At 42.0% G+C, this 114,197-nt stretch overlaps 1 protein-coding gene across 1 annotated transcript; it reads left to right on the top strand.

Annotated features, from left to right (window-relative positions):
- Positions 1–1,329: 1,329 nt before the first annotated feature.
- atxn1a (ataxin 1a) lies at positions 1,330–106,882 on the top strand. The gene is made up of 5 exons (XM_061742440.1): positions 1,330–1,413; positions 27,624–27,787; positions 76,176–76,287; positions 96,948–99,248; positions 104,515–106,882. The coding sequence occupies exons 4-5, from the start codon at positions 97,449–97,451 to the stop codon at positions 105,118–105,120; spliced, it is 2,406 nt and encodes an 801-aa protein (XP_061598424.1). The 5' UTR covers positions 1,330–1,413; positions 27,624–27,787; positions 76,176–76,287; positions 96,948–97,448; the 3' UTR covers positions 105,121–106,882.
- The last annotated feature ends 7,315 nt before the right edge of the window (positions 106,883–114,197 follow it).

Here is a 114,197-nt window from a genome sequence, read left to right as displayed (position 1 = left end):
TAATAAAACAAAATCACTAATCTGGATCTGTGGTTGTTGAATTCAGAAACGTGTGCTCAACTGTTTGCTTTTGTACTGTAATCTGGCACTTATATTGGGGTGGGTCAGACTGGATAACATGTAAGAATGACGCCGCAGGTGGGGCAACAGGGCACCCCCAAATCTGCTTTTACCATTACTCACTAAATCAACAAGTGGTTATTATAGTGGTCATCATGAATGTGTTCAGGCATTTAATGCCAGATGAATCCTCATTAATTACAACCCTGACAGCAAGGAGGTTGAAAATTCAGTGGTTGTGAAATAAAAAAAAAATCTTTCATTCAAGTATCACGGCTCATTCACTAACTGCTGTAGCTCCGTCTTTTTCACTTCTGTGCACCCAGGCTATGAATGTACTGTAACACTAGCCCTCGGGCACACAGGGCAGCCTACATTTCTGTCTCTTTGTTTGCCCCACATGTGACAAGGGCACAATAGAGTGCTGGACAATAGGTCGCTTATTGAGTGACTGGCGGGGAGTACGATACAACCCTGACCGCCCGTCACTCTGCAGCCTCATGCAGCCTGTGGCTCACGGGCAGGGTTGGGTTGCACTCTCTTCTGAAGTATATGGCCAGGCACTTGCAATTGTGTTTGAATCTGGGGGAGAGGTCACAGAGGTCAGTTTAGAAAAAAAAAACAGGATCTTTTATGCATTAGAAGAACATACCAGGGGGAACTGACACGAAACAAATACGCTAACTTAGTTTTCATGTTTTTCTACTATGCATCCTGTGACTGTGTGTGTGAAATCAGTGGGCAGATGAGATTTCCACCATGCAACTAACTGTCAGCTGACTGTCAGTCATAGCTTTCAGCTGATTTTCTCTGCAACCTTGAGCCTCAGAGTCCCAGTCCCAGGGCCCACCGTGACCTAGTAACCTTTGCAGACTCGTCGAAAAAGGTTGAACTTGCAATCAAAGTTAAAAAAAAGTATCACCAATAATACAGGACACTAAACACACAATGAATGCAGCCCTGCTTGCATACTCTAGTACACAAAAACACCCTTGAACTATTAATGGCGTACGCGGTGTGTATTCCCACGCTCGGGCGCTGTGACCGAACTTCCCGTGCATGGAGGTAAATTCTCTGGACGCCTGCTGCGTTCTGAGCTCCTGTCATATTTTTGCATGAGTACCTCGCAAAAAAAAAAATACTGCTCCATTTTTTTCTTTCTTTCTTTTCTTTTCTTTTTTTTTCTTTTTTTGAAACCTCTCCCTCCGTCTCTGTGAAGGTGGGGGCAGAGAGGTATTAGCTGCGCTGCAGACATCAATAAGAGGGAGACGCGTTCCTCCCTCAGCGCCGGAGCCGTGCAGGGAGCCCTGGCAGCAGAGGACCGCCGCACACTCCCGCGGCTAACCACGCACTGTAAGTCACGCAAAAACTATCTACCGACAAGCTGCTGCTGTCGCACAACCTCTCCCTGCTTTTTTTTCGTCGTGTCACTTTTCCTATTTCGGAGCTGAGTAAGATAAAATGGCTGGAAAAGAACTGGGAAAAGGGTGGCGCTGCCGAAGCGCCGCTTTATACTACTTAGAAAAAAGCCTGGGAAAAAAATGTTAACTTCGCACTCTTTAGTTGTTTTAGAGTGGCCAACTCTTGGGGGGGCAGACGGGGCGTGGGTTTGTGTACTTGTCATTTCGAAACGCGAATGCAAAGTGTTGTGTAAAAGCCTGAATTGTGGTTCCGCGTTAAATCGACGCAGAGCCGCGGCGACGCGCGTGGTACGCCCGTAAGGCTCTGCGTCGGTGTAACGCGGGACTATAAATCAGCCTGAAGTGGTGGGAAGCGCAGCGGAGGCTCGGCGGGAATCCGCCCGGGCGAGAGGCTCCTCCGCCCGGCCAGCTCGCGGCGGGGCGGCCGCTCCACTTCCACTAACTGCGCCATTCGACCTCTCGGCTCAAACATTTTTCTCTGCGTATAACTACTCATTTCCCCCTCTAAAATAGTGCCACACCCCGATGAATACGCTCGCTTGAAGTCGCACTGACATTCTTTTGGACTCTTTTCTTACTGACGAGGAATGTCAAATGAAGGCAGATCGTTTTTTATCTCCGTTTCACCATCGCGGAAGTGTTTTTCGTCCGCACGAAACAGAGACAAACAACTTAACCACAGTCCTTCATTTGGACACTTTGTTGCGAAAACGCAGTCACGTTGTGCTGTGCGCGTTTCGACAGCTGGTTTACACACGTTTATTGTCACGTATGTGAGAGGTTACTCCACTTTATCCGCTGGTTGTAAAGGACATTACAGGACTACCCGTGATGTCATTCATCCCAGCCGGGACCATTATATAACGGGACTGTAGGGAAGCCTGCTATAGCTGCTATTTTTACTCTGTTTACACCTCCAAATCGGACGGGCTATACGTCCCAAGCGATCCTCCCTGCTCTCACGCATATTACACATGTAATCAGACTACATGGATGGAGAGAAGAAGCTGCGCGCCTTTGCATTTTTAAGTTCCCCCCCTTTTCTGATCATATGCACGTTACATTCTTCAGTTGCATGTTCCCATTAAGTTTTAGTGGATTGCCTTTTAGCAGTAACTTGAACAATCTCCCCTCAAAGTTCAGCTCACAGTAATAGTTTAGTTTAGTTTATTTAGCAAATACAATAAAAATAACATCACACAAATAAGTGCAGTTAAAAGAAAACTGTGCAGGGAGGAGCGAGCAAGCCAGTAGGCTTATAAGGAGCCCCCACCTAATAACATTTAACAATATAGTTATGAGGATACAAAATCATAAAATAAAAATAAATAATACATCATAAAAATTGCATGCAGAACATGAATGAAAATGAAAAATTACTGTAGACCTATAAAGACATGATCATGAAAATATGAATATTATGCTGAACAAGTGGCAACACAGAATATGAAGTACAAAAGAAACATTAAAAGTGGGAAAAGCAAGAGCTTTCTTGACTACATTGTTGACTTAAATGTTCTCTTGAGCGACTTTTGAAGATGGATAGGGACCTACAATTGTTTGCAATATGGTACCAATTATTCCAGACTTTGACACCTCTATACCTAAACAAAAATGGGCTTCAATTGGCTAATAACCACATTAAACACCGGAACATCTGGACCCAAGAACATGAGAAACATAAAACTGTCACTGTCAACTTTGTAATTTTCATTTATTTCTATCATCTATAGAGTTCTAATTGCTCATTTGTATATTTTGTTCTTATACAGTAAGTATGATATTACATTTTATGTTAACTATAGGTGGAGGCACCTGATAAGCTCTTTGAGTTTTCGCCTATTCCTGCACTTTAATTTGTAAAGTTGTTACTTTTATTTGTGTAATTTTTAACTGCAAATAAATAAATCTAAATCTAAAACTTTATGGGCACCAGTTTATATTATTTTGCAATAACCCTCTTTAATCACACTGTCAATCTAGTATGTTTCTGCCTTCACTTAAATAATTAAGAGTACTTGAAACAAGACAAACAAAGAGACATAAGCCCCTTTCACACAGCCAGTTCGAGGCGGGAACGTTGCGCCTTTAAGCCGCCTCGCTGTTCTGTGTGAAAGTCACGGAGGCGGAATGGGGGGGCCAAGTGGCCCCACCAATAAGCCGGCAGCGGAGGTAGTCACAGAGCCGTCACAGAGACGAAACGGGGTCTGTGTGAATGACACAGCCGGCATGCCGCTGACATGACGGTCGGACTGACGCTGTCGTCACGCCTCTGATTGCGGAACGCCGGCATGCTGTGTGAATTTACAGACGGGAGCGGCGTTATGCCGGCGTTGTATGGTTCTGTGTGAACCAACAAAGGCGGCGTATTGGCAGGACTTCTTTACACCAATATTGCGGAATCTCTGTGTGAAAGGGGCTATAGTTGAAAGTCCGGAGAGATGACACCTGGGCAGGTCTGTCATGTAAAGTTGTTTGGTGTGCTTGTGTAGCTGCAACGTGAACCCAAGGTAACCAGATCCAGTGTGTGCAGAGTATCAAACGCTTTGTTTGGACTTTAAAGTGTGAACGTGTCACCCGGTTCTTGTAAAGCTTCATGTTTGCCAGCCAAGGGCAATGTTTATACCACAGTACAAAAATATTACAGCCTCTGTCACAGCCATTGCTGAGTTAAGATGTCAGTTTACAGTTTGCTTCGTGATGCACTCGCTCACAACACCGTGTGTTTGGAGATGCTTGAAGTGCAACTGAAGGCCTATGCAGACTCAGTGGTTCCCTCAAAAAAGTGACCTCTGTTGGGTTGCTTTCATGGTTCGGTTTTGGACGTCTATTTCTGACGCCCTCATAGTGGGTCAGAAGCTTTGCTACAAAAATAGCTGCTAGTTTTGGAGTTTGTGCAGGATGTTAGTACATATGAATTAGGCAGAGAGGTTCATTATTCAAATTATTTTGTTGTCTTGTAAATGCATTTTATAAGACACTTTATATAATTAACATCTTCATGTCATGTTTTTCAGTAGCTCTGTGTGACAAAAGTCTGATTTCTTGGTAAGCAGAGGTGGCTGTGTCTGCAGTTATATTGTTATTCGTTGCCAGTGTGATGAGAAAATCTTTTTTTTTAATTATAAAATGCAACAAACTACATCACAAAACCAGTAGTTTTCATTTAGCATATAATTTTTTAAAGGAATTGAGTTTAACCTTCGACTATTAGTTTATCTCACTAATATTGTGTTATTTGTCTTGTCTTAAATTGGGAATTCAACAAATAAAAATAGCTTGATTTTCTTTATCATTGGTCCTTTTGCAAAGATATTGTCTCATCCGGTTGTCGGGGTCTTTGGTAGGATAAAGTCCCAAACAAGTGATGACTCATGTGGGTGGGACAAGATGCAACAGATGAGCCCCAGGTCCGGAAAAGAGGATGCTCTCATATGATGATGCTAAAGAGGGAGATGATGAATGACAGGGGACCAAATATCAATCTCTGTGGGATGCCATGCAAGAATAAACTGGGTTGGTTCAGAAATTGGTTGTGGCAAAAAGAAAAGACTACTTGAAACATTTAAAATGACTCTAAATTATAAGATTCATTGTAATTAGGATGAGTGCAACGAGATTTAAGTAATCTGCATGAACTTCTCAGTCTGGGTGTTTTGGTACTGGGATGCCAAGTCCCTTGTAGATGAGAGATTAAAAAAAAAGTAATTTTATTGCTCTCATGCCAAGTTTCATTTTTATGTCGATGACGCAGTAATGTACCATGCTACCGCTGAGCTGACTCAGGCCTTATATGACCGATAACAGCTTCTTGCGTGGACTCAAACTAGTCTTAAACTCAACAAACAAAGCTCATGACATATTTTCAAAGGCAAGAGCAATCTTTGCAAAGTATGCAGTGTATTAATTTAAAAGGTTTTCTTGGTGTGATACCAACCTACCTAGAGATCTACATTCTTCAAAAAAGCTTGTCACTGCCAAGATTTGATTCTTTTAAGTGCACCTTCAGTTCAAACTGGAATTAGGGGAACAAGTTTTTTAAGTACACAAGGCATCAGTTCCAGTCCCATCTGGACCTGGAAGACCCGGTCCCATTGCACACATTAAAACATTTTATAATTTAAATTATTGTTTTACATGCATCAACAGATGCTTTGATTCAGCTTTGCTAGTGGTGTTTATAATCGATGAATAAATAAGTAATCATTTCTATATATCTTATATGTCTTAATAATAATTATAACAATAATTATAAAAATAGTAATTGTCAGGATCTATTAAAAGTTAAAAGATAATACCTAGTCCTTTTAGTGGGAAGACTTAAGCTTCCTGAATCCACGACTGCGGGAGAAATGTTGGTACAAAGTGCGAAGAGTGACGATTAATCGCTTAAAATGCTTTTTTCTGTTTAACAGGAGGTTGGGAACAAGAATGAGCCTGGTGCTGAGTGTAGTGAGTCATGTCCAAGAAGTTATTTTTGGTTTCCAAAGGAATGAGTGGAAGATAAAAAAAAAAAAAGCTGCATATCTAGACAACAGTAGAGGGAGTAGTTGCAGTTGGCCAACAGTTGGAGTTTCAGTGAGCTGCGTGTTGGAGGTGTCTGCTTTGATTTGGTCCAAAAAGGCCTCTAAGTTCAGTATTTTTCAGATTTCAGAAGGCACACGTGAGCAAAAGGCCAAACTGCACCCCTCTGTTGTGTTGTCATGCCACTGTGGCCCAGGCGTATTGTCCCACCCGTGACCCTCCCACCTACAACACACACGCATATGTCCACACACGTGCACTTCTCTACCGCCACCATGCTGTAGCCTTTGTCTCCAGCTGCCACTCACTCTCAAACGGTAATGAGAGGCAATTAGAAGTCAATGTGTTCTAATCACAAGCCATTTAACCGAGCTTGACTCGTTCTGCCACGCGTGCAGACCCTCACAGATGCGAACACGCGCGTCTGACAGAGCTCACCAGAGTGTCTTATTTGTCATTGGAGCTGCCGCTTGTGTAAGGCAGCGAGGGAAATTGCATGTCTCTGTTTGAGACTGACATTTCCAGATAATGACAGGGTGGAGATTTTATGGCTGAATGGACATGTGACAGAAATGAGTGTATATGTGCAAGTACGGGCAGCGTGAACGGCGGTTGGGAGAACGCGGCGCTGGTCGTGCGATCGCCTGAAACAGGTGCCCGTCCGTGTGTCAACGGTGTGTGTTAGATTGAGGAACTGGCTGCGACCAGAATCTCTACTCTTATCATTTGTTTACATAAGTAACTTTGACAAATTCCTCACATTAAACAAGCGTTTAAATAACATTTAAAAAAAGAAACCCTGGGCGGCGTGCTATTGTGAGCTTGTGCAAACCTCTCTTTTAACTCGGGATGGCTTGCATTGTCCTCAAACTCCGTCTTAAGACAAACAATGTCTATTGTGGCAGCCCACAATGTTCAAGACGGTCATTATACGTTGTTCTGCTGTCACTTTTGTTTTGTTTACATTTCCCCTCGACATTTATAAGAGTTTAAAACAAAAACAATTCTGTTTCTTTGCAAGAACTGCGTGAAGGCCTAGACTGCTGTCACAGCCTCCTCCTGGCCGTGAAGCCTGAAGGAGAGCGGGAGCAGAAAACAGTGGCGTAGCTACAACGCAAGCGAGGTGACGGGACAAAGGGACAAAAGGAGGGAGGAGGAAGAATTACAATGAAAGGACAAAAAAATCTAATGGAGAGACTTGTGAGTGGGATTAAAAAAAAAAAAAGAGCGTGTGAGGAAAATGGTTGTGAAAATGTTCGTAGCGGTGGGTGGGGATGGGGGCCGATCAAGAGATTGAGCTGTCTCATTGAACCATGCAGCGTACTCAGACCTTTTCAGCTTTTCCTTTCATCCTCCTCTTTTCATGAGCGTACCGAGCGCACATGCTCGCGCACTAGAGGAGAGACGAACTCACACAGCGCGCCGCCTTTAAAGGGATCAATAAGAGCTCTCTGTGTTTTGTGTCGAACAAACCGCAATGTATTTTTACCAATCTGAGCTTCTGCTGCGTTTGTGAAATGATGCATCAGGTTCTTTTGAGTTATGAAGTTAGGAATCACAACATTTTCTGTGCTCCTTCTATGATAAAATGTAACTTAAGCCTTAATGTCATGATCACGTTTATCCTCTTGGAGCACTTGTTGAACAGTGTGGAGACTTTGACTTTTACCTTCTTCGTTTCAAAAGGTCAGCTGATCAGTGCCCATGGTCTACTTTTCTGCTGTGTGTACTATTACTATACTATAGGGGGTGTAAATCTTTGTCAAAATGCTGATAAGTTAGAGCATGCTTCGATTGCTACGTAAACCATATGAAAAAAAAGGAAAGCTCGGTTTGGGACGTGGGATCAATAATGGCTACCAGTTTATACAAAGTGGCTGTAAAAGGCTAAACTGGGCTGAACTACCAATATAGTACTTAAATAATGACAGGACTTCATTACGACCAGCGAAAAGAAATTCAAGCTGCCAGTTTTAGCTCTGTTTCCAAGTGTTAAAACATGCTTGCTGTGCTCTCGCTATGTAATATAATAATATATGATCCTTACGTAACTGTCAGTTCCTGTGATCTCTGTACCTTGATTCATATTTGATTGTACTCCAAGCAAAGCCTAATTGAAAGGGAGGATTCTTATTTTCTGATTTCGAAACGCCTCTCCAAGATGACAAAAACAGTGTAATTAAGTTGAAACAGTTATTGCCTTGCAGCCTGTTTTCATGACGACGCTCTTGTCATGTTTCATCACTGAGATCCCCTGGACCCCTTTCGGCTCGGGACTTAGTTCAGTGACTGAAACGAGTCTGAATTTACTCGCTGTTGGATTCGGCTCCAGCTACGATGAGCAGAGCTGGAGTTGATTAACAAGGTCTGGTCATGAGAAGTAACAGTTTTGTCAATGTTTCAAGGTGAACCGCTGTGAAATTGCGCTCTCGTCTGTCTCCAGATTGCGGCGGGTCACTTCTGTTGAGACCCTAAAGGTTGACGTTACCAACTCGTGGCCCCACTTCACCCCTTTCAGACAGGAAGGTGTTGACTTCACATCCCTCTGCTGTTTACGGCTGACTGAAAACGCTGGCAGCTTGTACTACCGGGGTCCCGCGGCCTCTTCCAGGGAGCGTGGGCCCCCAGGTGCCCGAGCCCTGTTGTTGCACGTGTCTGCTGGACGTATCTAACCTGGCCGAGATGATAGACCAAACTGACCAACATAATAGCGATTGCTGTCCTAACGGAGCTTCCTAAGGGCGTAACAGTATCTCTGAACTCTTCTGTTGATTGCTCTTTGGAAAGTTGGAGAAGCTGGAATTGAAATTTCTCCATGATTTTCTGTTTTTACTTTTATTTCTACTTATTCTTGCTTTTTTTTTTTTTCTTATTTTAGCTTTCATTATTGTCAGATTTCCATTTCTCCTTGCCTTTTTGCAACTCTTCTCTTTTCTTGTTTCAGTTTTGAGAGTTTTTCTTGTGATGGGTTGATGACTTGATTGTATGGTGATTCTTTGTGCTGGTCTTCAAAGTGCTCGTTAAAACCATTACAGACAGGACTTGAAATTGACAGCTCCTCCTGCTACAACTCTTTGGGGATGGAGGAGAGACTCCAGGTCCAGCCTTTAGACTGAGACGGAGAGAGAGACTGAGAATAGACAGAGAGAGAAACGGGGAGAGAGAGACCGAGTGAGAGAGAGAGAGTGTCTGAATGATTTAGTCGACAAAAGAATAAATATGACGTCTACTGTTATTAGTAGTTTCATAACTAACGATGTTTTATCCTGTTGGATCCCAGACAAGTGAAATACCAGACCTGCAGCATCACATCTGGATTCTTTGTCATGTTAAGAAAATGTTCTATTTTCTTTCACATTGTACGTTTAGAAATGTTGTGTTTTGTCTCTGACAGCGAACCCCACTCCCGACATAGCTGACAAAGCCTGCCAAATCTTTGCACAACTATTCACTTCCACTCAGTTGCACATCTTGTCTACTTCTTTCAAACTCAGGAGGCATTGTTAGCAGATAAACACGTTGTGTACTGCCGGCGTGCCGTAGCGACCCTGGACTACAGACAGAAGACAGTCTGGGTGCCAGCACTGAGAGTCGACCAGAGTCGTTCTGGAGTGAAACCAGTAAACTTAGATGTGCGGGGCGGGACCCTGGGTACCAACGAGGACTCACATCTGAGCCAGAAGGATACACATTCAGTGAGAGGAATGCAATAACAGGAAAATGGCCAGTGATAGAAACAATCCCTGGAATACCAGAACCACCCTTCACCAGTGTTTTTCTTGGCAAACCTTCCTTTCCATTACTACTGTTTACTCCTTCGGATGTTGATGTCCAAACACGGCACATGGCGCTGTGGTCAGGATCCATACAATGCCCTCTGAAACATTTCATCTCATTACGATGTGGTACTTCCTGTTATGGCCTGAATTTTAGTCCGTCCAGTCATAAGTGTTGTCCAAGATCTCTCCCGTCAAACCCATGGGACTGACCGCGAGTGCTGCGTAGAGGGATGCATGGGTGGATATCTGGGTTGCTCTGTCTGCCGTCTAGCTTACTGGTATTTGTGGCTCTGCCAGTTCACCTTTCTTACGGGGTGATTGATTGGCTGGCTGTGGATCAGCCTCATCTGGCTGGAAATCTGTCTGGATGCTTGGCTGCAGGGGAGTTGGCTGTCGAGCTTTCTGGGGACGTGCCTGTCGGACTATTTAGCTTTTACTTCTGGCCCCTCAATTTAGCCATGTAGTAAACCAATGACATTGGAACAGGGTCATCTGGCGCTGAAAGAGGTGCGCTAAAGCGAAATCACGGACGTACGGTTCTCAGGACCTCTTCAGGACTACCTTGCTATATTTCACCTCACCATCCTTGACCAGAGGTTTGGATGGTGTATCTCCAGGGCCTCAGAGTCCCCTGAAAGTTATTTAATGACCTACATCTCTGAGGGATAAGAGAAGTTTAACTCTAGAAGTAAATTATGCAGATATGTTGTCTGTCAAGAAGAGCAGCGGAGGATAACTGCATACTTGTGTAAATCAATTCTGACTAGATTCAATACGTTCTCGTTTCACTGCTTCACCCCTGATTTGCTGTTTTATTGATGTAGTTGTGTTTGTTTTCTGCAGCATAATCTGAACCTCATTTAAGATGCAATTCCACCTGTACTGGCAGGATTTAGTTTTTTTTATGGGGGCTTTTTTGTGTACAGTTGTATATTTGGGTGTTTATGCTCTTTTTGCTACCTAGAAGTGCGTATATTTTTGTGTATGCTGCATCATGTCTTATGTTCTGATCCCCAACCTCCCCTTTCACACACAAGTCTTTTAGAATAATCGTTTTTCTTTTTTGTACATGCTGTGAGCGACGTCCGTGAGAGATTCATGCTTCTACCTTCTCCTGTCAACGACTTTGCGCCATTGAACCCCTTTCGCAGATATCGCAAGATGTTTCCACAGCTCCTCTCAGCCGCACGCGTGTTTACAGGTCCTCGTATGAAGCACACAATCAAAACACATTCAAGGCAAATCTGTGCAAAAGTATACAGTAGACACGGGACGCGCTGGATGCAGCTGTGCTTTAGCCACGGTGCACGCTCATCTGCAGGGGCTTGCCAGGGGGAAACACCTGTTCTAGAAGAAGAACCCACTCAGAAAGTACAACCTACCCTCATCGCATCAGAAATAGCCTTTTGTACATTCCACAACCTCAGTTGTGCGTATGGAAGGTTATTAACGCTATCATGTCAGATATTGTTAAGCCCTACTTTTAAATAAAGTGCTTTTGTCATCAAAATCATCACATGAAGTGTTCTTCACTAAACTGAGACTCTCACGTGACATGATAACAAATAAAAAAGCAGGAGATAGTTAAAGCTTTTAGTGTTCGTTAGTTTTGGTTTCAGTGCGTCTCCTGTTTTATTTGTTCAAAAACACTTTATATCACCTTATTTATATTAGTGCAGGAGGCAAATCTCCGTGTTTGTCAAACGAGTTGGTTCAGTGAAGAAGGTGTTTTATGTAAGCGAAGAGGAATAGCTCGACAACCCTGAGAGGAAGCGATTCAACTTCCCCTTCTCTATGATAATTGTGAGAAAAGTTCTTGGACTTAACTTTCACTGTCGGAGGCTGAAATTGCTTGCGTGCTCGCCAATTTTTTCCTCCATCTCTTTTTCAGACGATTGCTGCAAAATCTTTGAGGAAAAGGGAGGCCGCATTGTGCTGCATCAGTGTGTGCTGTCAGGCGACCCGGGTCAGCGGAGTGACAACAGTGTTATTGGTTAGAATAGCTTGTTTTGCCAAGTAGAAACACATTTTAGCTTGGCTCTTTGACTACTTCTGCTGCTAGCTCAACCTCAATGCTCTAATTCAGCCCTGAACGTTACCTGAGAGCGATGTGCAACGGAGATGATCATTCCCTTCTTCAGAAGGCATTCAAACAGAGCTGCTGATAGCATACCACTGTGATGCATTTGCAAGAAAAAGGAGTCAACATTTTACGTCTCTTCTATTTTTAATGCTTTATTTATTATGTTGCATAATTACTTCTGACGGTTCAGAAATGCTGTATGCCAGTGCTTGTGAGTGCACGCTGCACTGAGGGTTACTTATATGCCCAGCTGTGCAGAAGGAGAAAAAAAGAGAAAGGAATTCCTCATCTCCTATTAGACCTCTCACCTTCAATTAGCTTCAAAATCCTGCAGCGGGCAATCCTTTTGAGTGAGAAGATGCTTTCCCCTGCTTCTTCTCTCAGCCAGGGGCTTTACTTCTTGAAGCGCACACCCAGTCACTTTGGTTTAATGTTACATGAAGTGCCATTAGCTCATCTGCTCTCACACTACCTTCAGCAGGATGGCCAGCTGAGTGCACTTGCAACCTGGCAGGACACTCTATCCGACTGCTGATAAGGTGGTGAGAGACGCATTTCGCGGACAGCACTCACTCTTACTTAAACCGAGAGGACTGGTGCATGGGGAAGAGACTTGGCGTGAACATTTGGGTCACGGAGACATTTGTCATTATCAGAAATATGCATAATTCAGTTGTTTTCAGGACATGTGGCTTGAACAAAATAAACCTGTCACAACAGCAAAGGAGAGTGTTTTTCGCCAACCAGCACATTGCACACTTTAGCTGAGAGTAGTTTTTTAGACCTGATGTGAAATAACATAAACTCCTCTGAGCAGATCAGGTACTGAGGTGACATTTCTGACGGCTCAGCAGGCAGCCTGCAATTTATATTTGCATTGAAATGTTTTGCCACCTTGCCTTGCTCTCGCGTCGCGTCGTGTTCCCAGGCAACGAGGCCACGGCCGTGGTTGGAGCAGGTCGCCACAGAGAACGTCTGGAAGGGCCGGAGTAGTAAGACTCGGTACTATTATTTGCCGGTGTGGGTTTGGTTTGTTGGGCTTTTGAAAGAAAGCAACGTGAATGCACTCAGACTGCTGACCCTGCAGTTTGCTCAGATAAACCTGACCTCATGACATCTACCCGTAACTATAATCCACGCTGCTGTCAAACATCATGTGACATCTGCAAACACTCCCAGTGGATTAAGTCTTGGTTTCTTTGTAGATTTGCTTCTTTTTGTACATACTATATTAGGGCTGAAACGATTCCTCGAATAATTCGATTACTAAAAATGATCGAGGACTTTTCTCTGCCTCGAGGAATCGTTTAATTTTGCAGCTCAAAGCAGGTGTTTCGCCCGGACTACATTTAATGCGGCACAACGCGCTGACACCACACACATAAAGGAAGAAGAAAGAGGAGGATATGTTTGGTTTTTGTAACATGCCATGCTCAGGCAGTCTGCAATGGCCCAGACGGGAGACACATGTAGCTCAGTGCTTAACTTTTATTTTTAATCTGCTCTATATTCTTCTGGTGCGTTCTCCTATATGTTCCCCCTCTAACCCGGTACATCGTTGGTTCCTCTAAACATCTGTTCCCGCTACAGTTTTAACTAAAAGAAAATGTGCTCCAATACAGCAGGTCTCATAATTGTATTTTAAACACTGCCAAAACTCAAAATCTTAAAGACCTAAACTTAAAACTTAACTAGAACCTAAAATTTGCTTGACACAAATGAAAGTTCAATTGAAACACGTGGGAAAAACACCTAATCTTTTAAGTTATGTGTGTTATCAGGTGTAATTGCATTTTTAGATTAGAAATAAGAACATTTCTTGGTAAGATCCTTAGTTTTTTGAGTGAAGGCAGTGAATTTGTTCAACTGGTGTAAGTTCAGGGTTTTTAAATGCACAGCCATGAACCTACTGTATTATATCATTTAGTCTTAGTAATGTCAATTAACATCTAACATCTTATGTATATTTATAATTGCTCTTTAACTAAACAAAAATATGTTTTATCCGATTAATCGATGGAATTTTCAGTAAAATACTCGATTACTAAAATATTCGATAGCTGCAGCCCTATACTGTATCAAACTTATTTTTAGGTGTGTGACGGCTTGATCTTCAGGAAGACATGACAAGCTCGTTCCAGTTTAGTGTCTCACCGGAACAAGGAGTATGTATTTGTTTACTAGATGGGCTCTACATTTGAGGTTTGAGGTGGTACCGGTCACTAAGGTTACAAAGTTTGTGTGGGCCCATGCTGTCCTTCAGCTCGGCTGGTAGTGCTGACGGCTTGTGTTTTGTTTTTGGTTGTCTTGGGGACGTCAATATATTGACTGTGGTCCAAATACAGGGATACTGAAGACAATGGCGCAAGTACTTGTGAAATAGTGCTGGGTGCTAGTCGTCCTCAGAGAAGGCCTGCAGTCTTTATTCTACGCTCTAAATGTACTCTGAGCGTAACACAACAATTAATGTCAGATTTGGACTTATGAAAAGTTGCAGGGTTAAACATAAAAGCCTGCCCAAGTGCACATGTTTGATTTCCTGTCTGCTGACCTGCTGCACGACTGTCAGCGTGACCCACAGCCCGGCTGATGTTCAGAAAAAGGCTTCTCTTGGAAGTGATCGTTTGTTCTGTCGCATTGACTTTTTCTGTTTATCCTTCGGTGCTGATGTTGAAACTTTCAGCAGAACGACTGCTATTCTCAAAAACCGGACACATCCGCAAGTTCAAAGATTCACGTTGCAACATTGTTCTTTTTTCGGTTCCCGGATCATACCAGAGAAACCCGAGTCCTCCTGTGATCTAATTCTCAGAGAACTTGCACAAGGCTCCTAAGAAGCTGCCGGATTTGTAGGGTTTCTATTTGAACTTTTTTGCAAGCCCTTTTTTTGTCTGTCCTGAGTTGTTTGCCAAGCACAACACATGATTAAAGTCCACCAATAGTAACACTACTCAGTCCTTTCTGCCGCAGATTTGGAGAAGAGATTTGTGGGGTTTATTTTGTTGTTGTTTACTTCTAATCTTTTAAAACTGAGGCACAGTTTCATAATGCCTAGGAAAAGTAGTAAGGTTGTGTCTTTTACTCATGTATATTTGTGGTTTTTCTGTTTGTAAATGCCACAAGATGAAAAACGATCTCAGTCAAGTTTGTGTCATCTGCTTCTAGCGTACGGACATTTTAACGTGAGAACTATGATGAAGCTGAATATCAAAGTGAGGATCACAGCTGGAACCGGCTCCAGCAAACGCCGTGACCCTGAATGGTGGGTTTAAAAATATTTGATCCACGTGACCACCAGTGTGGTTGTTGTCTACAATGTTGCAAAAGTCCCTTAAATCTGTTTTAGGGGCACCAAAGTTCCCAGCTGTTGTTTTCAGCAAAGGTCACAAATCAAATGCTCAGATCATCTGTTAACAGTGCAGATTGAAACGTATAAATGGGCCATGCACAGATCACCTTATTGTAATTAAACTACAGCATTTTATTTTTCTGATAATACCTCAGCATGCAATATTTAGTACCAACGTTACTATGGTGAGGAATGCAATATCACTACTGATTTCACTTTAATGATGCCTTTCAGTTCCCCAGGATATTATTTAATCCTTTAGATTGATCCTTTAATTTGCGCTCTGCTGGAAAGCTTTGTGTAAGCTGTTCTTAAATACTATAAAGTGAAAACAGATTGAATTCCCAGCCAACCATTTTACAATAAAAGCTGACACAGGTTGCTTACAGCTCTTTTACATGAGATAAGAGAGAAATGGTTTCCAGGCAAGACTATGGTGTTACTATTTGATGTCCTGATTGTTAAAATGATTATATCCACTATTCTGTTGGATGTTAGGAATGGTCTTATAATAATAATAATACTAATAATAATAATGAAAGAAAACCCTCACAAAAACAGTAAGTGTTTTGGTCACATGTTCTCATTTTCCCTGCTGCTTTGCTACGGGAATCACTCAATTATTGAACTGCTGCTATGCGGGACGTGGGCGTGCGATTGTGTGGATGTGCCTCTGCACACTTGCATAGCACTGATTGGACGTGACAATGTGTACGTGCGTGCGTGCGTTTGTGTGTGCGGGTGAGGTGGGCTGAAGGAGTTCCAGTGATTTCATAGAGCAACAACTGCGTAACAACTGCCCCACTTTCAGTCCTTTAATCATGCATAGACACTCGGGGCACTCCTGTTTGTGTTGTTGCACATGCATGAGTCTGTGTGCGTAGTACTCGTGTTAAGCAGAGTGGAAGGGAGGGATTCGGTACAGTATGTTTCCAAAGGGAATGCACTTAGTACTCCCTGACCTGAGTTTACCCTGTGTGTGTTTGTGTGTGTGTGTGTGTGTGCGTTTTACGTGTGTGTGTTTACGTGTGCAAGTGCTTACCAATGAATGCCTCTTCTCCTGACCTAGAACACACAGTCATTGCAGAATCACTGTACTCATTTGGATCCCTGACTGTGCAGCTGCTCGCCGGCTCCTGTGATTGTCGTGTCTTTAGTTGGGATTCATTTTCAGACATTTTGATTAAAGTTTTGACAGAATACAAAGGTTAAGCACTGAATATAGAAAAACTGTGTGAACCTTTTGGATATAGTTAGTAGGGCTAAGCAACATAGTGAAAATGTATCATGCAACATGTGCAACAACCATATTGCAAAAGCAAAAAATGGTGTTCTGTTATTTTCTAAGGACCATGTATTTTGTGTGTTTTTATAACAGTTACAAGGTGCAGGTTTCTCTGTATTTTGGAAAGAAAAGAAAACTATGATGAGAGTATTTGAATCAACTAGGTGATTGGGTGCATGATAGGCATTAGTAGTATTAGTACTGATCCTAAAAAAAGCCTCTTTAATTCTGTCCTAAATCTGTTCTAATGCATTTTATTTACAAAAACTGCTACAAGCCAAATGTCCATCTAAATGAATAATAAAATACGAAAGCCTTCCTCAAATTTGACGCTGTGTAAACAACGTAGACCAGAAGAGAAGATACAATCGAGACAAAATGTAGACTCTGCGAACTACACATGCAACGCCGTTTATAGTATGCATCATGCACTGCGTATTTGTCCCGGGGTTATGGATAATATGAAGTATGCCACCATAAAACTGCGCTGTGGTACAGCTGGAGGCCAGACACGTGACTGCTGCATGAGTCGCAAGTCGTAAACCGGAACTCCATCTGGGTATTTCATAGATATTGCAGATTGTATAGTTGTTTGCATCTTGTAAACTGCATATTACATGTTGTCAAAATCATTACGTATTTAATTAACGTCACTGTGTGCTCTGCCTCACTCTCAGCGACGGGGAAGGACGAAAAATCAGAATTAACAATACTAGGACTTGTACCCTCAAGGTGACGGTTATTGCAAGTACAAATACACATTTTTGTATTGTTTGTTTAGATTTTTACGATGGACCTTTGTTCCAGCCCCCAGATTTCCCTGTGGTTACTTGCAATGTAGCTTCAAGGTTGCGGGAAAGCTGCATTAGACATGTTTTTGTGTTGCTCTCAGTGTTTCCATTCTGTCAGCGTTTATCGAACGTGGTTCATTACAGAAGGTTAACAGGGTGTGGCTTTGCCTGTTACCTTAGTTACGTAACTTTTCAGTCTTTTGTAGCTGTGAAAGGGAACATATTTTTATGAGATGTCACATTACTGACAGTGTTTGACAATGACATAACCTGAAGTTGCCCCGATTCACCCGGTTTAACCTCTCAAAAGTAGTTTTATGGTCCCTGGGCCTGTCAGTTTACCAGATACCAATGTCTGTCTCTTGAGTCCTGCAGGCGGAGGGCACGCAGGGTAAAATATTCAAGTAAAAACACTAATAAACATGCATTATAAAAATACACACAACAGTCAAGGTCAAACAAACATAATCTGACCATATTTGGGTTAAGGACAATGCAGAATATTGGAAGTGGGCCAACAGCTGACGCACACACGTACAAACACACAAACACACACACACTCCTGTCAGTTTGAGTCCTCCTTTTAATCTCTCCGTACCTTTTGTCCTCTGTCTTGGTCACTTGGAGGGGACAGCTGGCGCGGCAGTGTGAGCACCTGTACTTTTCGTGTGTGTGTGTGTGTGTGTGTAGTTACGCATTTCAGGTAGATTCGGGGGTGGGGGGGGTGCGTGTTGCTCTAGCCAAGTGTTCATTACTTCATCAGTGTGTGTAGTGTGTGTGAGCTGCATGCGAGCACCTGTGCTGCCAGCAGGAACCCGCTTTAGTCAGGTGCTTCCTGGCGTATGCTGGTGACTTCCTAAGGTCATGCTGTGAACCCCATAATAACTTTTATCCTCTTAAACTTGACTGGCTTTACTCTGAAAAGATTATTTAACTGTGTGGTGAATGGCAAATGACTACAAAAACGTTTAAATAAGACACCAGCTCACTATTTTCACTGGCGTTTGATTTATTAGCAGTTTCAGAGAGAGCAGTGCCTCAGTCATAGGCTAAGCTTTCTGTGCATCTTCTTGAGGTTTCATACTTAGATTTTTATGTTTTTTTTCCCATTAAAACAATCCTTTTTATGATGGTTTAGACACCGCTGCTCAAGGGATTTCTGCTGGTAATTCAAGCACGTTGTAACATCTGTTATGATGCGTAGCCATGCCAACAGGAGAGTTGTTTACATGTGGGAGCAGCTGATTTAGGTTTCCCAAGCCCAAGTTATGCCCAGAATGAGACTCCAAAATGTAGTTGGGTTAAAGAGGAGACGTCAAGGATGTAGGCCAAAAACAAAACAGTGGAGGGAGGAGGAGGTTCAAACCACTTCTGCTCTTGAGCAGAATCTAGTTCTGTGTTTCACCGAGACACAGCTGCAGGAACATGTTCTGGACTCACTCGTACAAACAATATGGGCAGAAAGAGACTGCAGGCAGAGCAGCGAGAGGATCGGAGGAGTGATAGCAGCACATTTTAATCCCACATGGTCTTATCGTGGATATGATGATGTAGGGTGGGGGATATGGGAATTTTGGCGATAGTGATATGATACGATATTTTGTAGGACAAATGTTCAAAATATTTGACAAATTATAATAACATACAATTGTAAACAATAAGTGTTATAACTTATTATAACACATTGCACCCTAACATGCAAATGTAAACGTGTCAAGTATGTCTTCAAATATTCAGTATAAAACTAACCAACATATTTAGAATTTAAATTCTGTATAGAATATTCAAATACAACAAAATATAATAAACTTCAAAACTAACATGCTCACTGCAGTTTTAAAGTAATAAAACAGAAATAATGTTCCTCACAATCAGGAACATCAACAGTGAAATGTTATAATAAGAAAGCTTGCATCTCTCCCAACCTTACTCCACTATCTAGCTGCCTTTCCACGTACACACATCGCAGCTTCAGATTCTTAATCAAAAACACAAGCGTATTCACTTTAGCACTTTAGTCTGCCATGAGTTTGTTGGGAGGCAGTTTCAGCTCTTTCTGTGGATTCTGAAATGCCCGAGGAGGGAGGAAAAAAAAGGTTTTGTGAATGGAATAGTCCAATCACCTTAATAGGCTACCATGTTAAGTGCTTTTTAACACGACGTGACAGGAGTTTTCAGCAAGAAAAAAAAGCATACAAAAGAAAATTGACGGCAAAAGTAACGTAGCATCATCTTTAGCAAGCCCAAACAAAAAAGCGGTGCACAAAAGGGAAAAGAAAAAAAGAGCCAGGATGATGAAATGACAAAATTAGATGAGTTTTTTTAACTGCAACCGAGGAAAAGGCCAGTGCCCAGCCGGAGGACAGTGCCAGCTACCTCCATAGATGAAACAGCATTTAGCACAGGGGGAGTGAGCCAGTCACAATGTTAGCTTAAATGGCGACAATAGCAATTCTCTATAGTGGCTGTGCATGTGTGTGTGTGCATGCGGTGTATGCGCTTTTGTTTAGGGCAGGGGTGGGGGCACAAAAATAAATATTTACACCGGGGCCTATCCATGATGTTACGCCACTGGATTTCTCGCAATCTCCACGCAGCAGTGCCTTTGTGCTGTCATCTCATCTCATCTTAGTTTAGGGGATATTTACAGTTACATGCTCTTTTCCTGTTGACTTTGGATCATTTGCATATTCGCAGTACAATTACAACATGTTTTTCTGCTCTTAGGAAATATTTGCATCCAAATTCTTTTCCACTAATTTGGCTAAACTTTGATTACACCAGTCATAATACAACGAAGTTGTAAAAGATACAAAGTAGTGCCTCCGTGCCCTTTTAATTAGATATTTGCATTTTGCTCTACAAGTTAATCCTTGAGCTAAAAGCTGCTCTTGACCCAGTTTCTATAAATTGCCACTCAAACAAGTAAACATACAAATGAAGTGAATCTAGTGTAGTTTCTCATTTGAATCCTGTGGCACACGGGAACCTGCTGGTATCATTTTTAACGACTTCTTACATCTTGCTCGTCATGGTCTGCATACTGCTGTGCTCAATTCACATCCGGAGTTAAGTCGGTTCACCTTTTACTCTTATGGAACGACACGTTTTCCACATTTTCTCAAATTGTAGCCTATTTTCTCTCCTCATTCAGTGAACTTGAGCTTTTATGGGCAATTAAACCATCAAAGTGAAACAGCTCTCTTGACACAGTTAAAAGTATGACAGACAAGTAAAAGAGTGGGACTGAGCTGACATTCAACACGCTGACAGACACGACTGCGTGGGAGTAAGTGAGGCTAATAAAAAGTTAGTGTCTAGGAGTTGAAAAATACAGAAGACCAAAACTGACATTAAAAATAAAAGCCGAAATATGTATATTTTGTTTTTCCTTTTCCTTATGTGCATTCCTTGTTTTTACACTCCCTCGTCTCCTCTTTTTACTTTACTTGATGCATTTCTGCCTCGTTATGCAAATGAGGAGGGCTGTCTTTCTCGGTCCGGCTCCTCTACTATTGGTCAATAAACAGGAAGAAGCAGGATTAAACTTTATGTTTCTTGAAATTACAAACAGCAGAAAAGAGCTAACGAGTGCTTTTGCCGTTTCTGGCAGTGTAGTTGATAAATGTCCTCAATATTGAACTAATTGATCTCGATTCTGTACATTTAATTCAAGACCAAAACTAATAATAATAATAGTGCCCAGATTTATAGTTAATCTACACTAGCTTCTTTGTCGGTTTATAATGTCCCTTTGACCACCACTACACAACATAACATTTATACATAATTTTAGAAATCTAATATTCAGTCTTCAGTTAGGGCTGATTGTGTAAACAACAAGGTAGTGAGAGCAGCATTATGCACACAGCTCAACCAATGTGAGGAGTATATATGTGTGTCATCGCAGGATGCGCAATAGTATTGATTTTGGCGCCATCCTGCTCCTTCCTATTTATTGACCAATAGTAGAGGAGCTGGACGAAGAAGGACAGAGCTCCTCATTTGCATAATGCATCAGGTAAAGTAAAAAGAGGAGACGAGGGAGTATAAAAACGAGGAATGCATGGGGAAAAGGAAAAACAAAATATGAAATATAGTCAGTTTTGGTACTCTATAGAAAAAAGCCTCAAACCTGCTTTAACAGCAACAGTTTGTAAAATATTATTAATATCTGTAATCTGTCCATTAAAACTGTTTCTACCTTTGTCATCCTTAGCTTAGTTTTAATTTGAACATTGGTTAATTTTTTTTTTTTTGCTTCAAGTTTCTCTTGTCATCCTTGCGGTGGGGCTTTGTGTACATAAGGGTTATTTTGGTTTGCTTGGAAGAACGTTTGTTTAAGTGAGGGGAAGTTGATTTATGTTGTATACAAATTACAGTTTTCCACAAAGTCTGTGCTGGGAAATGATAATCCCCTGGATGTTACGTTTCATTAGGGGTTTTGCCATCTAAAATTTGGCGTTTTGAATGTTTGGAGGGATGTGGAAATGTGCTTTGTGTGCGTGCATGCACGAGTTTACTGCTGGAACTGCATTGTGGTGTGAGTTTGAGTGCGTTTCCTGCAGGCCCGTTTCCCAACATCTTGTCCCTATTTTGGCATTGGGACCGTTGGGAGGGGATCAAAGCTCTGCCCTCTCTAACTCCCTCTGTACCGACGTGGTACGGCCAAGGACTGCCGAGTAATGTGGCAGTTATTGCTCTATTGTTCAGCCCTGGTAAACTCAGTCTTACTCATGCGCACGTCTGTTCACAGGTAACTCTGTGCATGTTAGAGAGAGTGTTTGTGAAGCTCCTGCTCTTTATTTTAGTCACTCTGTCTCACTTGTCCTTGTGTCATTGTGAAGTCATTACGTTGTGATGTCTTACACTATTATGAGGAGAGTAGACAATATGGTGAGAGGATAGATATATACAGTATATGAAATGTGTGTTTGTGTCCTATATATTAGTACGGTTTCAGCAGTACCCATCCTGAAGGGTCTGTACCCTTTTCAAAAGACTTTTAAAGACTACTATGAAGTACGCATGAGATGAGCAATTGCTCAGTCTGCAGTATGCAAAGTAGCTGTATGCTATGATGCTGCAGCATAATTACTTATATGGGTAAGATGAAGACTGCCGGAGTATGCAGCACCAGTAATGTGCACTGCAATCTACATACAGGACCCAGTACGTGGTTTTGACCGTGGGTCTAGTCTTTCTCTGGATGGTCAGCTGATTGATTAAGGAGATGGTGGAGCGAAGGTGGAGCAGCTTCTGTGTCTTTAAGGGAAGCTAAAGCAGTTAGGTCTTTTTTGGCTTCATGCATGCATGTTTCATGGTGACATCATAAAGGTCTGATCTGGTGACAAGGTCGGCCAAGGTTACGGTCAGCGTATGTTTGGTCGTATAAAGACCTTGATAGTAACGCAGGCTTACGGACCTCCAAAAACCTGTGGGTTCATCCAAGACTGGCCTGTTGCCGTGTTCTTGACACTTGCTGGGTGCCCTCTGTTCAGAGTAATGTCTGCACGCAGTTCTGTGTAAACGACCTGTCTTCTTTTGTAGTAACACTATTAGTGTATTCTGCGAGGCCGAGTGGTTTTGTTGCTGAAATAGATAAACTATCCTTATCCTTATCAGGGAAAACGTTTTGAATGAGGACCTTTGGGAGAAGAGAAGTCATAGGTCAAAACGTGGACTACACATGCGGCGTCAGTGTAGCTTTGAAAACCAAACAATAAAATAGATAAAAACTGCAACACCCTGAAGGAGAAAACAAAAAGGCAAACGGCATAAAACCACTTCTTTTAAAATGATTTGGTTCAAGGATGGACTGTTGCAAACACCAGCACTCTTTCTTGATTCTTTCTCAGGACTAAAAGCAAATAGTTGAAGCTTCTGTACGCGACAAGGACAATCTGGATGACTGATCTTCTGATGAATTCCTGAAACAGCTTATGCATTCATAAATCATGTAACAGCATCACAAGATTCTCAGTTTATTGTCCTCCTCTGAGCGTCTGATAAAGAAGAGCCGTACAGTGAGCAAGCACTTCCAGCTTGCTGTGTTAAGTTCCTCCCAAGACAACAAGTGTCTGGTGTCTCTCGTCTGAGACAGAAACACGTTTAGACAACTTTTGTCTGTGCTTTTCTTTGACCTGCAGTGACAGAGCTGATGGGTAGCGAGAGTTGCATAACCAAGAGCAGTATAATAGTATAATATAACCGTTAACCACTTAACTCAGTTTTAATTCTCACTTTTATTATAGCTTAGAGACCTTTTAGCCGTAGCGAATACATTTATCAGCTTATTCCTGACTCTTTATTCACAGAGGATGACTGTTACTGTGAGCTTTCACTTTAGTCTGGTCATATATTTGATAAGTAGCATTCGTGTTGTGACTTGTTAAATGGAAGATCTGCAGAGGAGCAGGTCTCCGGACCTTCACACAAAAATATGGAACAGTTAGGGCTGGGGATCGATTCAAATGTCAAGAATCGATTCGATTCCGATTCTTAAGATTCAGAATCGATTATCAAGATTTGATTCGATCCGATTCGATTCCGATATTGATTTGGATTAGTGTTATTAAAACAGTTTTTTGAGCTGTTGCATGAATGATATGACTGTAGTTATGCAACATATTACTACTAGTATTTTATTGAGATTCAACAGCAAGTATTGCAGCTAATGATGCTGTAAGGACCAATCAGCTCCCAGAATGCTGATAGAACTGCTTTCAGAAACATCATGTGGGTCAGAATTACCAAACAGATCCAGGGAGGAAACAGAGACGGATGAAATCGATTTTATTTTTTCCCACATTCCGTTTTTATTTGTTCCATTTTCGGTCTATTTTGGTTTTTAATTTTTGAGCATTTGGTTTTTAGCATTTTTTGCAAACGTAACCCCAAGACAGTATATAAAGTAATGAAATATAGACATTTTATGCAATTATAACCTAACACTTTAATGTTTTCATACCTTTAAACATATTTAAAGGCAAAAACATGGCACCAGTTATTCTCGGGTCCAACAAAACATTCCTTTTTTGGGGATAAACAAAAAAAAACCAAAAGTTGTAATGTAATGATGAAAAAAAAAACAAAACATAAATAAATAAAAAAAAAAAAAAACCCAAAAAATAAAAAATCGATCTTTAGACATATGAATCGATTTTTTGGAATTAATATGAGAATCGATTTAGAATTGGGAAATCGATTTTTTTTCAACACAGGCCTAGGAACAGTGGTTCTGAATGCAGGTTTTCATTCAACTGATCACTGAGCTGTGTGTCCGTGGGCCAAGTGACTCCATGGCTGTAGGTGAGTCTGGATTTGTCATCCATGCTGTATCTACAAGACTGGACGAGCGGTAGGATGTGTGCAGCGCCGGCAGCAGCATAGCTAACATGCTATGATCGTAAGCAGTGGATCCTGAAGGCTGTCAGCGGTTTTGCAGTATAGGATGTAAGGAGAGTGGTGAGCCTTTGTATTTGCTGCCCCAAATGCAGGTTCCAGCCATGGGACTATGATTTTTGTCATATTTGTCCGTCACAGCCATCGTGAGACCAAGTGGTGGGGTGCAAGTGTCATCAGTGTTATTATTATATCAACACTTACATTTGTTTTTTTCAAATGTAGCGGAGTAAAAGTAGTTTATTATACTCCAGAGGCCACAGATACTCACAAATGTGTGTATGTCCTTTACTTAAGTATATTTACTGTGTTACTGTCATTTCTACATCTAGGAACATAAAATAAAAAACCCCCAAAAAACCTCAATTCAACTGTCATTTATCCATCCATCCATTCATTATCTATACCCGCTGTATCCTTTGCAGGGTCACGGGGGTCTGCCGGAGCCTATCCCAGTTCAATTTCAGGCGAGAGGCAGGGCTTCACCCTGGACAGGTCACCAGTCCATCGCAGGGCCACATAGATGCAAACAACCAGACACACTCACACTCACCCGGAGGGAACAATGTCGTTTATTTTACAGCTAATTGATACCAAACCTTTGTTGTAACCAAAACATGCCTACATGGCAACCTTGACCTCGAATTGAGCTCCCATGTAACCCTGACAGTCTCTGAGAGAGACTGAGAGATCCTGGACCTGAGGACTGCTGCTTCTCTCAAAGTTACTATCAAAGTCAACGACATGACAGTCAAATACAACCTGACCTTAACTTTCACATCAACCCTCATCCGACCAAAGTCAATCACGCACGCACGCACGCACGTGCCTGTATTGTGACTTCCTCGTGCACCAGACAGGGTGAATGTAACTTTAGGTTTTATTGAGTGTTTACAGATCCTCCTCTGTGTGTAACACTTTCACATTAAATGTGCCAACCTCTTCCATGAAACAGAGAGATCAGTTGAATCCAGGTGAACGCTCTGCTCTTCATCGATTTGACTCCTCTTCTTGATCGGAGTTAAACGAGGGTCTGACTAAGGGTATGACAAAGCACAAAGAACAACCTGGTTGATGAGATATATATATATATATATATATATATATATATTTGTCATTGGAAAGGATATGATGGGTAAAAGGTTCATGTCTGAGATCACGTTTTGCTTTCAAACTCAAGTTAAAAATGCTATTCTTGGCACTGATGGAAACTTCTAACAGTTGGAGTAGCAGTCAGGGTTGTTGACTTTGACTCAGTCAGTCATGTCGACTCTATTAATTAACCTTTTCATGTACTTTCACATAATATTGTCATACAATGAAATCATAGGTACGTGATGCCTTTCTGCATTTTTAATACGTGACCTTTTCAAATGTCTGACTCACCGATTCAGATTTTATTTAGCAAAACATGATATTCTAAATAAAACATTTAAAACCTGCAGCGGGCTACAGGCCATTATATTAGTTTGACTCAAACAAATCTAAAAATAAAGAACCTTTTTTTCCCAACCGAGCTGCTGTACACTGACAGATCTACGCTCGTGCACATGTGCACATGGTGTTGTGGGTTATTAAAACCCACAAGGGTTATAATAACCCACCTGGGTTTGCTGCAAATGTTAAGAATATTTAAAGGCCCACGCTCCTTGATGGTATTTAAACATGACACGACGAATCAAATGGCATGATAGTCACAAGTCAACAATTATGGAGAAAACGAGGAGCTGTTTACAAACATTAAAGCTCTGCAAATAATGCTTGAAGACCTCTATCATCAGGACAGCGAGCCCTTCAGAGCCGCATCGTTGCAGAAGCCCCTTGGATGCTGCACTCTTGTTCAGAGAGTGTGTACATGACTCAAAGTACAAGCTAGAAACGTGCGCACCAGGAGTTTCATGTGATTCCCGTGCGTGTGTGTATTTGTAGACGTTCGTGTGTGTCAACTGTGTACAAAAAGGGAAAAGCAAGCTCAAGCGGTTCACTGTCCTCAGGGACTGTTGGTCACATGATCACATGTCCTGATTTTGTGTTGCCTAGGCAATGCTTTGTTTGGGTAGCTGCAGTTCAGGTGGTAAAGAAACTTGGACTCCCTGTGCATCCTCACGCTGAAGTCGGGGGGGGGGGGGGGGGGTAGTGGTCAGCTCTGCCTTGTGATCTGGGACATGTCACCGTGGTAACGGCCTTAAGGGTTACTCGAATAGTAAGAGAGCTCTAAATGGGTGCACGAGTGCTCGGATCCCAGGAGAGCCGCCCCTCACATCCCCCCATGAGCATCCCTCAGCACACCTGGAAAGGCTGATAGGTGATACAGTTCTGCTGCAGGTGATACCGAGCCCCACCCAGTAGTTGGGAATTAAGCACTTTGAACAACTAGATGTATTTTCTTTTGGCTTTTTAACAACAAAAAAAATATGACATGACACATTTAATGATAAAGTTAGAGAAAAAGTTATACAAGTGTATTCAGTCACATATTTGTTGACACCTGCGCATTGAGAACAGCAACAAGCTTATTTTGGTTCCCCATGAAAAACTTTCTTTACATTTTTTTTTTTTTCGTTGGAAAATTCGACGGTAATTGAGTCAAAGTAAGCGAAATTCATGAAAGAGGCGTGAAGCCAAACAGCTAAGGCCTGAAAGTCTAACGTGTGGATAAACGGTCAATCCCGTCAAGAAAATCATCCACTGATATGTAAGATCCCTCAATGGGGAAACTCAGGTGTTAGCAGCAGTACACTTAACACACACACACACACACACACACACACACACACACACACACACACACACACATGCAGGGAAGGGGGTAAAAAAGTTAAAGATATATATAATTACAAGATATAAACAGTATATACATGTGTTGATGTCAGGAAAGTAACTGATCATGTTCTCTTGGTTTTTTCCTTCGCCGGCTGCATCTGCAGACAGACGGGCTTGAACAGACGCACGGACACCGGAGACGCTTCTCTCGCTCTGCTGATGACATCCGGACTTCCCAGCAACAACTTCAGCTCCAGTCAGGTTCAGCTCTCAGCTGAGAAGCAACACCCATCTCCTCCACCCGCGTAGCTCGGCCTCCTTTGCTCCGGTAAGACCTTTTCTACACGCACGTGCGTCTGGCCCTTCAGGGGAGCGGGCGTGTTCGTTTGTGACCTGCTTCCAAGACGTTTCGTGGTCTCCCTGCTGTCAGAGCCGAGTGCTTCGTGGTCTTTTATGGGCGGTCTGTGAAACTATGCTGCTATTAAATCCATCAGCTCTCCACAAGTGTTTATAGAAGCTATACTTCACCAGGCTGTTTAGTAACCGTGGAAACCAGTGTGTAATTGGATTGCTGTGATTTTCTCTGATTGATCTGAGAAAAAGAGATGGTATTAGTGGAGTTGTGCTTTCTCTGTAATTCAGCCTCTTTTTATTACGAGTGAATGTTGGTCGTGCAGCACTTTACCTGTTAAAACATGACCGTAAAAGGCGACTTTAGTCTTTTACCGTGTTGTTAGTTGTTTGTTATGCACCAGATCATGCTGTGGCTTCAAGAGATAATATTTGCAATTATTTCATCACAAGCTCTTTGGTGTCAGAGCAGAGAAGATAAATGTGGGGGATGCAGGGGCAATAATAAGGTTGTTGTTGTTCCATAACTGCATATTTACACCTATTTGTCCATTTAAAACATAGCTGTTATGAACAAACTTATGACCAAACCTGTCTGGAACAAATGAGTCAAGCTTTTTTTTTTTTTTTTTCTACTTTTGATAATAAAAATGTCAGCTTTGAAAATATTACAGCTCTAATAAAACAAAGTGATGAGAGCTGATGGGTGTTTCCCTGGCTCATGGATTACACTTCTTCAGGTCTGTTTCATGTGTTCTCTCTGTTTCATGTGATTTCATTTAGTCTTTCTGGTATCTTCACAGTTCTTCACTTTGATCCACTGTGATGTCGCTCAACTCGGTCCTCTCCCAGAATCCCTTTCTGTCTGTTTTTGCTCTTTTGTTCCTCTCTCCGCCCTAACGCTCGTTTTTTCCTCCTCTCTGAAATCCCACCCTCCACTTTATCTGCTGCAACTCCTCCTTCAACAGTTTACCTCCACCCCACCAGCTTTATGCTGAATTCTCCTCAGTGATCTTTAGTAGAGTGAACAGAATTCATTTATTTGAGACAAATCGAGACAAGCCAGGCTGTGCTTTGGATCTAAGTGAAGCTTTGGGTCATTGGGGTGTTCTGGGTTAGATGTGAAGACAGAGTAGTAAAGATATGGTGTTTGTACCAGCTCTAATGAAACTACATGCATTCAGAAGCGCTTCAGGGAAAAAATAAAGGTAAAAACTGGAGCGGAGCAGCCTGAAGAAACTTAAAGCAGTTTTTTATTTATTACCCATCAGCACTTTGCAGCGATACTCACCAGCAGCATTATTAGATTTTGCTCTGAGCTACTTCACTGCGCTCAGGGACTTGTTTCATAACTCTACAAATGTTTTGAAGTACAGACTAATTAGTTTATTAAATAAAATTTTCAGAGAGGAGTATCCAAGAGAGAAGGGAAACAAATAAAATCCACTGGGAGAAGTTTTAAGGAAAGGTAAAATTTAGATGAAACAAATGAGATAATAATAATAATAATAATCATGCAGGCTTATTGGATAGTTTTTTTTTTCTTCTCACAAATGTAACATGTCCCACCTCTTTCATCTTTTCTTCAGCTATCAGCCACACTGCATGGAAAGAAACATTTAGGTCCGTGGTGCTTTCATCTTTCAGTCCTCTTTTGTGCTGCTGACGGTTGCCGTTGTCTGAGCAGACGGAGGCGACAGCCTAAAAGCTGAAATAAATAGTGGGAAGCCATCGTGATCAGCACATGGAGCGCCGCTACCTGTCGAGAATACAGAAACTGAAAATGTAGACAGTATAAATTGGATTTGGTGTAATAAAACATGATTAGCTGTGTTAAAATCCTCTATCCTTACAGAAGACCAAACCCCGATAACGACCCGCAGTGACAGCGACCTGCATGTACGCAGGGGATGAGCGGGATCAGCGGGTCACACTCGCCTCCTTATTTTCTTAACCACTTGCATTAACAGTCCAAAGATGTAAATAGTGATGTGTAATATCCCGTCACCTGGTGTTTATGCAGTTTATGCGGGGCAAGTTGAACCCAGCACCCGTCCTCTCGGTGTGCAGAAGAAGAAGCTTGTTCAAAGACAGAAATCTAATCCAGAACCAGCAACACTCTGCTTCTGTGTAGGATTATTCATAAGTGATCTATTTATCAGAATAATTGTTGAGCACGTGTCACTTTGCACAAAATATTCACACCAGAAGGTGTTTTCCTTTTATAAAAACAAGTTTTCAATGATCACAAACTGCTTTCATGCAGATGCATGACGCAAGTTTTTCAGAACATCTGTGTTATGCATACCAGGAATAAAAGGTGTTTTTAGGTTATTTCAAGCACCTAAAATAAGCATGAACTCCAAGTCAATGCTGAGCCTGAAGACTACTTGTGTGGATGCACATGCATCAGTGGAGCAGCTGCTCCTTTGCACATACTCCACACGCTACACCCAAACACGTGGCCCAAGCAATCTGCTACAAAGAAACGGGCGTCTCCACTCAGAGCCGCCCGCTACTCCAACACTTTACATAAATACAATAATAAAGGTCTGATTGAAAGTAAAACAGGGTATATATGTGTGTAATACTAAAACGTGCAGCTATTCTACCGTCCTGGCATCACGACAAGCACGATCTGCAAGTACTAAACCATGAATTATGAAACCAAGGCAGGCAGTTTGATAACTTTGCACGTGGCCATGTGGATAAATTGGCTGCAGTTGAGCTCGGCCTGACGTTAACACCAACATTCTGAGTTTAACCTGGGGCTAAGCTTGACATTGAACCTGACTTGAGGACAATATCCCGACTGTCATCTGTGAAATCAGTGAAAATACAAGAGCAACAGAGCTGAAATGACTGAGGCACAAAATGAGATTGAACAGACGTACCACTGTAAAACATTAATTCCCGGTCCCTGGGCGACCTGCCTGAGCGACCTGCTTGCCTTATTCCTCATCAGAAATAGGCGGTAACATATAAGCCTGAACACCGGATGCCCCTATAGACGGCGACCAATAGTTTAATTGAACTCCCCCATGAAACATGCGCTTCACAGAGGTTGGGGTGTGATCTTCATGAAATACTGCAAGTCTTGAGGGGGATACTAGTTTCAGGCTAAGAGGTTACCGGTAAAAGTCTAGCTCGCACCCAGATATTCAGGGGGAGAAAACGTGTTCAGGAAAAGTTAAAGCTGAATTCTTCATTTTTTTTTGTGATAATTTTAATTATTGAGCATTAATAGCACAGCACATGGATACTGATACAAAAAGGTTCACAATGCTCATTTTTATATTTTAACACCCCTGCCCTCCCATCCCCTGAACAGGTTGGACACCTAACCAACAGAATTGTAAAATTGAATGAAAAATAAAGAACAAACACAAAGAAAACAGACCAATTATGAATATAGCAAGTCAACATGCACATAAGCACATATACGCACACTAGGGCTGGGCGATATATCGAGATTTTAATATATATCGATATATTTTCAAACACGATATGGTACGAGACAATATCGTTTATATCGATTTAAAGAAATTATTTATTTATTTTTTTTTAATGATTTTGATATAGCTTATTTTGTAACAAATTGACTTGAATGTTTTATTTGAGTTTTGCACAAATGTTTTGTTATTTGCACAACTGTCAACCTCAGTGGAAAAGTCTGCCTGTTACTGTCTACATTGTATTAATTGCACAGTGTATTTTAATTTAATTGTTATTCAGGAAAGGGATATTTGTTTTATTTTATTCAAGAAGCATTTTTATTCTATATATGCAGGCAGTTTATTTTGATATCATTTGTTTTATACATTTTGATATTGTGCAGACCTCTGTTAATAAAGGTACCTGTGTGACATTTGGCACGAGGCTTTGTATTAAAATTGACTGTTTTTTTAAGGGTTTGCCTCAGAAAAAAATTAAGCTAACAGAGATGCTATAATGCTTTGGGGGAAACCCCAATTAAGGCACAGAAAAAATATCGAGATATATATATCGAGTATCGCCATTTAGCTAGAAAATATCGAGATATGACTTTTGGTCCATATCGCCCAGCCCTAACGCACACATACAGGTGGCTGCTATGCGATATCTAAGTGGGCACAGTTCAGAGTTTGCTGAAGTACAGTAACACCGGATCCCAGACAGAAAAAAATTTGTCCTTGGACCCCCCGAGAGTATATTTGATCTTCTCCAACTGTATGAAATGTGTCAGATCGCTAAAGCATAGAGACACTTTGGGTGGATTTTTTGACTTCCAGTGCAATAGTATTCTTCTTCTTGCAAGCAGCGTTGTAAATGCAATAACATTTCTATAGCTTTTCTTTAATGTTGTATGTCTAACACTTGTGGTACCAAATATGGCCATAGCAGCATCGGGTTGAAGATCAATATTCAGTGCTTTTGATAACGTTTTAAAGATGGTGGACCAGTAATTTACCAGGGCAGGACACAACCAGAACATGTGTGTTAAATCAGCAGGAGTGTTTTGACACCTGTCACAACTCGCATCTGTGTTAGGATATATTTTAGCCAATCTTGCTTTGGAAAAATGCATGCGATGTAGGATCTTGAACTGTATTACGTTTAATTTGGCACAGGAGGTGCTGTCATTAACTCTTAATAGAGCGCTTTCCCAAATGTCCTCCTGCAAGTCCTCCCCTAATTCTGAATTCTTCATTTTTGTGAAGTTTTTACTCAACTAGCTGTCTCTTCACTTCAAACTCAGAACCTGCTTAGGGCTTATTTACAAAGTACGTAAAGATGATCGTTTTTGATGAGGATATGAGAGAAATGATGTGTGCTGGAATAAAGAGTAAAGACTTAATCTCTTCCAAAGGCATTACCACGTATATCAAATCAATGTTTAGAGATGGATTTCTCTTATCTTTCGTTCTCCCATTCTTGGACTTACTGCATCCGCAGCAACAGTTACAGCAGCATCAAAAATGTCAAATTACTAATTTAATCCAAGATGCCTTCACTGAAGAGCCTATGCTGACACTTGATTAAAATGAAAAAGGATCAAATAAACTATCCCTTTCATTTGACATCTAGAGTGCTTGGATCAATGTCAGAGAAGTTTGTTCTAGTAAGTTCAAGATCGGGATTATTATCAGCTAAATGTCAGTTTAGTCTTATTTACTTTGTGATTTCTCTGGTGAGGGACTTTTAGGATTGCTCAATGAAGCCTTGAGAGAGTAAAACAGCCTCGATAAATGAAGGTCACTCCCTGTGTGTGTGTGAGAGAGAGTGTGAGTTTTCCCCACGTCTCTGGTTTCTTGTAATAGCTGCTCTTGGCTTGATTTGATCTGGGCCCCAGCTCTAGTAGGATTGAATTGGTCTCTGAGAGCAGAAGAAACTCCCCTTCTCACACACACGCACACCTGAGACCCTCGACAGCGTCTGCAGCCGCCCTGCTGAAAAGAGAGAGAACCAGGGAGGACGGAGAGGGGAAGCAGGAACATGTAACACTCAAGGGTTAGGAGGGTGGAGAGAAAGAGGAGAAGGAAAGAGAAGCTAGTAGCTAGAATAAGAGAGACTGGAGAAGTATTGAAATGAAGAAACAAGGAAGGAGGGGGTTGTCTTCATAGTCTGGAGAATATATTCAATAAAGCTCTAATGAGAGATCCGTTTTTTTCATCTTTCCTTTCATTTTTTACTCGTCAGCTCACAAATACTCCGAGTTCATCCCGTCTGCTGCTGTTGATGAAATACGGAGAGAGACGAGGGAGATGAACGGTGGACGGAGAAACAAATGAACAGTCACCGAGTCTGAGTTACTCTCAAAAGGGAAGCGCTCGGCGATGATCCTTTAACCTCGTGTTCTGTCTGTGAGCGTGTGCCTCATTCATCCATTCACACGTGCACTCAGCTGCAGTGCTTCTGATTATACTGTACTAATTCACTTTAATGGAGGCTTTTTAGACATCATGCCCTACTGAGTGTACTGAGTAATGTAAGGATTAGTGCTTTTTTTCCCCCCACAGTTCAGTCTTCCTGATATTATAAATATTGCTAAAACATTCAGAATCAAAACTGTAGCAAACTGCCCAGAAAATCTGGATCAGATACAAAAGACAGATTCTGATATCCTGGGACGAAAGTGTTGGCTGTTAAAGTTGATACCGGCATTACGGGCGACTCAAGTGAAAACACAGGTTTATGGTGTTAAAGTATAGAAGAGGTCTCCTCTGGGTGATCAGCACAAAGCTTTGAAGCAACACCAGCAACCGCGTCCAGGAGGAGATTAAGGCCACGTTTACACATAGCCGGGTATTTACAAAAACGGATATTTCCCGCTCTACGTTTTAAAAAAATACCATCATTTACACCAACCCGCATAAATACTCTGTTAAGGTGCTATGAGCAGCCAAACCTACAGGGGGCAGTGTAACGAGAAGATAAAGTCATGCTAGCCAATCAGAATCCTGGAAAACATCAACAAATGACACAAGTAACTTTCAGTTACTTCCAAGATGAACGAGAGTCTTTCGTTTGGAGTGACAGAAGTGGAGTTACTTTTAAGTGTGACGTTAGAATATAAAACAGGTAAAATACAAGAAAATATTGACGGTGGCCAAACAAATGTAAACACAGGTCGCACACACGACGCTGCACTGCAAAAACTCAAAATCTTACCAAGAAATATTTCTTATTTCTAGTTAAAATGTCTAATTTTTAGTCAAAAAATCTCATTACACTTAAAACAAGAGTCATCACCAGATAAATAACTTGTTATTTGACAATTTTCTCCTGTTTCAAGTTAATTTTCACTTTTTTCCAGTGATGAGTCTTGTTTTAAGTGTAATGAGATTTTTTTTTACTAAAAATTAGACATTTTAACTACAAATAAGACAAATATTCTTGTTGAGATTTTGAGTTTTTGCAGTGTGGTGACGTTTCTGTGGCATAATGTGACGTTCTGAAGCCTAAATGTCCGTTTCTCTCTGTTTACAAGCAAACGTGAAGATGGACTTTTAACAAATCTCTACTTTGGCCGGAGTTTTCAGAAATGATGGTTTTTGGTGACTTTGAGCTTCGTTTTCATGTAAATGAATGGCCAAAATGCATGAAAACACCACCGTTTTTGCTACGTGTAGACGAGGCCTAAAACCATTCAACAGCTCAGAACCTCAGCTCAGAAACACGGGAGCTCCAGCACGGCTGCAGAAGATGGCAGATTGGTAATCAGGTGTGGGTGATCAGTGCAGACGAACTGTCTGGGATCAAACAGCAGGACGAGGTGGAGCTGGTGGAAGGAGAAAGACGGCAGGATGAAGAAAACCAAACTATAGCAGGGGTCTGGTGGGGTCACGTAAGAGGAGATACACAAACAAAGCATCAGCTCTGTCTGGTGGAACAACAAAGGTGTTTTGTAGACAGAAAGACATGCAATGAATTCCAGTAATAACTCTTTTGGGGCCATAAAGAAGCACTCTGTTTAGAGCGGAAAGATGCTGACACGTGGCTGTATAATCATATAGGAGGTCTCGTCGCCCCCCACAGGATCTAATCAGTGCAAATTCAGCTCGTCTTCGCCAGTTTGCTCCATTAGCACATGTTCAGTAAGACTCATGTTAAATATAGCCTACGCTCCGATCTGTTCGCACCTTTGTGTGTGTTAATAGTATATTATATACGTGCTTATCTGAGGGAATAAATCAGCCTCCGCCATAAAAGCTTGCTGTAGCAGACTGAGTGTAAGTGAAAAGTCAGTCGGGGCTGCTGCGTATTGACGGGGATTTGGCTATCAGCACAGAGACACGTGTCGCCGTGGGTCGTTCCTGATGAACCATACGTGCGCTGGAACATTGGAGTGAGTGAGGGAATGTGGGTGGACGAGTGCAGCTCTGTTTTCTGTGCACCGTACCTTTTGTGAGCGTTGCTCCATACGGCGAGGGACTTCGTCTTAATTCTGTTATTAAGGAGCAGAAAAATGTGCTTAAGGAACAAAGTTTGCTAGTCTGCCCTTGGTGTGATTAATCCAACGTGCTTCCCAACCCCTAACCACCTCTGCTGCACTTTTCTTTGTTTTGTCTTCATTCCCCCCCTGCTTTACAGCATTAAGCAATGAGTAATGATGGCTGACATCATCTCTGGCGAGGAGAGTTCCGACTAATTGGCCAGCGCAGTCTGATTGCATTAGATGTTATTCCTTCAGGGTATTCCCTGTCCTCCACCCCCATTGGAAAGATATCCATTATTGTTTGCACGGAGCAACACATTGCTTCAGTGCCAAATTTGTTGTTTTTTCTCTCTCTTGAGTTTATTGTATTCAGAGCAGACGGGGGGGGGGCAACTATATTGGTAACATTAGCATGTATGACTTATTATCTTTGTGTTTTAACCTGAAAAGCGTCGACCGGTCTTGTTAATTGCCGTCATCTGAAATGCTCAGGACACCTCGAGGATATTACAGATGCGCTGCAGGGACACTAATATCCCACTGAAACGTCTTCAGTTATTGTGCGGATGCTCTGGGTCTTTGTGTGCGCGAAAGCAATAAAGGTTGAAAAATGAAGTTTCACTTAGATTTACGAACAGTCTCCTCTTCAGTCTCCCTCTTTCCTGCTCTCCTCCAGAGGACCTGCTCTAAGTGCCACCTATTTAAGAGAGGTAAAATGATTATAGCTATGTAACCCCCCCCTCTCCCATGTCTGTAACCTCTACTCACTCTCCTTCACAGTCTCTGCTCTGTACATTCTGTCCTGTACCTTTAGCGAGACTCCCGGCATGCCCCCTCTCTGTGCAGCTTCATGCAGTCACATGCTGCTATAAGTGCACCGTGCACGCTTGAGAAGAGTGATGAGAGGGAACGGCAGGTACAGGTGGGTGGTAACTGCAGAAGTCATCTATTGATAGGATGATAATTACCTGCTGGAAGTCAAATTAGCTCCTTTCTTTTTTGGAAGAAGTACGAATACTTTCAAGGGTTAAAAGAATTGTGGGGAACAGAGTAAATGGTCCTTTAGCTTGGGGGGGGGGGTGTATACGTAGGTTTTCTTTGGGTCACTGCTGTGATGCTTTGGTGTTTAGGGGCTCATTATAACAAACCCTTTCCCTGCTTGAACTCAGCTCAGCAGCTTCTGTTTCTAGTGAGATGAATGGGGACGGCCTTCCTGGCGAGATCTATGGAGAGTTTATTGCTTTTACAACTAGTCCGTATGATAAAGTGCCATCTTTTTCACCACCCACTCGTTCTCGCCCATTCTTTTTCTCTCTGCGACATACTTTGGCTCTTTTTTTTCAACCTCTTGTCAACGTTTTTCTTCCCTTTCTTCCCTTTCATCATTGTATATTTCTGTATTAGTCTGGCTCAGCTCCTCTCTGCAGGGCTCTCTATTTCCTCCTGTGTTCCTGGCGGGGACACATATTATATACCACATATTTTTATATATAATGATAAGATAGTCCTTTATTACTTCCTCAATGGAAGTAATAAACTCACGTGTTAGCAGCAGTACACTTAACACACATGTGCAGGGAAAGGGGTAAAAAAGTAAAAGATATATATAATTACAAGATATGGACAATATATACATTGCGGTGGAGATAAGCAATAGTGCAAAGGAAAAAAAAAACAGTGCAAAAAAAAAGCAGGTAGAATGAATGTGAGGTAGACAGACAGATATTGCATAGATATTGCACATATGGTTATTGCACGTTATTTATTGTGTGTGTATGTGTGTGTATGTGTGTGTGTGTATGTATGTATGTATGTATGTATGTATGTATGTATGTATGTATGTATGTATGTGTGTGTGTATATATATATATATATATATATATATATATATATATATATATATATATAATATGTGTGTATGTATAAATATATTATATGTATGTATGTACATACATACATACATACATACTGTACATACATACACACACACACGTCTATATATTTATATACATATATGTGTGTGTGTGTACTGATGGTTTTTCCATGGAGGCATCATCATTTTCAGGCAGTTCCTTGTGTCCCAGCCTTCCCTACTGTATATGCTGTACTTGTTTGGAGGATAATTGCCCGGTGTGCTGGTCCTTCCTTCACTTGGGGATTGCGTTGAACTTGAGCCCTGTGGTTTCCTGAATTGCATTACAATGCCAGATAAGCGTTGTCTGAGGAATTTTAATGGAATAACGCAGGGTGATATCCACCAGACATTATTCCACGTGACCACAAGACATCCTGCAGTGTGATTCATGGGCAAAACATCTTTTTTTGGTGCACAGTTTGTTTGATTCAGGTTGTCTAATGTTCTTGCTCTGATTCGTTTACCAACAAATTCACTGCAGACTTCTTATCAGTAAATGATGTTTTTCAGTGTTTGAGGTCTGCAGAAACAACCACTTCACTCTCATAGTCGTCCCACCAGCTCCAGGTCTCGCTTCCATCCCATGAAAACCATGAAACTATATATACAAAACAAACTAATCTTCAGCACACTCTTCTAGTGTTGATGTCATCAAGATGTCTGCTTCATCAGAACCCAAATCCTTAGATTAATAGATTAGAAGAAAAAGTAAACTATCATAAGAATGCTGCTTAAAAAAAAAAGTATTTTTCATAATTCAGTCTCAATGTTTGCCTTGGTTTACTATTATTTACTTCCTCTTGTGGGATTGCTTGCTCCTTCCTGATGTGCTCCGCCCCGGCTGCATCACTCTTCTCCTCCTTGTACACTTATTATGGCTGTTTGTCAGGTCATCTGAGTTCATGCCCTCACTTTGTTTCTTTTTATTGTCTTTATTATACTTCATCTACGTGCTTCATTTTAGCCCGCTGGCTTCTGCTTTATCTTAGTTTGGGAAAATGATTGCATTTTTCTTTCCCGCCTTTTTCATTATTACCACCTTGGACCTTTGCAATGAAGCGTGTTCTCATTTCCTACCTGGGGTCTGTACCAGGTTTCTCTCAGCAGACAGGAGTTTGGTAATAAACGTCTTTAAAAGTCCTGCTGCGTATCGGTCAGTGCTGCTGCACGTGACTGCTATATATGTGGATGATTGTGCAGGCGTAGACAGTTATACAGGAAATAATTACTATATCATGTTGTGCCTGGATACAAGAGCTTAATCTCTAGCTTTTATCAGACTTTTTAAAAAAAAATACATTGTAGTAACATGATGTAGTTGCAGGATTTCATCTCTTAAACCGTCCATACATTAGCATCAATGATGAGTTGAACTATTAATTACACTTGCTTTAGCACTCGTTAGTCATTTACTCGTTTGGCTGTGCTGAGCTTGCATGCAGAGTTATCTTATCACAAAGAAAGATTTGCCTCTGAGCTGTTTAAAACGTGTGTGTGTGTGTGTGTGTGTGTGTGTGTGTGTGTGTGTGTGTGTACACTACATGTGTGGCTGCATGTGTAGAAGCGTGTGTCATTGAGTTCGACAGCAAGGGTTACATAACAGGGATGCCTGCTGCTGCAGGTCACCAGAGCAGACACATACTCACTCATCATTACAAATACCAGCATGTGTTGTAGCTGTATGCACACACACACACACACACACACACACACACACACACACACACACACACACACACACACACACACACACACACACACACACACACACACACACACACACACACACACACAGGTTGCCCTTGTTTTTCTCTAGTCATCTTGTTCCATCTCATGTGTCTCTGTTTGGTCCATTTCCCCCTCAGGCTGTTTAAAGTTTATTTTTATATTTATACTGTATATGATGAAATGTTTTTCTCATTAAATGGTAAGGTTACCCTCAGCTGGTTGACATTTTCTTTGACGGCTTCTGGGAACGGCATTCCTACTGTCGAACTCTCATGGCGTTATTGAGGGAGACTAAATTCCTGGATATTATTATTAAGAATATTTGGTGTGGGGCTGTATATATGTACGGAGAGACAGTCGTGAGAATGACAGAAAAACCTGCAAAGACAGTCTCCTAACTGCAGCAGTGTGTCAGCCCTTAGTCCTTTCAGATATATGATATTGCTTTATCTGGTTGTTAATGCTACTTTGCTGCTGAGTTATAAACCTTTTAATGCTTTCGGTCCTCGCACATCTTCTGAACTTGAATTTTGCAGGAAATATACAACATATTATTTTGCTCAGGAACTGTTAAAAGCAAAAGAAGGAGCTTGCAGATGCTGCACCTAATATTGGTGATGGAAACCATGTACTTGGAAAGATAAGACTGATGTTTATGTCTAAATGATGCAAGTAAAAAGGATTGTTCTTACAACGGTTTTTTACAGTATGTCATAAACAAACAGTATCTTCACAAAATTAAGATCATAAATAAGACTTGTTTTGGCCATCCTTAACACCAAACCTGCTGTTGAACCTCTTTAGAAAAGTAAAGTGCTCAGTCAAGGCAAGGCATGTTTATTAGTATAACACATTTCATATAAGACAATTCAAAGTGCTTTACATAAAAAAATGTTTGAAAAATGCATTAAAAAATAAAAGAGCAGACATTAAAGACAGAAAGACATCAGTTAAAAAGAATTATGTTAGAAATAAAGGTTAAAGTGCATTGTGGGAGATTACTGAAATGACGCAGTAAATCAAAACATTTTCAAGCTTGCAGCCCTGATGCATTCTGGGAGTTTGTTCCACAGGTAAGGAGCATAAAAGTTGAAAGCTGCCTCACCGTGTTTGGTTCTAACTCTGGGTGTAGAAAGTAGATGTGACCCTGATGACCTGAGGTTTCTGGCTGGTTCATCATGGACCCGGTCAGAGATGTATTTTGATCCGAGATCATCCAGAGACTTATAAACCAACAGCAGGATTTAACAACGTTTCTGAGACAGACTGTACGCCAGTGTAAAGATCTAAGAACTGGAGTTATATGGTCCGGTCTCTTGGTCCTGGTGAGGTTTCAGGTCTCCTGGTCTTAGTGAGGACTCGGTTCTAGTGAGTGAGTTCTAGGGAGACCCGTGAGAACAGCGTTACTTTAGTCCAGTCTACTGAAGATAAAAGCTGGAAGTGTTTCTAAATCCTGCTGAGACACCAGTCCTTTAATTCTCCACATGTTCTTTAGGTGATAACAGGCTTCACTACTGTCCTAATGTGGCTGGTTCTGGACTCAGACCTGAACTTTAACAAACACTATTATTTCGGTTTTGTTTTCATTTAACTAAAGATAATTCTGGCACATCCACTATTTAATTTGATCAATGCATTTGATCAATGTTTGTATTGGATTATAGTCTCATGGCGTGATGGTTGTATAGATCTGTGTGTCATCTGCGTAGTTATGGTGACACATTTTGTCATTTTTCATAATTTGAGTGAGTGGGAGCATATAGATGTTAAACAACAGAGGCCCAGAACTGAACCTTGGGGAACTCCACATGTTATTTTTGTTAGCTCTGATTTGTAGTTACCTGAAGACACAGACTAAAGAAAGTCCCACCCAGTTCTTCAACGCGTCTATCAAGATGTTCTGGTCGACCGTGTTTAATGCAGAGCTGAGATCCAGTAAGACCAACACTGAAATGTAGCCGCTGTCAGTACCGGAGCGGATTTCATCCGGGACATTTACTTTAGTCAGACCTGAAACTGAGGCATTAAAAAGCAGTTGCAATAATGGAAAAAGATTAAGTATATGGAGCTAGAGTCTCTCACACACAGTATTTATCTGCGTGTTCCTGTGTTTTGTAACATTGACCTTTGTTGCTACATACAAACAGTATCGTGGAAAGAATTTGTACCACCCAAGCAAAATGATGACTTTTTTTTTTTTTTTTTTAAGTAATGTCATGAGTTGTTTCCCCTTACACTTTAGGCTCTTTTAAGACATCCTATCTTTTCATGTAGGCTCACACTGACTCAGTGTCATCTAATCACAGCTCCTTAGCGATACGTTCAGAAAATGGCCTGTATGTATATAAACACCCAGACTGTTCCGTTTCAGGGCGATTAGGGAGCCTCGTCAGCGGTTCTCAACATGTTATTTACAAAACACTCTGATTTCAGCAGTTGTTTTTTTTCAGCACGTCCTGCCTCCTGTTGTGCTCTGCCGGGGTGGTACTCAGATCAAGTCGGGAGAACGGGTCTTCTGCAGAGAGAGACACAAGTGGATTCTGTTCAAAAACAGTGTAGCAAAGCACGTGCTGCAGGATGGTGATCGGAGGAGATAAAAAACCATAACTTCTAAAACGCTCCACATGACAAAATACACTTTAATGGGGGAAAAATGGTGATTTCCTGAAGATGTGCTGCAGTGTGATTCTCAACCTCTCCGTTCTCTCGTCTCACTTCTACAGCTTTGATAATGAATCTACATAATTCCTTTTATAGAAATCTGCGTCTGCTGTTCTGTCGCGTCAGACTCAGACACCTGTGCACACAGTCAGACTATGTTTTCACGCAAAAACACACCAACACAGGGATGCCGTGGATTACACGCCTGAGCTTGGAGGACGCTCTGGTCCAGTTGGGGCAGCGACTCTAAATGAAGCAGGAGTTGGTGAATTATTGAAATGCCTGTCCTCTTTTCTGTGCACCGTCTCTATCTCACTCCTCTTTCCTGATTTACATCTCTTTTTTTTGCACTCTGCATTCCTCTCCTCTCTCTCTCTCTCTCTCTCTCTTTCTCTCTCTCACACACAATCCCTTATCTTTTCTTGCCCTTCCTTCCTTTTTTCCCTCGTTTACTCTCCTCTGTTTAATAGGCAGGAAGGAGGATCAGATTGATTTGTGAACCAGTAGTGTGGTGTGTGTGCATGTGTGATGTGAGTGATGTTGGTTAATCCACTGTTGTCCTTGGGGACAGATTTGGCCCATATTACAGCCTGCTATTACTGCGTCTGAAATCTCCCGTGCATTGAGACAGTCATTATTTACTGCCGCTCGTCATCCCGACTCCCTCACTAGCATTTTATTTATGCAGCTCCACCCTACTCTGGAGCAGCAAACGCAGAGACGGGGTCGGAAAGTCCAAGTGTACTTAATTACACTTAACTCACTAAAACATTTTCCCTCTCTTCTCATTTTGGCAGGAAAAAAACAGGTAAAATGTATGATTATAAGAGGGGAAAAGTGTAAAGCAGACTCTGTCAAAACAAACATTATCCGTAACTCCCACCATTTCTCATCACAGACAGATAAAGCAGAGGTCAGGTTCACTGTTACTACACCGTATACCACCCACGGGTAATGAGACGCAGGAGTCGATGGGAAAACACTTTCATGCCACCCTCATCCCTGTCATCTATCATCCACAGCTTATCGCTGACAACGACCATGCCCTTTGCCTTTTTCTTCCTCCTCGCCTGTCACACACGCACTTCCGCATAAACGATCCACATCAAGAATGTTTGTGAGCCGATCGGCAGGATTGCAGATGCGCTTTTTGTTTGTATAGATCTGGGGTCATACGTCATTAGTTGATGCCGACTGATACCCGGTCACGGCCGATGGGCGTTGCGGTTGAGTGGTGCTGAGGTTGGCCTCCGTCCTGCTTGTGTGGCTGCAGATATGAGCGGTACACCGATAACGGGCCTATCTCTGCAGACAATGAATGCTACGTTGAGCGTGCCTTTTGCAGTAGCTGCATCTACATTCCTTTTCTGTTTTTTTTTTTTTTTTTTTTTTTAAACCTGAGAAACAAATGAACTCCTTCAAGGAGAAAGGATTAATGACTTTACATGAAGTAGCCTTTTGATTTGGAGCTCTGAGCGATAATAAAAGTGTTATCTACAGCTATTACCATACTATTAGCCAATAAAAATGAAAACTGAGATATGAACTACAGATGTTGGCAATGGATGATACAAAACATCAAATCCCCCTGAAAAGTATGAACTTAAATAAAGAATATTTGTCAGAGTAATTGATGCTTATGCTGTTGTCCAAAGTAATGTAGACGTAGAGAACACGTTGGAGGGGATGAACCTGCAGGGACCAGCCTTAATTACAGCAGAACACCAACTACCAATAATTACCCCCAGGTCTACCATGCTGCTTTGGTATTTGAAATGAATATGACTGCACATGCGGGCTGCACATTTCAAAGACTTTTCATTTTCTTCGCTGCTGTTGTACGTAGCAGGAAATGTGCACATGTGTTTTTTTTTTTTTTATTGAAAATTGCTGGTAAAGCGTGTAGTGAGAAATCACTATATTTGAAAGAAAGCATCATCAGGCTGAAAAGAGTTTAAAAAAGAAAAGCTGAAAATGACACTGCCTTTCTGCCCTTGACGGTGCTAGATGCATGTGTGTACCAAAGTTTTAATGAATTACATTTAGCGAAGGCTTTTAATATGCCAGGACCCAAGAGACGAACTCAGATGTGTGATTTTCATTTAAAACGAAGCAACATAAACACAGCAGATGCAGTAAGTTCACATACTGCCTTTGGTATTCGTCCCCTTGCAAACTGAGTTGTTTTTACAAGTATTTATTGGCTTCAGAAAAGGAATAATTGATCATTATTTGTTATATTCCACAAGAAAATAAACTCTTTCATTCATAATAATGGATCTTTGTTTATCAAATTTGACTGATATGATAAATTTTCTGTATTTTACTATAACTACTAAAAAGAAACAGCCTCTTCAGCGGCGTGCAGTAAAATGTTAAATCAAGAAGAACACTCATCACAAACCTGAGTATGGTTTGTTTTTGCATTTGGTCCTCCTGCTACTTCCTTTTTCTGCCACCGCTCCTTCTCTTTTCACGTCTCCAGCATTGACATGACCCGTCATTGGTCCAGCGATTTACGAGTTCCCTCCCTGGTATTTTTCCATTGGCTCCACAGGAAAAAAACACCTCTCTTAATCCACAGCAGCTTTATTTTCAGAAATATTCTATTCTGGCAGTTTTTTCATAGCTGATATGAAGAAAGAAAAAAAGGTATGTTCAGTTTATTTGCACACAATTATGTGTTTTCTATATTTAATTCCTTCTCTATGTTTCCATTTCTTTCCCTTTCGTTCCTTCCCTCCTCATATTGGAGCCGATGGCTCTTTCCCATAACCTTGACACACACACACACACACACACACACACACACACACGCACACACGCGTCTCATAACGTAAACCCCAAGCATTTTAAACTAGCAACTATTTCCTGTTTGAGGTTGGGGAGTGGAGGGAAGTAGTGATGATAAAACTTGACGTAACAGCAGCAGAGTCTTCCTGGGAGTTGCCGTGATTTCAGTTTTCCGTGGTCTTTGCTGGAACATTTGTAGAAGTGAAGTACGGCGATCTCCTGGCTAATCTTAAGGCAAATAAGTAGGGAATCATGGAAACACAAACTATTTTCCCTTTGATCAAGGTATTTTTTATTTAGTTTTACAAGTTATAGTTTACAATTTAACATAAGTTCAACAGAACACACAAGAAGAAAACAAACAAAATGGAAATCCCATCGTCCCCCCACAAATACCAGATAAACAGAGTTCATAGTATGACATACATAGTTCAATATTCAGAGCTCATATAGCCAGATAACAAAAAACAAACAACAAAAAAGAGATACAATAAAGATGACTGAGGACAGTAACAGAGGTTTACAGTACTATATTATCTGCCTCCTTATCTTCAACAAACATTAAGAAAGGCTGCCATATGTTATAAAATGTTCTAGTAGACCCCCTGATTGTGTATCTGATCTTCTCCAACTTGATATGGTACATGATTTCCCGAACCCAATGACTGTATGTTGGAGGTGCCGGGTCTTTCCATTTCAATATCAGTTTCCTAGCTAGGAGAGAGCAGAAAGCCACCATTATTCTTTTCCACATCTCTAGATGGGAGTCTATCTTGAGTTACACCAAAAAGTGCAATGAATGGAGACGGTGCAAGCCTTTTCACAAAGATCTTAGAAAAGGTCTCAAAGATGGGCTGCCAGAAAGCGCAAAGTTTTGGACATGTCCAGAACACGTGTAGGAGAGTGGCCGGATCTCCCCAAGTGGGGTCTATATCAGCACTGATCGTAGAGAGCTTTACTTTAGACCAGTGCAGACGATGTACAATTTTAAACTGAATGACAGCATGTCTAAGACAGATGGAAGATGAAAAAATTCCCTGTATTATTTTGTGCCAAAAATGCACACACTTTTTAATCAAGTACCCATTCATCATCAAAATGTTTTCATCTGTGAACCATCAGTGGGATTGTTGTCCTTCAAACCAGCCTTTAAACCATTGCAAAGTACACAAGCAGAATAGAAGGACAAGTTTCATTATTTTACTAATTATTTCAGTACTTCTGATTATTTCTTGTCTAACGGACAGACAGAAAGAAGATAATTCAGTCTTCTACAATTCAGTCCAAGGTATTTACTGAAAGAATCCCAAATCAGTATTTGATTGTTAAGGAGCTTAACCCACAGGAATAGTCATAAGAGTGTCTAATCATGTTTTCTCCCCAGGAAGTAAATGATCTACAGCCAATAATGATGTTTGATGGAGAAAAGTAAGGATTGAGTGTTGCGTCAGCAGGATGTGAGCTTCACTGTTTCCTGCTGAGGTGAGAAGATGAGTTTAGAAACCAAAGGAGCCATATGCAACACCTCAGCTGCAGTGTGGATCCTACATTTACACATTCACCTTGAGAAAAAATACAAAAGAACGCTCACATTCCTTACTCACTTTACAACTACACACGTGTGCTTCATGTTTATGTGTTTACCTCGAGGGCTTAGTTGCTTTTATTGCTGGGATTTTAGTCCACGCTTTCATATTCAGCGGGGACTTCCGTTTCGACTTAATGGCTCTGAATAAGGGACATTTTCTTCTGTTTTAAAAAAAATATATGCCGACCGTCCAGGATTAGCACACAATCTGTACATTTGACGGCTTTTATAACCCATCAGTAGCCGTGCACTCTATTTTAGATAAGTTCCAGCTCTGTAGCAGTGGGGATGGCAGAGAGGGAAGTCTGGTGGTTGAAAAGTGTCTGCCAGTTGACTTACAATGTAGTGCCAGTGCTTGCAACAACAGTGTGACTCTAATATAGGCAGTGGGAGAAAAAAAAAGTAACACCAGTTACCTGAAAATAGACTTGAAAGCTTTGCTTTTCCTCTCCATAGCAACAGTTGAGCTCTCACTTGGAGTTGATGAAGCGGATTCTCCCAGCACCTTTTGTTTTTTTTTTTTTCCAATTTAAGTGTGTTCATGTATGCATCCTGTCGTGTTACATTGCATATTTGTGCAAGATGTTGTTTGTTTTGATTGAGTCCATTGCTGTGGAAACCTAGATACATTTAGGCTGTTTCCTTCTAAGTCCTATAAAAGAAGTCCCCAGTGTCTCCTGCTGGTTCTCATAATCCAGAGCCTGTTCCCACATCAGTTGTGTATAAAGATATAAAAAAGTATGCAGTGGCGCAGTAACAGAATTAAATCAGTGCTGTGTCTGTAGAAAATATTCTGAATCAAAGTCAATGTTAACGTATAAAGATCTGTGATATGCGCAGTGTTCTGGACCCAGCTGCAGCATCAACCCAGGAACCCGGCTACAGTAGATGCTGTATCTATTTGTAGCTGCAGGGTGGACACAAACACACAAAATAGCATGTGTGCAGACAGGAACACACACTTGCAGTGTGTAGTGTCAGGCACGATACACGGTTGCATCTCTCCAGATGGCGGGAGCCACCCACACACTACCAGTTGTTATACAATATATATTGTATAACAGCAGAGAGCAACAGGCTCTCTCCCTGAACAAACACACACAAACACACTTTGGTTGTTCCCATACTCACACAGGCGTTAAACACCGATGTCAACATGCAGTCTCTTTCCACATGTATACAGAAACACGGTGGAGTTCTTGATTTCCATAGAGACGATCCGACATCTCAGTGGGCTCGTCATCCTGCTAGTCAGTCCGTTAACTTCCAGCCAGCCAGTTGATCAGATCACACGACAGTTTGCTTGCCAGCTAGTGAGATGGATAATAAATTCTTTCTTGGCCAGCTTTACAGCTGTGAACCGTATCACACAGCTGTTCAGTTAACCGGGCTTCCAGCTATTCAAGCTGTTGAATCATTCAGCCAGACAAGCATAGGTTTTGTTGCTTAACCAGTAAAAGTAACTATATCTTGACTCTTTACAGCAGCATACAGTCAAAACTTGAAGATTCACCTGATAATCTAAAGTAAATTTGTCAAATGGAATGACTGATGTTGACAGATGCTTTTAAAGGAGCTTGAGGCCGGATTGTGGCAAGATTTATGAAAAAAATCCGTATACGTTTTAAGTTTTCTAGTAATAATGTCAGATGAAGCGTTCCAAACCCAAAAGAATGAGCCCTCTAGTGTATCTCTCCTTTGCCTTGAACAGGCTGTGTGCTGCAAAATGTGCTGCAATTCGGTCCCGAATTTCCCGCGCTGGGCTGCGGATGTGAGGTCACATGACGCTGCATGTGCGTTCTCCCCGTTCTCCCGTGGCTGTAGTACCCCCAACGGCCGTCGTGGTGAAGGGTGGCGCTAGAGAGTCTCATTTCTTAAAAGGAGCCTCAAGCTCCTTTTAAGAGTAGATTGTATAGCATTCTTTATGAAACATAGAAAACGTCAGATCAGTGTGGCTCTTAAAAAGGTATTAACATCATCCCAGATGCAGTCCAGTGAGCGATACACAACAGTTATATTCTAGCTCTAGTCTGGTAAGGATTTGCAAGTCATTCTTTCGAGTCCCTTCTTTCCTTTTACCTGTTTCCATGTTCTTAAAAAAAAGAAAGGTAAAGAAACAAATTATATATATTGGAATAATCTGATGTTTAACGAAATGTTTGATGGGAATTCTAACATATTTTTTACTCTGGCTTGCCACCATATTCATATCTTGTTACTGACCACATAACAACCTTTTCTTCATGAATGGAGATAGCAGGCACTTTGTATAGATCATCGTATCCACATGGTCAGTGGGTGTATGTCATACCAGTTGAACGTTTAGTGAACAAAATGAAAGGTTTTTTATATATTCATATATATTTTCTGGGGATCAGTTACTATAATGAGTGGTAGGGGTGTGTACTTTCTTAAGCCTGAATTATGGTTCCACGTTAAATCGACGCAGAGCCTACGCCGTAGGGTACGCGGCGACGCGCACCGTACGGTGTAGGCTACGCCGTAGCCTACGCGTCAGCCTACGCCGTAGCCTACGCCGTAGCCTACGCCGTAGCCTACGCCGTAGCCTACGCCGTAGCCTACGCCGTAGCCTACGCCGTAGCCTACGCCGTAGCCTACGCCGTAGCCTACGCGTCAGCCTACGCCTTAGCCTACGCCGTAGCCTACGCCGTAGCCTACGGCGTAGCCTGACGTGTACCTCCCAAAAATTGTAACTACGCGTCGAGGCGACGCAGACCCAACGTCGACCGAGAGGGCTGTGATTGGTTTGTTTGGTAGCAACGCGGTTCCGGTTCGTGAAGCAGTCTTTAACTTTCAGTGCTCTTTTGTGTGTGTGTGTGACTTTTTTTTGTTTTTGTTTTTTGCACACTAGTTGTCATTATGTCTTTGATTCACTGTGACTGGAAAAGCCGGAAACTAAACAAAGTATCAACTAGTGGTCACGGGGGGTACTGCACCGCGGCGAAATGGAGTGACGGAGAAGTCCGAAGGGTTCACGACGGCGTCACGGCGACGGTGTGGGCTCTGCGTTGGTGTAACGCAGAACCATAAATCTTAGTGTATCCATCGGGGAGGTGTATTAACCTCAAGATATGTTAAGTATCCTAATACATATGTCCCGATACGATACGTATCCCGTAACGATATGTATGGTGACGAAGTATCGCAATATATATCACTGTATCATTATTTCTTCACACCCCTACTGAGTGGATTATAGTCCTTTTAGGGAAAACAACAGACAAATGTTCTTGATGCTGTGGACCCCATTAAGAAATTAAATATAATGTCATTGACTTGACATAACTAAATGTGTGATGTCCACATATGTGTATGGCAGGTCCTAGTAGTTTAAACTACATTTTGATTGTGAAGCTAAGAAAACATTTATTTAATTCAACTGAGGTGTGGTTGGAGATCAGAAACATTTGTTCTTTTGTGGTCAAGTACATGTGTTGTGTAACTTGCACATGGTTTTACTGAAGTGCTTGTTCTTGTCAGTAGTACGTGTCAGGAACAGAAATGTTTCAAGCAACTTCCTGTGTGTGTGTGTGTGTGTGTGTGTGTGTGTGTGTGTGTGTGTGTGTGTGTGTGTGTGTGTGTGTGTGTGTGTGTGTGTGTGTGTGTGTGTGTGTGTGTGTGTGTGTGTGTGTGTGTGTGTGTGTGTGTGTGTGTGTGTGTGTGTGTGTGTGTGTTGCATGTGCGTGTATGTGTGTCTTTGTCAGGAACATTCCTTTCTTCTTTGGAGTGCAGTATGTTACTCTCGGCTTATTTCACACTGGATTTCAGGCTGTTGTTTGTCTGTGGATTATTGACTCTTGCAGATGTTCTATAATTATGTTATCTTCATTATTTGTATCTGGCCGTCAGAATTAGCAGAGGAGTAGGAGTGTCACTACACATATGAACTGACCACAGGAAGAGATGGAGGCCAAGACAAGAGAACTCCTCACATTCAGCACTGTGAGACTACACAGACTGAACTCTTAAGTGGAAGGAGGGAGACCGGGGAGAAGTGTCAAAGCCCCAGTCCAGCATGCAGTAACAAAGATCCAGAAATACATTCGGGAGATGGCCCTAATGATGAACCGCCGAGTGACTTACTCAGGCAGCAAGAACACAAGAAGGCCACGAGGCCTCATGACAGGAAAAGTGGGTGACATTGGGGAGCCATCCAACGGCTTGAAAACTCTGGTCTGAAAGATAGCCTTGAGGCATTAATCCTAGCAGCCTAAGAACAAGCGCGATAGAGCCACGGTCCCCAGGTGCAGACTGTGCACAGATGCCCTGGAGACAATCCAGCACATAACAGCAGGGGGGAAGAAGCAGGCACGTATGGTGTATTTGGAACGCCACAATCAAGCCGGTTGTAGCAGGCGGGGTGGAGAATGAAAGAGCAAAGGGGGACTTTTAAATCCAGACGGATAAAGTGTTGATGACCAACCAACAGGACATTGTGGTAATTGGCAAATTACAGAAAAACGTTGTAGTGATTGATGAACACAAAAACCAAGAAAACATGTGGAAAGGCGAGGCCGGAGTTGTGTCGGTGGTAACTGGAAGAGTTAAGTGGCTCCAGCAGATTCCAGAAACAACATATGAGGTTTATGTCCGGAAGGCTGAAGTCCTAGGGACTCCATAATATACTGTGCAGGACCGGAGTTGAAACAGAGGTTCATTACTAACCCTGACCCCGACCCCAGTCCTTTACAAAGTTGTCACCCCATCAGACATGTGTGACACCCTGAGCTTTCGTTATATTGGTATCCTCCCTGGGAGCTCCAGTCTGACCCCAAAATTACACGAAAAGAAGTATCAAATTCTTTGTCAAATAGAATAGAATAGAATAAACTTTATTGATCCCCCAGAGGAGAAATTCACTTGTGCAGCAGCAAACATACACGCTCAACAATTTTTACAAAATACACACGAAAGTATGAAAAGGTATAAAAAAAGTATATCCTAAAAAGAAAAAATTAACCAATAAATAGCAAAATAATTAAAAAAATAGCAATATAAAAAAATGAGCAATGTACAAAAGAAATACTAAACCCGAAAAACGAATAATATATTAATGTGCAAAAATACCAGTGAGGTACTTAGAGGGAGAAGGTTATTGCACTTTCAGAAAAACAGGTTATTGCACTAGAGTGACTAGAGTTGGTTGTTGTAGAGTCTGATGTCTGTGGGGATGAAGGACCTGCGGTTCCTTCTTACAGCGGGTGGAGCAGTCTTTGGCTGAAGGAGCTGCTGATGCTCCCACTGTGTCATGTGGGGGTGAGAGGGTTGTCCATGATGGAGTTCAGCTTGACCAGCATCCTCCTCTCACCCACCTCCTCAGCAGAGTCCAGAGCACAACCAAGAACCGAGCCAGCCCTCCTGACCAGTCGGTTCAGTCTCTTCCTCTCTCTCCGAGCTCCTGCAGCTCCAACAACTGCATAGGAGATAGCAGACGCTACCACAGAGTCATAAAAAGTCCTTAAGAGCTCCCTGCACACGCCGAAGGACCTCAGTCTCCTCAGCAGGTGGAGTCGACTCTGGCCCTTCTTGTACAGGGCGGTGTTGTGTAGGGGTGTAACAATATATCGTGCCACGAAATTTTGCAATACAAAAACGTCACAATATGTGTCGTGGAGGTGACAAAGTGTATCGCGATATTGGGTTATTAATATGAATCTATTGTGTTGACTACAAACGCGCATCCGACCAGACCGCGACCGCGCGGACCAAAATCTTACTCCGCTCAGAAGAAACTAGTACCGTTTTGCGGTCCCGTTTTGAGCTCTGAACCTTTACTTATGTAAGGCTGGTGTAGAGTTAAGCCTTACCTTATTAAATTAAACCTTTTTCGGGTCGTGAGTAGGATAAACACGGGGACAACTTCTGCGTGAGTTCAAGTGTACTTTAATGTCCCTCAACAGTGTAGGATTTTAGAACATCAACACACCACCTATTGTGTATCACTCCGCCCAATCTAAAACATACTAACAATTACAGATAAACTGACTAGTGTCATTATAGTCCCTGATTTACAGAATATAAAGAATATATTTATAAAATAATGAACCCTGAATTACCAAAATAACCTTCTTAACTAAAATAAATCTCCTCTTACACTTATAAGGTGAGCATGAATCAGTCTTCTTTATGATGTAAAATTGTATGTATTTATTTACTTGTATTTATTTATTTAATTTTAGTTGTTACATTTCTGGAAAAGAAAAAAGTCAAATCATACATGAGAGAAACTATTCAGTTTGTGGCAAAATATTTGTACTTGTCTGAAACTGAAGATCATAATGCAAACCTGACATTTACTTTTAGTTCAGTTTGTGGAAAATGGTTGGCCTGGCTTTCTCTTTAAAACTTAAACACTTATAAAGCATTACAAACTGTAACAATAGGGCAAACGCACAGCATTGTTTTGTATTTTGTGTCTTTCGAATAAAAGACAATTTTTTCCAGTCATATGTTCCTCATACAAAGTTGTTAAAAAAATACTGCTATAATATCGTATCGTTATCGTGAGCTCAATATCGTGTATCGTACCGTATCGTGAGATTAGTGTATCGTTACACCCCTAGTGTTGTGAGACCGGTCCAGTTTGTTATTGAGGTGAACACCCAGGTACTTGTTCTCCTCCACCGTCTCAATGTCCAGCCCCTGGATGTTCACCGGTGCACGAGGCAGAGGGTTCCTGCTGAAGTCGATCACCACATCCTTCGTCTTACTGGTGTTGATGTGCAGATGGTTCAGTTCGCACCATGTGAGGAAGTTGGCAATGACCCCTCTGTACTCCAGGTCGTCCCCCCTGGACACACGTCCCACGATGGCGGAGTCAAAACTGACCCAAACCACATTTCATAGATGACTATGACTAGATCTTAGATTGTGATCATCCAGTTTCACCTCTAAGTTGTCAGAAGAAAAAGAAAAAACAAATATCACCACCTGATCTACTCACCAGAGTTGGCTCTTTGTCTTTTCCCTTCTCCCAACAAGTTAAATTCAGGTTGAAGGGTTGTCATTCTGACTCAGTGGAGGTGAAATGAGTAAGTGGGTCAGAATAGGACTTTTGTTTTGAAGAATGGAAACTTATAAATGGTTCATAGGGGACTGTAATGGTTATAGTTTGGTCCATAGCATAGTTTTTCACTGACAAGATGACACGATTAACTTGTTTCTTTACTATTTTGATACATTTCAGTACAGTTTACCATTAATTGTCATGAATTTGTAGTGTAAAACATTTTTACATTGTCAAAATGTCACTTTCACAGATCAAAACCATTTCAGTACCTTTTGCACAATTCGCATTCTCAGCTCCTATTTCTGCCTCCGGTGCATTTTCTTCTTTCTTTTACTTACCCTCCATTCTCTCCCCCCTCCTCCCACACACCTTCTCTATTTCTTTTGGTTCTCCATCCTGCTGGATACTTTTTATCTTCTCAGAAGCATTGAGTCATTAAGAAAAGCTCCTTCAGAGTCAGCCAGTGTGCCCTTGCAATCAAAGATTTCATTATATGATATTACCTTAACTGTGGGAGTGTTTATTTAATGGTTATTAATAATTGTCTGATTACATCTGTGAATAACTTAAATAAATTATCAAAATGAATAAATCAAAATGGGGGCACCACCTGAATATTATTATTATTATTATTATATTACCAGGAATTATTAACTAAACACAATCAGTCTATTATTCTATGCATGGCAGTGTGTCACCAGGGGGGGCACTAGAGAGTAACAGATAAGGAAGGAGTCAAATGTTACAAATGTATGTAAAATAACCACAAGCAACTTCTTTCCTTTAAAATTAACGAGAATTTATTGACACAAGTATTTAAGATAGTGAAACTTTGACACTTGATATAAAGATTTGATATCTAAAAGTGACGGACAAAATCACGTTGTGTTCAAGTCTCGCGTGATCCAAAAAAACAGCTGAAATTTCGTAACAGTCTGCAAGAACAAAGAAATTCATAGGCGTGGGGGCTGAGATAAGAGTGGACGTGTGTGTGGGTTAGTAGGAATTAACTTCTCACCACCAGAAACCTACGCTGCTGTGATGTCCCCAACACAGGAGCTAACTTCATGCGCTCTGGTCGTTCAACTGGAAAATGAGGAAAAGCTTTGTTTTCTGTTTTGGGAGAACACATCAATGCAATAAGAGATAAACTAAACATTAACAAACACGCTTCAGCAGCTGTAGCTAATAAACACGGTTGTGGCGGGATAAGCAGTCCGGCTAACAACGTGTGCGATACTGTAAAACAAAACCGGTAAGTTATCTCTGCACGACACGGAAACAGTCTCTTAGGGAAATCGTTTTGTAGGCGATGGAAATTCTAGTTTTGTCCGTGGCAGGCCAGCGTTAACCAGCGTTCTCAGATGGGTGAACAGCTGGATTGTTATGCTTTCCCGCTGTTCCTGGCGAGCCGAGTAGCGTTTCTTTCTCGTTCTCAGCTCGTGTCCATGAGGACGAGGGGATGAAGTGTCAGTACCGATGCTGGGCTTCCTCCTTCTCTGGGTCGGTCTGAAGCCGTTCACGCGTCAAGCGTCCGGCTCGTCCGGGGCTTGGAACTTTTCCCGGTCCCTTGGTTGTAGCGCTGCGGCCAGACCAGTGGCGTAGGCACGGGTGTGCCAGGGTGTGCCAGTGCCACCCAAAGAGACAGCTGGCACACCCAAAAATTTGATGCATTTTTTTTTTTTTTGGTATAGTCTTCTAAGTATTCTAAATCTAGGCTAATCTATGCTATTAGTATGTAATCATGATGTTCAAAATAATTCAAAATAAAAAATCTTATTTTTGCATGTAAAAACCCGTCAGGCGATGTGTCGCGGCAGCTGGACTGTTAAACCTAAATTATGGTCCGCGTTAAATCGACGGCGTAGTCTACGGCGTAGGGTACGCGGCGACGCACAACGTACGGTGTGCGTCCCCGCGTACCCTCGCCGTAGGCTCTGCGTCGGTGTAACGCGGAACCATAAATCAGCCTTCAGACAACTCATCAAAACGGAAGGTGGATGGCGGTCGGACATGAGTTCCCGTCCATTATTGAAGTCTTAGACTCCTGCGACAAAGATGTTTTATCCAAGATTATCTGTTTGCATCGTATTCTGATAGTATTGCCTGTTACAAGTTGCTCCGTGGAGCCTTTTTTTAGTTGTCAACAGGACCAGAGCCGTCAGAGCGACGACGCTCACAGAGAGACTGAGGAGCCTCTCGTTGCTCATGTTTGAAAAAGATTTGAAGTGTGCATTTTCTGTATTTAACAGCGTTTGTGTGTAATGTATATGATTAATAACAGCAGCACGTCATTATAGGCGCCCCTCTGCTCCTTCACCCGCCCCCCCTCTCTCCTCCCCGACACACACACTTGTATGAGGCTGCAGCTCCAATGCGCGCCCCCGCGAGCACGCGCTGGAGCGCGAGTGTTTTGGATTGACGGTAACTTTATGGAGAGGTAGAAAAAAAGGAGAGAGGAAGAGAGAGAAAGAATCATGACAGACAGGGGAAGCCAACCAATTGGTTTAATATTAGGTGGAAGTGTAGGAAGAGCCACTTGGTAGGCTACTAAGTGATTAATATCTAAATATGATTTATATGGAAAGATTGCATAAGCAAGATTTGCAATTTATTCAAAGCTATTAAAAATGCTTGTTGCACAAACACCTAGATGCCCAGTATGGTTTGAATTTCTGCTGACCAACCTGTCCTTTTGGGGAAATTATTATTTTATTTTATTATTTTATAATAAAACCATCATGCCAACCTTAAGCCAAATAGGTGTGTTCTGCCTCTGGTTAAATAGCTTTGTTGATCATGCGTAATGTGGATACGTTATGGCTCTGAGTGCATGTGTGTTATATTTCACTATGTTTGCTTTATTGGGTAGCTATGTGTGTGTGTGTGGTTATGTTTTTGTGATGTTTTTTTTAGGACATGCATAAAGTGTGGTTATTATATTACTTATTATTATATTATATATATTATTATACTTATTATATATTGAGAGCACACACAACATGTGGATATGTTTTGCACTGTCAATAATGTTGGATATACATGCTTTTGAATGTTTGTGGAGGTGTAACGTCTAGTTTTGTTGAAAAAAAATTTGGCACACCCAGTCTTTGCTGGTGCACACCCAAAGTTTCTTTTCTGGCTACGCCACTGGGCCAGACACACGGTAGTTGCTGTTTCTTGGCAACCAGACGCTGGTTCGCACACAGGGATGAAGGAGGCAGGCCTTTGGCTTGTAGCTCATCACACTAAAGTAGGAACTGTGGCCTTCACAGCTCACAGGCCCCAGAGAGAAGAGGTCTGTGTTGGAGTTAGGGCTGTTCGATTTAGCCCAAAAATAAAATCTCGATTTTTTTTTTTTTTCTCTCAAAATCCGATTTTCGATTACGATTACGATTATTTTGTGAATTGACAAAAGGCAAAGAAATGATTTCAAATATGCTGTTTTTTTATTGAACATTTGCCCCATTGGGCTTTAAGTGCAAACTTTGCTCTTATTAAACCAAAAATGAATGAATAAAGTGCAAAACTCTGTAAAATAAGTTGAAAAAAAGTTTTAAAAAATATAATAAAATATAAAGTTTTATCTTTCTGGAAAAAAAAAAAATCAGCAAATCAGCACTTGCAAACATACAGTAAGTTATATTTCCAATTAAATAAAACAAGACATTTTCTAATTAAACTAAACTGGGTCTTTGCATGCTAAATAATAATGCAACCCATGGAGGAGGTAGAGGTGTGTAATGGGGCACTTGTCGCAGGTATTGAGAGGTATTTCCATCAATCATCAATATGGTATCAATCATTTCAATCATTAATATGTGTGCAGACAAGGTAAAAAAAAAATGTAAAAAAAAAGTGAAAAATCGTTTTTACGATTTTCATGTTTTAACATCGTTCTAATTACATAATCGCGATTACGATTTAAAATCGATTAATCGAACAGCCCTAGTTGGAGTCGACCTGAAAGAGAGAATAGCCGCTCTTTATAGCCGGGCCTGGGCTGCAATGCATCAGCGGGGGCCCCTTCTGTGTTTCGGGGTCCATGCCCAATGAGATTCCAGTGACATCATTAACACCTAGGTGTCATAAACGGAGCAAAGCCTGCTGGGGTTTTGAGTCATTTCGAGGATTTGTCTCAAACCATATGGTCAGGCTTTGCTGTTGATGTTAGGCCTTTCTTTGTTTTAACACATGGTTGTGGCCAAACAACTGACACACACACACACACACACACACAGAGACTGCAGTTAACACACTTTTTTTTGGATCATCTGTATGAGGGTCTTGTGTGTATACCAGTTTGTGTGCGTGTAGTATTTGTGTTTTCTATGTGAACAAGCACAAAGCTGATGATGTAATGATGAGACACAAACCAGAGCAAATGTGGAATCCCCTCAGTACACACACACACACACACACACACACACACACACACACACACACACACACACACACACACAGTATTGTATATGTACTGAGATTGTAGCTACTAAGAGTTAATGGAGCATGTAGTAACATCCCCTCGGTCAAACACTTACGTTTTTCCTTCATTGGATTTCCTGTAATAAATTACTGTAGTGGCTCCCTTCTGTGCTCTAGGCTTCAGCCCCTCTCTCTCTCACACACACACACACACACACACACACACACACACACACACACACACACACACACACTGGTAGTTTTTATAGATTCCTTGCTCTGTTTGGGTGTTTCCTGGCCAGCGCAGTAAGTCTGAATGACAGCAGTGTCAGCTTTATGATCGTGCTCCAAGTGCGTGCGTGTGTGCTGGGATTACTTCACCAAAATACTGGATGGTTCATGTTGAAGAAAGTCTTTCCGAATAAAAACGGTGCTGTGAAAATACAAAGAGGTGAAGGACAGTGTGTTTTAAGATTAACAATTGAAGGAAGGGCTGGGAGGCAAGTGGAAAATCTCCTTTCTTTTTATTTCTCTTGTGTGCTCATCCTTGTATCTTTTCCTAGCCTAATCTCTTCGGATCTTAATCTCCATTTATATACTAGCGGAGGAAATGAGGCATTGACGTGAGGAGAGCCAAGCCTAGAGAACAATCACTTTATGAAATAAAACAAACTGGCTTTTAAATTGATATCAGATAAATATGACGTGAGGCACGACTGTTTCGTCTGTCTATTGTTTTTGTCGTCGGCTCTGTTTGCTAAAACACAAACAGATTGAACAGATTTGTCAATCTGTTCAATCTGTTAATAACACAAATTCATAAAAAATGTGTCACAATATCACTAAATTGCTGAAACAAACTTTGAAAAACATTTCACAAAGAACAAACCAGTCAAACCTTTGTCACGGCAGATTCATTTAAAAATAAAAGCAACATTCTTAGATTCACTTCCAAAAGGGAAATTATATCACCTTTTTATCGTACATTACACGGCATTGTTTTGTCTAGCAGATTAAGACGAAGAGAAAATGGACAGAAACTAGAATATTAGGAGAACTTGACAGGTTGAATGGAACGTCGGGGGGCCCCTCTTCTGGTTTGTGGGTGTATGTTGCTTTATGTTTATGAAAGCAGTGCGTCTACGCAGGATCAAATGCGTACTGCGTGCGCTCACACTCTCATGAAATGAAACCCTGTGGCAGGAAGCCGTGGTGACCTTCCATCGGCCAGCGCTCAGTCATAGTAATGATGTCATCTTCTGCTCTGGTTCTCTGTCTCGCTCACGCACACAAATAGAAACTGGCTCGTTACCAACATTAACACTGCTCTTTCACACCACTCGTCTGATCTTGCAATGGAAACAGTCACTATGTTTCTGCTGAAATGCCTCACTTCTGATGGAAAACGCAGTTAATACACACGGGCCGAATTTAAATCACCACAAATACGCTTTGTGTTGTCCGGAAATATCTAGACCCTGGAGCAGTTTTAGGTTTATAAGCATTTCTTTAACCAAGATATTCATATCTCAGTTATTTGATACATTTAAAATTATGGTTCTGGGTATTAATTTTAGGATATGACCCTTTAAAAATATAGGATGCTGTATTCAAATGAATGAATGCAGATTTTTTTACTAAAAAAAAAACTCTTTCATAACATCCAGTGATTGTTCTTCACTCTTCCTTCTAAAGAGGAAGACTTTTATATGATCTCATTAAGCATTTTATGAAAAATGTTGTTGCACAACACCCTTTTTTATGTGATAAAGTTGATTATGTTTCTCACACAATAGTCCAACGATACCACCTGCTGATGTAAAATAGTACTTGCATTGTTACTTTGCTAGAGAGGTGTGTGATGCAGGAGCATTAGTCTGTTTAATCATGAAACCACTGGCATGTAGAGGTCTAACAACTATGCAGGCTGTCCTGATGCTGTCAGGCCTCCTGTTGGAGGACGACTGGCTCTCCACACCAATTTACTCCGTGATGTAAGCAGCTTCCTTTAATAGAGAACATTTTTAGCCATACAGTATATTAAGTCCATATTTAAGTCATATATAAGAATCACAACTGAATTTAAAACTAATGCTTAGGTTTTAGTGACCAGATATCGTTTACTTTTATCTAACAGTAGTGACTGTAATGACATTGTTTTCACACACATATACTGTATATATATATTTATAGTGTTGTCCGATCACTTTCATTTTCAAAACATCGGTATCGGCCAAAAAAGTATCGGGACATACCTAGTTATTAATGTTTTTAATATATATTAAATTGTTTTATATATCATTGCATTTAACTTCACATCCGGCCGGCGAAGTAAGCGAAACTAAACTAAACTTGAATTGTGAAATTTGATGTTCATGTTGCATTAAGCTGCTGCTATTCATTTCATGCCATTCAGAATGTTGCACTAAGGTTAAGCCAAAAAGTATTTTAATTTTCTTGTGTTTGTGAGTTTGACTGGATGTCATTCAACTACCTCTTTTTAAGGTTAAATTTATTTATTTTTGTTATTGCACTATTCTGCACTTTTTGTTTTAGTTTACAATTTCATGTTTTTACATTTTGTGCTGATAAGCTTTGTTGAAATATATAAGTGCAACTACAAATGCATGGAGTGCTGCTGGGTGTATAAAAAGTATAATTCAGGTGCTCTTCGGCATGGGGATCCAAAAGATTGAAAAGCAATTTAGAAAAACCGAGGCACTCAAGAAGTTAGAAAAATATAAAAAGCCTTTATTAAATCTTTCGTCTTTGTTATCTGCCTTGAAGAAGGCCTACATGGCCGAAACATGTTGGCATTTTTAACTTTTACTAAGCCATGATTTAATAAAGGCTTTTTATATTTTTCTAACTTCTTGAGTGCCTCGGCTTTTCTAAATTGTTTTTCAATTTGTTGAAATATATGTCCATGTTGTTCTCCAATGGACAATAAAAGAAACTTCATTTGAGTTTTAGTCCTCCTTTTTTTTATTTTTTTTTAATTCATTGCCAAAATGTATCTGATCGGGAAAAAGTATCGGAAATGTATCGGGAGCCAAAAAAAGTGATTGGATCAGGAAAAATCGGGATCGGATCGGGAGTTAAAAAATCCTATCCCATATATTTATATTTATCCCTTTTTTCCTTTCCAGTTCAATCCGAAAATGCTTTGTGTGGGTCAGTAAAGTTCTTCCACGCCGAGCCCATCATGGCTTTGTGCACTTTAGCGCGGTGGTGCTGGAACAAAAAAGGGCTTTCCCCAATTTGTGGCAGCAGAGTTGGAAGTGTAGCTTTGTTCAAGATGTCTTGGTATGCTGAGGCATTAACACTGTCCATCACTGGAGCTAAGGGGGCGTAGCCCAAAACCTGAAAAACAACCACATACCTTTGTCTCCTCCACCAACCCTGACAATTGGCACAATGCAGTCACGCAGGTCATGGCAATGTCAAGGCAATGCTACACCTCTCCATCCCATGCTTGGCAAAGGACTCTGCTCAGTTCAGCCGGAGATTGATTCCTTCACACGCATATCAGTGCCAAAGGACTTTTTCAACTCTTCAGCTATAGAACCAGCATGGTTGTTGACCCTGCTCTGTGATTTTAATGTTTTTTTTTTCTGCTTTGTGCCCGAACAGCTGTTGTTCCTAAACACTTCCACGGTCTAATAATATCACTCACAGCAGACCGTGGAATATCCAGCAGAGATGAAATTTCACATATTGTCTTATAGATGCTATCCTATCAACATAACCACACCTAAAGTGGTTGGGCACTGGCAGAACGACCCATTTTGTACAATAAATTACTCTGTGTTTGATTTTTAGACACCTGTGGCATTGGGTCTGATTGAAACAGGTGAATTATGTTACATTTAGCAGGCACTTTTATCCAACTTTACAGGTTGTACCAAACACTTCTGTCCACATAGTATATTCGTGAGGACCTAGATCATTGTTGTGTATGTTCATAGAGTTAAAATGTGAACGTATCCGTGCATGTACTCAAGAACCAGCGGAGTTATTAATAGACGTGGCTCAGCGTGTGACTGCTGAAAACACACAGTCTTAAAGGAATATGACCCCCATTAATCTACCTCTGCATCTACATCCAGCTTAATAACCTATATTTATTATTGCAGCATGAAATAACTTTATGCCCTGTATCTGTCACAGTAACGGCAGCTTGTTTTCAGCTTGATTTCTGTGACAGCTCAGATTCTAATTCTTCTTCTTTGAGTTTATTTGTTCAGAATCGTCTGTGTCGGTGTGTCCTGAACTATTACCTACAATGTAATGATTCACGCACAGTTGCTAATGCCCTGTCAGTTAACCAGCTGAGCGTAGAATAGCTGTGTGTCAAACATCCTTCAAGTGATTATTTGACTAGTGTTCAGCGTTCATAGGGCGTGCATAAGTAAACTGCCTTGTAGAGCCACGGCGGTGAACCTAGGAGTACACAAGTGTTGGACGTGGAGGGTGGGAGATGATGCAGAGACAAAAGTAGGAAGGTCAAAAGAGGAAGAACAGGAACGCGAGAACTGACAGCCAGTGATAGGATTTGATTGACAGCAATTCCAAAAAAAAACAACTGCAAGAGAGACGAGAGAATGAGGCCAATTGTGAACAGACAGAGAAGGAGACAGAATGCAGGCGGATGGGACAAATGAAGAGAAATGGAGATAACAAGGCGTGCAAGAATATTATTTCTCCACACTAAGCAGGTGTGTTAAAAACCAAAACAAATAATGCGTCCGGCTTTATCGGCTGTGCAGATAAGTGATGCGCGCCTGTACAGCAGACGCTCTCATGCTGCTCAGTGTAAGATGTGAGGAGACACGCACAGCTTTCCAGTTCAGCTTTGAGTTTTCCATAAGTGTAAAGAGGAAGAAGAAGAACATTTCTGTAGAGATTGCAAGCATTTTTTTAAATGATGTTTGCTTTTGAAACAGGTTATTCACTTGTGAACAGTGTTTGTATTATACCATCTATCAACCTAATGATTTTAGCCCGGCCAAAAAACCCCGCTCTGATATGTGTTTTACCAACTGAAACAATAAAAGTTAATTGTTTCCTCGTTTGTTGTTCAGTCGCCACAATTCAGAAAGTTGCCCGTTTTTTATTTGTTTTCGCTCAAGTAAAATTTTTAACCATTGAAAACAGATGTTACAAGTGCTTAGACACATTTGTAGCATCCAGTGGACATGTTAATGCATTGCAACCAATTTATTTGTTGGTGTCGTAAGTCCTTCTTTGCCTGACTCAGCCGTTTGCTCCCCGTCTATCTGTTTCTCTTTTGAGTTTTTATTGTATCGTCGCTCCAGTTCAGAGGAGAGAGGTACGCGGCGCGTCTCCCGCTGGGGTTTACTAGTGTGTGTATCTTTGTGTGTGTCCCAGCAGCTCTGGCAACACTCTCAGAAGTGCTGCATTCGTCTTTGAAGATCCAAGAATGAAACAGAAAGTGAGGAAGACAGAAACTCAGACAAAGTCACACGCAGCCTCAACTCAGTCTCTTCTTTTCTTCTTTTGTGGTTCGGCTTTTTTTTTTAAATTCAGATTTGTTATCTTTCCACCTTTATCTCACACATTTTCTTTTTTTATTTCTATGTGTAATGCGACCATTTTATGCTCAAAGATTGGTTTTATTCTGCAGTTTTAGTCTGGGTACAAATAGCTTCACTTCTGCTGCTGACGAAGAACAAGGTGAGCTACTGCTCACATTATAAAGTATACACTTTTCATTTAACATGACCTCGGAGAAAATGCATCTCAGTGCGCTCCATTGCCAAACAAATATGTTTTTATTGTATCTGAAGTTGTACACAATTCAAAGTCTTTTTATATTAGTCTGTAGTCTGTTTTATATTCACAAGAAGGCAATTTCCTTTAAGATTAGATGTCTTTATTGTTGCTGAACAAGTTCAGTGAAATTGACATTGCAGCTCTTTTCTGCAGAGAAAAAGACAAGAAGAACAACAGCAGCAATACAATAAAATACTTTTAAACACAATAGAATACTCTGAAATGCAATGAAAATGTGCATGTGTTTGTTTGAGGGGGGTGTTTATGTGTCAGGAGGTATCTGTGTATGAGGGGTGGGGAGGTGTGTGAGCTGGGCTGTAGTGGGGTGAGGGCTCTGACAGCTCTGGGGAAAAAAATGTCCCTCAGCCTATTTGTTGTAGTCTGTACATGAGGCAAGCAGTACAGAAACATACAAACAGTCTGTGGCTGGGGTCTGTGGCGATGCATCTGGCCCTCTTCATGACCCGGCCTGCATATATAGAGTCCAGGTCTGGGAGGGGACAGCCCACGATGCCCTGAGCAGTTCTCACCACCCGTGCCAGTTGTTTCCTCTCCGGTGCCGTGCAGCTGCCAGACCACACTGTCACACCGAGGCAGTGGATGCTGTCGATGGTGGCCCTGTAGAAGTTCACGAGCAGCCGAGAGGAGAGTCCAGCACCTTTCAGCTTCCTGACGAAGAAGAGTCTTAGGGCCAGTCCCAATTCCCCCCCTAGCCCTACTTTTCAGCCCTACCCCTAAATTTTGCACGTTCCCATGAGGGTAGTGGTGTCCCAATTCCTCTTTGCATGTAGGGGTAGTGGGCATAACGAGGGGTAGTGTGTATGAATCTACCCCTTCACAGCTAGGGATTTCAGATGCTGACTTCGTGACGGGGGGGCTAGAGAAAATTTCTCAGAAGGCTTTACATCATCATTTGCAGACTGAATAAAACAAAAAAACATGGTGGACATTTCAAATTTTTAGTGAATAAAATCAATATTTTGAGTTAGTTTCTGCATAAAAGTGCATTTTGATTACATTTCTAGCTAGAAATATTCACTCAGTGAATGTACATAATCACTCACTTGCTCATTGTTGCGTTGCATCTTCAGATCTCGCCAGAATAAAGGCTGATTTATGGTTCCGCGTTACACCAACGCAGAGCCTACAGCGTAGGTTACGCGGCGACACGCGCCGTACGGTGCGCATCGCCGCGACGTAGCAAGTTGTGTCCCAATCCCTAGGGAAGATTACAAGGGCCCTACCTATTTTAGGGCTAGTGGTAGTGAGTGAGGGCTAGTGGTAGTGAGTGAGGGCTAGTGGTAGAAAGTAGGGTGAACATTGGGATTGGCCCTAAGTTGTGCCTCCTTCACCAAGTGAGAGGTGTTCGTGGACCAAGAAAGGTCTGATGAGATGGGAAGGCCCAAGAACTTGATGTTGTCCACACGCTCCACCACTTCTCCACCTATGAGAAGGGGGGCGTGATCTGTCTTCCTGGACCTCCTGAAGTCCACAATGACCTCCTTGGTCTTCTCTGTGTTCAGCACCAGGTTGTTGGCTGAACAGCCCTGAGTGAGATGCTGGATCTGCTCTCTGTAGTGGGTATTGTTGTTGTCCGAGATGAGAACCACTACTGTTGTGTCATCTGCAAACTTCACGACTGAGTTGCTCGGGTGGATGGCGGTGCAGTCGTGTGTGAACAGAGTGAAGAGTGGGCTGAGCACACAGCCCTGCGGCGTGCCTGTGTTGAGGACCAGAGAGGACGATGTCATATCCCCTATTCTCGCCACCTGAGGCCGGTTAGTGAGAGAGTCCCATATCCAGCGGCACAGAGACGCAGGCAGGCCCACCTCACGTACCTTCAGCGCCAGCTGGTCTGGAACGGCAGTGTTGAAAGCCGAGCTGAAGTCTACGAACAGCATCCTGGCGTAGGTGTTGGGATGCAACATGGGCCAGGGCTGTGTGCAGGGGGATGGAACCAGCATCCTCTGTAGACCGGTTCCTCCTGTCGGCCAACTGAAGGCTGTCCAGGTCTACAGGGATGATGTCTCTGATGTGCCTCATGATGACCAGGGTCAGAGCGATTGGTCGGTAATCATTCAGGCAGGTGATGGATGTCTTCTTGGTTACCGGTGTGATGGAGGACTTGAGGCACTGAGGAACCGTAGCCAGCTGCAGGGACTGGTTGAAGATGTCCAGGAACACTCCTCCTTTTAAATTTCTCTTTCTCTTTGATGAACTCTCACAACTAATAGAGTCTCAGAGAAACCAACCAATCACGTGCAATAACAATAATAGCAGTTACATGCTGTAACAATGCACCTTCTGGCAATAATCATGTCTGCCTCACTCTGCTGCACCTCTCACTTTTTTGTATTTTTTTGTAGGGCTGTGCGATTAATCGATTTTAAATCTAAATCAGATTTATTAATCACAATCGATGTTAAAAAAAGGAAATCGGAAAATCGATTTTCCTTTTCTGCAGCTGGCTGCATTACAGACAGAGCTCGTCTAGTCATCTTTGTTTGGTCAAGAAAATTGTAAATGTTGTCACTTTACCAAACTCAAGGAGGATTTACAGTATCTTTCAGTTGCACTTCATTCCCAATATGGAAATTTGTTTGCTATTTTTCTTTAAAAATAAAAATAAAATATTTGAAACATTTTTCCATTGTCTTTTGTAGTTTTACCAAAAAAATCGAAATCGAAAATCAGGTTTTCAGAGAAAAAAATCGGGATTTAATTTTTTTCCAAAATCGCCCAGCCCTAATTTTTTGTATAATTTGTTTTGTATAATTGTATATATGTTATTTTATTCAGAGCTGTCATTTTTCTCTACCTCAAACTGCTGCACCTTAGTTGTTTATTTGTATATATGTCAACAAGTACCACATTTGTTTATTTACTGCCTAAAGAGCGAAATAACCATTGGAGTCAAATTCCTTGTTGGACAATGTTGGAACCTGGCCAATAAAGATGATTCTGATTCTGATTCTGAAAATAATACGAGGAAAAGGATTTCTGTGGGAAAGAAAGCTAATCTTAAAGTTCCTGTTGTGAGGACCTCCAGCTCTGGTGACTACTTCCTGGGTCTGGATGGTAGTCGATTCAGATCAGTCATCTCAAGATCTGCGTGCAGTCTGAAATCAAGCTCTTGCTCCTCGTATGTTCTCATGAACTTTGTTTTACTCGGCAAAGGTACAACGGAAACTTTCAGTGCCTGGGCTTTAATGACAGAATAAAATATGTATCTCCCGTTTTGTTTCTTTAGACCTGTTTTCTGCTTTCTAAGAGTTCCTGGAAGCCTTTCAGACTTCTCAGTTCGACTGATGTCTCCTGAAGAGGCCGATGCGTTTTTGTTGCTCGGGTGACATCAGAGAAGGCCAAACCAGGACCGTGTTTTGTGACGTGATGGGAGTATTGTGTTTCCTTTGTCTGCTTCTCAATGGGAGTTGATCGGAGAAGCAGGCTGGCGTGTATGTGTGTGCATGTGTAAGACCAAGGTAACCAGATAGGGCTGAATGGACCATCTTCCAAGTGAGCCAAGGCAGTGCTGCCTAGAAAGAGGAAAGCTGTGTTCGTGGAGAAGGAGCCGCCTGTGCTGTCCTTCAAGATGTGTCTGATGTGTGACAAAAATACTAAAACAAATTTATAATACAGAAACAGATCTGTAGATGTATTTACTTCAAAGACTACAGAGGGAGCGTAGTCCTCAATCACATGTTTACATGCCGTTTGTCTGTCTGTACGCGTGGAGCGATACACAGGACTGTCTCAGAAAATTAGAATATTGTGATAAAGTTCTTTATTTTCTGTAATGCAATTTAAAAAAAAAAAAGAAAAAAAAAAATGTCATACATTCTGGATTCATTACAAATCAACTGAAATATTGCAAGCCTTTTATTATTTTAATATTGCTGATTATGGTTTACAGTTTAAGATTCCCCAGAATATTCAAATTTTTTGAGATAGGATATTTGAGTTTTCTTAAGCTGTAAGCCATGATCAGCAATATTAAAATAATAAAAGGTTTTCAATATTTCAGTTGATTTGTAATGAATCCAGAATGTATGATATTTTTGTTTTTGTAATTGCATTACAGAAAATCACAATATTCAAATTTTCTGATACAGTCCTGTACATTATCTTCTTGAGATGTGGGTTAATTTCCTTTATTATGATTACTGTCATTAGTTATATGTTATGTCCCAACCTCCCTCAGTAAATATGCACAATGTATATTTCCTTTTTAATGCATCTGTCTGTCTTCGCACACACACACAGTAATACACAGTGGCAAGGTCTGGTTGTCTGGTTGTCTGGTTGCCGGGCAGTGAGCTCACAGCAGTCGACCATAACAGCCCTTTCTCCATCAATCAACTGTTGAGCGCTTTACTCCAATAATTATGTCAGCACACACACAAATACACGCTCACGACGCACTTATCTCATCCTCTTTGTCCTGACCTTGGTTTACTTGGAGATGAGTGTCTTCAAAGTGCAAGAAACATAAAAGTTTAAAACTATATAAACATGCTGTGTTTTGTCTGATGTTTGTTGGGGGTTTTTGATTGATTTCAAGGTTGTGTTTTTAAAGTGCTCTGCAGCACACTCATGTGGTCGCCGTCACAAACACACTGGAGGGGACATGGGGGGGAGCGGGGGTCTGTAGAGTGGATGGATTTCAGTAGCCTTTTATCAATATCAGAGATAAACGGTTAATTGTAATTGAAACCAAAATCGATATCCAGTAATCCACTGTTTCAGCCAATACAATACAATAATCAATAAATTCATATATGGATTAGGGGGGTCAAAGTAGCGCATTAATTGTGATTGATTAATTAATTATAAATCTGTCCTGTGTCATGTAATTGACCTATGTGTACTGCTTTTATGATTTTATACTACTGTAAAGTGTCTTTAGTGTCGTTGAATGTACTGCTTTTATGATTTTTACTAATGTAAAGCGTCTTTGAGTGCTTAGAAAAGCGCTATACAAATAAAATGTATTATTATTATTATTATTAATTACAGGCATTTTTAGCGCGTTATGGTTTTTTAATAGTTGAATCTTTTTTTTAATCTTTTTGCCAGTTGCCTTTATTTTGAAATCTGTTTGTGCGGTGGGCTTCTTGTGCTTGAGCGTCAGGTGGAAAACAACGGCCAGTCCCACCTCGAGGTGGACATTGAGTGGCCGTCCCTGTGTTACGTGAGATAGAAGCCTGCTTGGTAACTCATTTATCGCTGGACTTGTGTCCCAATCGCTGCCTCGGCGGGACTAAAGACAAATAACAAGTATCCGCTTGAGAATAACGTTTCCACTCCAGCGATCAGGTTGATGCGTGCTAGTGCGAGCTGTGAGTCTTGGTAATGAGTCTTAGGAGTTATTGACTGTACTTAGTCTCCAAATCCATATTTGGGACGTTGTGCAAGGCTGTCCCAACAGTGTCAATCACAGCCCTTGAAATCCTTCAGATGAAGACTTCACGAAGTCTGAAACCAAGCGTCCGTGACACATTTCCAGTGTGTTTGTCCGAACTAGTCCTCTGCTATATGTACTGTAAGCACATCAGAGACATTAATTACTTCATGAGACGCACATGCCCACATTCCCGAGTCCAGCTGCGCTTCTGCCAAGCGCCGAGGCAGAGGGCCAGCACGCTGAGGTGAGGAGAGTGGCAGCAACGCTAAGTGGCGAATAAGGGGCCTATTAAAAATGCTCAGCATTACGTGTTCGTGTGTGTGCATGTGTGTGTGACTGTGTACGTTTGTTATTATGTGTCCTTGATTGAATGCCAAGGAGAAGGTTGGCACAGAGAGCGTGCTTCCTATTCTCTCAGCATGCCCTGTTAACATAGAAGCTCACTCACACACACACACGCACTTTTATTGCCCATTGTTCTTATTTAGGGCAAAGAAATGTCGTGTTTGTTTGTTTGTGCATCAATGTATTTATACATAGAAGCGGGGTTTTATGAAAGCAAAGCTAAGTGAAGAGGTGATGTCTGTTAATCAGAGCAACTCAATAAAAACCTAAAGTTAAAGAGCTCCCAGCTCTCCGTTAGTTAATCGTGCATTAGGGTAATGACTCATGAGCACATTTCTCTGCATTCAATTATGAGCCTTACTATGTTATTACTGACTGTTGAGCACACCGAAGCCGTGAACTGGATGTGACTCGGTTGATCGTGGTAGATGAAGGTGTCTCTCTCAGCCTCTGTACATGACTGATGGCTGCCATCTGTGAAGAGAGGCTGCACGTTATCACCAAATCAGTCGAGGTATTGTAAGGCCTCAACATAGCTGCATAATTACAACAAAACACTGACGCTCACCTGTTCAGAGGACTCTTTAACGAGACTCCAAACCAACGCAAGCACATTTGGAGCCTCGTATTTGTTGCAAAGACCAGAGTCTTCCATTGTTACTGTAAACCAGGGGCGGCAACCCAAAATGTTGAAAGAGCCATATTGGACCAAAAACACAAAAAACAAATATGTCTGGAGCCGCAAAAAATGAAAAGTCTTGTATAAGTCTGACTTCTGCGTTAAATCGTGTAACGCGGAACCATAAATCAGCCTTAAGCATTAGAATGAAGGCACATGCTGCATGTATCTATATTAGTTCTAACTGGGGGAAGATTTTTTCATTATGCACGAGAAAAAAGTCAAAATTTCGAGAAAAAAAGTCGAAATGTCAAGATTAATGTTGAAGTACAATCTTGAGGAAAAAAGTCGAAATGTTGAGAAAAAAGTCAAAATTTCGAGAAAAAAGTTGAAATGTCGAGATTAAAAAGGAAGAAAAAAGGAAAAAATAAGAATAAAGAAAAAAAAAGAAGAAAAAAAGAGGAAAAAAAGGAAAAAAAAGGTCAAACATTTTTGGAAAAGCTCCAAGGAGCCACTAGGGTGGCGCTAAAGAGCCGCATGCGGCTCTAGAGCTGCGGGTTGCCGACCCCTGCTGTAAACCAACCGAGCATGTTGTACTCATCATAAAGGCAAACATGTGAATCTTTGCTTATTTATTACGGTTGTCAAATAGAGCAGATACATTGGTTTTATGTTCACCACGTTAACAGAAAACATACCAAAAAAAACCCAGACAACCCCTCTGAAACTCTGTGAATTAGAGATAATAGAGGCATATGAGAGTTCATTGAGCCCCATCCTTTTTGCTTATTTTGGATAAAGGCAAGCGTACGCGCCGTCAGCAGCAGAGTGCACACTCACTGCTTGATTTAGGCCGGCTGTGTTTGCATTATGAAATATGGAGATGCTGGGATTAATCCAGGCGTTGGGTTGACTTCTGTCCATTAGTCCATTAGTCAGATTAATACTTCAGCACCCGAAGCACACGTAACACAACTGGTTGTCAATTCAGGTAATGCTGTCATCATTGCAGCCGACCTCACACTGTTCTACACACACATGCACCGTGCACGCATATACACGTGCAAACACACACAGAACGTTTCAGTAATTAAAAGTCTCAGATCTCAGAATTAGCATCACATGTTTCACTGTTGTGTTTGTAACTCCACTGCTTTCCTCTTGTTATCAGCTTTTTTCACCAATTCTGAACATTTTGGGCTGGTTTTGACCCGTTAGAGCTCCCCCATCACAAGGACACCAGTTAAACCCTTCTCAACGGCAGAGGTGGGTAGAGTAGCCAAAAATTGTACTCAAGTAAAAGTACTGTTACTTCAGAATAATATGACTCAAGTAGAAGTAAAAAGTAGTCATCCAAATAATTACTTGAGTAAAAGTAAAAAAGTACTTGGTGAAAAAACTACTCAAGTACTGAGTAACTGTTGAGTAACATCTGATTTATTTTTTTAACACAACCATTCAAACAGACAAAAGTACAAAATAATCATCTTCAGGCAAATTAAATCAATAAAATAATAAAATTAATTAAAAAAAAATAAAAGATAGCTTAAATTAAAATAATCCTAAAGTAAATTCAAGTACTTTAATAAATAATAAAATAAATAAAATAATAACAGAATAAAAAAATAAATTAAGCACAAGTAGCACAACATTTCAAGCCTTTGTACTTTTCTTTTTTAACCAGGCAGAACTAGAACAAGCCCATGAACTCATAGAAACTCTGTGTGTGTGTGTAGTCTGTGTAAATGTGACAAAACATGCAAAAACAAACATTTTTCCCAAAGAATCACCCAGTGATGTCATGAGATTGACGCGAACGTGGATAAAAGGGATAAAAGAAAAGTAACAGCTCAACGTAGCCTAATGTAGCGGAGTAAGAGGAACAGTTTCTTCTTCACAAATCTACTCAAGTAAAAGTAAAAAGTATAGTGATTCAAAATTACTCCTAAAAGTACAACATTTCCCAAAATTTACTCAAGTAAATGTAACGGAGTAAATGTAACTCGTTACTACCCACCTCTGCTCAACGGCCTGTGGCTGCATGTATTTTACCAGCGGCCCATCGGCTGCAGCTGCACTGTTTAATTTCAGATATCAATGTTTACCAGAATTTAAGGTTAAGAAGCCACAGATGCCATAAACTGGGGGAAAAGGAAGGGAGTATGAGAAAGAGTAAGCCTGGAAGTCCCTCTCTATTACGCTTTTCTTTACTGTATGCTTTGTATTTGCTTCCTGGCTCGTAAATGTCCTTCCCTCCGAAAGAATATTATAAAACTGGATATTAAAAATAGCTCAAGTCTGTAACAGGAAATGTTTGTTTCTTGGCAGCCAACCTGATACTATCCAGCAGCTACAATACACAGCGAAGGATTGAGGGACGGTAAGTACAGTAAGGGACGGTGATTAGGGAACAACACGGGTCTTTCCACACATGTGTGCACCCAAGATAACATTCCTTTTGTGAGGATCTTAAACTTTCAGAGGGCTGATTTCTCATTTGTGGTATTGCAGGATTGTTAGAGTCTGGGAAGCTGGGGTTGTGGTTGGGAAAGGTATTTCCCCTACGTCGCAGTGATGGTCAGCCACTTGGCCTACACACACACACACACAAAGCCACACACAAAAGGACTCGATGCATTTTTCTGCCTCAAGCTCCTCAGCAGCTGTCAGACGCTACGTCAGCTGCTGAGGTATTTTGTCTATGCGTACGTGTTCCTGTGTGATTGCCTGCCGCGGTTATGACAAATGAACTGTAATTGTTGAGTGAGTGGAGAGAAAAAGCACATGCTCAGGGTTTTCACTTCTTTTTTGTAATGCCCTTTCTCTCTTTGGAAAGCACAACTATTCACACAGATACTACGTGCAAACATTTAACTTTGAAGTTAACAGCATGTAAATAGTAAGTGTGCAAGTTTAAACTTTTCCCTATTTTTCTTTTCTTCCCAAGTGGGAATATTTCTGAATAAATATTCTGCAGACGTGAGTTATTATGAGTTACAATGTCTGCAACCAGTTTAAAAAGTATAAGTAAGTAGGTAAGTAGTGTTTTACAAAAACCAGTACAAGAGGTGAACGAAGTGGCAACAGCTGGAGCAGCTGTGGGTGGGACAGCATTTAAAAAAAACAGGAAAAATGCGGGTTGGGAGTAAATGGGAGGAATGCTAACGCTTAAACGCTTAAAAAGATGAAGTGTTTGTTGAGTGGACTAAAGTATTCATGGTGCGGTCATGCGAGCATGTACCCAGCCACAGAGAACATTTGATCCAGATCAGCGCTCACAGTTGGGGAACTCGCATGCACGACTTTGAACTCGCTACCCACCGTCACTGGAGGGATTCAGCTTTGTGCTTTTCCAAGTGTGGAAATCATCCACTGACCAAACAATTTAGGGCTGGTTCTGCAACATCGGCCTTTTCTGTATGCCTGAATGGGGCTCGTCTTTTGTGCAAGTCACTTGTAATGAGTGAATAAAACAGACGCTAATGCTGAGTGACTGTGATGTGCTGTAATAGTGGCTAAGTGCGTAAATAACTAACAAACAGACGCACTAGTCGCCTTCTGCTCTGCTGTTCAATCAGCTGTCTTACTTAGCGTTTCCTGACTAGTTTATCCTGCCTGGTTCTCCTTGATCAGACCTAATGGTGAGCGAGTGAGTGACGCGGCGTCTGAGCTTTCAGCCCATTCACTTTTATTTCCCTCCCGATTGTTGCAGAGGCCTGATAAACGCTTTCCTCCCACAGATGTTTACAGTCAGCCCAGATCGGTGCTTGGCCGTGACAAAGCCTCACGTCGTTGAGGAATTGGATGAAGCAATTCTTCATAATTTACGTGTTTGCAAGCTGACTGGGACTCTGCGAGCACAAAGAGCTTCCCGTGTTTGGGCGTGTGATCACTCTGCGCCAGCGAGCGGCTCAGCTGAAAACATCGCTCATGAACTCCTTTTTATTCTCGTTGATGCTGCCGTCCGTGTCGTCTCCGGGCTCAGCAGCTTGAGCTGCGCGTGGTCCATCACAAGGGGACCCCGGAGACTCGTGGACGAGTGGCGATGATGAAATCCACATGGCACACGCTGAAACCATGAATCAGCGCTAGATATCACGTATCACTGCTACGCAGGCTGGTGTTTTCCCTGAGAGTTGCTGGAGTGTTCGGATGAAGCCCTCGCTCTCTGTTTCTGCCTCTCCCCCCTTTTCTGGAGGCCTTTCCCTCATGTTTTGCTGACATTTTTCAGCTATTTATGCTCCCTGCTGGGCCTTGCTGGCTGTGCCAATGCTATCCTCCCAGTGAGCCTCTATCTTCCTCTCCTCTCCCACCATCTGTTTCTCTGTCTGTCCTACTGCCTCTCTATTACCATTGTCTTCCTCTCTCGCTGCGTTTGTCCTCTCTATTCTCTCCATCTGTCTTCCCTTTCATCACTTCAGCTTGCTTATGCTCCACTTTTGGTTTATCGTTTTTCTCTTATTTCTCGGTTTGTGTCTCACCCCATTATTGCTGTCTCACTATCACTTGTGTCTCCTCTTTGCATACACACATGTCAAGCGTGTTTAGTTCCCTGGAACCCTGCAGCTCCGTCTGCTTGATTCATATACAGGCTTAAGCGAGCTAAGCCCCACCACAGAATCATATTGATTTTTCTCAGATCCGACACCACATATTCCTTTCCTCTCTTTCTCCCTCCGACTTAGTCTTCAATTATTATATTTCATCTCCACAGTAGCTCTGTCCCTCGTTGCACAGAGAGCCACCATGCATAAAAAGGGAATGTTTGTTGTTGTCGCGTCTGGCATCATTTCGGTATCTCTCAACTGTAATTCCCAAACTTTTTTTTGTTTTGATTTTGTACTATATACTAAAATGCTAGAAAGCAGCACACACAGCCCCACACATCATACAACCCCCTCTTCTCCTCACACATGCAGGAAGTGGGTCAGTAGGGTGTTTTGCATCTGGTAAACATGCCTTAAACATAAATAGACGCACACACGCTACAGCTGGCCGACAGCAGGAACATGTGTCTCGTATCGTCTGTAACTTATCCATAAAAACAACCTGCTTAATTAGTCCCAACGAGTATTCATGCACCGGCGGCAAGTCTGATTACACGTTCTCTCTCCAACCCCCCCCCCCCAAAGTATTATTTTGTAGATGTTTTTCACCTTTGGGTAACAAATTCACTTTACTTTCCTGTAGAAATCTGTACTTAGTGGGTCAATGACTGACTGGGCATGAATAGTGCTTTTTATATTAATATTTGCAAGGATCTGTGGAAATATCTACAAATTTGAAGTTATGTTATGAGAATCCAGCTATCTGCCCATTTATTATGTAACATGTTAACAGAGGTGTCAAGTAACGAAGTACAAATACTTTGTTACCTTACTTAAGTAGAAATTTTGGTTATCTATACTTCACTGGAGTAATTATTTTTCAGATGACTTTTTACTTTTACTCCTTACATTTTCACGCAATTATCTGTACTTTTTACTCCTTACATTTTAAAAACAGCCTCGTTACTTTATTTCATTTCGGCCTTTAAAAAAAACTATCCAGTTGAATTGCTCCATCCGGATAGAGTGAATTTGGTTGTGGTTGTTTCAGATGTTCTTGTCCAGTTTTGTTCTTACATCCGTTCCCTCAGATTCCTGCAACTAAACTTGGATGTACATTCCAATAAAGGTTAGGATAAATGATAACATGCCTCTGAAGTTTGACTTTTTGCACCATTACAATACTTATAGGCAACTAGTCATCATATCTTCTGCTTTCTGAAACACATGTTAATGCTCAATAGTACACATATATGGTTCTTTAATATATTTGCATTATACTAAGATGCATTCATTTTCAATGGCTTTTGTCCTTAATGGCTTTCCCCCCCCTTACATTAATTTTACGTTTATACTTTTACTTGAGTAAAAAACTTGAGTTGATACTTCAACTTCTACAGGAGTATTTTTAGATACTCTAGTATCTATACTTCTACCTGAGTAATGAATGTGAATACTTTTGACACCTCTGCACGTTAATGCGTGAGCGTTCAATGGGAGATTTAGCAACAAAATGTAAGATTGAAATACCGAAGAGTACTTTCAAAGTGGTTCTGTCCCTACTTTAGTTTAATAGTTGCTGTTTTCGTTTGCCAGGGGTGCCTGGTCCCTCTCACACTGCATTCTGGGAAAGTCTGGAACCTGCTCCATGGGCTGCGCCACCTGCTAACAAACCGGGGGGTCTGGAGGAACGCTCGCGTTGGATGAGGTGAGAATATCTTTTCCGCTGCTATAAACAGTTTCGTCAAAAAGAAAGTACACTCTGTTTCAAGGTTGAGTCTTTACAAGTAGGTACATGTGGGTTTAGATGAACGAAGGATCGGGTGAACGTGACGTATTTGTGACGTACTGGCTGACACCAAGGTCAGAAACCTCAACAGCTCCATCAGTTAGACTGCTAAATGTTCATCACAGGAAATGAGAAAAAGACTGCAGAAGTCTGGCTTGTTTGAAAGGTCTGCCAGGGATAAAAAGACAGTATATTATTTTGTATTTTGTATGCAGAAGTAAGCTTTATTGGTAGATGGCAACATGCTGTAAGTCATGTTTTTACCTTTTAAGGCTGTCAGATAAGCTTGATCTCATGTTAGTACTTCTGGCACGAAGGGTTTTTCCAGTCCTGTACTTCTGTCATATCCTGGTGCCTTTTCTTTTCTGTTTTGCAGATAATCATGTCAGCTTGACGGTTGCACAGATTTAAGTTAAATAAAGTGTGTATGTTTTTTGTCTCGTTGAAGCGGCAAGCCGCAAGGTCACTTTTCCCCCTCTAATGTTTTGAAGCACAGACAAACACAACTCATTTAAATCAGTAATTTACTGCTCTAACTCTCATTATCTGTCATGCAGCATAATGAGTTGACCAGAATGTTGAACATAATTTCTCTTTCCCTCTTTGAAGCCTCTACAGAGAAGTCAAAGGAAAATTGAAAGATACAGTTTCTTGAATTGAGCTACCGAGGCCCGGCTAATGGAGTTAACGCAATTTGTTTAATGCCTTAGCTGTGATTAGAGGAGATATATTTTTGGGTTTAGAGGAACCTAGTCTCCCTAGTGATAGAGCTTTTATTTGTCAGCCTCTCATTTGAGGTTTTTGTTGAGCAACAATCTTCTATCCATGCATTCCCATGCGTTCCCATGCATTCCTGTGCATTTCCATGCATTCCCGTACATTCTAATAGGTCTTCCTGCAGAGATAGAAGTCTTGAAAATCATCAAATAAAAAAAATTAATTAAAAAAATAATCTGAATAATCTTCATCTAATGTTGCTAAGGGTAGGGAGGGGGGAGGGCTAAAATAAAAATAGTTTTCTTAAGATAATATCAATGCCAAGTGAAGTGAGTGCAGGTTTAGACCACAAAATGCTAATTTTGGAGCTCCTGGCTCGAACAGATGTTTCAAATGACATACGTGAGGTCAAGGATTTGATCTCTGGCTCTCTGTCTGATGGACAGTGTCCCTGAGTCCTCCCTGAGTCATGCCAACCAGCATAAACCCACACTTAAGACTTTTTAAACATGCTGTGTGGTGCTACATGAAGCAGATTTGGGGGAAATAAGATATTCTTTTAACAATTGCTTTAAAGGAAAAGTTCATGTCTGGATGTATCTCTGCCTTTTGTGGTTGAGGATGTTTTTGTGTCTCTGGTTGCGTCGGTGATAACTGGATATATGATGTCCAAGGACACGCTCAACATTTGCTAAGGGATGAAGGAAGTTCCTTAGCAGCAGATGTTCATTTGTTTTCATTCATGGATAAACTGACGACTTGGTGCTCAAAGGTCAGGATGGTGCAGCATGTGGTGATCTGGCACTGACCACATAAAACCAGGCTCTTCTCTTCTTCTTTCTTTAAATGTCTACGTAAACAAACGGGTTTCTGTTTCTGTCCGGTGTATAACTCCAACTTTACGTCCACATACCCTCGACAAAGGAAGGTAGCACAGCGAAATAATCGTGTTTCTAGTGAAAGGGCAGGCCGGGCCCGAAGACGATGTCCGTAATAGACTAATAATAGAGCCACAAAAAAGTAGGAATCTGTTAAAGGTTAAAAAGCTAAATATGGAAATATTCATAGGAACAAGTAAATAATGTAGCAAAAATTAAAACAGATCAATAGAATTGCTCTTTTTGTTTTGTTTTTTCACTAATCATTGAATTATTTAGATTTTCCTTTCTCTTTTGTTATTTTATCTTTTATTTGTTTAGTCAAGTCCCTACAAAATACCCTGTTTGCATCACAGTTTCATCCCAGAATTACACGGAACGTGTCGTAGGACACGTGCTGCACACTGTTCTCCTCCTTTTACAGATGTATTCTTGTGGCACTCCTATTTTGTTCATACCACATTCTCTGGCTCGCTTTGCCCCCCCCCACCCAGCGCGTGCTTGCCGCCCACATACACCGATCGCAGATGAGCAAAGTGCGGAAATAAAGCTGGCAACAGCGCTTAAAGAAACCCTTCTTCTCCAAACATACGTTAAGAGTCCAAGTTGGAATCCCAGGCTGTGAAATGTTGCAGTCACGTCGTCCGGGTGAGAAGCAATCAGTCTAATTGCTTGTAAATATACACAAATGTACATGATGCTGCTTGATTGGTGTGCTGCTGACGTTGCGAAAAGAACTATTACGTGAACGGAAACTTTTGCACTTAGCAAATGTTCACGGACACAGACCTCGTCTGGCCAGTTTTCATTTCATTGAAGGTGCTAGAAAAATATATTTCCTTGGTCCCTTTCTTGTGCTGCTGCCACAATGCACCAGAAGGACGCCGGGCCTTGTAGAATAAGGACCATACTCGTCTGATCCGCCAGAATATTAATGTCACACAAAAGAACTTGCTACTTGGAGTATACATCCACATGCACGTACACTTTCACAGAGAGAGCAAACCCATTTACCTCTCAGGGAGAAGCTGTTTCCCTGTTGGACTTAGTCTTTCTGTCAGTTTGCATGTCGGTCCCGCTCCGTGCTGCTTCTCAGCTTCCTCAACACTAAATAAGTGAGGCTGTTATACTTTGTCACATTGATTTAAAGAAATAAAGTAAGAAAAGGATGCTGCCAGAGCGTATACTTGGCCAGGGGAGCACACTGTACTGTTTGCACAGTGTAATTAGCCTCCCTTTTTTTGTCACTGCGGTGCCTTATGTGAGCAAGACTGTCACACTTTCACCCCTTTTCTCAAACACTACACAGCGAGAGGTGAGAGTGCTTGTGTGTTTGTGAGAGTGTGAGTGTGAGAGAGTCAATACTATTCTTGGCTGGCCGGGGGAAGTCTTGGCTCCCCGACGTATGGGAAAAGTGCTCTTGGCAAGTTGTGAGCCGAGGCATTCCATCATGTTGTTCTCGTGAAACGCACACAGACGTACAAACTCGTTTCTGTCATTTAAGAGGACGTTGCATTGACTTTCTTCTTCTCCCCTGTAGACTAAACTATAATCCTTTCCATCAACCAAAAGCACAGAAGACCCACACACATACAAGTGGCCATTTTATTGCATAAAAGCAGTTTTTGCTGCTTTTTCATTCTGTCCCATTGTCTCTCCTTTTGCTATTTGTCTGTCTTACATGGTCTTGTCAAAAGAGATTTCTTGTTGTACTACATTATCCCCGATGTCTGAAGTCAGAGTTTCACTGTCACTCAATCATGCAGAGCAGTTCAGACACAATAACCTCAAATAAAGGGCTTCTCTGGGGGCTGTGGGGGGCTCCCATCAGCCAACATCCCTTTTCTGTCCATCTCTGCATCCGTTCTGCTGCGACGCCACACAATGACATCGCTGCTGCCTCGGTTTACCTTCATTCTCCTGGAGACCTCGCCCTGCCCACGCTTTGTACTCCACACCTCCTTCACCTGCCCCTCCCTGTTCTTCTGTCCGCCACGACAAAGACTTGCATAGCTGTAGTCCCAGTCAGACTATCTGATCCCGTAGCCGGAGGCGGGGCTGGGGTCAGACGGTTTCATGTAGATGCGTACGTACGTCTGACCACATGGGCCTGTTGTCGTTTGCGTGTTCAGTCTTTTTTCCACTTTACATGCTGGGAAGCGACAGTGAAGCTGTGCTTCATCAAATCCGTGCACGCATGCTTGAATATCCAAAGAAGCCACCAAATGTAATTTGATTTATGAATTCAGAGAGGATTGAAGAGCTGATTTAAGAGCACATATAAACCATGTCAGAGGCCCTCAAAGGCAGTGGACGTATATTTAGCTCACGTCCACTTCTCATCAGCACATCCCGGTCCTCCAAAATGGGATGTGGACTTTTTTTTAAATCCTAGCAGGACTTCATCTATACTAGGGCTGGGGATCTATTCAAATGTCAAGAATCGATTCAATTCCGATTCCTAAGATTCAGAATCGATTATCAAGATTTGATTCGATTCCGATATTGATTTGGGTTAGTGTTATTAAAACTGTTTTTTCAGCTGTTGCATGAATGATATGACTGTAATTCTGCAACATATTATATTAATACTAGTATTATATTGACATTAAACAGCAAGTATTGGCAGCTAATGATGCTGTAAGGACCAATCAGCTCCCAGAATGCTGATAGAACTGCTTTCAGAAACATCATGTGGGTCAGAATTACCAAACAGATCCAGGGAGGAAACAGAGCCGGATGAAATCGGTTTTATTTTTTCCCACATTCCGTTTTTATTTGTTCCATTTTCGGTCTATTTTGGTTTTTAATTTTTGAGCATTTGGTTTTTATCATTTTTTGCAAATGTAACCCCAAGACAGTATATAAAGTAATGAAATATAGACAATTTATGCAATTATAACCTAACACTTTAATGTTTTCATACCTTTAAACATATTTAAAGGCAAAAACATGGCACCAGTTATTCTCGTGTCCAACAAAACATTCCTTTTTTGGGGATAAACAAAAAAGAACCAAAAGTTGTAATTTAATGATGAAAAAAAAAAAAACATAAATAAATAAGAGGGGGAAAAAAAAAAAAAAAACCCAAAAAATCGATCTTTAGACATATGAATCGATTTTTAGGAATTAATATGAGAATCGATTTAGAATTGGGAAACCGATTTTTTTCAACACAGGCCTAATCTATACAGGATGTGTTTCACTCATGTGAATTCTGGTGTCTGGAGGCCTGTTTGTGAGTAACACTAACAACCCCCCCACCATCCAGCAAAGGTGAAGCTGTGAAGAATGCCGGTACATTTGGGAGTAACTGTGATTGATGGCGTCACCCACGTAACTAACAAGCTCGCTCTCAGTTACAGTCACTTTGTTTGTCCCTAAAAGACTCGTGAAGGCGGTTGTGTGCTGTAACCTTACAAAGCACTTCCCTGATGACTGAACCTATACTGATAGCGAGCGAGCCCTCCGGTCCTCCCTCTCTTTCTGCGTGTGTTTGTGCGCACGTCCAGCGCTGGAATTTGTTTGTTTAGAGGATGTCTCCGTTCTGCGCGGCCCCGGCGTGCACGGCGTTCGTGTCCTGTTGAATCTCAGGGGTGTTGGCCGCGTGCTTTGACGAATGAGCGCCCGACTGGTGCTGCTGCCTGTCTGATATTTTTGTCCATGTGCCTTTTGAAAAGGTGGAACACATTACTCACAGACAAGGACACATGCTGCGCCGCTGCTCACCTCTCCTTCACGGACACGCCGCCCGCTGCAGCACCCTCTCATGCTAAGTAGCTTCTAGCCTGCTCGCCTGCACCCTCCACCCGGAGCAGAGAGCAGCATCACGGCCCAAGTGGAAAGTTACAAGAGCCGTTGCAAAAGTTTGTGTGTGTGGGTGGTTTTTCCCCTTCGCATCAAGTAAAAATTGTAACGATGACACTAGGGATGGGCGGTATGGACTAAAACATTTATCTAGATAATTTCTGGCATTTATCCTGTTAACGATTAAAAAAAAAAAACCAATTCAACTCCACCTTTGTAACTATAAATCTATCACCACATTCAGTCTTTGGAGCCACCAAAACACTGCTCTAAAAGAAAACTAAATGCTAATAAACCACACTAATTAAATTGAATTAATAAAAACCAATTAAATTAGTACACCTGTACTGCAAAACTGTAATGACTCAAACAAGTTTGAAATGTAAGAACAGATTCAACATTTATTCAAACTGTATGGCTAAACAGTGGGATAACAGTGCAAACAGCAAAAGTACCATTGTCCTTCAAGCTTTCTTAGCTTATAAAATCACAAAGTATAAAAAAAATACAACCTGATAAATAAAGAAACAGGACAAATAAATAAAGGTTCACTGAAAATAAAACCCTATCAGTGATGACCTTTTCTAATATAAATAAAATGTGCAAATTAACCTGTGGTTGGAACATGCCACAAATTAGATACTATTGCAATTTTTTCGTAATAGTCAAACGTTATATCAAAATGTAACAACCATTTCCTTCTGTTTTTGCAGACTCTGCATATAATAGATGATGTTTGCTCCTCGTCACTCTTTTTAAATCCAAACCGGTTCCAGATAACAGAGCTGGAGCCTCGTTTAACAACGAGCTCCTCGCTCTCAGATCCGCCTTCCGCCATGTTTGTTACACAAAAACGTCATCAACAGGAATTTATCGTTTTTACCGCGAGATGACAAATTCTTACTGTGGGGAATTCTTTTGATGGTATATCGTGAACGTTAAAATATTGCCTATTTCTAGATGACGTGTGTTATAAAACAAGATGCCATTAGTGGGCCGTAGTGTGTGTTTGGGACTAACATTTGTCTTTCTAGCTGTTGTTTAGCGCTGCGTTCCCTCCAGCCTCCCGCAGTCACTCACCTCGCATCCGTCAGCCCGGCTTCCACCCATTTCAGCACAGGAATAACTCGCCTCATCTGAGCCTCATTTCTTCTTCAATAATGTGCACAATTAGACAACAGTCTATGAGCAGAAATCATGAATGAGACTTATTTTAAAGCACTCTCTTTATGTGTGTTCAAATAAATACGGTAGTTAGTGTGCGTGGCTGTAGACGTGAGAAAACAACGAGCCAACAAAATAACCTAGCCGATTATCACCGCATGTCAACATCACATTAATTGAACATTTTACATCAGTTACGATTGATCAATGGTGATTTTGCATGCACATCCCCCTAAACAAAAAAATTAAATAAATCATCACATACACACATACAAATGAGCTATTTATGGTTATGTATTGAGTACCAACTATTGCAATTAAAGCACTTGAAACTTTCAAATTAAAGTCCATACAGGATATGTCACATTTCAATTTAGTATAAAAAAACAAACAAGACAACTTCCATTACTTACTAATAAAGTAATATTGAATGGTAGAAAGTATTTTTAATCTTTCTTTCTCTTTTCTAAACAAAAGATCTGAAATAAAGCCAAAAATAGAAAAAATTACTTTTCAAAGGTCACACTTAAAGAATCAGGCTCTTAGACAATAGAAAATAAATAAGTTATTATCTCTTGTAAATGAATGTCTCAAACATTGTACAAAACATAAAATATCTTATAGCTCTTATATTTTGTGTGAAAAACAGTAGATATTCCGTGTACATCCTCTGAAGGGTGAAGCGTCTGGTTTCCAGACGCGTGCAAGTTCACATTCATCACATTAATTGTTTCTCCTCTTTCACTGTCTGGATGGATGGATGTACGGCTGGGCCTTTCATCTGCAGCATCCATCACTCGCTGTTACAAACTAAACTCTCCCCGTTTTAGCGTACGGTGAGAAACGGCTCGGACTTCTGACTATTAAATACTGCTTCATGTGATACAACTATTGATTATGGCTAAAACTGGGGAGTTTGGAGATTAGAGACGTGCAGTGTCTCTGGTTCATGCTTAAGTGAGAATGTTCTTGCATCACGGTTACAGGTCGGTGGGGGGGGAGGCTGAGTGGCTGAGCAGAGGACTGACGTCTGTGTGGGAAGGATGAATGACTTACGTTCCTCTCTTCAATTTTCTCTCCTCTTCTGGTTTCTTTTTTCCTATCCAACCGCCTCCCATCACACGCTCCACTCTCAGTCCCTTTTGTGCGGCAACACAAATTCTTTAAGCAGGATTACATATTCTCTCTGACAAATAAAAAACCTATCTGGATGTTTATGTCTGTCTTTGCTCTTGAATAAGTGCGCTGGACGTTTGCCGGCGCGCGTCTGGATGTCTGTGACGACCGCTATTGTCTTGCGTGAGTGGGTGTGTGCAAATGCATACTTTTGTTTGTGTGTGAATGTGAATGAGATCACATTAGTTCGAGTTGGTGCAAGCGCATGAATGCATGTTTGCATATTTACTCACATGTGTGGCTGTGTGTGTCTGTTGGCGTGTTTTTGTGTACACTCAGTAGGATTATACAGCAATAGAGAAGCTTAGCAATGATTTGCCCATCCATTCCAGTCCCTCCCTAATCCTACACACACACACGCACACACACACACACATGCATGCTTCTTTGTGTGTGTGACTCGCAGGGATCTAATGGCGTGTGTGGATTAGTAGGTTTGTGAATGGGATGTGGCTTGGGCCGAAGTAGCGCACCACGCTGCCAGCAAGTGAACGCAGCCTGCCAGCGGGTTTATGGGAGCGACAGAGATGAAGGGGGAACAGCGAAAGAGTGACAGATATTTGTGGGGTGTTTAAGCGGCCCAAAGTTCAGAGGACTTCTTTTAACAGCATTATAAAGGGTTATTAATAACGTGGTATGGAGATTGGCCCGAACACGTTGGAACCGTAACGGGGAGATGCCTTCTGGGAGCCTGCGTTGCCGCCGTCGTTCGTGTGGTTTGGGAGTGTGACCATTAGATGGCTCCAGACCTGACGTCTTGCAAGTTCTTGCACGCAAAACACACACATAGTCGCACACGCTCGCACGTATGCACAGACGCAGATGGAAAGATGTGGAAAAACAAGAGAGCTGAGACTCGTGGAAGAGGGGTTAGATTGGTTAGGAGCGTGCGGGAGGGCGGGTGTTGCTGTTGTCAGAACCACAGTCGGTGTGAAGTTAGTGTGGGCGACAGAGATAGTCTGTGCTGTGTGAAAGAGACAGACAGAGGAGTTTGGGATGTGTGTTTGTGTGTATATATATATATAGAAGCTTTTCATCAGTTTCCTTAGTGACGGCTGTGGCAGAGACTGTACTCCACAAAGAGCTGGATGTCTGGTGCAGAAGGAGAGACAGTCTGCTGTGGAAACTTCAATGCACTTAGCAGCAGTAGCTGTTTTGATTCACGTTTTCAATAAGAAACAAACAAACTCGTACACACGCTTACATAAGACTTTACACTTATGTGAGGTAGAACACCTGATAGTGTTGGAATATTCGTCAAAGTAAAACCGAATCAGGCACGTTGAGAACATGAGACTAGGGCTGTAATCTCCCACTCGACTGGTCGATTTATTAGTCGACACGGCCTGGCTCGACTTCAATTCTGATTGGTTGATTCTTTAATTTAATTTCATTTAATTTCATCACAAGGAAAGTACCAAGTTCTCAAAGGGGTGTTTTCAGAGTACCGATCTTTCTCTTTTGAAAACCCCCTTGTTTTTGCTATTTTGGATTAGCCCAACCCACTGACCACTGACAGATAGATTGTAAAGTAGAAGGACATGGTCTGGTGATTTGTTGAACTCTATCATGTCAGAGACATCTGCAGTGTGGCAGAATTTCATCAAAATAGACAATGGAAAAAAAGTTGCCAACTTTGTAAGCAAGAGTTTGGAAATCACAACTCCACATCAAACATGGCGTATCACCGGATAACGGTAAGACAACTTGCCCCGTCCGTTCTGACAGTAAGAACCTATCAGAATTGAGATATTTTAATGTTGTAGTCTAATAATAGTTTTGTAACTGAAGGCGCACCGGCCCTTGATTTATAGGAATCAGGAATCAGAATCAGAGGGGTCATTAAGAGGCCGGCATATATATATATATATATATATATATATATATATAGCGCCTGATTTTATATATGTGTGTGTATGTAAATACAGGACTGTCTCAGAAAATTTGAATATTGTGATAAAGTTCTTTATTTTCTGTAATGCAATTTAAAAAAACTAAAATGTCATAATTCTTGATTCATTACAAATCAACTGAAATATTGCAAGCCTTTTATTATTTCAATATTGCTGATTATGGTTTACAGTTTAAGATTAAGATTCCCAGAATATTCAGATTTTTTGAGATAGGATATTTGAGTTTTCTTAAGCTGTAAGCCATGATCAGCAATATTAAAATAATAAAAGGCTTGCAATATTTCAGTTAATTAGTAATGAATCCAGAATGTATGACATTTTTGCATTACAGAAAATAAAGGACTTTATTACAATATTCAAATTTTCTGAGACAGTCCTGTATGTGTGTGAGTGAGTGTGTGTGTGTGTGTGTCCTGTTTGTTGGTCTAACAATAAACAGAGGACTCATCTTTTTCAGACTTATTTTCAATGGAAAATTACCATCTTATATTCAACACAGCATCAGAATCATGGGATTTCATCATCATGTGCTTTAACATGTGGGCTGAGCTTACTTTTACTTTAGAAAAAACAAAAGAAGGAAGGAAAACTTTGTAAGCGCCTGATTGCATTAAGTCACATGACCCGCCGGTTTCTGAATAGCTGGTGTGAAGCATCTTTTTCTTCATACTGGGCACTGAAAGCCATCCATCCATCCATCTATTTTATATACCCGCTTAATCATATACAGGGTCGTGGGGGGGTCACGGTCACAACACGTCAAACAAAGTTGGCTGTGCTCCCTCAGCAGATCCCCGCCAGCATAGCAACAGAACTGCTGGCAGACGTTTACAGCCCAATATCCCGCCTCACGTGTTGATTTGATGGTGAAATCAATAATCACTGTTGCATTTGCTGAGGCCGACGCCGGGTGATTGCTGATTGCTTGGGTAAGCGTACTAGCGTGAGGATTATGGATGAGGACATTATCATTTCAATAAATACATACAAAAACAGCATTCAAAACTTTTGTGTGCCCCCTCATGCTTGATGCTCCGGTCCATCCCCCACCCACCCACTCTGATGGCATTGGCAAATCACAAATTATATTTTTAACATCAGCAACGGGGCCTTATATAAAAATAGTCACTGAGAGTTGAAATAAAACAGCTGTAAAACCCAAGGAACTCTGAAATGACTGCTTTTTATTTCTCCGGCACAGTGGAGCGTCTCACAGCGTGCTCACGACTGTCATTTTATCCCAATTCAAAGCAGATTGTTAAAATGTCTCCTGTTAGGCAACGGTTGGACGCTGTGAATTACCCAGTGTTGAACACTGGGCTGATACAAAGCTGACAGGAAGACCAACCAACACAAACAGGATGTCTTTTTTAATGCATGTTTGGACCCACAAAGTCTTCTGGGAATTATTCCCGTGTGCGTGTGTGTGTTTGTTGACATCTCACTGCTCATTTCTTCCCTGTGCATGGTACATCTCTTAGCATTGAGGAGCACATTTCGTCTATATTTACTTCCAAATGGCCTTTTAACTAGGTCATCTCACTGAAGGAAAGACTGCTGCACAGCAGCGACCAGTGCTGCCACCTGGTGGCCAAAGGCGAGAAGGGCCCCTTTACGGTCTGAGCATCAAATCTACAGTAATCACAAAAGATATTAGATTTCATTGCCTGCATAAATGAGGTTACATAAACATGGAGGCTGGTTATGATGCGTGAGGCGGGGCACATTTAGCAATGTGTTGGGGAACGTAAATGTAAACGTTGTGTCCTCCGTCTGGCTGTGTGTATCTGTGTATACATGTTAACTTGAGATATTTGTCTGTGATTGAAACTATTGACTGACAAAAAAAGAACAAGAAGAGGAGAAAAAACAACTTCTGATCCTGGCTTGTAATCATTACAAGCTAATATTTCTTGCAGCTGCTGTTTCAGCTTCTCACAAGTCAGCATTTCCTCCTTCTTTGAAATAAATTGAAAAAGAAAAAAAAAAACAACTCGGATATGCTTCCAGGCGCTGGCACATTCATGTACGTGGACCCCTGTGTGCCACTCTTGCATGTACTCTCTGTTTTGGTCTGTCTATGTCTCTCTAATCTGTACTGCTCACCCCCCCCCCCCCCCGTCTCCCCCACGGCCCGCCTCCCTGCCCTTCTCACTGTAACACCCCCCGCCCCCCCATGCTCTCTTTCTCTGCTTGTAAGCGCTCTCTGGGCGTGCAGCCAGCTGGCATGTGTGTGTTTTTTTGAATGAATACCTGATGAAGTTGGACTAGCGAACGGTGGGAGGGGCGTGTGTGTGTGTGTGTGTGTGTGTGTGTGTGTGTGTGTGTGTGCGTGTGTGTGTGTGTGTGTGTGTGTGCGCGTGTGTGTGTGTGTGTGTGTGTGTGTGTAGGGCAGACAGAGTGAAAGCACTGGCTCGCGTTCAGCCCCTTGCATAATACACGTTGGAGCTCTGCATGCGGGACTCCCTCCCTGTGTGTGCTACCAGTTTAGTGTGTGTGTGTGTGTGTGTGTGTGTGTGTGTGTGTGTGTGGGCATGTGATCACCTGATTGCTGCTCGTCAGTGGTAGTGAGGGAGCTTTCTGCCTCGCTGTCAAGATTTAGGAGAGGGCTGCTGGCGGTGCGTGAGTGTCTACACTGTGTGTGTGGAGGGGTGTGAAAAGCCGAGAGCAGTTTGTAACACAAGCGCACAAGCGGGTCTCCTTAGGATTTTCTGCTCGAAGGGGGAGGCAGAGAAAGACTTGGGTTGCTCTGCAAGGGACACGGCAGAGCGGGAGAGGAGTTAAAGGAGTGAAGGAATGACAGGGGGAGAGAAAGCATGCTGCAGAAGTGGGCTGTTCTTTCCACCCTGGTAAGTAGACTTCGTACAGTTTTGGTTTTTTTTGCTTGCTTCCAGTGAGGTGCGTAGGGGCAGGAGAGTCAGCACTTTTGCATGCGTGTCCCCAGCGTTTGTGCTGTTGGTCTCACTTTGTCATGTTTGTGAATGCGTGCTGCGTCTGCCCTAGTTTTTCCTACAATTGTGGCTGCTTGTCTTTCTTCTTTGGCTGTCATCCTGAAGCTTCTCTTCTCTTCTCCTCCCTTCTCACATTTTTTTCTTTCTTCTCTCTCTGTCACCAACCACTCTCCCGATCCCCTCCCCGTCTACCACCCTCCACCCCCTCCACCCACCTACCGACCTCAGGGCTGGAGACGGGTGAGAAAGTGCAAGTCATGCAACACTGCCCAAGTGTTTTATTTTCTGACAGATGCCTTCTCTTTTTCTGACCGTCATTTGTTCTCCCCATCTCCTTTTGTTTCTGTAACTCTGAACCCCCTCCTCTCCCCACTTTTCTCTTTCTTTTGCTGCTGTTTTTTTGCAACCTTTCTCTTCCCAGCCTCGTCGACTTATCTGTAAACACCTGGTGTTCCATCGCTCTGTTTGTTTGACCGTTGTCTTCCTCTGTGTGTCCGAGAATGACGGTGAATAAAAGTGGCAGCCTTGTCAAAGTTCCCATTCTTGCAGGCTGCTTGTGATGTGCATGCATTCATGCGAACATGCACATGCATACATGCAAACATGCGAACATGCACATGCGAACATGCTTTACACAAATGAAAAACCACATTGTCAGAAAGAGACACAAATGAAGAAGTTGAAAGAGAGAGAATCATCAGCCTGCAGCAACACTGTACTTCCCAGCTGAACTATATTTAGCAGTGAGATAACATCACGTTGAGCGCATCCCTTTGCTCACGATGATGATTAGAACTGGACAACCACACACTTATATCAACATATGTACCCAATATTGGATAGAACAGTTGGATGTTGATTGAGAAAACTAAACAAAGCTGCTTTTATTTTAAGGTGTTTTGGGATTTCACATGTGAAATGAAGAAATGAAAATGTACATTTTCAAAAAAAGGAACATAAACATTAATCATAAGGGGTGTTGTATATGTTTTGGTCCAAAACAAAGTGTAGTTGTACTTTCATGCAGGAAGAACCTTTTCATTGAAGCCGTTAAAGGAAGTATCTCCTGTTTACAGTTTACTGTAAACAATCACACTTCTTAACTTTGCCACAGGGCTGCAAAAGTAATTCACGCAAGAATAGGCAGCCTCAAATGTGTATGAAATCATTACGGATTTCCAGGCTACGCGAGCCCAGACTATACTGTGTGTGGAGCTGTGACATAACCCAGACAGCTCCTCACGGGCCAAAGAGAAGCAGGGGCCCGGCTGTGAGAGAGGGAACTCTCCCAGAATCACTTTCAGCGTAAACAAACATGGAGGCAAGAGGCATCAAGGAAGCCTCCAGAGTAGTGATGCTTTCATATTTCTTCAATCATTCTGTTGAAGATTTAGCGGCTTGCTCGGTATCTTTTTCCCGCGGTATGGCCTAGTTTCAGCGTTAGCCGGCACTCAAATGGCTTCACGTTTGACTTTAGCATACTCTTGTGTCACCCAGGATCTGTTAGGGGGCCAGGCCTTCACGGTGTGACGTGTTTGTGTTAAGATGCTGTGTGGGTTTGTTTGGATGGCTAAACATCTCCACTTTGGGCTCAACTGTCCAAGGGACGTCGTGCTTGGAATCCTGCAGTCTGTTGCATATTTACTGTGAGCTATGCTATGGAGTTTGTCGCCTGGCAACAACCGTTCTGACGACGTCACGTACGGTGTCAGCTAGGGCTGTGCGATTAATCGATTTTAAATCTAAATCAGATTTATTAATGAAAATCGATTTTCCTTTTTTGCAGCTGGCTGCATTACAGACAGAGCTCGTCTAGTCATCTTTGTTTGGTCAAGAAAATTGTAAATGTTGTCACTTTACTAAACTCAAGGAGGATTTTCAGTATCTTTCAATTGCACTTCATTCCCAATAGGCAAATTTGTTTGCTATTTTTCTTTTAAAATAAAGATAAAATATTTGAAACAATTTATTCCATTGTCTTTTGTAGTTTTACCAAAAAAATCGAAATCGAAAATCGGGTTTTCAGAGAAAAAAAATCGGGATTTTATTTTTGTCCAAAATCGCCCAGCCCTAGTGTCAGCTAGTGTTGTCCCGATCACGGCATTTTCAAAACACCGGTATCGGCCAAAAAAGTATTGGGACATACCTAGTTATTAATGTTTTTAATATATATTAAATTGTTTTATATATCGGTGCATTTAACGCCACTTCCTGCCGGCGTCACTTCCGGCCGACGAAGTAAGCAAACTAATGTTTGAATTGTGAAATTTTACATATGTTCATGTTGCATTAAGCTGCTTCTATTCATTTCATGCTATTCAGAATGTTGCACTAAGGTTAAGCCAAAAAGTATTTCAATTTTCTTGTGTTTGTGAGTTTGACTGGATGTCGTTAAATTTATTTATTTTTGTTATTGCACTATTTCCTATTTTTACATTTTGTGGAACCAGAGCTGATAAGCTTTATTGAAATATATGTCCATGCTGTTCTCCAATGGACAATAAAAGAAACTTGGGATAATTTTAGTTTTAGTCCTCTTTTTTTTTTTTTATTCATTGCCAAAATGTATCTGATAAAAAAGGAAAAGGAAAAAGTATCGGAAATGTATCGGGAGCCAAAAAAAGTGATCGGATCGTGAAAAATCTGGATCAGCAGATACTCAAACTCAAGTGATCGGAATCGGATCGGGAGCTAAAAAATCCTGATTGGGACAACCCTAGTGTCAGCTGGTAGCGCAGGTGAACGGCCTCAGTGAACGGCCTCGGTGAACGGCCTCGGTGAACGGCCTCGGTGAACGGCCTCGGTGAACGGCGTGGATGGGAGGTTACAGCAGTTCAGCATCTGGGGTGCAGAGATGCTCCTTCATGGTCACATAACTGGGATTACACCATCTGAAAGGAAGAAACTGTAAAGAAACACGTGATTTGACGGACTACTTTCATAGACTTGAGCGGCTCCATTCTAGATGTTATCGCTATCAGTATAATTATAGTTCAGTTCAGTTATAGTTCAAGTCCAAATTGTTTGGAGATGGTCTTATAGCATTTCCATAAACTTCATAAATTCCATAAGCTGAACTCTCCAGATCAGCAAACTGTCACAACATCTGCCTTTTATAAAGCTGTTAATACCGTTTATTTCATTTCTTATTAATCAGCAGCATGTGCTACTTACCCGCCCAGTAGTTGTGTTTTAGTCACACACTTCCTCCACATTTTGACTCAGTCTTTGTCAAATAAATAAACAATGAACATAAACGTTGTGTTGATCTGAGCATGGATTAGCATTATTAGCATACTTTATGATACAGGGATCAGATCATTTCTTATTACATCCTGATGTAAATCCTTGGAAGATAAGATAAGTCCTTTATTACTCCCTCAATGGGGAAACTCACGTGTTAGCAGCAGTACACTTAACACACACACACACACACACACACACACACACACACACACACACACACACACACACACACACACACACACACACACACATGCAGGGAAGGAATCAAAGGTGTGTTTTTTTCACATAGATGTAGGTACTAAGCCTTTTAATCAGAGGGAAACACTGAATAAAGGCATCACTGAGCGTATAGTAGGTGTAGCACATGTTGCTCCTCATGCAGATATCTGGACGTTGCTCCTCACGGTTGACATGAAGCATGAAGATGCTGATGTTTTATTGGTCTTTCTTAGACTCTGAAAGAAGAGTTTATTCCCACAGAAGAATTATTTGAGGGCATGTTGCTGCCCCCCGCGACCCGGTTCCGGATAAGCGGCAGAAAATGGATAGATGGATGGATGGATGGATGGATGGATGGATGGATGGATGTTGCTGAGGCCACATACGGTACATTTACGCACACACAGGTATCTGCGATATAGGTTGTTTCAAATCCCATAGAGGACTTGCCACAGTTCCTTTGTAGACCTCAGCTTGGCTCTGCATGTAATCCTGGCTGATGCGATAATACTGAGGTCAGAGCTTTATAGGAGCTGCAGCCTGCGGCTCGTCACAGGTCTCTTTTCTCTTTTTGTCACCTTGGATAGTTATTTATGACTCTCGATCTACGTTTGGGATTGGTTAGTGTTCAGGTCTTGTAGGGTCTTGTCTGAGTTTGAGACACTGGAGGGACAGAAACACGTACAACTGTAACTGAAACGTGACAGGATAGGAAGCATGTTGTGTTTCTGTCTCTGATCATATACATTTTCTTAGTGTTGTATAAGTGATCAAAGTTGTTGTGGGTGTAGAAATGCACCACCAGCACTTAATTACCCATCACATATTTTATGAGAAGTTTATTAAATATAGATTTTTGTCTACAGTTGGAGAAGGGAAAGGGTGAGTGTGTGAGTTAAAAGGGAAAGGTGGCATACGTCCACGGGCAGGTTGGGCTGTTCTGAAGGAACGATGGCACTACGGGGAGTAAGGGACGAGTTGTGCTTACTTAACAGTTCTCACACACACACACACACGCACGCACACATTTGGTTTGGTGAAGTGTGTAAGAGTGTAAGAGTGTAATGCACATGGAGGTTGGGTTACAGGTCATGTGATATCCACACCATCACTCAAACTCACACAAGCTGCAAGCTTAGCAAGATGCCGGTGACTTTGCTTTTCAGTGAATGTGAGTTCCAGTGTGGGTTTCAGTGAGGCAGTACTCTCTCTTTCTGCAATGTAGGTCAGCTGAACTTGGCTTTCTCTCCGTCTCCGATGCTCGCTACGGCTTCCCTCACCGTCATACCGCTGCGGTCCTCTGCTTCTCCTCATCGGGCCTGTTTTATATTAAAACACACTCAGATTCCACCGCTCCTTATTTTTAATGCTTGCAGACACGATGAGCAGGAGTCGGGTTTGTGGCAGAAGCGAAGTTTAGCGTTTATGCAAACGCTGGTTTCTTAGATGCAGACTGTCAAAATGTTTGGATATACAGTAGCCTCTTTCTCTGCCAGAAATCGATCTGAGGGGCAGCGCCCTGTTAGCAGACGCTCCATTGAAACTTCTGCTTTTTTGTAAACTTCTTTCAACAAACTTGCAAATGTGGGTTTCCCTTTTTTAGGACTTTTAGTTTAAAGGTATTGTGACATGAAAAACACATTTTTCTTGATTTTTTGTGTTTTGTTGGGTGTCTTGACATCAATTACACCCAAAAAACAACGAACTTTTAACATTCAGTGTATTGTGTGCTTTCCGGGATTTTCCGCATAACTGTGCAAAAACGGCTCATCTGGTTTGGTGGCGGATCGTTACGTAACGATCCGCTAAATCACCGCCCCCTCCACCCAGCTCCCTGCCTCCTCTCTTCTCCAGCGCACCATAAAGGCTGATTTATGGTTCCGCGTTACACCGACGCAGAGCCTACGGCGTAGGGTTACGCGGCGACGCGTACCGTACGCTGAACCCTACGGCGTAGGCTCTGCGTCGATTTAACGCGGAACCATAAATCAGGCTTAACACGGAGCTGTTTACAGCCTCTTTTGTTCTAATCACCGGAGGAAAACTGCTACGAAGACCCGCGGCCACTGACTGGACTTAAGATAAGGGGACACTGCTGCTTGCATGCCTTTATTTTTATGATTGTTTGCTGTGGTTCGCCCTGCTGCTTTTCCGTGCATGCTTCGCCTGTCGCTCCCGGCTTAACTCTCCGACGCCGCTGTGAGCGTATGGCTGGAGGAGGAGGAGGTTTGGAGGAGGAGCGGCGCAATGATTGACAGGAAAGGGGGAAAAGGAAGCGTTTTTCACGGCGCAAAAAAACACTGTCATAAAAAGCCAGGAATGAAGTACTAGAGTGAAGTTTTTCTTGTTACACTCTTTTAGACACATTTGAGGGATGTTGGCCAAGACTTTTAATAGTGTTAAAAGCATGTTAAAAATGATGTCACAATACCTTTAAGACACAAAAAGCTACCGCCCAGTTAAATCAGTGAGCTCCAGTCCCCTTTACTCAGTATTTCTAGTGTTAGTTGCGTATAAAATGTTGAATAATGTACGCACTTGTTACACAGGACATGAGTGAAGCTGTACAAGACGTACAGTATAAATCCGCCAGCGCCTTTTACTGCTGGAGCTCTCCAAATGCATTTCCACACGCCAGCATGAATAGTCAAAAATGTCACGCTGTGAAAATAACAGCTCTCAAAAGATCTGCGGTTTTAATGTACCGAAGCCGTCAGTCTTTGATGTGACATGAAATGCCTCAGATCTGAAACGTGGTTTTAATTTACACAAGAGCTTCCTGAGCACAAGTAGATTGTATGATTGTGTCATGTTTAAACTCTTATCTGCTATAGTAGAGGATTGATATGGAATAATTGAGAATGTAACTGCATGTGAATGTAGTCGGAGAGGTGGGCCGCTCAGGCAGCATGGGAGGGGGTTCAAAGAGAAGCAAAGAAAGGCAAAGAAAGGTGCATGTCAAGCTCTGAAAGCTTACCTTTCACAGTATTCCTCGACATACAGTAACTCTGAGTCATGACTGAGTGAACAGACGCTGTGTGCTTGAGGAAGCTGTTTAAAACAAAGCCTGGGTGTCTGTGTGTGCGTGTTTGCCTCCATGCAGCTACTCGTATGTGTGCCACTGAATTTACATGTGCTTACTCCTACGCTCGGCTGTGGCGGGGTGGTAGTAGCGCTGCAGTGCCTCTTAAATCACAGAAAGATGCTTGGGAGGCAACAACCACCTGGTCCTAAGAAATACCCGAGCAAGCTGTTAACAGGCGCCGTAGCCCCTGCAGGACTGACGTAGACGTGGGGGGTTTGGATCTGGTCAGTCTGTGTAGGTGTAGAAGGTGTAGGTGTCCAGCTGCAGGCTTTCATTCTCCAGACAAGCTTTCTACGTCTCCTCGTATAGAAACCCAGAGTAAAGTGTCGGGTAAATTCATTTCAATATTGTTCAAAAGTTGCATCGTATCATTATTGGATTTTCTAGGTTTTTCTCTGCATCATTGCATTCTTGATGCTTAAAAGGGCGTTGCATTACATGAAGTGCTTCAGTAACTGCTGTCATTTATTTAATGTATGGGAATAAAGACTCTTTTTCTAAAGATCAATTCATGATTCTTTATTTTTAGATTTAAAAAAAAATCATGATTTGTTTTATTTTCATATTAACAATACATTTCATACTTGCCTTTACCTTCATGGTATTATTAAGGTTATTGGGGCTTAATTCATGTCTTCTTTTTCTATTGATTGATTTGTTTTTGTGATTTTGTATTGAGGGGGAGGATTTTTTATAAGCCCTTCGGGCTTCTTTTCCTCTCCTGCACAATTATTTGTCCTTGTATTGTTAATATAATTACTGTTTTATCATTGTGCATATGAATAAAATAAAAAGAAAATGATAAAAATGTAATAAAATAAAAATAAAGCTGGTAATTTTGCTCCTTGTTGACCTCAAGTTCCTGGTTGCATCAAATAGTGTCAGTGAGCGACATGTCAGTCATAGCATGTGTTGTTTTGGAAAATATGTGTGCTACTTCTTAGATTTACACGTCTGCTGTGTCTTTAGAGAGGAACATCGGCGTAATTATGATCAATACAACACGGTGTCATTGTTGGAGTGAGCAAGAAGCGCGTGTCTAGTTATGGTTCTGTGTTTTTGTCGTGCACCTACATTATTTATGAGATTCACATCAAGCTGTCAGTGTTAAGCAGCAGGGGTCCACGTTACCAGATGGTACACACACACGCCACACACACACACACACACGCACATATGTAGTACTGAGCACAGGTATGCAGGGGGGAATTTAAGCTTTTATTGTAGTTATGTGTACTTTAAATGATCCAAATTTGAATCCATGCATCTGATTTTTGTTCCCGTGCTGCCTGTCAGCTGATGAGCAAATGTCATCTTGAGCGCTGGTTTGTCAGATCACTGTCCAAGTCCAAGTGATCCTTGGTATGCAATAGTGTTTTGATTTGTTCCAGCATCTCTGAGCGTTTGCTGTTGTCTTCCCCAGGCTTGTGCTGAGTGGGCGTAGGCTTTCCTTCGGAGGGAAATGATTCCACATGAAGGTCAACGCACTCGGCCCCCCATCGTCCTCTGCGGGAGCAGCAGGTGTGACATTGTGACGTGTTCCCCGACGACACTGAGCTCCCCCCTCAGCCGCTAAGGATTTCTGGACAGGACAGTCCGATCCCATTCCTCCCCTCCAACCAACCCCCCCCCCATCTCCATCTCACCTCCTCCTCTCCTCCCCCTCAGGGCCCAGAGTTTTCTCCTTAGCGTTATCAATGAAAGACACGACAATCAGCAACCGTGGGTGAACTTGATGTCCAGGGACGAGGAGACGACGTCTGTAGAGTTAATTTATAGCTAATTAATGTGAAACAAGTGATAGTGTGCTAAAAGTGAGAACAGGAAACAAAAGAAAGTGACAGAGAAAGTCTGAGAGTAAGAGTTCGTAAAGGAAAGAGGCCAAAACTCACGGAAAAGATAACGCAAGTACAGTCAAATCAGCATGAAGTCCAACCAGGAACGCTGTAATGAATGTCTGCCCCCCAAGAAGAGGGAGCTCCCGTCGAGCACGCTGCCTTCTGACCGTCGCTCGCCGGCCGTCCCGCCCGCCAGCGACGGCCAGCGCAGCGAGAACATGACGTGGCTCGCCAGCGTGGCCGGGGGGAACGAGAGCAGCGCCGGCGACCACTGCAGCTCCAGGCAGTCTGAAGGACCCCAGTACAAATCCTCCTCCTACTCCTCCCCGGACTCTTCCTCCTGCTCCTCCTCGCTGAGACTGGTGTCGGCTCTTCCCGCCGTGTACACGTCCCCCCTGACGCAGTCGGCCGTCGGAGGAACGGTCCACTACACCCAGCTGCCTCCCAACCTGCAGTTCATAGCCCCGACGTACAACTCCCCCTACGCGGGTTACATCTCCCCTCAGCTGCTGCCCCCTCCTCCCCCGCCTCCCCCCCTCTCCTCCTCCTCCTCCTGCCTGGCCGTGCAGAGAGCGTCGTACACGGAGGCGGCGTCCGCCCTGATGCAGGTTTCCAAACAGGAGCAGCAGCGAGCGTCGGCGGGACGCACGTCGATGCCTCCCCCCTCCACGGACACGGTCCCTCACCACGTTCAGATCTCCACTTCTCCCAGGACTTTACCGTCACATCATCACCTCCCACCCCCGTCCATGCACCCCCACCACACCCTGGCACACGGCGCGGCCCACGTTGTGGTGAAGTACACGGACGGGCCCACGAGGAAAGAGGACGGGGGCTCCAGACCCAGAGAGCTCCACAACGGAGACCTGGAGCGGGGCCGGCGGTTCGGACCAGAGTCCGGCCTCTCCAAGTCTGCCGGCAAGTCTGCCGGCAAAGCACGGGAGCCCACGTCGTATTTATCTTCGTACGAGGCCCGCCAGCTGGTTCTGCCCACAGACTACTCTACACACGACCCCCTGGGGTTCAGAACCTCCGTGATGTTGATGCCCAACAGCCACGGAGACCACCAGCTGCTCCCGCCCAGAACCGGCGCGGAGAAGCTGGCGGCCTCTGTTCCCGCACACTTGGAGAAAGGCGGCATCATCGTGGGGAAGCCTGTCCATCGCATCCCCTCCTCGTCCAGTACCAGCTGCTGTCTGAAGGATCCTGTCAGCACGTTGTCTCCCCAGACTGTTATCCACACCACCCACAACGCCACAGAGCCGTTATCGGTGGGGCTCCCCTCCACCAGCATCTACCAACAGACACCGATTATTGGTTACATTGCCGGGGGCAACGGGAGCACGTACCACGCCAGCCTCCAGCAACACTTACTCATTCCAGGCACCCAACCCGTCATCATCCCCGTCAGCGCAGGGGGGGTCTCTACGTTAGAACCCGTAACCTCCCACATCACCTCCTCCACCCAAGCTTTTCCAAACACACTCCCACACACGTACATCAGCGCGTCTGTCCCCAAAGCAGAGTCTCTGGAGAGCCACAGCAGCTCCATGCACGAGGCTGCAGGCGCCGTGGTGCAGGCCCAGCTCCACCTGCCCATCGGCCCCGCTCCGTCGGCGCTGGTCGCAGCCTCCGCAGCCCCTCACCCCTCCAGTGCCGCGGTCCCCCCGTCACTGCCCCCGTACTTCATCAAGGGCTCCATCATCCAGCTGGCCAACGGTGAGCTGAAGCGCGTGGAGGAGCTGAAGACGGAGGACTTCATCCAGAGCGCCGAGATCAGCAGCGAGCTGAAGATCGACTCGTCCACGGTGGAGCGCATCGACGGGAGCCACGCCTCCCCCAACTTCGCCGTCGTGCAGTTCTCCGTCGGCGAGCATCGCACACAGGTGAGGAAACACTGAAGCCGGCTCATTTTCACATTCTTAATTCTTAATAACAACATTTAAAATGATATTTTTTGTGATCAAATGTTTTTATTTATTTTTCATGATTTTCTTATTATCAACGGTTGCATCCACAATGATGTTAAACAAGCATTAACACATATTCTCAGCCCCTTCCAAACCCACCCCTTGGACCTAAGCATTCAATGAAAAAAATGGATAATTAAGAAAAACAGAAAAAACAGATACTACAAAGATAATAGAAAACAAAGCACAAAATAAAACAAAGGCAAAACATAATAATATCAAAAACTGGACAAGGATAGCTGCAACAAGGTAGTCTATTAGATAATTTCAAGAAAGGTCACATACCAATGGGAGATGTTAACGTGTGTGGTGGTTTCCATCTTACTGCTATTATCTTTTTTGCTGCTGTTAGGCCAGCAAGCAAAATTCGTTTTTGACATAGTGAAGCATTGATTGTGGATAAATTATTTAAAATAAGTGTTTGAAGTTTTATTGGAATATTCTGTACCGTTATCGAGGATAATGCAGTTGCAACCTGTTGCCAAGTTTGCAACAGGTTGGCATTTAAAATGCTATTTTAAATTTTCTGTGAAAAAGAAAAACTTTTTTTTAAACTGCTCTCACAACAAAGAGCTGAAAGGAAAAATGAGCCTGTCAATCATTTATTCAGACAAACTATGAATAAATGTTCTCTTTTCTCTTTTCTCTTTTCATTTTGTGTAATTGTCCACCAGTCTCTGACATTTAGTGCATTTACGAAGGTCGTAGTTCGGGTCGTCATGCTCGACCGGTTTCTCTCTTGGAAACATCATAGTATGTCACAAATCCAGGGATCTGAACCACCGTCACGAGATCGCAGCAACCTCCATCAGCAGACAGTTGTTTTCAGCATTAACCCTGGTTCTCTGAATAAATCAATCAATCATAAAAGGTCGTTCATAGTTCAGCATTTGAATATACTGTAGATGGCTGTAAGATGTAATCAGTTAATTCAATTCAATTTTATTTATACAGCGTCTAATACGACAAAAGTTGTCTCCATACGCTTTCCAGAGACCCAGAACATAAACCCTCGAGCAATTATTACATAAACAATGGCAGGTAGGACCAGGCTCAAGGGGGGACCCTCCTGCCGAAGGCCAGACTGGGGGAGTCAGGGACGTCAGCAGCACAGCAGGCAGGTGGAAGCAGCAGCGGGATGACCGGGGGTCAGTCAGATTATTTAAACTGTATAGCACTTTACAACAACACAAAGGAGGCCAAAGTTATTTTCATTTAAAACTAAAAGGATTACAGCAGACTTGAAATAAAAGTTAATAAAGATACAAAAGGTGGAACAAGGTCATTTGGGAGCTTTAAACCTTAAAATTGTAAAATCAATCCGATAATGGTTGCAGGAGCCAGAATGAGCAGAAACGGGGCGATGTGGGTGAAAGAAAAGTGATGCAGGTCAGGCATCGCCTCGCTCAGCTCACCGGAGGACGAATGGGCTTCACTCAGAGTTAAACACACTGCTGGCCAAAGCTCGCTTTAACAACAGCATCAGTTTGTCCAATTCAAAGTGTGTCACTGCTCTAGTGACTCCTACGTTAGGCAGGACGTCGGCGGGATGTTTCAGCTACCGGTACCAGCTGGATGGTTGATGTCATCTTGTTTCTGTTGTAATAGTTTCCTGGTGTCATCATTGAAACAGGAAACAAGCGACATCTTGCTCAGTCGTGGACAGAAGCCGGCGCTGATTAACTTGTTGACTTCAACTTTAATATGAGAAATGACTAAAAACCGGCATATTTCTTGGTAACGGCTGGCGATGCCCGGTGTTTATGCTCTAAGGTGTCTGAGTGTGTACAGCCCTACGAAGGATTCGTCGTGCTTGCCCGTTTTCAGTTCAGATTAAACGTACTGTCCTACATTCTCAGCAGCTTTTCTCATATGAATTAATTAATTATCTTTATTTCGGTCTTGTACACACCTTTTACAAAACAAAATGAAAAAGTAAAATAAACATTTCTTTTGCCGAAAAGGTGTAGCTGAGCCGTAGCTTATAGTGCCTACCCTTTTTATCTCATGATCAGCTTAAATATGAGACATTAGCATTACTCCGTGGAAACAAACAATGCATAAAGAAGACAAAAAATAAATAAGACAATGATGTACATCTCTTTTTAATATTTGTTCTTGCTGTCGTCGTCTCAAACATGAGTTTCCCCCTCAGGTCATAGCAGATTTCTTTTATTTGGAACAAGTCCTGAATGTAGTTTGGTAGCAGTTTCTGCTGGGCTTTAAAAGCAAATAGAACAGTTTTCTGCTCGGCTATATCATGGAATTTTAGGTGTTGTTTTATAGGTGTTACCCCAAACCTCCACACAATAAGTCATGTATGGAACTATGAGTGAGTTAAACATCAAAAACTGTGCTCTTTGACAGAAAAAATAATTTGTTTTACTTAATATTGCTAGGGTTTTAGACATTTTTGATTTTACACTATTTATATGTGATTTCCAGCAAAGTTTATCATCAATTAATACCCCCAGGAACTTTTTTTTCTTTCTATTTCCATACCACTAATTTTAATTATTTGATTTTTTTTTTTTCTAGTGCCAAAAATTATGAACTTAGTTTTAGTTAGATTTAATGATAGCTTATTGATATCCAACCATGCCTTCACATTTTTCATTTCATTTTTCTCATATGATTGAGAAGCTGGACTCCTCAGGGCTGAGATGCAAGTCTAAACCAACACAAAAGCATTTGTCAGAGCCGCTATGAGTTCTGCATCTTTTTTAAATGAGGGCCAGTCAACTCCATCTTCGTCCTTCTGGAGCAAAATTATCCACAAAATCTGGTTTTAAGAAAACTCATTGAGAGCTAAGTTTGAACAGCAAAGAGCGGCAGTCCCTGCACGCAGGCTGAGTAGTTGTAATGTGTGAATGTGAGAGGTTCATGCACATCACACTCCCATACCGACAGGTTCTGTGGGGACATTTACGGGCTCTGTCAGACCTCAAGTGGCCCTTCAGTCATTTGAAAACTTTGTTTCTTGAAGGTGATTTCAATGATTTATTCGACATAAATCCTCTTTCCAGACTCCAAGACATGCACTATCTTTCTCCGGAGGGCTGTTGAGAGCGCTGTAGATCGTGGTGATGACACACCATATCTGCGGGCGCCGCTTCAAAGATGATCGAGTGTTTGCTCTCTTCCAGTTTCTCTAACGATATGCACTTGACGAGATGTCTGTTTTCATGTCGTGTGAGCCGAGCCTGCATGCTGTACTTCAAGATAGCATGTTTTCCTCTATGGTTTACTCTGTTTCTGTCAGTAATGTTTCAACATCTTGACTGATGTGTCCGTTTATTGTTCTAATGTCCGCGTCGATCTGTTTCGGTCCTGGAAACACTCGCATCCACTTCCACGCTCTCTTCTCACTGTTTTTGAAGCATGTGCATCGCGGCCAATTAATCTATTTCTTGTGTCTGTGCAGCGACTAGTCCGCCCACACGGTACCGCTCTCCCCGTCTCTCCTGCCCCTGGCTGCTCTTTGATGCTGCGCCCCACAAAAGCTGACCATCTTTCAAAGACTGAGCTCCCTCTTTCTGCTCCCGTCTCATTTTTTTCTCGTCTTTCCTGAGAGGTGGTTGTAGCTTTGAGATCACGCTCGGTAAAGTTACTCCGAGAAGTCAAACATTGTGTAATACAAGAGGGAAAATGTTGCCTGACTTGCACTTCGTGCTCTTAAACTATCATCTTCTTTTACGGCGCTCTCTTTCACGTGCACTTCCTGATGCAGGGACTGTTGTCAGAGATCGGTTCACTTCTGTTTTTATGAAGCGGTCCAGACACAGGAAAGCGTCTTTCACCGTGATTTCCCCATAGTCCTGTTGTAATATTGATACGGATGTCAACAATGTCAGACTCTGCTGGAAGGAAGAAGTTACGGTGTGTGGGTTTAACTTATGGCAGCCTGAAATCAGACTTCTTGTCCTTGGTGTTACAGGAAGGTAAGTACATGAAGAGGGTGTCGGTCTGTGCCGACTATAAAACTGAACCGAGCTGGCTGCCAAAAGCCCTGTAGCCCCCTGAGTACCTGTCCTGAAGTCCTTAAACCTTACTATGACTTGTTGGGGCCACGGACAACAAAAGAGGCTCATCCTGTCTGAAGATCACTTGTCAATCCGCTCAGATAAATGTCACGTCACCACAAATACTATCCCATAAAGTAGATGAACCCCCAAAATACAGATTCAAACTTTAGTTTTTTATCTCTAAAGGTGCGATTGAGCTTCGCGGTCGAGGCAATCAACGTTTATGTATATTATCATTTGGTTAAAGGCACTTTTTATAAAGTTGGGAGGCAAATTAGGAGAAAAAAAATTAAATAAAGGTTGCATTTTCTAAGAAGTTGTGAAAATAATGTCAGGTATCGTGTTTGGTTTGGATCACAAACTGAATTCACATGTTTTCAGTCTGCAAAGACTCAAAATCTTAACAAGAATATTTGTCTTATTTCTAGTTAAAATGTCTAATTTTTAGTAAAAATATCATTACACTTAAAAACAAGACTCATCACTGGAAAAAACAACAATGTTCACCTGTTTCAAGTAGACCTTCACTTAAAATAAGTAGAAAAATCTGCCAGTGGAACAAGATTTTTTTTGCTTGTAATAAGAAGATAAATCTTGTCCCACTGGCAGATTTTTCTACTTATTTCAAGTGAAAATTTACTTGAAACAGGTGAAAATTGTCAAATAACAAGTTATTTTCATGGTACCGACTCTTGTTTTAAGTGTAATGAGATTTTTTGACTAAAAATGAGACATTTTAACTAGAAATAAGACAAATATTCCTGGTAAGATATTGAGTTTTTGCAGTGGATAAATGTCTTTTGCACGTCACCATAAATACTATCCCATAAAGTAGATGAACCCCCAAAATACAGATTCAAACTTTAGTTTTTTATCTTTTATATTTTTTAATGTTTATGTATATTATCATTTGGTTAAAGGCTCTTTTTATAAAGTTGGGAGGCAAATTAAGAGGAAAAAAAATAAAATAAAGGTTGCATTTTCTAAGAAGTTGTGAAAATAATGTCAGGTATCGTGTTTGGTTTGGATCACAAACTGAATTCACATGTTTTCAGTCTTAACTGATCACTTCAAGGGCATCTTTACAACCAATGTTTGCATGAAAAGGAGGTATTACGTGTTTCAATATGTTTTTATTCTCTCTACCGCCCCTCCAGGTGAATGTGGAGGTCTTGTTGGAGTACCCCTTCTTTGTCTTCGGCCAAGGCTGGTCTTCGTGCTGCCCCGAACGGACCACCCAGCTTCTGGAGCTGCCTTGCTCCAAGCTTTCCGTGGGCGATGTTTGCATTTCTCTCACTCTCAAAAGCCTGAGAAACGGATCCCTGAAGAAGAATCCAGCCCTGGAGCCCGCCACCCACGGCTCTGTCCCGGCGCTCGGCCACGGGCACCTCCGACCCCCCCGGGCCGTCTCAGACTCACCCCAGAGCTGCGGTGGAGCCGGCCACCGGCACAGGGAGCGGGAGAACGGGATCGGCCAGCGAGGGAGCGCTGGAAGCGGGAACGGGAGCGGAGCGGTCTCCGGCGTGGAAAACGGGGAGGTCGTGTTCGGGGGAAGAGGATGTCTCTCCAAAGGCGCGGCTCCCGGCAGTACGGATGCGGGCTCGAGTAAACCGCCCGCAAGCAGGAAGCGGAGATGGTCCGCCCCCGAGGGTCGAAAAGTGGAGAGGTCAGAGGAGGAGCCACCTTTGACCTTGCCTAAACCTTCCTTCATACCTCACGAGGTGAAAATCAGCATCGAGGGAAGGTCAAATATGGGCAAGTAAAAGGCTGCCAGGACTGCTGACAACCCCTTGGGATTAAAAAAGAAATGATACACACACGAATTTACAGAAGAAAGTATGCCCATACTAATGTTTCATTTGTCTTGGTTTTGTTTTCTGTTTGTTTTTTTTCTTTCCTGTCAGATATTGTACCGTAGAGGTAACCGTACCCTACTCCGCTCACCTTACGTTGAGTCCATGTAGTTTATAACACTTTTTTTTTAATATATATATATATAGATGGATCGAATATCATATGAGCAATCAGAGCTGTTTTGGTGATTTCATGACGTGACCTGTGGTGAGGGGTTTAAGCGTGCTAGATGTTTGCACTTCCACGCAGGAGCCGGCAGAGCTTGCGCGCGTTTCCTGACACTGATTTAGTTCCTCGTGCAGTTCTAGCGACGCTGCCCGCGTAACTACACCTTCCCTCCACCGCCCGCCGCCGCAGAGCTGTCACATCAGCCGGTCCTGAGGACGAAGGCAAAAAAAAAAGATACTCACTGAATTAAAGTGTGATTTGGTGAAATGGTCTAAATTTGAACAGAGTGGATCGTTGGTGTGCTTACACGGTGGAGAGGGAACAAAACTTAACTCTGCTCAGTCTTTACTTTCATCTGTAGCATGTTCATCCTTTTTTCCCCCCCTCGACTCCCTCATCTATCCAACCAGATAGTTGCTTTAAATGATTGTCACAAACCTGAATCAGGGTTCATTTAGTCTTCGATTGAGCCTTTGGGTCAAGGTTAATGTATAAACGTGAGAAACCCTGACCTAATCCACGCAAGTGCGACACACTGGGTTGACGAGCTTCACTTTAGGAATAAGTTCAGCCAGGAAGACAGCATACAGTCATCATATTTGATGATTTATTTGTATATTTCTTTTATTCATAAAAGCTGTGTGAGAAGAAGTGAGGGAACCTGCATGTCAGCTCTGAGAGGGTCAGGATGTTTCGCAGCACTTAACACACCTGTCACACTCACGATACAGCCAAGACATTAGTATTTTTTATTTACGCAGTACTGTATGTTTCCATAAAGTTGTTTATTCCCCCAATATTACTCGGACAGTAGTAGCAAGTAGCAGCAGCACTTTGGAAAGGTGAAGATTTCTGGAGAAGTGAAGGGATCGTTCAGTGACATAGGAGCAGATGTGCCATGAAATCACAAAGCGAGGGATGAGTGTGAGCGGCGCCGGAGGTATTGGAACGTGTTTTTTTTCGACAGTTCAGGTATGACAACAGAAAAAAAAAAAGAAGCCCTGAACCATCCGGCGGTGTCTTGTACGGATATGTATTGCATTCACTTGAGAAAAAAAAAATGCTCTGTTTTTCTGAATTAACGAGATAATTATCTCAGAATTCTGAGAAAATTTGAATGAAAAAAAAAATCGCTTTCCATCTGAACAACCGCAAAGTCCTGAGGTGCCTGTGCAAAGTCGACAAACTAATAACAATACCATCTATATAACTTAAAGACAAGAGTATCTCCCAATGTTTCAAACCGAAAGCAAAGTAAAACTGTATTAAACTGGACAGGAACATGTTTGCTTCCATGAAATCCAGCTCTCAAGTGAATGACGGCTTCTTGCAAGTTGTGAGGTATCTGGTTAATTCAGAAAAAACGCAGATTTTTTTTTCATTAAAAGTTTTCTCAGAATTCTGAGATAATTATCTTGTTAATTCAGAAAAACAGCAGATTTTTTTTTTCATTAAAACTTTTCTCAGAATTCTGAGATAATTATCTCGATAATTCAGAAAAACAGTAGATTTTTTTTTCATTAAAACTTTTCTCAGAATTCTGAGATAATTATCTCGATAATTCAGAAAAACAGTAGATTTTTTTTTCATTAAAACTTTTCTCAGAATCCTGAGATAATTATCTCGATAATTCAGAAAAACAGCAGATTTTTTTTTTCATTAAAACTTCTCAGAATTCTGAGATATTTAACTTGTTAATTCAGAAAAACAGAGTAGATTTTTTTTTTACTAAAACTTTTCTCGGAATTCTGAGATATTTAACTCGTTAATTCAGAAAAACAGTAGTTTTTTTTTTTTAATTAAAACTTTTCTCTGAATTTTGAGAATTATCTCGTTAATTCAGAAAAACATAGGAGATTTTTTTTTTTCTCAAGTGAATGCAATACGCTTCCGTAGTCTTGTATTCAACTGCAGACGTAGAAACTCACGCCACGTAATGGTGAAGGTCGTGGTCATCGTGTATTTGTGATGAATGTGTGAATGACGCCGGTCTGTCTGTCCATGCACACACACACACACACACACGGGCGTGTGCGTGGACAGACCGTGCCTACGAGCAGGGACCTACGAATCGTACCGTGTTGGTCCGGAGATGTTCAGATCAGCGCAGGTGCACCTTGTGGCTCCTGCAGAGACACTAGTGGACTGGTATCGGGGGAGTGCACACTGCTAGCAGTACAGTTGCACTGAAGGTGCTCTGTGGTGTGTTTGTGTATGGGTGGAAGTGTAAGAGTGCATGTGTATTGTGTATAGGAAAGAGAGAGAGAGAGAGAGAGAGAGAGAGAGAATGTGTTTGTATTCGGAGTCTTTACTTAGAGAATCTTGCAATTTGCACATCAGGAGGAAGGAGTTGGGTGGAGACGTGATTTTCGAAGGCTCTGCCCTGAGACGAGCCGAGACCACATTACACACTGGAGGAGACCAGGGTTTCTGTTCCTCAACAGGCACTTACCACGTTTAGAGCCAATGTGTCAACGTCAGCTCAGTTAAGGTCAACTTACATTAACTTATTGGAACGCAAGCGTAGCTATAGAGGGGATTTATTAATGTGCCTGCCTACTGAGTTTAATCAAATATGAATCTTTTTATAGTGTTTCTCAGTCCTCTCCCTGCTGGTGAGGCCGGGGCGTCCGCGGCTCGGGTCTCACCCGGATCTGAGCTGTAGCAGTTAACCTGAGCGGATGTGCGCTTGCCGGGCCGAGTTGGTTCCGCTTCTGAAGGAGCAGGGTCAAAGGTCGAAACATCCTCACGGGTTCTTGTTCCTGAGCTTAAAGTGCCGACGACTCCGTGCGAGTTTGATCAGACTTACAGAGTCAAACGTTTCCAGGGAGAAAGGAAGGAACCAGCCATGTGTGACATCATGGTGCGATAGGGGGTATAACTGTCTGCTGAGTTCTGCAGAAGAATAAGAATGTAAAGCCCCAGATTTGGACGAGAGGTGCTGGTGTGGAGGTGGAGGAGGTGGTGGAGGTGTGGCTGGAGAGAACACTTGCTTCTCTTGTTCAGCTTGTGGTTTCCTGTGGTTTCACCGCCGGCCTCTCCGACGTGGGTCAGCTGTATTCCCATTCAGCTGATATTAAAACAGCACAACACTGAGGGCCGACGGGAGTTTACCTGGATGATGACGGGATGGATGTGTGGCCGGACGGAGGAGGAGGAGTGGGTGGGGGGTAGAGAGAAGTCCACGGGTGGGTAATAAAGGTAATAAAGGTAATAAAGCAGGGTTCTCAGATCACCACTGTCGTGCTGTTTTTCATTTCCTCCTTTTTCAAAGGAAACTACACGTTAAAGAGAACTAGTAATAGCAGGAAGTGTGGTTGTTTTACTACCTGTGTGTGTGTGTTAGTGTGAGTGCATTTTGTAATTCATATGTCTGTTTGTCTTTTTTTGTCTACTCCCTTCATCAACAAATGAAAAACAAGCAAAAAAGCAGAACCCGCGGCGTCACAGCAACCTGACCTGGTGGCCACTCAGTCTTTCTAAACTTTGACTCTGGATCAGGTGAAACATTCAAAAAGTAAAATGATGCCAAAGCCGAGTGATGCTGTTGTTGCTTTGGTTACGTCAGAAAGCAATAGAACAACAATAGTCGGGCACGCTCCTCTGCAATAACCACGTCACTGACAACCCTCCAGCGTTACAACCAAAACAAACTCCTCTGTGCCCACGGAGAGAATCAAACTCGTGGTTTTAGAAGTCAAACCCCCCCCCCCCCACCCATCATGGGAGACATATCTTTATGAAACTGCGGTTGCAACAACAGTTGCTGGTTTTCAGGGAAGTTTCTCATATATGCAGTAACTGAAAACAATCCCCGTCACCTCCTCGGCGATGCCGTTGACCTGGAGGTGACCCGGCGTATCCGGCGGGCGTCGCCGCCCTGACCGGCCCCCACCGCCTTGCCACGACTCCATAGTGACCTCGTTAACGTTGTTTCAGGTACCCGATCATAGCCAGCCAGCCTCGCAAGCACCTCCCACGAGGCGGAGCAATCGATTAACTCTAGACAACCGATAGCTACCTTTCCCAGCGGCACGGCCTGGATCCAGACCGGGCCGCTGGTCCCCCCGACGACATCCCCCTCTAACATCTGGTTTCCTTTCAGCCATGAGCTTATGTCGCCCACCGAGTTTGCTCCGGTGGGAAATATAAGCTGAATTGTACAGGACTGTCTCAGAAAATTAGAATATTGTGATAAAGTCCTTTATTTTTTTGTAATGCAAAAATGTCATACATTCTGGATTCATTACAAATCAACTGAAATATTGCAAGCCTTTTATTATTTTAATATTGCTGATCATGGCTTACAGCTTAAGAAAACTCAAATGTCCTATCTCAAAAAATTAAAATATTCTGGGAATCTTAATCTTAAACTTAAGATTCTGTGTATTTTTCTTTGTTTATTTTACCTTTTCTTTTTTCCTTTCTATTCTTTTGCTATTGACTGATTTGTTTTTGGTGATTTTGTATTGAGGGGAGGATTTCTTATAAGCCCTTCGGGCTTCTTTTCCTCTCCTGCACAAATTATTTGTCTTTATATGATAAAAAAAATTATTGTATTATCACTGTGCAAAAAATAAATAAATAAATAAAAAACTTTAAGCCATATCAGCAATATTAAAATAATAAAAGGCTTGCAATATTTCAGTTGATTTGTAATGAATCCAGAATGTGTGACATTTTGGTTTTTTTAATTGCATTACAGAAAATAAAGAACTTTATCACAATATTCAAATTTTCTGAGACAGTCCTGTAAGTGATGACATGTAGACGCATTATGAATACAGGAGAGGGAGCGGTCAGATTCCCCGCCCCTTTTATTTGGTGTGTTGTCGTTTTTTTGATTTATTAGGATCCCAAGTTACCGCTTTCACCACCTTTGAGATGTGCCACAATGTGCAATACTTACATTTCATTTCCCCTCTTACCGTGCCAAGTTTATGTAGCATAGTCCGACGCCGCTGTTGTCGCCCCCCCCCCACTGTTGTGGTGTTTTATTGTGTGTTGATGGGTGTCGCGTCAGTAAAACAAGAGTCCGGATGATTTTGAGAGTTTTCCTGTCCTCTCTCTCCCGTCTGTCCGCGTGGCCTTCCTCACCCTCCGTGCTACCGTGGCCTGGCGTGTGTTCAGCTACGTGAGTGTTTGAGGGCTGATAAACGTGTCCATGTCCGTGTGTGTGTGTGAGTGTGTGTGTGCGTGTGTGTGAGAGAGATCATAAACCCTGACCCTCAATGGTTCATGGGGAGACCCACAGGAAAAAGAAACCTCATTGATGGTGGGGACCACGTTTTTTTTTTGTTTTTTTTACAAAACAAAAGAGAAAAAAAAGAGAAAAATAGAAAAAAAAAGAAACAACCAACCAACAGAGATGCACATGTAAGTAGACGTAAGAGACTTGATAATGTTTCAGCACTTTCTAACCCGGGACGGGCTCGGTCTACCCCTCTGTCTCAGACCGGAGCCCGTCTTGGGGGTAACATTCATTTAAAACAGAGAGAATGAGAACGGGAAGAAAAGGGGGAGTACTGATTAAAAAGAGAGAGAGAGAGAGAGAGAGGTGGCTCATGTTTTTGCACATCGCCTTGCCGTAACCTTGTGTTTATCTGTCTGTGCTCCATCTCACTTGGCGCCCCGGCGTGTTCTTGGGTCCAACGGGCCGAGGTGTTAGGTGATTCCTAGCTTCCTCCCTACGAGGAAACCCTTCCTCGGGGGAGAGCGTCCCTTTCTTTAGTTCCACCCCACACCGGCCGGGCCGGCGCTCTGCCTCGGCCCACGGGCCCGGCAGCTCGGCCCGGCCGTCTGGAGTGGAACCAACGCATGGAAACCTTCGCTTCGTTTGCATTATCGTTGGTGCAGAAGCTTTTTCTGTTTTGGGTCTCCTTGTAGCACTCAGTATAATGTCAGGGGACTTAAAACCATGTAGAGAATGTGTCATTGTTGACTTTTTATGACAAGTTTCCTCACTGGAGGCAAACTGCTTGTGTCTTTTTTTTTTTTTTTTTTTTTAAATCGGCTTCTTGCACAACTTGACAAAAGAAATGAATGTTGGTGTGTGAGCTTTGACTTTTTTGATCAGAAAAAAAGGCATGTGTGCTTTTTGTTTCTTGATGTTTGTACTTTCATTTTTTGCGAAAACTGTTTTGTTTTTTTTCTGCACTTTGTTGTGTTTTAAAAGTGAAAACATTTCGATCAGGATTCCACTTCTTTTTTTTTTTCTTTTCATTAATTATGTTTTCTTTTTTTATATGATGTCTCGTAAATGTCCATAGCGCTGGATAACCAACTCAGGCAGAAAGAAAAATAAAATAAAATAAAAAAAACGTGTAGAGGCCCTTGTAACGGTTTAGGTTCGCCCCAATCAATTTACACATTGGGCTGTTTGATATGGGCCGTTTGAAATGTAAATTTCTTACTTATAATTTGATATTTGAGTTGATTTGATGATTAACAAATGTTGTTATCGACAGTTAACTATAAATTATTATTAAGATATGATGTGTTTAATGCTGGAGATGACTGGGATTGGTCTCCAGGGAACAGCTTTGGTCTCTGCCTCCCTGTGCAACAAACACTTGGGTGGGGGGGTTTTTGGGTCCTGACCTCTAATCCTGCCCACCGCCACGCAGGGGGATGGAGCTCATCTGTCAACGATTCCTCCTCTGGTTCTGAACACTCAGCGCGGAGGCTTGCAACCAGTCTATCTAGATGTTTCTCTGCTAACCTGCTACACCAAGTACTAAAGTGAAACTTGACACACCGACACGACGGTGGCAGAGACGCGGACGCCAGGAGAGACATGCAACGTACGGTCTGGCCTGCAGGGGGCTGCAGCAGATCCCAGCCAATTTGTTTGTACTATAATGTACTCACCTGTGTCTCACCATCCTTTTCCTCTATAGCAACGGAGCAACCTGTTGGTGTATGTAATTGACATCTGTACAAATGCACCTCTTTGAAAAAGAAAACAAAACCTTGACATATCTGGAATAAATGGACAAATTGTGTCTTTATTTAAATATCATGTCCATTATACATATATGGTATCTTAAATAAATTCTAGGATTAAGAGGAGAATAAGCCGCACTAGATGGTAAAGCAGCTAGTAGCTCCCTCTAGTGGTAGATGTCGGGTATGACACGCTGTTACCCCTAAAAAAAAAAAAAAAAAAACTAAATTGAAAATTCACAGTAGGCTGAAGCTGAGATTAACCACAGCAGATATTAAAACCCGGATTTGTTTATACCATTAATTCAGGATCCTGCAGGATCATTTCTAGTTGTTTTCCCTGCACGTGCACACAAAACCTAGGAAAGTAATGCAACATGTCAATCATATGTTGTATATGTATAAGTTGTATTCCTTTTTTTTTTTTTTTTTTAATCAATTCAGTTTTATTTATATAACGTTTATTACAATACTAGTTGTCTCTGGGATCTTTCCAGAGACCAGAGCATGACCTCAGAGCAATTAGGACATAAACAACAGGAGGTAAAAACTCCTCTTAAACCCGTTCCACTCCAATAGGGGACTGTACTGCAGAGAAGCAGATGGGCATTGAAAATGGGCTGGAGCTTTGGGGGGTTAAGAGGGAAGAAACCTGGATCATAAGGGGGGACCTCCTGCTGAAGACCAGCCCTGTTGAGCAGGAAAAGAGATAGGAAAGAGAATGGAGAACAGAGAGAAGAGAGACAGATATATATTCAAAGGTACAAAAGAGCAGATATATTTATATATATATTAATGATCAGTTAACTGGAGAACTAAGAGTTCTATGTACATGGGTCAATGACGTGACCCCTATATTTTCTGAAAAACTGATTTTTTTTTCAATTCAAAAAAGGTTTAAATGGATAAAAAAATACCATATATATGAACTACCTGTCCCACATATGGACTCATTTGAATTTTACAAAAAATACTAGTTATTTGGGATTTTTTTGTTGTTTTAAGCGTCAAAATGTCATGTGGTGCGACCGTCCGACCATGACTCTTGTTTTGAAAACTTTTTTTGAAATCACTCTAAATGTATTTAAATCAATCTTCTGCCCTATCTGGCATGATTTCAGAAATGCCTTGTAGTGTGTAAGATTGCAACACATTTGTATTTATATTTCCATCATTATATACAAACCAAGTTTGACTGATGATGTCCATTTTATGAAATATCATACCATTAAAAAAACAACCATTTTTGTATAATATTGAACAATTGTAAAAAAAAAGATGTTAAGGAAATTAATTTATTTTAATATGAATCATGGTTGCACCACATGACCTTTTTTAAGGCTAGTGCCAATTCATCTTGTCAAAAAACTATCGCTTTTATATGAATTTCTGTTTACACAACATTCTTAATGTTTGAACTGCAATAGATGTTCTTTTTTTTTATTATTTTAAAATTGACCTGTTGAAAATCCTTATTCGTCATTGACCCACATATGACTGACCTGGTTAGTTGGTGGACTACAGAGACCACTATATAAGCAGGTGTAGACCTGGATCATGTTGGTGTCCCCCTGCAGCGTAGGCCTATAGCAGCATATCTAGAACGAAGGTATGTTTGAGACTAAACTATTTTTAGTTTTGTTCTATAGCTGCAGTAAACCTGCACTATTAGGAACATAAGGAACGATCAGCTCTGTTTATGTCTCTTGCTGATTCCTGTCAGCACTCGCGCTGCTGCATTTTGGATCAGCTGGAGGATATTCCCAGAATTACTTGGACATCCTGCTTATAATACATTACAGTAATTTAGTCTAAAAGATACAAATACCTGAATTAGTTTTTCAGCATCACTCTGGGAGAGGATGTTCCTAAT

Source organism: Cololabis saira, chromosome 15, assembly GCF_033807715.1.
Source record: "Cololabis saira isolate AMF1-May2022 chromosome 15, fColSai1.1, whole genome shotgun sequence".
Taxonomy (NCBI): domain Eukaryota; kingdom Metazoa; phylum Chordata; class Actinopteri; order Beloniformes; family Belonidae; genus Cololabis; species Cololabis saira.
The sequence above is the reverse complement of the archived record's forward strand: the minus strand, read 5'-3'. Positions and strand labels throughout refer to the sequence as shown.

Bases quoted from the DNA above. Each gene is read 5' to 3' on its own strand.
- atxn1a (XM_061742440.1), top strand. From the start codon at position 97,449: ATGAAGTCCAACCAGGAACGCTGTAATGAATGTCTGCCCCCCAAGAAG. The intron at 99,249-104,514 runs GTGAGGAAACAC...CCGCCCCTCCAG, and splicing joins TCGGCGAGCATCGCACACAG to GTGAATGTGGAGGTCTTGTT.